Genomic DNA, 121,896 nt, shown 5'->3' on the forward strand with positions numbered 1-121,896 from the left:
AGTTTTGATGCCTACTGCATGTGAACGACCTTCTGGAATGCTTGGATAGCGCAAGGTACCTGTTGGACAAAGGGGTATTGCAGATCCACGACTGAGTTGTCAAAAGAAAAAACATGCTTAGAACTCCTAGTGAACACTGGCACTACCGCTTTTAACCCTTTGGACTACATAAACTCCGGCCACCTTTCAACATTGGGTGGACAGACTGCTCAAGCATCACAGCACCTATTGTGTTGCCTATCTTGATGATGTAAACATTTATTCCATCACCTGGGAGGACCATTTATACCACTTTTCAACCACCCTTTGGACTATACACGTCCATGGTTTTCGGATCAATACCAGGAAGTGTTATTTTGGGTTGACCAAGGTAAAATAATTAGGCTATGTGGTGGGCAGAAGAAGAGTGAAACCTTAATGTTGTCAGTATTCAGGACTGGCCCCACTAAAGGCTGGTGCCTCGCTTCTCCAAAAGGGCAGCTCCTTTAACTGATCTCACTCAAAAAAAAAAACCACCCCAAACACAGTGACATGGAGTCCCCTATTAGAAGCAACATTTTGTGACTTTAAGATGGCCCTAATGTCGGCACCCATTCTAGTCAGCCTTAACTTCATTCTACCTTTCCTTACCCAGACAAACACTGACGCTAATGGTATCTTCTCTATCCCCCATAGCATTGAAAGGCTGCCCAAAGAGTACAATGCCTAGCTCCACCCATGGGTCTCTGATAAGACTCAGCCTCTTCTGGCACTAACAGTATAAAAGGGGCTCCCCTAGGATCATGGCGTCACTGTTTGAACCACTTGAGTGGAAGAGCTCAACTCTAACGCTAAAGGAATCTGTCAAGCTAACCCAACCTTTTGCCTGCCTGCACTAGTGTGCTGTCTTGGCCACACTACACTGCTTAATGCTCTCTGGATGAGGACAATATGGCTGTAACCATTGACTGATCTAATGCCAAACCCTTCCTTAATATTTCTAATCCAAGGAACTACATGTTGTCTCGATGAAACTCACATTTTTGTAGTTTTACATACAAATGATTATTATTTAGGCATTACAGAACCTTTTATACATATTCAATGTGGTTTTCTAAGTGTTTGGGAAACTGGAGTATATCATTAGTATACTCCAGTACAAACTACCCTAATGTATCACAAAAGATATCATAAATAAAAGACTGCAAGACTGCAGCAGAATTATCCAGTCCACAGGACAATATCTTATACTCAAAATGTACAATTAAAATATTAAAAGCAGTATTCTACTTATCTCCTTCCTTAATAAGAATAAGGTTATACACACTTTGCAGATCTAATTTTTTAAACATCATGGAACCATTAAAATGTTTTAATAATGAGGAGATAAGAAGAAGATAATTGTGCAATATTCACCCATCCTTATGCATCTATGTTGAATTTTTATAAATTCAGAATCAATTTCTGACATTTATTTTGCATTTTGAGTTGATATAAAAAACTTGATTTTTCATTACCATTTGTTTGTTACATTAGTTTTGATCATATGATCGCGATAGTGATCTTTGACATAAGTACACATTATGTATAAATAGGCCAGTGACCGCATTTTAAAGTTATCCCTCAGTGGATGCAAATTATCATCTTCTTTGGTGACAGTTAGCTTCATTTATAAGTAGGCCCTACTGGTTTTGATTTTCTGGTTTTTAACTTCATTCCCTTTTGACTTCAACTCTCATTCTGTTTGCTAATTATCATTCCGTCTCCTGAATTTTGACCTATACTTTTCCCCTTTGACCATGTCTGCTCAATGTTTTCATCATCCCCTGGTCTTTTATTAGGTCACAGTAATCCTTAGGCACTCTGCATGTCCATAACAAATTGTGTTTCACAGTAATAGTAATTCTGTTTCATTCTTTGCAGTCTCTACATGGATGAAATCCTCTGTCCTTTTACAAAGAAAAAAGCAGCAACTGCAGAACTTCTGGAAGGGGTAATAAAACCATTATGCAGATTTTCCTGAAAATATTGTTTTAAACAGTGATGTCATGATACTAAAATACCAACATTTTTCTAGTTGATACAGCAAAATGTCAAGGTACAGTACTTGATACCAACTCAAAACCCAGGGCAAAAACAGAAACGCCATTCAAAGTACTCTCCCTCATTTAAAAAAAAACTTCAAACAATGCCATGCAGTCTTCTTGTAGTTGACAGTTAGTTTTTATTAAATGCACCTCCATTTTTCAAGTAAACAATATTGTGCTTTAACTCTATCATACAATATAAAATATATAAATACTAACAGTAACAACAGCTTTCAATAGTGGTATAACCTTCAAATACTTAATGAACCATAATTTAAGTAAACTAGTATGGATATTTATTAACATCGAAATCCTTTCAATTGCACATGTTTACATGCAGAACCCTAGAAGTGCCATGATTAAATAAAAACAGTTCTTAACATAACACCATCTAGATGGTTATGTTATAAAATATTCTCTAAAATAACACCAGCTAGATGATTATGTTATATTCTGGCATAATAACCACCTTGATCATGCTGTACACTCAAAGTGGAATGGAACATAATATAATCTTAAATTTTTTATCAGTTTCAATTTTGGGAATATTAAGACTTTAAAATGATGTGACCTCTAAGCAAATGCACTATATTTCAAAAATCTAAACAGAACACTGTTAAGAAAGTTAATATAGCTATTTCGTTAAAAAAAGTAACATTTTCACCAAGCTGAGGCTTTCTGTGGGATGCCACATTAAAAGTCTTTTATAAACTCAGAGGAAAAACAGAAATCAACATTTACTGACATAGATAGATAGACAGACAGACAGACAGACAGACAGACAGACAGACAGACAGACAGACAGACAGACAGACAGACAGACAGACAGACAGATAGATAGATAGATAGATAGATAGATAGATAGATAGATAGATAGATAGATAGATAGATAGATAGATAGATAGATAGATAGATAACTTTATTAATCCCAATGGGAAATTCACAAATTGGTGGCAAACTACTGTTGTCTCTGAAATCCATTGAAAGACACCCATTTCATCCTATAGAAATTTGAGTAAATGGTAATAATGCTTCAAAAAGCTATAACCTAAACCAGTAACATAATTTAATATTTTGCCACAATAGGGTCATTCTTTTCCAATATAGAACCCTTTAATGAGATAAATAGCAGTCATATGAAAAACAGGGCAATAGGTGTAAGTCTGGGTAAGAACACTTTAAGAACACATTATTATAACAGTTGTTAACATAATCTATACTAATAAAAGGCAAAGCCCTCACTGACTCACTCATCACTAATTCTCCCAACTTCCTGTGTAGGTAGAAGGCTGAAATTTGGCAGGCTCATTCCTTACAGCTTACTTACAAAAGTTAAGCAGGTTTCATTTGGAAATTCTATGCGTAACGGTCATAACGGTCAACAACGTCCGCCATGTTAAACTTTCTTATTTACAGTATGGCCCCATCTTCACGAAATTTGGTAGGCGGCTTCCCTGTGCTAACCGAAACCGTTGTACGTACTTATTTCGGTGGTATGACGGCACTGTCGGCCGAAATTCTATACGTAACGGTCATAACGGTCGACAACATCCGCCATGTTAAACTTTCTTATTTATGGCCCCATCTTCACGAAATTTGGTAGGCGGTCTCCCTGTGCTAACTGAAACCAATGTATGTACTTATTTTGGTGGTATGACCCCACTGTCGGCCGCCATATTGAACTTTCCAATGGTCTTTGTTACTCACAGGTGGCGCAGTGGTAGTGCTGCTGCTTTGCAGTAAGGAGACTGTGGAAGATTGTGGGTTCGCTTCCCGGTTCCTCCCTGTGTGGATAGCGCTTTGAGTACTGAGAAAAGCGCTATATAAATGTAATGTATTATTATTATTATTATGGGCCCATCTTCAAGAAATTTGGTACGCTGGTTCCCAACGCTAACTGAATCCTACTTACGTACATATACAGTATACGTCCATAGCCTGTAGCTCGGTCACTGTGTGATGCGGCGTTGGGTCCCCCATCCCCATGCCTCCCATGTAGTTGGCTGCCTGCCTATATAAGGCCGTCCATCGCTCCGGTCTCTTCATTCCCTTCCTTGCTTCACCACGGTATTCACGTCTCCCTGCTAATAACTGCAGTCTTTTTATTTAATCCACGGCTTCTCCACTGTTTTATTGTTCATTTATTATGATTATAGTTATTGTGTAGGTATTTTAGACTTAGTTTACATTGTTCAGGTACTCATTTCCTTTATTGTTCCAACCGTACCCCCATTAACATGTCTATCAAGGTGATCACCATCGATCAAAGAACTGTCACTTACCGAGTGGTTTCCATGCCCGGAGATGGTGCCTGCCTTTTCTATTCTCTGTGTTACATATTGCACGGCCATTATCAGGCTCACTCTTGATATCCGGAAGAACATTGTGTCTTATGTATTGAATGACTGGGACAGGCTCAAGGTGTGGACTGATGATGGTACAGGAGATAATTATACTACACAGGAGCACTATAAGAGTGAAATGCTTAAGCCCTTCACCTATGGTTCTGCGTGTGAGTTGATGGCTGCCGCTGAATTGTTCGGTTGTCGCTTTCAAGTGTACCGAAATGGCCAAATATTTTACACCTTTGGACAACCGCCAATGCCTCTTACAAAGCCTACTTCAAAATGTTTACCCCAATCTACGAAATCTCCACGAAAACGACGTGTCATGGTTGAGGGAGAGAGCTATCCTGACACCAAGAAATGACATGACTACGACTATAAACCACATTTTACTTCAAGAACTACCTTCACAACCGAAAACATATCAGTCTGTGGATTCAGTTGTAGAAGTGGAAGATGCGGTGCACTATCCGATAGAGTTTCTCCACACTCTGAATCCTCCAGGCACTCCTGAGCATAATCTAATTTTGAAGGTTGGGGCACCAATAATGTTACTGAGAAACTTACAGCCACCGAAACTTTGTAACGGCACGAGACTTCAGGTCACGTGTCTGCAAAAGAACCTAATTGAGGCAACTATTTTTACTGGCAGTGGCTCAGGGGAGAGAGTTTTTATTCCTCGCATCCCCGTTATACCTTCTGATCTCCCATTTCAATTCAAACGCCTCTAATTTCCAGTAAGGCTCTGCTTCACAATGACAATAAGTCTCAGGGACAGACCCTACAAAAGGTTGGCATTGATTTGAGGCAAGACTGCTTTTCACATGGCCAACTGTACGTTGCATGCTCAAGAGTAAACTCAGCGCACAGCTTGGTCATATTGCAACCGGAGGGCCGAACTGACAACGTGGTATACAAACAGATCCTTAACAATCAATTATTGGTATATTTTCCCTCAGTTTAAAAAGGTTTACTTTTCTTCTTAATAAAAATTTTAAGGCAGTACTTCGCCGATGCAAAGCGCGGGTATTTTGCTAGTGTTAGAATAAACTGAAACTCACTCTTTGTATAGAATTAAGGTATCTGCCTTTCAGCTGCTTAGCAAGGTTTGATGTGTTTCCTCCTGTGGTTGATATTGATTAGAACCATTTTTATAGATTGTTTTTTCTAGATCAGAAACATTATTTTGAGCATCAGCCTCGAAGGCAAACAATTTCCAGACATGATTTCTGCACATGTGGTTTATCCTCAGGTTTTTCTCACATGTTTATTGGGCATTCATTAGCAGTTTCTCTGCTTGCAGTCAGACATGAGTGCAGTACAGTACTAAATATCATTGTAAAAAACTAATACCATTACAGTTTCTTAATTTTAGTATAAAGTACCACATTTTGAGATTCAAATTTCTGTTCTTTTAAAAGATGGAATAGGTAGTATTTTTTTTTTTTTCGAATAAGGGACCAAAAATGAACTGTGAGTCAAAAAATGAAGCAACCGGGAAGTCAAACTATCAGACATTAAGCTATAAACACAAAATCAAATTAGACATTAACAGTACTAAATTCATAAACTGGGAAATCAATAACAAACAAATCACTCTTTTTGTTCTTCTCTGTAAACTTGGACACCAAGAAGTGAATTATACCAACTTTTAACCTGTCACCCCAGTGAGTCAAAGGTCACAACCTTGAAACTGCAGCTCCTAATAACAGGTCACCACATCACTGCAATGAAGCCACAAAATGGCAGCATTCAAAGAAAATCAAAACAGCATCAGGGAAGACTCAAAAATTTTCCACTAACTTAAAGCTACTTCAATACAAAACATAAATTTAAATTTCTTAAGTGACAAAATAGTAGGACACATTGGAAAGCATAACAAAATGGGTAATGCCAATCTTTGATACACCATCTAAATACTTATAGTGAACAAAGAGTCAAAACTCAAAGACTGGCAACCTGGACGGACAAAAGTTTGCATCAATTGTCAACCAGAAGATTGGGCTTATAGCACAGAAGAAACCAATGGCAACATTTTTTCCATTAAAACTACTGCAAGCACCAGATTTATGCTCTCTCTACACACTCACTGCTCTCAACCTGGTCGCATCTCTACTTCATATAGCAGGACCGATTGCCTAGGATGTGGCCATAACAAAGGCTGGAACAATCCCTTTTACTCTGAAAGGTAATGTGGTGCTAGATTGGAAATAGTGACAGACCTGTCTGTATTGGACAAGAACAGTATTAGCACAAACCCTGTTAAGGAATAGCAAGTGCAAAAGCAAGACAGAGGCCATATATGAAAGCCATACATTTATCTTTTGTTTTGTGTTTTGTGCCTTCTGCACAGTCCCTTTATACGCTTCCAATTACTTGGACCTAAATAGTCAGTCATTCAGTCAGTCAGGCAGGAACAAACCCGGGCAGGGCGTCAGCCTACCATGGACCTAAATAAGTGTGTTAAAATATGAACAAATGAAAAAATATTAGAATTTACTCAAACTCTGAATATTTCTTCTCATTACTTTTTCATGAATATAACTAAACTCTTCAGGAAGTATTAAAATAGCATAAAGGCAGTTGTAAAATAGTAAGATCAATTTTATTAAATTAAATTATAAGAGACCAAACCTTCAAGATTTTAGTAAGATATAAATACCCTGAAAAAGAAAATAATCAAGAATACCACATGGACAGGAATTCTTGGGTTTAAGGGTTAAAAAAATTTAATTACTAATCTTACCACTAAATAAAACCTGTAAATTCCTTGAAAAATGTGAAACTAAGTAGCTGGAAAAATGGTACATGTCTTAATTTTTAATTTTTTTCAATAGCAAAGTCAATGACTGTTGCTAACCCAAGTTAACATTTAAATTTTCCTTATCTACACCATTTGTTGTATATAAAGGGATGGTATTGGGACAGTGTCACCATTTCAACTTTGGAGTGATGTTTCCATGGATAAAACAACTAAAAAATTAATTCAATCCAAATATCCAAATTAAATGCCAGTTATTAGCAGTTCCACATGCAACACAACTGAAGAAGGTAAATAAAAAGTTTCTCTAACAAGATACAGTCCTTCCATTTGATTTTAACATAACAAAATACTTGCTTGCAATGTTATACTACTAAAATTACAGCTTTAGGGAGGAAATGCCATGTGGGCACAGATGTTTTTATAATTTGCTACTTGCAATAACAAATTTTAAAAATTAATGAACTAGTATTATTATACAGGGATTAAAACTGCAGCCACACAGTTTCAAGAAAATGTGTTCAAAGCCCATCCTTTTTACTGTGTTTGTTGAGTTTGCACATTCTCCCAATGTCTTCATGTTGAGCAATGGCAGTTACAGACTCTAAAGGTAGTCTGTAGGTAGAATCAAGTCTATGTATCTTATGCCTGCATTAATTAAGAAATGAAACACACCTGAGTAATCACAAACACCTGTGACACCAATTGCCCCAAACATTATGGTGCTCTGAAATGGGGTGACCATGTAGAAAAAGTGTTGTCATTTGATAAACTGTGGAGCAGAGGGGTAAATCAAGGAAAAATGTGTCATTGTCCCAAACATCTTGTTCAATTAACGTATTAATATGATTCTTCAGTGGTGGTGAGGGGCCTTGGTTTTCACAGTATTTACACAGCTAAGGAAAGTGCAATATCTAATATTTTTTTAATATTGTATATCTATGTAGGAAAGTGGAAAATTGCGAAAAGGGAATGAATATAATATTTAATTTATAAATAAATAAATATATAAAGCAATGCAATTAAAACACAATACATATTTCAAATAAGGACTGAAACAAAATGAAACTAGTATGATTCCATGATTAGTGAAAAAAGAAATCAAATTACGATAAAGCATTTGAAAAAAGGTGCGTGTGCATTTGTGATGAGGGATGGGCATGGTATTGGTGCTAATAGCAGAGTGCTTTAATAAAAGACTTCCCACTAGTTTTACAATAAACAACAGTGTCACAGGGTGTATCAAGAATGGAGTACCACCCAAAAATTTTACCTAATGGTTCCTGTGTGCAGAAAAGGATAGGAATGAAAGGGACTAACAAACACAAACACATCTTCTGCAGGGTAAAAGTCAAACTATAGCCCTTTTCAGCTGTTAGCTGACTAACAAAATTGCCCATAACACACTTTATGTAGGATACAGCAGCAAACACCCCAAATAAGTTCCAATTATTTGAGAAAAACAAAGTTACAAAGTTGCAGTGGACTAAGGAACACTAAAACTGGAGAATTACAAAAGCACTGCCTGATCTGCTGATTCATGCTGATTGAAGCCTTGTGATATTGCAAAAAGTTCACAAAGAATCAACAGTTAGGCCAGTGGTGGCAGCACAATGTTTTTATGGTACACACTGACTTCCATCATATGAATGGCATATATTCCGTGTGCACTCAAGTACAAATAGGGTTTTTAAGTAAGATACTGCTCTTTGTCACAAAACTATCCTGGGATACTTCCAAAAGCATAATTGTGAATTCACCTTAATGAAGAAGCTTTCTTATTCAAATCTGACTAACAAAACCATGATGTACTTAGGGTAAATTGGAGAATAATACATGATTAAGAGGGTGCATCTAATAAAGTCATAATTTTGTGAATCCACTGTAACTGGCTTCTCAAAGCAAAAAGTCAGAATATTTTGCGACAATTTTGTCAGAGATGCACACAACACAAAAAGCATATAGGCCACTGCACTTAGTTTAACATTGAGCCTGTCAGTAGTGTTTATGAAAGTGAAATTGAATCCCATGCGATTAATCCAATGAAGGCAGCAAAGTCTTATGTCACTTTGGCAAAATTTTGAGTGGTCACCAGTCATTTCTATCTTCTTATGTTTTATTTATTATGTGAACATCTAGAAGAATGTAGCAATACAGTCAAATATAGCAATAAATACCAAATGAGAAAAGAAGGATTATAACGAGAAGTACAACCATTTAGGAAGTTCTAAGGCATGTGTTTTCAAATAGCAGAAAGACAAGTTTTTAGTTATTACTTTAAAACTGAAAAAGAAGTCTCTAACCCATGTAGCATGTAGCAGTGATGGCTTTTGTAAAGCTAAATGTGTGCACACTGGAAGCATTCCAAAAGCTTAGGGGTAATGAGCAGGGCAGCACAAAGTAATAGGCACTGATGCACTAGACTATAATTGCCTTAACTCCTTTCTGTGCATATGAATTGCAGGATTCTGAAAAGGACAAAATATTGTCTAGCTACCTTAAAGGATGTCTGTTGTTTCATTTGCTGCAGTTTGATAATGCTTATTACCACTAAGTGGACCACTGAGAAAGTGATGCAATTGCCCCTGCCACCTACATATTACTACATGCATGAAAAAAATGCAAACTTCACATAGAAAGGAATGTGGTGTTATTCATCCAATAAATGAACATGTCACCTCAAAGAAAAGACAGACTGCCTTCCAGGTAAGACTGTTTCAGATTTCCTGTATAAATAGGCACTGTTGGTAAAGCAAATCTGACACACTTAAACTCCTGAAAAAGTCAAGACACCTTACTGGAGGCTAGGTTCTGAAATCAATGCATACCTTATTCAGTTACTGTAATGGTTACTGCATGAGAGTTTAATGCCTGTAGTAGCACAATGTGTTTTATTTTTTTCAAAAGTAACTCAGCGATACCACTAGTTCTGCATCAAATAAAAAGTGACTCTCATGAATTAGCTACATTTGGTAAACAATAAAATCTTGTGAAAGATGTATTAGGTACAGTAGTACATAGGCAACATAAAGAAAGCCAAGACTACTTGTGGAATAGAGAAGTCAACACACAAAAATAAGAAACCTCTTTTCAGGGCAAAACAAACCACAGTTGATAACTAGAGTAAATGTTCAAAGACACAGAAATAACAAGAAAAAATGTGAATCCAAACACACTGATCTCTAAAACTAGATGTAAGTCATTACGTACTTCTCCTTTAAATGGTCTACATGTGCAAGCACAACAACGCTTGTTGTTAAGCAACCAAATGATGCTGTTTTAATGGGCAGAAAAATAAAGCATTGTAGCTTGTATAAATAGCAGACTGCATGAAAATGAAAAGCTCTGGAACCAGCCAATATGTCTTTGGAATATTTGCACCGGAACATAAACTTGCTATGAACAGTATACTAAACAGCAAAGTGACTGGAAGATTAAGCACAATTGAAACTTTTGATAGAAAGACTGTCACCCCCAACTGTACACTTTATGGAAACTGGTGTCTTACATAAATAAAACACTTGGAAGTATATCACGTTATGTGTTTTATGTTCACTCAAAAAAAAATTCCCCCACAGGGTGCTTGTATGACTCATCTTAGGGCAAAAGGATACACCAATATGTTCAGCAAAAGGATATGAAAAAATAGAAAACATTAAGTACTGACTCTATTAAACAGGCCAACATAAAACACAGTATACTAAAATAGTGTTTACTGACTGTAATGTCCTAGTAGTGTATTAAGAGTCCATCCATCAATCCATTTCCCAAAAAAGCTTATCCTGAGCAGAGTCACAAAGAAGCCCGAGTCAATCTTGCCAAAATGACATTGTTCTTTCACTGCTATTTTGGCACTTAAAATATCTAGTATTAATACAATCCTGGTTCATTTCAATGCCACAAAAATAAGTAGGTTCATTTACCGGGCTATTCTTATTACTAATAGAAAACACTGTTTTGCTCTGTTGGAAAGATTAAACTAATGCACACACTTCATGCTTTTTAACAATCAGAAAAATTTCTTCAGTTACAGGGTCAAAAGAGGAAAATGTGCATTTTGACCCAAAAAAAGCCTTTGCAAAAGTAAATGACAGGCAATTAAAGAATCATAAGGATAACTTCATAGTTTGCAGAATGCCATGAAGATAATAATATCCAGGTGCAGAATATGAAGGTAAAGAAGTTAAATTATGGAGGTGTAATAAATGTAGGGTTCTGACCTCTGACTTCATGACTTTCAGAAGCATGGAGCTTTAATGGCCCCCATCATTCCCTCAGTCCTTTAATACTCTGCACTTTACATACAGCCTGTCCAAAACACTGCATTCCCCACACTTTGAAAATCTTGTTGTTTCTTTATGACTACCAATCATAGGTTACCAACCCTGCAGTAAAATCGTAAATAGGAGTGTCACAATGAAAAAGCAAATAAACTATGCAAGTACAGTGAACTTAAAGAGATTGCCATGATGTTTCCTTTACATAACAATGCATTGTTTTTACATAGGCAGCCCACTAACAATACCTTTTAGAAAGGCATGAAAAATGTATTCTTTTTTCTGTTAAGTAAAATATTTATCCAGCTATCAAGTATTTCACTCATTTATCCAGGTCATGATCATAATCAAGGGAAATCTAGATTTTGCAAATTTCAGAGTTCTTTAAAAATTCACACAGCAGATTTAAGTTAAACCATCCAAATTGTTTCTCTTCTTCTTTCATCTACTCTTCTTATCATTGTGGAAATGTGTACCCTTAATTCCCAAATCTCTGCAGTTAAGAAGCTCCACTTTTTGCAAATAAAAATCTGCCTGTGTTTGACTTGGGTTTCAGAGCTCTATCTTGTAACAACATAATGCTTCTTTACTAGCTTAATTCAATACGGGGTCATAGGGTCCAGCATTGCAAACAAGACTGGAACCAACCCCAGGCCAAGTGTCAGTCTGTCACAGAGACCAGACAGACAAACAAATAATTGTCAGACAGTCCAGTACTCAAACTTCTTTGGGATGTTGGTGTACTGAGAAAAAACTATATTAGACAAGGATAAAATGTTAAAACTGAAACAAGCAAATATGAAAGTCAAACCAAGGACAATGCCTAGTAAATATGTTTTATATTTTTTGATTCTTAGAGTTTTTTTGCTTTACATTTCATACTGCGTACATGAAACAGGTAAGCATTCACGGTAAAAATATTTGATGTCCATTTTGACTGCCTTATATAAACCAAAATACTGTATTTTTCACATTTCAGGAGATCACTAAAATTAGAGAGAAACCCTAACATCCATCCATTCTGTGAATTCACTTTTTATTACAGGATCACCTGATGCCAATTGATATTTTAGCATCACTGAGTACAAAAGGAGAAACCAACACTGAATGAGGCATCGATTCATAACACACATCATACAGTATATTCTCACACATTTACAAATCAGCAACTTAGGGGAAAAAAAAAGACAAGAACATAGGGTTAGTCCAGTGTGGTGCTGAGGTATCACCCATTGAACTTCAATAGGCAGAATGTGTACACTGTACACAGACACTGCCTGCGCGAGAATCAAACTATGATTTGCCTTTTCAACGTCTCAAAAATCTGGCTTATTATAACAGAAGAAAGGTAGCCACTTCTACTCTGTTTTTCCTGATGAGGGTCACAGTGGCTGCATGCTGAGCAGGGAAAACCAGGATATTCTATTTGTAGCAGATTTTCCAGCTCTTCCTGAGGAATTCCCAGACACTTACAGTCAAGTCAAGATATATAATCCTTCCAACTTGTCCTGGGATTTGTGATTGCAAGTGTTTACGTACATCTCACAATGACAATCTAAATATCATAAGTAAAATTAATACATTTTCTATGTTTGATTTTCATTAGTAGTGAAAATAATCCTTCTAGTGGTGACATAAAGAAACAGAAAGACAACACAGTAATCAACACTACTCTATCCAGCTAAATAAAAAGTAACTTATTTTTACTAAACACCAGAGACTAGAATTAGAATCGTAATAACTACCAACTTCAGGTATATAGGATATACAAAAAAGCAACAACTTTAATGTGGGTGGTCCTTTCTTGGGTTTCCAGACTTCTACACATATAAGTCGATATTGTCTGTGAAAATACAGGCTCATGATGAATGCAGTCATTGTTCAACACATCTCTTTATTTCTCTTTTTAGGATTCATATCTTAATCAATTATCTACAGTAGGTTAGATAAAGCAACTTAAATGAAAAAACGTATTTCCCTTCATAAATGCTGCTGGAATAAGCTCTAGCTCCTTATGACCCATTATTTGAATCAGCAAGGCATAAAAAGGTTAAACTAAAATATTTGTTCCTAAAATAAATATGAATGTAGAAAGTAGAAGGGATATTGAAATGGGCATGTACATACATTCTGTGTTGCATTTATAGTAAATAAAATGCAAATGTAAAGGGCAAATATCTATTTTTGTTACTACTTTACACTTTATCAAGCATTTGAACCAGTCTGCCCAATGATTTTCTCAGTTAACCTCTCAGGGTCACCAGGAGCTAGTGCCTGTTGTGACTGTTGTGAATAAGGGATTCATGGCTAGAAAATATAGTGGGTCTTCATATGACATACTCACATCCATCTCACTCATCATCTGGACCCACTTTGTTAATTATTTAGGTAGCAACAAGTCCAGGATATCAGTCCAACTGTGAGAACACACTCTCTTACCAAGCAAATTTATAGTTAGCAGTTAATATAACCTGCACATGGCTGACATGTGAGAGTAAACTGTAAGAATGAATGAGAAAATGTATATGGATAAAGTAAGAACATGCAAAAACAAGTTTCCTGCAAACGTGATGCAACAAAGATACCCAATGCTTTGTGTTGCTTGCTATTCTATGGTATTCCATATGGTTCAGCAGCAATATACCTAGTAATGAACTGTGTATTCGATGCCAAAAGATTCTAGCCTACCAAAAAAACAGAATAAACAGCAAACTATGATGCACATGGGATAACTTAAAAAATGACAAAATACCAAAACATTTTCCAGTATTGTGTTGTATTTCACATGGACATATACCTCTATTTTTCAAGCTGAATATAGGAAGCTTCATTACATGTGACCGCCTGGAAGCAGTAAGCTTTAAGAGGAGTTTAAACTTTTGACATCTCTGACAAATCCACATAAACAGGAGAGCTTGTAAAACAACTGTTAACTGCCATCATTAAGTGGGAGTCAAAGAGTCTAGATGAAGCTATTGTGAACTAGGATTGTGGCTTCCTGCAGGCTGCTGGGATGCAATTTTCACTGCACTATCACCTCCGGTTGGTAAGAAGGTGTGTGTGCTTGGACCAAAGAGAGAGGATAATGAGGTGACGGCAGTGTAGTCTTTCAAGTCGCTGGTGACAGATGTGAAATTGCCTGAACTTCTGGAATCTACAGAGCAATTTAACCTTTTTGCTTTTAGACTGTTCCACTTTGCAGTGTAATTTCATGTATCCTTTGTACTCAATGAATGTCATTTCAGTGGAACAAACCAAAATGCATTCTGCCTCAAGAAACAGTTAATAAAATATTAAATACAAAGAAATGAACTTCTGTACAAGACCAAGAACTATATCTGGCTTTATATATGAGCCAAATACATTTATAAATATGGATGTAATACTTTAGAAGTGAAAGGTTTCTGGAAGCAGGAACTGTGATTTTTATTTCCCCTCTGACAGCAGGCTGAGTTAATCATTGTTCAGTAGAGTATGAATTACCCATTTTGGTAAGAAGGCCTCTGATTAATTGTATACATTTATTTCTTTCTACCAATTCATTATTTGGTATACAGAAATTGACTATATTATTTGTAAACTTTAACAAATCCCTACTCATTAACATATGGGTATAATGAATAGAATATAATGATTTCCCATGTAACTAACATGATTAAAATTACTTTTAAAAGTAGTGGACTTAGAAAATGAATTTATTTTTTTCTATCTATTTTCTAATCTGCTTTTCTAATTCAGAGTCAATACAAAAGTGCTGCTTTTGATTATCATATTTTCAGAACATAATAGAGAAACCACAAAAGGAACACCTTCATCATTATTACAATCCATTTTCTGTTGTTATCATAACTTCCATTGTACTTGTTCATTGCAAGACAGTTCAGTACCTAGTGGATGAGGCTGTTAAACTAAACACAAAAAATACAAAGATTCAATCAATACAGTGTATAGATATCGTATTCCAAAAGGTTTCATTAAACCAGTTTCAGACAGCTACAGGATAAGACAGTCTAATGTACTATAGTTCATGTGTATTAATATAACAGAAAAGGTGTACGCAGAGACCTGCTGTGCTTATTTTACAATAGAATTAATACATTCTTGCCAATGTCTATAAAACTTTAACCATTTCCCACAAAGGGAATTTGATTTTTTCCAGTTTGATGCAGTATAAGATATCAATTTACCAATTGTGAGAATTAGGTTAAGATTCTTCCAATTAAACAAAATATGCTAGCAATGGACGGATATCATAATATATTTTTCATTGTACTACGTTATTCCTGGCGTCTTAAAGATATGCAAATATTTAACTCCAAAAAGTTTACATGTACAGCAATACAAAAATAAAAGACCTAGTGACAGGTATGTTATGATGTTGGTCACACTACTACATCTTGATACATCTTCAACAGTTTTAAATGAGATATACAGGACAATTTTTTTTCAGATAAATTATTGCTTTCCAAAACTTGACTAAAAACATATTATTTGAATGGCTAAATTCCATTGCCTATTTAATATTCTAACTGAGAGATCCTATTGCTCTTTAAGTTCATCTGGGGTAAATTCCTTCAAACATACAGTACAAACAAACAAACTGTATCTTAGATCTAGAAAACCACATTCACAGCGTTATGTTGAATGGGGACTCTCTTGCTCTGGGATGCAATGGTAAGTTACCACCTGTGCAAGAGGAGATGTTAGCATAAAACTATAGCCATTTTGATGATGAATGTTGACAGGCTTCCATGATTGGAGCTGATAAAGAGGTTGTCAGGTTAGAAGGTTTGCTGGATCTATTCCTGCAACTAAAGGTTATATGGGCCAACACGTGATATCCATCCATCCATGACCACAATCTTTTGCTTATGTGCAGTGACACTTGTTGCAGCCAAGACAGAGTTCCCCACACTGGAAAAAACAAGTTAAAAACATAGATAGACCACATCTGAATTAGGTAAAATTAAACAGTGTACCAAAATGTTAAAAAAATTGTTTAAAGTCTGAAAAGCTCACAAAAAATGCCAAGAAACTTATGGCAGAAAATCAAATAAATCCTTGCACTGTGAGGGTGATGCACAGCACACAGAACATCCTGTACATATAATATGAAAATAGAACACACTCATCCCAGTCAAGCAACTGGGCCTTTAATTTGTATCACTGAAAATAAAGCAAATGTCACAATACACAATATTTTGCCATTGGGTTTGCCAGATTTGCCGACCTCAGTCACTGATCCTGTTGCTGCACCACTTCAGATTACACAACTGAAAATCACTGGGCACGTCTACTTTACCGACTGGGATAGAACTTTCCAGCACAGTTGTGCTGTTTCTGACCGCTAATAGCATGCTGCCTGATGGAGCTAGCATTGTATGAAGGGTTAATAGCCGCAGCAAGTTCAGCAATCTTTTTCCATCCGTTTTAGTACATAAAACGCAAGACATCAAACAGACAAGTCTTTCTTCTGTTTGTGAGGTTCAGAACATCTGTGTTCCTTATTTCTCATCACTGTATTTTATTCGTTGAATTTCTGGATAAGTATTCATTGGTTGTCAGCTCTCGTGCACACACAGCCTGCCCCTCTGACTAAAGAAAACATCAAACCTGTTTGATCATATCAGAATGAGTCATAGACTAATTGGTCTCAGTCTTTGGGTATGTCACATTAGACGCTGGGCTTCACAGGTGCGTGCCGTTGACTACATCCGCCTCGCTAAGATTATGTAAATGAATGCTACAACTGAAAACTAATGGAATAGTTGTCTAATGTGACATTGACCTAAGACAGGGGCACCTTCCTCTTCTCTGACTTCAAGTACAGCACTTCAAGTATAGGGTGGTGCTGTCTCACAGTTGCAGAATTCAGATGAACCTGTGGAGAATGCCATAACCCTGCCATGTTTAATTTTTTTCCCTTAATTATCCAGTTTCTACCCATATCCTAAAACAGTGAGGGTTAGTTTACTTATTGAGTCTAAATTGATCTGGTATAACAGAGTCTGGCCATGTACCCTGTGTCCATCGGGCTCAAGGAAAGCATAGTATCTGAATAAGATGCCAGTCCATGGATAGTACAGTCATACATAGACACCCTCCCCCCCATTCATACCAGGGCAATTTACGAAGAGTTACCATTGAAGTTAATCTGCATGTCTTCAGGATATGGGAAGAAAACAAAAACTGGAGTTTTCTAAACTCCACACAGGATTTAAAGCCAAGATATTGAAGCTATAAAGCAGAACTGTAAACCATGTGCCTACAGTACAACCATAAAAAAAAGAGAAAGCGTAAACTTCATCAAAAGTGTTATACATACGCCAACATTCATGCATACTAGGCAAGATTATAATTATAAAACTATTTTGAATGTTTCTAAAAGATTTAGTTTAAGGAACCTTAACTTGTTTAAAGTAGAAAAATTAAATGATTTAAAATAATACGGCCTGCTTTGTAAACAACTAGTGTGAACTGCCAAATGTATTAAGTGATTTCCTTCTATTTAATATTATGAGGTTTTTAAATTGTATATTACATATAAAGTTAGTCATAAAGAATCAGAAATGTGTATACTGTATATGTCTTAAAAGTTTTTAGTTCAGATTGCAACTGTGTTCAGAAAAAAAATCACAGCTGTTAAATCCAATCAAACCATAGCTTAGCTTTTGCAAAGAGAAATTAACAACAATTACACATTTTAATTTTAGTTTAACTAGATAATTAAGATAGCATTAAACTAAAGACTATCTTTTCATCCTGTCAAACACACCAGTCTTTTCACTGCAGCATTTTCCAGACACTGTAAGAAAACATCTTTCACATGTGTGCATCAAATGCTGTAGGTCAATGAGTGACCGGTCATCTGCAAAGATGTACAATGGTGAAAGGTGTACACTAGTGCCACATGCTCCTGAAGCACACTACATAAACATATGAGGTTGTTTAAGCATTGGTTACTACTTTTTAACAATGAACTGTGTGCACAGTGCTTGACTATCATCACGTTATTAATCAAAAGCAAGTTACAAATATATTTATTGTCTTGGTATTATTTCTGAATACGATGAAAGAACATTAACTGCTTAAATTGAACAGGGTTTGTGGTCTCTCACTTTACTTCTTGCCTGACACACTACATCACACAGTTTCCAGATGATGAGTAGATACAAATGCAAACTAGTCACTAGTATCTCACCCATCAATGCATGCAATGTTCAAATTAAACTTCAGACGGAAAATAGCAGCCAAACATCAAAGAACATCATAAACCAAGTTTACTTACATCAAACTAATGCAAATTAATATGTGCATTTGCAACCCACATCCATGGATATTCACAAGTTAAACAACCTCTGATATGTTAGAATAATGTCAGGAAGTCATATCTGAACTTATAATAATGATTGGCTCAGAAGGCTGGTTTGGCTGGACTGAGAGCCAAGTGGGGCAGGAAATTTTACCAGTGCCTTACTGGACAGGTATATCACTTCACTGGATAGCCATAGCACTTCAGAGACCAGTGAAATTTCTGCCCTAAATATGGTCTTTGTGGTGTTATGTATTCATTTTGTGCTTTTTTTCAGGTTCTGCAATTACTGGCAACATCAAAAACTTGTGAAGGCTAGATTAACTGGCATTTTTAATTCACCTTCCATCAAAGGATTGCATAATTTTGACCTTGTAATGTGAAAATAAGAGTTCAAAAGAATAAAGAATGGACACCACCCATCTTAAAAAATTATTTCAATCAAATTTTGAACAAAACACTGCATATATAACATTCTGAATACAACAATGAAATTTACAAAGTTCAGGATTTTTTTGGAACAAGCTGCTTTTCAACACTTTATAAAAGCAGGAAATACTTTATTCAAGATTCACTTTTCTTATGCTTCATGTTTATTCCATTACATATTTCCAAGAAGACAATGGACTACAGGCATCACAACATTTTTCAGTGGAAAATGACTCATTTACTTATTAACTTTTAAGAATATTTTCATTCACTGATGTACACTGTCAGCTGGTGAAAGATTCAGGTAGTCTCGGATGTATGCATTAGCCTTTACTATACAAGACCTCCCACTATTATGAGTTTGTCACTAGAGTCATCATTCATTTTCACTTTCGTTAAAGCAATGAGTCAAATGATCAATCATAGTAAAGTGTTTGTTTTAGCATCGCCCATCTTTCATTGTCACCATCAAAGGGCTATCTTGTCTTGTGTAGAAGAGCAAAAGCAGCCCTACTACCGAAGTACGCAAAAGCAAGGAACCGAACTTACTTAAAATAGCTTCAAGCAAGTTTCTTCTTTCAGAACTAAAAAAATTGTTATCACTGATCTGACCTGCACTTCACCTTAAAACTGTCATCATTCTCTATCTGTCAGATGGTGCATCTGAGTAACATTTTGCATGTCTGTTAGGAAAATACAAATCCTGGCAAATAAGTTGAGAGTTGAACCTTTAAAAAGAATTAAAAAAATGTGAGGAGTATCATGTCTCTACAAGTCTTCACATTAGGAAAGTATTTTTCTCTGCATTATATACTTTCACCTATTTTGAGAAGACTAAGTATTTGTTAGGATGCATTTAAACCATTTCAAAAGTATATTTCTTCATTAGTTAACATAATATTTCTTCTCTTATTATTTCTTCTTTAATTGATAAGCTTCAATTTCTATCACTTTACAGTAGGAAAAGTCTGAAACACTGTTTTGTGTGTATTTTTTTAAGACAGCAAAAGCATATGATAATGAATACATAGTACTCAATTTGTGTTCAATTGACTGTTTGATTATTTTTCTGTGTGTTTGGCCCTAGTGTGTGCTTGGTGTGTGGGTGTGTTTGTGTGTGTCCTGTGGTGGGTTGGCACCCTGCCCGGGATTGGTTCCTGCCTTGTACCCTGTGTTGGCTGGGATTGGCTCCAGCAGACCTCCGTGACCCTGTGTTCGGATTCAGCGGGCTAGAAAATGGATGGATGGATGGATGGATTTTTAATAATACAGAATCATGTGAGGAGCACTATATATGTGTTTATGCAAACATAGTCTTAAGCATGAAATGCGTTTTTTTAATCACTGGATGTTACCAACTACTCCTTTGACCAGTCTGTCACTGCTGCAATGAAGCAGTTTCTATCCCATCTGTAAAACATAGTACTCATACAAAATAAGATCATTAAACACATGCATATGTGCATATACAGTATAAATATAAAACAAGACATTAAATAAATTAAAACCTTCTGCCACCATTTCTCACTCTTATTGGGAAAAAAATAAAATATTGGTAATAAAGTTTTGTTACATTTCCAAATAAACTGCAAAGACTACATACAATGATTTGTTTTTGTTTAATGATGCTTTGTACATAATTATGCCATCTGATTGAAAAATGACAGAATGTGCTTGTTTACCAATTTGTGAATGATGTAAGTATTGCAAAATGGCAAAACAAAACAGATAACATTAACCTAAATTTCAACAAACTGCTAATGTGATTAGTTTTTAGCACTTCTGAAACACTGCGGTGTATACAGTACATTTTTCATAGTTATTACTACCATTTCCATTTTCTGTTCTTGATTTTAAACTCAAAGAATGAATTTTAAATACAATGGACAGATTTCATTTTGATTATTAACAGCTACATTTATTAAACAGAACTTTCATTTCTTGTCTTTCAAGTTGTCCTTTATTTAAAATACTTTTGATCAAAGCCTGATCAGGCAGTTAGTATGTACTAAAAAGTCACAATTTCTCTATTGCATATCAAAACAAATTAAAGAATAGAGGCTTCCCTGTTCTTAAAATTATTATTGCATTACCCTGAACTGTGAATGAACCCACCCTGCTTATAAAAGAGGCAGCTGTGCATGAGACTGAAACTATGGTTCATTACAAGTTGACCTCAAATTAAGGAGCTAAACTTCCTCTCTTGTAGTACAACTGTTCTAAAATGGACCAGAGTTAACCAATAATCAAAACCAGATCTATATGCACTGCAAGGAGGTACTGAAGCACTTTGGCTTAATTATTGCAGTGTTTGTATCATCAAGAATGATACAATGTGAACTGACCCAAAAGAGATCTCTTGTACTTATGTGGCACTCTAGTGTTGCTAACTCTGAAGCACACAAAAGGCCGATTGTAAAGACTCCTTAAGCATATCACTATAAAAGCATTAACTATCATAAATTTTGCAAGCACAAAGCTCCAACACCTAGGTCATATACAGTGTATCAACTGAAACTGAATAGAACCTTTCTTCTCATGAAACAATCTATGCCCAATAAAATACCATATTATTTACTATAATTTACATTTCCTAGCTATATAAGATTTGGACTTAGATTCATGGTGCCTATGGAGTTTTTTTCCATGTTACAATGAATAGCCAATGATACTTAATGAATTACACCACTAAGGCAGATTTAAATATCTTGTAACCTGATATGTGGCTCATGTCTGTGTTTAAAGCATATTTTATAAACAGGTAGTTGCTTTAAAGAAAAATCAGTAAATCTAACATTTTATACAATTAAATCAAAATAATCTGTCCCATAGGGTACAGTAGCAACACTACTGTATATAAACATACATTATAGACAGAAGACTAAAGATAAATGAGATCTTACTGAGTTGATGTGTCAGATTGTTTCAGTGGTGCTGCATTCTACCAAAACTTTGTACATGTAACCTGTTGCAACAAGGACACCATAGACAAAATATGCTTTAACACTAGAAGCAGTATTTCTCAGACTGGCAGGGTATATCATATTATGAAGACTGAAGTAAGTAATTATTTTAAGAAGTATATGTAACAAAGTAATTAACTACAAACTGCTTGATAATCTTAAAATTTGAAAAAAATCATGCATACAATTCTACAAGCACGTTTACTTAATAACCAAAGATCTCTAATTGCGGCATAGCTGCTAAACAGATATCTTGTTTGGATATGTAGAATGAGGTGCCAACCACAGTTAATGCATTGAACACTTAAATATTTATAGAATTATTTTTCACTATTTCATTAAATACCTAGTTACTTTATAAAACAATTGAAATGACACATTAAAGCTAAAATTAAAAGGTAATTTGTAACTTTAACTACTGATTCCATAAAATTATAAACCAGGCAGAATTGGCACTCCAGCCACCATAAAAAAAACTCACACTGTTCCATTCCATCTGAACTAGTGTGGTGCTGAGGTCCCACCCATTGCATGGCTGCACTTGGGTCCTAATCTGGGAATCCTGAGTTGATTTGTCATGTGGTGGGTGCGGCAATGCGCTGTATCAGCGCGTGCTCCTAACCTCTCTCTCTCTCTCTCTCTCTCTCTCTAGTTAATGTTTTGATTATTTAAAATTACAAAAAAGACAAGGGCCGGTTAAGATTCAGAATAAGGGGGGGGAGGTCATTGAATACTTCTGTTATTTCAAGTGCTCAGGCATACGATATTTTAATTATGCCATATTTTAACAATATTATTTAATGAAATGCTTATACATTTTAAAAAAATAATACACAAGGCTCAGAATATGGATGGCACAGTGGTTAGCAATAGTACAGGACACTTTCAGGAGACCGGGTTTGAGTTCCATTTAAGTCCCTGGCTATGCATATACCGTATTACCTATGCGAGTATTTATCTAGGTACTCTGGTTTTCCGTCCACATTCTAAGAGATATACATTTTAGAGTTATTTTTCCAAACACTAGAAACTGTGTTATTATCAGTGTCTATGTGAGCACCTCCTAAAATTCACCAATGCCTTGTTCGGGAATAGATTCTGCCTTGTACCCTTAGTGAATTCTAAAATTGACAGATGGCTCAGAATAGGCAAAGGACTCTATTTCTTTAAATTACCTAAAATTGCTAAGTTTCCAAAAGCTGTCATTTTATACATTAATTAGTTCAAAATAAAGACACTATAGTGGTGACAAAAATGAGTTCTTATATTACTTTCTTGTCACAATCACCTGAAGTTTACAGTAGAGTTATGAAAGGAAACATCAAAGACAAACAAATTACTTTACACACCTTACATAACGCCTTAGCAACTCTTCCTTAATTGCCTTTATAACTTGCCACAACCAGAATTTCCTGCGAAATGGCCAAGCCTTGCTTTTTCATTCTTCACTGTCTTTGGTTTATTGCAATGGGTTATTTATTTGAATGCTTCACCATTAAAACATCTGCTATACTCAAACACAATTAAGGACAGAGTGATTATTAATCACAAATACATTCAAAAACTGACAAAACAAGTTTAAACTGAATATTTAACAGTATTAGTATTTGAAAATTCTCACAATCATAAAGCCTGGAATTAAAAGTCACTAGCATTTTTTTGTTTATGAAGCTATTCACTGCATCTTTGTCTGAAAATGCATACGGCAAAAATTATGTATACTTGTATGGTTTCCTTTTCAGTAAGATGTGTCTATTTTAATTCAGAAAGGCTCAGTAGTTAAAGCTGCTGCCTCACATTTCTACATGGCTTGGTTTGAACTCCAACCTGGTCACTGTTTCTGTCAGTTTGGCCCCAAAGACATGAGTCTTATATTACCTGGTGTCTCTAAAGTGGCTAAATTGTGGGAGTATGTGTGAGTCTAACCTGAAACAGACTGGTGAATTAAATAAATTATATTCTGTGATCTCTTTATACTCATTATTCTTCCACATAAAACACTGGTAAGGCTCCAGTACTGGGCAAGAATAACTAGCTGAAGAAACGAGATAGAAATGGCCCACAGAGTCAAGGTGCAGAAACATGAACATGTATATCCGGCAATATGTGCACATTGATGGCACAGTATTAATGGGCATGATCACCTTAATATTCATCTGTTAGTTTCAAATGTGCACCCATCTGTTTTCCCCATGTTGATAATTGCACACATTTTATATATTATTTGATTTCACAGTTACTTAGCGTTTAAAATGCTAGATTGCCTGTGATTTTCCACTTATGACAGAGTGAATTGATTATAAACAAACACACACATTAATATACTGTATAAACTTAACATACATAAGATATCAAAGTTTAGTTTAGCACAAGTAACTGCAATAATCATGTTGGAGTTTTTCACTAAATAGAGTAGTGCATCCTCTTTTGCAATTGTAAATCAGTGTCCTAACAAATTATTGTATTTCATAAAATCTATATATATAATTCACTAAACCGCCGACAAGTAAGACGCCAATGGCGTACACAGGAAGGAGCCACGCCCACCAACTCTTAGGCCATTGGATACAACAAAAACTCGCAGAGCCACACCCACCAACTCGGACGCGACGCCTCGGAAAACATGCCATCATTTCTGTTTGTTTGTGCCACAGTCCACATGCAGCTCTGAGCCATGTTGACTTTTCATTAGTCAACCTCAGTGGAACCTTGGTTCACACAGAGGCAGCGCCAGAGAGAGACAGAGGCACACACACAGGCAGCGCGAGAGAGCCGCGCACACACACAGGCAGCGCCAGAGAGAGACAGAGGCACACACAGGCAGCCCGAGAGAGAGAGACACGTACACCCACAGGCAGCGCCACAGAGAGACAGAGGCACACACACAGGCAGCGCGAGACAGAGAGAGACGCACAATCCTTTAAAACTGAGGTTAAAACACAATGAAGGAAGCAGTCTTTAAAAACCAATAAGCACTGTGCCTCTTTTTCATTAGCGTCTCACCTGCTTCACTGATGCAGGCCCTGCAACAGTCGAGACGCTCTCTCACCAGCTGACCTTCTCTGTGCCTGACTCCACTACTGTCAGTCGCCTGATTAAAAATGGCCTTTTGAAGGGGAGCTATGGACCCGCTATACCACAGGAACACATTGCCTTCGAGCCTGCTCTCGCTCACTCTAATGTACCGGCTTTCTCTCTCTCCTCACTCGCTCGCACACTGCACAGGGGAGAAATGCCCGCAGCACGACTCCACCTGGAAACCTTTTCAGCCACACTTTCACGCCCCTCGCTACGCTGTGAGTGCGATGATTATTCATTTAACAACGGCCTTTTGAAGGGGAGCTGTGGACCCGCTATACCACAGGATCACCTGTGACATTGCCTTCACATTGTTTTCCTTTCATTTATGATCCCATCGAGCAGATCAGACACCCAGGCAAACAACACTGAATAATCAATAGCTGCAACCACTTTGCCCGCCCCAACTCCTCACCTGAGTCGGTTTCGTCTGTGTTCAGCAGTGTTTCCCAAACTCGGTCCTGGTGAACCCCTGTGGATGCAGGGTTTTGTTCCAACCAGATTCCTAATCATTAATGCCGGTGAAACTCATCAGGGATAAGTCGGTTTTTCAAACACAGCCGTGTAGCACATTAGTCTAGCAGGATGTAATAATCCGAGATGAATGCGCGCCCCCGCACTGAGTGAAAAGCCAATGTATATTGAGTCTAGAAAACATGATCAGCAAGTCTTTGATAGGCTGCAACAAAATGATGAAAGAACGGGCGCATTTTTTTCTCACAAGCTGGGTGGCTGGGTGTTAGTTAGTTAATTAGTTATTCGAAGGATTTCAAGATTTATAATATGCACAAGCGGTAACACTGAAAAAGCAGCCCAAACCAGAAAAGACGGCTGGCAAAAAGTGGCCGACAAATTAAACGCGTGTGCATTGTACTTACTGAAAGCAGCGTTACGGATTTTGCAAATGTTCATTTTTTCCCTCTGCTTAAAAAATATTAAAAAAGCGGCGTGATTATGCGGTGTATACTATGCCGCGGGTTGGTATGCAGCGTGTAAAACAGTTTGTCGCGGATAATTTGCCTTTTACTTTATCACGAAGACAATTTCCTGTTAGATTTGCCTTTGTGATGACAATTAATAAGGCACAGGGCCAAACTTTCAAAAAGATGTGCATGTATCTGCCAAAACCAGTTTTCAGTCACGGACAGTTGTATATTGCTCTCTCCAGAGTTCCATCTTTTCATTCACTTACTGGTATGCCTGAAGGAATACGTGCAGCGAGCGAGCGACCGACACACACACACACATACAGGCGCGCGCGAGAGACAGCGAGCGCTGGACGCATAAGAATAAGAATACTGCATTACATTGATATACCAGTGTTTTCAGTATTCAAAGCGCTATCCACACAGGGAGAAACCGGGAAGCGAACCCAAAATCTTGCACAGTCTCCTTACTGCAAAGCAGCAACACTACCACTGCGCTACAAGGCAGTTAAAGAATGCACCGCGTTCGATTTTGTTTTCACTTCTGTTTACAGCGATCGGATTGTAGCGTACATTATTGCAATGTTACTTTTCTTGGTGGCTTATTACATTACGGATGTTTCACATGTTAATTTTTTTCCCTGTGCATAAAAGACATTAAAAAAGTGTTTCTCAACTGTGACTCCGGGACAACTCAGTACGCAAGCTATATTAAGCGTCAACAACGAAAACTCGCTACACCTTAATGAACAAGTGCTGAAACTTATCCCTACCGACGAAGTAACTTTCACCAGTGTGGCCTCCATCGTCACATCGTTTTATATGTTCTAGATGACACGCCCTTTCAGTCACGGAAAATTGTATGTTGCTCTCTCCAGAGGTCCATCGTTTCATTCACTCACAGTGGTATCCACAAACCCACCCCATTTGGACAACTGTGTTGTTCAGGAAGTGTTCACCCATTAATACATAATTATGCGGCGTATGCTACGCCGCGGGTTGGCTAGTAAGTAATAAGACAAAAAGAAGGGCACCCAGAAAAAATATGTTTAAAAACGCTAATTGAAAGACAGAATAAGATTAAACATTTATTAAATTACATCTAGTTCTTTCACTATTAGCTATATCTCTCTATTATAAAAAAAAAATCGTGGAAGGAAGGAGACATGACGTGATTTTCTCGGAAAGACACTTATACGTCCCGCGAGACGAGTCCACGCCCGGGGCCGGAAATAAAGGACAAAGAGTAGATGACAAAGTAGAATGTCGTAAAGAATTCAAAAATGATGGCGCGGTACACATGCAGAGAAGGTTAGAGATAATGGAAATATGAAAATTCCAAAATCTCAAAAAAAGGATAGGAAAGATCACATTAGCGCAAACAAACAGAAATTATTATTTGGTGAAATAACGGAAAAGTGAAAAGAGATTGAATATATTGTTCGGACTTAAACTTTAAGTCAGAGACTTGTAGATCGTCTAATTTGTGTTGTCATCAGGGAAGAAAAAAGTAATGTTTCTTCCCAATGAAGAGGCGTATCCGCGAGAATTAAAAGATTCCAAAAACGTTGGCGCGGTACACATGCAGAGCAGGTTAGAGATAATGGAAGTATGAAAATTCCAAAATCTCAAAAAAAGGAGAGTAAAGATTGCATTAGCACAAACAAACAGAAATTGTTGCTCAGTGAAATAACAGAACAGTGAAAAGAGATTGAATATATTGTTCGGATTTAAACTTTAAGTCGGAGACTTGTAGATCGTCTAATACGCGTTACCAGCGAGAATTAAAAGATTCCAAAAACATTGGCGCGGTATGAAGCCCTGTTAGACAGAGACAGAGACTTTTAACATGAGATTCTTTCAAGTCACGGCCTACTATTTTCAACTATTTTCAAACAAAACCACCGTCATCTAACCTCAGTCGTGTGAATGCTTTTGTCAGACACACTTCCTGCGCTCTCAGCTCTTACAAATTTTATCAGGATAATAATTTTATATGTTCTAGATGACACGTCAACAACAAAGCGAAGAAGAAAGAGCATGGACAAACACTTGAGAAAGCCATTTTGTTTATTATAGAGAAAGAAACAATACTCATTCACAGGCAGTTATACGTTGCGTTGTCACGATCTAAGTCCAAACATGGATTCAAAATTCAATGTGATCTTGAAGAAAAGTTAATTCCAAATATTGCTTTTACGAAAGTCTTAAAGTAAAAGTGAAAATAATGCATATGTAACAATTCCCATAAAAATAACAATCTCTTTAAATAGTATATCCGGTAAAACCAAACCCGGGGGTGGGTAAGCGAAGTGAGCAGGGGGCAGAGCCCCCTAGTGCATCATTAAAAATGTAATATGACAATGACTGAAAGTAATTACTTATCATATGTTTAACAGAACAAAACTGACTGTGAAACAGTGTTCAGTCAAATTAATCTGATTAGATTACCCATATACACAAGCATTTTCATTGAATGGTTCATATAAAATTTTGGTAGTGTTCATGACACTACATACCTCCTAATTATTATCCAATATCTTACCACATGGGTAAGATGCCAATGGGTGGCAAAAATCACAAAATCAGGAGTTATTCCTGTCTGCATTAAGAAAGGAGCAGATTCCCTGTGGAAGTTTCAATACCCAGATAGGTATCTGGAGAGCTATAAACCTAAATACCTATAAAATGCTATAGGATACATGTACTGTATATGTAATTAACTATTTAAAACTTGCAAACACTACATGAGACATCTTTAAAGCCAATCTAACTCAGAGTCACAGCTAGCAAGAGCCTATCCTGACAACATCAGGTGGAAGTGGCAACTGCTAGTACTTTCTAAATAGGTATTTCTTCAGAGATTCTAGCAACTGTTCTATAAAGATATTCTTGATAAGATAAAGGTGCATTTTAAATACATTCCATGACAGTGTTTTATATCTAAAAAATAGCTAGTGCATAAAACAATAACAAAACTCTGCTATACCAACATAACTGTTATTTTTTTCAGACAAATGAAATGGTAAGGACTTCCTTCCAGAGAGTGGTGGTATTGTTCCCACCAGTCAAACTGAAGAACCAAGCATCAAAAAAGAAAAGTTAAAAATCTGCCAGGATAATTTCTATAATTTCTTACACACTTTTCAGTTTATGATACTTTTAACTTCACTAAAACAGTTTTCTGTGCAATTTAAATTAATTTGGAAACTATTGCAATTTCTGAGTTTTATGGGGCCACAGCTCATGGTGGCAGAAGCACTGTCAACTGAAAGCTGTCAACAAAATATAAGAAATATAAAAAGACCTTTAACTGATCTTTACCATGTATATACAGAAAATTATACAGTTTTAAGAGTGAAAAGATATAATCTTATTGAGAATGGAGTAAATGGTTATCTGTATCAGCAAACTGCTTACAAATTAGTGATAAATTACACTTATCTGTTATCTGTGATGGACTGGAGCCATGCCTAGGGCTGGTTCTTGGCCTGCTGACAGGATAAGTTCTAGTCCTGTGCAATCAAGAACTGGATTAAGTGGATTTAAGAAAAAAAACACACACACACACAACAAGTACATACTTTAAATTAGAGATCAATGCTATTATTCTCATGTCCATGGTAATATTTTTAATTGGCTGGTAGATTTATTTTCCAGCTATAATATTTTATTATATTTAAAAAGTTTGATATTTTGCTTTTTTAGCATGGATTCTTTTAGGTAGGTGTCCAACTTTGTTTTGGTTTTTTTTTCTGTGTTAATAAGAATTACTTATGATTAGTTTGAAACCCATTCTACTTTTTAAATTACTTATACTTGCTTTTAAATCACTTCAGGTACAAGAAAACCCCACATAAAATATACTGTTCAACTCATCTTGATGTCTAGTTCTGCAAGACGTCCAACTTTTTGGGGTGTCTGTTCTATTTTTTGGCCCTCTACACCAAAAAAACACTCATTCTCGGTTCATTTATGGACCATATTTTGTGCAAGAAATACAATTTACAAAAAAGTGTAAACTAATAGGTGTCTTCAGCAAAAATGGTCAAAAGGACTTGACGTTATGCATGATACATCAACTGACCCCAGGGTTTCATCCACTAATGGGATATGAGGAGTTAAATATACTCCTTTTCTCAAAACGTCAAAAAAATGGGCATCAGTAATATAGGAAAATTTCAAAGATAAGCATGTGAGGTTTCATTTTACACTATGTCAAAGTCAGTGATTAATGTGAATATGATGTTATTTTTTATTTTGATCCATTAATAGGGATCTAGCTCTCTCTGGACCTCTATCAGAGGGTGAGAAATTACACATTTCTATTACAATCAAGTATATTTAGACTTTAAACATTTCAATTGAAGCATACATTTTAATATTTCAAATATATGATGCAACCATTCTTGTTTAGTATATACGTCTACCTCATGAAGTACATCATTACATTTCTTATGAACTCTTCAAGTGGCGGCTTACATTATTTTATACTTTTCTTACTTTGTATTTCTATTTTTCCTTTTTTTCTGTAATGAATTTAGAGTACATTTTTGTATGTGTTATTTTTTATCTGTTTGATTGCATAACATGCCATTGTAATATTCTGCTTTTCAAAAATGTTAATAATGAATATTTATTAAAAAAGAAAAGAAAAACAACAGCTCTACTTGGTAAAACATGGAAAAACATGATTTATTGCAGTCATTGTCATTTCTTTTTAATGGAAATTAAAGTGCACATTTTCTGACTCTATTATTACATTGTAAACTTAAAAGAAAAAAATTACAGCAAATAATTTTTAAAATACAAAGTTCTTCTCCTATAACTTGCTTGTAACGTAACGTCTGTTATTACAATTTAAACTCTCTGGGGGAAATTGTCTCTGGTTTTCAGGCCTTGTGAACATACATTTTGTGAGGCTGCCTGGATTAAATTTTCATTAGCTGTATAAATCACATCGTTCCTATTACCACTGTCAATCAAACAGTACTATTATTTTAGCAAATTGCCTGGAAAATAATAATGAGAATACATAAACCACCTTTCACATGCAAGTCTTTCTCTTAGATCTGGATCAAATTCAGACTGCCATTTGCTTGTTCTCTAAATTCTGTCAATATTTAGGTAACTGCTACCAAACAACTGAACACATCACAGGAAAGCTGAGGTAAATGAAACATATGGTGTCGACTACATGACATAACGTTCCCTAAACCGGTTAATTCAGTTCAAAGTCGCGTGGTGCCTTTTCCGGCAGCTTTCGGATCTAGGCAGGAAACAATCCTGGGCCAGTCACCAGCCCTGCGTCTTTAATGTTAGTAACCTATCAAAGTTTTCAGCTCGTTGTTAACGATAATAATACTCCTTAAACTAGCCATCGGTCCACTGTGCAGTTTTGCATTAAAAAAACACATAGCCTAAAACACAACAAACCAAACAATTGAACGGAATGCTTAAAAAAGGAGGAGTAGGTGGAATGCTGCTCTCACCTGGTTGACCATGCGAATTGAAATCTAGTAATTACTATGACGTCACGTAGGTTGAGTTTAAAAAAATACAAAATAAGAGCCAATAATCCCACGAAGTTCTTACAATTAGTTTCAGGAACCTTCAAGGGAAAATTAAAAGTAATGGTCCTACCTGGTCCCTCGTGCTCACGGAAACGCAGGAAAAGTGAATGGATGGACAGGTGGCACCGCCGTGACGTCATCACGCTGCCCACAGGCGCAAGTCGGCGTTTCAGCCGCGCAAACGTTTTTGTGGGATGCAGGCTTGGGCAGAATAGGCAAAAATGCGTTTTTATGTTCTCAAAAATAAAATAACCATATATGAATGAAAACAATGCGATTATTTCTCCAAATTCGATTACAATACAAAAACATTACCCTCGAAACATACATTTTACATCGATTGCAGCACAAATGTTCAAGAAAAGGTTGAAGAAAATATCCTTTTTTACATGCGTATGGACAAAACAAACCAACGGAAAAAAGGAAGAAAACAAACAATGTGAAACGCCAAGCCATAACATAGATCTAGAAGGTAGGTTTTCTTTCGTTCCATTTTCCAGCAACTTCTTATGCCTTTAATAAGTAATTAATTATCTCTGAGTAAGACATTTTGTAAGAATGTAATTATTAATGTAACACCATTAACCTAAGACAAAGGATTTATAATTCTTAACTATACCCCATTGCTTTGAGAGGTGTTATCAACTCCCTAAATGGATACCTAAATCAGTTTTATGGTAATTAATAACAGGTTTACTCGACTGTCTTCCTTGAAGCCATCAAGACAAAAGAGAACTGATAACAGTAAATACTGTATATACACACATGATCTGGTCAATCTATGCAGCATTTTGCCTGCCAAACTGAGGATGTAGCTAACTGTCTCTGTATTTAATTTTAATCAATATGATGCCATCCCGGCAACATGTCAAATACAATACAAATGTCATTAACCAAGTGCAAAACGCAGCGTCACTTCTGTGTAATAAGTACAACTGACAAAATAAAAACTAAATGAACCATCATTGTAGATGACTACATTTGGGATTTTTCTGCTGTGTTTTATATAAGATGAAACATGTCACGGCACTTGTTGCCCAAGTACTGGTGACAGGCTTGTTTGTTTCTGTCTGTAGCTACTACAGCAGGCCCTAGACCCATATCTTTGATAGACATAAAAATGGATGTATGACATCAAAGGTGAGAAGATTTGTTTGCTCAGATTTTTTAATTACCTTGTTATGTCTGAGTTTTTCTCTATTGTAACAAACATACCTTTCTCAAAATCAGTTAATCCAGTTTGCGGTCACAGAGGGAGAAAGCCTGTCCTCGTAGCAATGGAAATAAGGATGTAAACAAAACCGTTCTAGTATTGCGGAGCCCACACTTACACTTTGACACCAATCAACATGCAAGTCTTTGGTGATACATGAGGTCAACCCTACACTGACACATGAGATAAGGTGAACACTCCAAATTGACAACAACCAAGCCCCTAAATTGGGACAATGGATCTGTGACACAGGAGCACTAACTACTGTACCACCAGGCCACACATGTTTAGATTGCAGAACAGGATATTGTTTAGTTCTTTTGCCTTACAGCTCCAGGGATCAGTGTTCAGCTTTTAGTGAGGTACCTGACTGTGTGTGCTTCCTACAGCAATATAGATTTTACTCTGATACTTCATTTTTTTTCCAGCATCCTAAAGAAGTCTTTTTGACTAAGTGACAATTGTAAGTTCTCTTTATGTAAGTTAATGTTGGTGCAAATATACCCATCTTTGTACAGCTCTTGCTGCCTTGTACTTAGAATTCATGGGATATTTCTTTACTTATTTTTGCAATATTGTGAAAGAAAGGCAATTATTTCCCATTTCAGAGAAGACTGTTGTTAATATATCCATTATGCTAGGATGCCTATTTTCATAGAGTAGTAGAGACATATATAGTTAAGCACGGTAGGTAAACACAGGTGCTTCTGTATGCTCTGTCATGACTTAACAGCAGCAGCAGAAGCTTAGAATTTGTCACAGAACACAGAGTTGCCCCACCTCACTCCAGATCTGGAGTTGATTAATGGGATTATTAACAGGACCTCTTTGTTGTTTTGATTTTTTTTTTGTGTGTGTGTTTAAGTTGGTCATGCAGCATCTGTGGGTGGTCTTGGAACTATCAGTGTTCATTGAGTTGTGCTGGTTACCTAGTGAGGGCTTAATTATAATCTCATACAAACAAGTAATAGAAATACACTAATCAACCCAATAATAATACTAGAAAAATATATGTAATAAACGCAAAAAAGTTAATATTGGAGAAAAAAAATCACCATCAAATATAAACAAAGAAATACTCAACTTTGAATGTTCCCTTTTTATATACTAGTGGAATGGTGTCAAATACTGCACTGTGAACAGTGTTGAAAGTGCATTTTTGCTTGAAAAAGTGTTTTGTTGTCCTAAAATGTTTTACAGTATTTTTAAGTTAAAAGACTTGTTCGTCCTAGTTCACAATTTTTTTATAGCTTCTAGGATGTAGGAGATGTATCAAGTAATTTGCTTTATATGAAGACACCAGTTTGGGTATACAGAAATTCAGATTAATATTGGCATCATACAGTATTACATTTTCTAGCTTAAGTAATTACCAGGAAGTTGTTGCCTTGATGTTGATTTCCAATATTGATACTGTATTTTCTCTACCCTCTTTTTCCATTACAGACAGAAATAGGACCAGAACTTTAACCTTTTTTGCACCACGAACATTGCAGGGACCTATACATTCAATCATATGGGGTTAGTTCATAGAGTCATTATTGTCATGAAACAGAGTAGAGTAAAATTCATACTTGTGTTTAAATTTACCAGTCAGTCTTCCAATCAAAATATGCGAGCAATCAGATTTACAAAAGTAAAAACCTATGTAGACACAAGAGGAACTCTGCAAATGTCACAAAGATAGTACCTAGGCAAAGATTAAACCCTGGGACACAGGCAGCATGAGACTAACCACTGCAACCCCAGTCCACACAATGTAAAAGTATGATTCTTCATGTACTTTCTAAGATTATCTGAGCTAATTTCTAAAAAATACTTCCGTTTACTGTATTTATTTCTTCATTTCATTTTGTTAATAGTTTTTAGATCCATTTTGCTGAATCAGTAGTTTTTTGGTACTGTGTGTCTGTCTCTTTTCTGAACCTCATCTGCCCATTACAGGGTCAATTCAGAGTCATCAGACAAGAGCACAGTTCATTTTCTCCCCTTAAATTCTGTCCAATATGTGTCTGTCTCTCCATTGAGGTAAAAAAATAGTATTTTTGAGGTGCCCTTCTTTTTAAGTCACTGTCATTCTGGATACTGTTCACTGTACAGCTGCCACACCTTGGCTGCCTTTCAGCCCCAAAGAAAGCACGCTGATGTTTTGAGATGTATTAACAGGATACTCCTTACATGGTGTAATTACAACCCGAAGCTGCGCTGAGTGTTAAAGCGACAGATAAGATCAGGTCACCCAGCGTGCAGAAGTTCACCAAGAGCAGCAAGGTAAATTATAGTTCTGACATGTTTTTATTACATCCTATCCACGTGTTTTAGTAACCTTGCCACACCACCTGCCTGCTCTTGTGCTTGATGTTACTGGAAGCACTAAGGCTGAAACCACCTGACTTATTGTATATTTATTCCCATTTTTCTCAGGAAAAAGCAAGGATCTATGTGCTTCAAGGAGAAACGTTTTAACAATTTCCTACTCCAAACATGAAACATAATAGAGCACAACAGCTTTTAGAGGAACCCCAGTACTGTCTTCCATATTGGTCAGCCTGGCTCTTTGGGGTTCTACAAGTAAATTTCTTAGTTCTATCTATAGGTCAAAACACATTTCCATTAAAAATGTTTCAGATTTTAATTGTTGTTCATTATACTTGATGTTAAGAAAGCAAAAAAAAATACAGAAATGCCTTGGCTTGTTTAAAGTAGCACATAGCAATATTTCTGATTCATATTGCATTTGACATGAACCTTGAAAGCTTAACATACACTGTTATTAAACTATTTAATCATGTCACCCATTTCATATTTTGCTCCTCAATAGTACATTTTTTTTCCTAGCCAGTGCAAGCTGCAAGTAGCCAGTAGCTGACAAAAGTAGAACATCAAATAATGGAGCTTCTGTCAGTTTCTTACTACTGCTTGCTTCATGCAGAGCATATAATATAGCTAAGTCCTCTGTACATGAAAAAACTATCACTTCAATAATTCCTCTTGATCTAAACCTGCGATGGATAGTAGGCTCGACTAAAAGCTCTGAAATGTAAACAGTGTGGTTTTTAAATGCTTCTGCTTATCATAGTCCATCATTTGAAAACTGTAAGCTTAAAAGCACAAAAAAGTTTCAGATCCTAATGTCATTCAGTCTCATATCCTGAATATTTATTGCAGAAAGAGCTAGTTAATTTAAACAGCATCTGCTGTGGTACTCCATAACCCCTTTTTAGCACATTGTTAAAGTAAACAAGTAGAAGCATTACATAGTGTTACTTTGTATAAATGCCCTTGTCGTGGTAATGGTTTGCAATACATTTGATATTTTCATCCTCTTAGGGAACAATGGCACCAAGTCAACTAAAGTAATATTTCTGTAGAGCCATAACTTACTTACAATGCACAAAGATACCTCTTAACAGATCCTAAGCAGCAGGCATTGACAGTCTGTACATAAAAAATGGAGGTCTGACACTCCAACACCCTGTTCTGGAAAAAAAACTAGTTAAGAAAACAAATGAAAAATGGAAAATACAGACTGGTGCATTCTAGACCCTTATACAGTATGTGCTTATACATATTTTCAGCAGTATAAAAAGTACACCCTTACCTTTAAACACTAATTGTCATGTTGGGCCTGATTAAGAAAGCTCGTAAAAGGTTGTACGTTATGAAAATGTTGGAGATGTTTGGGTGCCACATGAAATGGTAAACCTTTTGGGCAGGACAGTTACTGAAGGGGTTTCAACATTCTCCTTCAGTGTGGTATGGTGACTAAGAATAAGAAGCACCCAAGAGAGGGTAAGCACTGCTTCTAAAGAATACTAAATACAGCATCTGCAGATTAACTTCCGGACTAAAAAAAAAGGTTTAAAGAGTTTGTCTCACTTGTTTTACCTTGCACAAAAACTGTTTGCTCTTCTTCCAAATGGACCCAGGTTTATCAGGTTTTAGACTTAACCGCAAGCTATAGATCCATTAACTTGGCATCTTAATTTTATGAAGTCTCAAGAACTCCACATTCATAATGACCCCTCCCAGCAACACTGTGTTTTAAAATCAAGATCATTAGATACCATACTGCCACTTGTTGTATTTGTTATAAAACTATGTATCTGTTTGGTGAATATTTGTATGTGTCTTCTTATTAAATCATCATTTGTATGATGTTAGTGAACTATGATTACTTTTATGCTTATCAGTATTTTTTGGTGGTATGGGTTTATAGACACCTTTACACCTACTACATGGATTATGGACAAGTATAGTCCATGCAACAGGTGTTGTGGGAATGTAGTAAGAGTATAGTCTGAGAAGAGCACTATATAAAAATACATGAAACCAAGTAGAATTGAAAAACATTGCTATTTGTGATTAAGTCACATATCATACAAATGTGAATATTTATATTATTATTTTGCTGCATTATACAATAATTCACTTAAAGTGTAATTGGTACTACCAATTGTAACTTTGAAGAACAGAAACTATAAAATATATCTCTCTATTATAAAAAAAATCTTGGGAGGGAGATGAGACGTGATCTTCTCGGAAGACACTTTGACATCCCGCGAGACAAAAGGGCAGCTGCTGTACAGGCTTTTAAATGATCGACGCGCAGTGTGACAAGCAGAACACACATCTCACCAGCAGCAGCAAGCCAGCAGATGATCCGACCGCTTCGCCTTAGCGTGCGTTCAGTCCCTCACCCCCCCCCCCCCCCTTCACAACGCGAGCGGCAAAGACGCGACTTGGCAAAAGGACAGTGGCCGTACAGGTTTTTCAATGATCGACATACAGCACGACAAGCAGAACACACAGCTCACCAGCATCAGCGGCAAGACAGCAGCTGATCCGACCGCATCTCCTTAGCGTGCATTCAGCCCCCCCCCTTCACCCTTCACAATACGATCAGCGTTTTACATCCCGTGAGAAAGAGATTTAACCACACCCAGGGCCAGAAATAAAGTTGTAGATCGTCTAATTCGTGTTGCCAGTGAGAATTAAAAGATTCCAAAAACGTTGTTGCTGTATGAAGTCTCGTGAGATGGAGACTTTTAACATGAGATTCTTTCAAGTCACGCCCTACTCACAACTATTTACAAACAAGACCATGGTCATCTAGCCTTAGTCGTGTGAATACTTTCGGCAGACACACTTCCTGTGCTCTCAGCTCTTATAAATTTTATCAGGACAATAATTTTAAATGTTCTAGATGATACGTCAACGACTAAGCGAAGAAGAAAGAGCATGGACAAACATTCGAAAAAGTCATTTTATTTATTGGAGAAAAAGAAAAGATTTTCACTCACAGGCAGTTGTACGTTGCGTTGTCACGATGTAAGTCCAAACACGGAATCAAAATTCAATGCGATCTTGAAGAAAAGTTAATTCCAAATATTGTTTTAACAAAAGTTTTGCATATGTAACAATTCCCATGAAAATAACAATCTCTTTAAATTGTATATCCGGTGAAACCAAACCCGGGGGTGGGCGAGCAAAGCGCCCTGGTAATTATGATGATAACATGATTTGGTTTATATCATTTGGTAAGTGATATAAAGTTAGAGGTGAGAGGGAACTTTTGTGGTGCAATGCTTCATGGATCAAACATCCTGGGTTTGAACCTCATAACCTCTTGTGACATTCAATCTTTTTTCATTTATTCTTTTTGTATGTTTTGAACTATTTTCACTCATACAAGTATTGTCACTATGTTTATATGATATATACTTTCTTGAATATAGCACTTGTCCAATGTGTTCTGTTTTTTGTGGTATGTTGTTTGGATGTATTAATTAATTTGATCACAATCCTGCTTATACTTGTCATCAGCAGTACATTCCATCTTTGCTTATGTAGGCTTTTCACCTTGATACTCTGGTTTTTATCAAACATCCCAAAGTTGGGTGTGTATTATGTGATTTTGCAACTCTAAATTAGCTTTTTGTTGACATTCAAGTTTATTGCTACATGTATAGAGTACAGAGTAATTCCTATTTGCATGTCTTTACCAACAGGCAATGCACCATTATCACCATGTATGACTGGTCAAACATGGCCCTTACCTTGAAACAATTATCTCTCAAAAAAGTTTTGTTCAGAATGCAGCCTGAAACATCTAAGTTGACTAAAGGGATCATAATGGTCCCTGTTTTAAAGAAAAAGCCTTTCTAGTAGCATTGAAATTACTGAATCTGAACACTGGTAGGAGTATCATTTATAGCCGACTTGACTTGTGCTAATTTTGAATGTGTACATGAGTGTAGGGGTTCTTCCTGCTTTGTGCCTGATTCTGTTAGAACAAGCACCAGGCCCAATGCTAATGTGAACTTTGATAAGTAAGTTTCAAAGTGTTGCTTTTGATAAAAATTAATTTGGCGTGAATAGAATAAATTCCTTATGTTATGTTTCCTAAGTAAGTACAAATTTATTCTCTTTCCACTGCCTACTCCTGCACAGCTCTATTCAAAAAATGAGTATATGTAGTATATTCTCCAAAAATATAACATTTCTCTCAAACATTACACTGTCTTTAATTTTCATATGACAATAAGGGCTTCCAATAAAGGGGAAGGTTTGATTCTAGCACCCTCTACAGGTTTTGTTTTTAATTACATGGATCTGTTTTCCTGCTAGACATATGATACTAAGGTTTACATACTAAATAAAAGGTTTTGATTCATATATTGACAAAATTGATTAAACCATAAAATATTTTAACTAAATAAAACACATATGATAAGATTATATATTTGATTACTTTTCTTTTCTTTCTATAGCACATCCACAACTGCAACTGTTTTATGTAAATAAAATAATGAAAAGAAAGGGATGTTTGCTGGTATAGGCTACATCTTTGCTTCCCTACCCTAGATAAGCGGGTTAATAAAATGGATGAATGGATAAAACTAAATGCAACCTATAGTTCCTTTTATCAGTGCTACTGTATGTGGATTTTAGAAGTTAAGAACATTAGAAATATAGCAATTGAGAAGAGGCTATTGTCCCAGTATTTCATGCAGATAATTAAGAAACATTGTGAATGTTTCCATTTTAACTGTATGATTTAGTGGTATGTTTTAGATTCTCACAAACCTTTGTGTGAAGAGGTGTTCTATATGATTCAGTATCTTAGTAAATTTATCCTGGGTGTAAAAAAATTTTTAGTACTTTTGTTCTGGACCTTTTCTAAATTTTAAACTTTGGGGATTCAGGAAATATTATTTTCTTAAGGAAACTAATTTTACCAAAGTTGGTAAAAACTGTCTAATCACAGTGAATCATACTCTTTAATAAAATCCCTGTGTGCATCCATGTGTCCGTGTGTGTATGTCTTCTGGCAAAGTGCGCATGTGTGGGGCATGGTGCGATGCTTCAAAGGCTGCCTGACGCATCACACAAGACAGAGAGGGCAGGACCTATAAAATATCGCGCGGCCGATCACATCGGATTTCGGTAAATGAGGTAAGACCTAAAACATAACGCACAAAAAATCCATTCGGGTACTGAGACGCGGAGACCAGCTTCCCCAAAGAGGTCGGATTAGTGTTTGTTGTTGTGCAAGTGTTCACTCTGAGGATGTCAGATTTGCGATTAACAAACTTGGCCTGGTAAAGTGTAAAGTGTTTTCCTAAATATACAAATTTTCATGATATTACAATAGGATGACTTTTAAAAGTAGATTTATTTTCGCACACATAAAATCCGTTGCTGGGGAGACGCCATACATACAATAATCAGCTGCATGCCAGCACAGATTAAAATACTTGCTGGAGAGACGTATTACTGTGAGAGAAAATTAAAGACACACAATACAGTGACGCATATTACAGCCACATACAAGCCAGTATTACTGTAACAGAAAATAGACGGTCCTTTGTCATTTAATATAGACTGTTCCTACTAATGTTTATGCACTACTATTCTAGCGCCCATTATTGTAACGGGCTTAATGTCTAGTTTGTGAATAACTAGCATGCAAGACACTTTGCCAGAAGTTTCTCACCAGTTTTCTTCAAGGAAAATGGCTAATAGTTTGAACAGTAAGATTATTTGTTATCTTGTTTTAGGAGACAGATAATCATGGCCAAGTTAACTGATGGGTTCAGTGTGGAGAAGGAGACAACAAAGTTCAGCAATTGCTTACAGTATATGGATTTTCCAGAAAACAGAATGGAGCCCTGGAAACAAGTTATCAGGCCCCAGCATTTTTCCAGAGCTCAAGGAAAGTGTTTTTCTTTTCTTTTTTTTTTGCATTTAAAAATTCTCTAAAAGGGTCAAATGTGTGTCACATGAATGAAAAGGACATTTCTGAGTAGCAGTAAAACAAGGACCATTTGTAGTAGCTCTCTATTTAAACCCAGGTGCTTTACATTGATGGTGGAAACACAAGTGTAATTTTACTATGCAATCTCATAAACAATAACCATATAAAAAATATTTAGACCCTTGAACTTGAGTAATTAGTCTTATATAATAACACAATTCAATGAAATCAAATTATATTGATTATCTCTGAATATTTTCCCATTATTCCTGTTTTAACATATCCTGGGAAAATGTATGCAAAGGTTCAACATCATCATCTAATCCAGCAGTTCTCAATCTGTGGGGCGCAGCCCCCCAGGGGAGTAACAAAAAAGGGGACGCGAATGTTGCCATATGTGGCATAATTTCGTTATTCGTAGGGAAATTTTAAACTTGTACCGGTGTATCGGCAGCAAAAAATATAGGAATAAAGTTTATTAGGGTTTCAAAAAAACGTTGGAGGGGAGCGATTAAAACTGTTATGAAAACTTGGGTCGCAAATACTTAAAGGTTGAGAAACGCTGATCAAATCAATGCATGGAGTCAGTTTTCTAAGAGGGACTCTGGCTACGGAAAAGTCTTTTAAGTGTCCCATTAGTGAATGTTAAAAGTATAATCATCAAGTCATTGATGATTGTGAACAACAGAGAATAATATCTGAAGAGTTTTACTGCAAGTTTGATTGTAAGCACTTGAGAGATTCTAATACTTTGATTTAAATCAGCCTTTAGCAATCTATTTAAAGTCCACAGCTGCAGTTCTGTTACCATGTTGATCATTTAATTTTACTTTGCCATGTTTGTATCTTCTATGCTGCACCATTTTTAGTGTTATTAATTACTATTGTTATTATGCATGTCTTTCCTGTGGGAGGAAACTGGAGCACCCAGAGGAAACCCACACAGACATGGGGAGAACATGCAAACTCCAAGCAGGGAGGACCCAGGAAGCGAACCCAGGTCTCCTTACTGCAAGGCAGCAGCGCTACCACTGTGCCACCATGCTGCCGTCATTACATTGTGTATTTATTAATACTGTCATTTTGTAAAATGTTCTTAATTACTGCAATTTGTTTAAGTTGTCAGTCATAATATGGTTAAAAGTCTCTTAAGTTCGCACTGTGCGTGTTTAGTTGAAAAGGTCAGGCACATTTGGCTTGCCAGACGCAGTTTAAGACAAACAAAGCATTTAAAGAAGCATTCAGGAAGAGCAATATAGCCAAGTTTTTTATATAAAGATATGCAGGTTAGATGAACTGGTGTTGCTCAGCTATGAGTGTGCATGTTTATGTTTTCACTGTGCGACAGACTGGGGCTTGTCCAGGAAATGTTGCTGCTTTGACCCTAGTGCTAATCTTTTTCATTGTATTACATTTTGTACAAAAATATATTAGTTATTAATTTATTTTTATCCTATGCTCAGGGAATACACTATTTCAGAAAGCCTGCACAGAAATATGTATTGTATGTGAATTAAGTATTTAATCTCATACCTAGTAAAGATATATAGGGGTTGTTGCAAATGAGGAGCAAAACTGCACCTTGCCTCAGGTGACATTATTTAATGAGCCAGCCCTGCTTTCAGGTATATTGTTACATGTTGGATTTTTAGGACCTCCCTCAGAATTTCAGATACCCCCTCCCACTTTACAATTTTGATCTGGAGCCAACGCTGCAAGGAAGAAGTACTTTATTGGATGCAAAAAGAAGCTATAAAAATGGGAAACACAGCAGTAGCTTGGGAATTATCAATGGCATCTAAAGCCTGCTTTGTCCCAAGGCATGTAAAATCTTGAGGCAGGCTGAATACTGTAGAGATGATTGCAAACAAAACAGCTTCCTAAGTTCTTTTCATTACTGGCCTCAGCAGTTGCTGGAATAACGTTAAGGAAGATATAAATTCACAGGCCTTTGAAGGACAGATTAAGAGTTTTCCGTGCATCACAAATGACAACCTGATGGTCAATTAAACTAAGAAACTTTAGTATTAGTGTTCTTGGATGGGATAGGCATATTGTGTTATGTCTTTGCCAGGCTGTATTCCCTGATCTCTATTTTTGTTCCTTTTTTATGCCTCTTTTGTCTAGTTTTAAAGTATTATTTGTTTATTTTAATTATTTATTTCATGTTTATAGTGTTTCATTTACATATTATTATGGTTCTGTGTGTAAATCTATATTCTTCTATGTCCCTTGTTTTTTTGTGGTTGATACTGCAAGAGGCAGGGCCACGCTTGAGCCCTGCCCTCTGGCTATTTAGGTCAAAGCAGAAGGAGAGCTCTAGCATCACACACTTAAGTTGTTAAAGAGTTATAATGTGTTTTGTTTCATGTGTGATTTCCTGTTTTGTTGTTTAACTCTGTTTTCTGGATCTTAGTCTTATTGGGACTTGTTAACTATTGAATTGCGTGTTAAGCATATTCTTTTGCCTTATTTTGCTCTTGGAACTTTTTGTTTCACTTTTCAATTTTTTACTACATTTTTTAAATTTATAAGGATTATCTTGAGCTCTGCAGACCATAGATTGTTACTTTCTCTTATAAGAAATGTCTTATAAGACATTTCGATATTTCAAGATATTTAAGGTTATTAAACCTTTTCAGACTTGTGTGAGCCACTGGATTTAGGGTTAAGCCCAGTCAGATGATTGCCTTTTTCAGGCTGGCAAAAGAAGCCTTCCATGGCTTGTGGGGTGTTTTGGAGACCTCACACCTTCTCTTGCTATGGTTCTGACTCAAATTTATTACATATAGATCTAATGGAACTGCTCAATGACACATGAGAAGTCATGCAAGAATGGAAATATGACCCAGCAAAGATTTTTTAGAAATTCAATGGCATTTCCATTCTCATCATGTTCCTTTATTCCTAGGATGTGAATATTATCTCTTGTGATTTTGTTTTCTCAGCGCTGTAAGCTTAGAATTTAATGAACCTACCCATACCTTCCAGTGAAATAATTTGCTTATCATGGTTTCTCATTTTACATCACCATTTAACTTATGATGAGGTGGTGTTCTGCTCAGTCTTTGTTTCTTCTAATGCTTCAAAGAGTATTAAGCCCAGCCTGAAACACCTAATATAGAGACTTGCACATGATGAAGTGTTTATCGACAAACCACTTCAAGTTATCAAAGAAAATGTCCATATTTAATCCACCAGTTTGCTGACAAATTGTCTTCTCTGTACAGACAGATTTCTTTACAGGAATGGAGACTTCAGAGTGGGGCCTTCACGATCTAGCTGTCATCTTTAGCTATCAGAAGATATGTAGGAGACAAAAAAAGACTATGAAATAGAGTTGCTTGGTGAATGAAGGCTGTTCCTATTGGCTTTTCTGTTGCTGTAAAATGAATGGCTAAATCCTACAACTCCATTATGATTTGAGCTTTTATGGCAATTAATGCAGTTATAATATTTTCTAAAATAAAGGTTTTAGTAAGTTAAATTATCAAAGCTTCCCTCGTAATTTACCCAGTTACAGTATTTTTGATTTGTAATTCTTAGGTAAGTGCAGATATTATATCTAATGCACACTAGAGAGAGAAGAATAATAGTAAACATAAAAATTACTCATAAAATAAAAAGAAATCATTTTTTTTTTTTTTGTTTTTTTTTTTTGAAAGAAGACTTTTCACTCTGTGTGGGAGTGTTAAAAATATTCACGTAGTCCTTTTGTAAAATTGATTTATCTCAGTTTTACATATTGATCTTTGAATTAGTGAGGGCTTAACAGTTGTATAAGAAAAGTACCTCATTCATTCTGAACCCACAAATGTGTTAATTTTTCATAAAGTAAGTGAAAATCTGAGCAACTTATTCTTTAGACAGTTCAGTAATTCTTCCTTTGGGCATTTATGTGTCAGAGAAAAACTCCAAATGATTTCATAAATCATAATTTGAAGTATTTGACGAAGTCTTCCTAGTCCAGTTTCATTCTATGATGAATGAAACTATTGTGCCTCTGTTTACTTATTACTAAACTGTGGATTAGTATAATCACTTTGTAGCCAAACTGAAATATATTGTGTGCTCTCTGGAAGCTAATAAACATTAACATGTATTGACTAGAGTTGCACACGGGTTGGTTCTGCTGTAGCACATCTCAACAGAGCTGGGTTTGACTCTAAGCCCACTCCTCGTCTATGTTGAACTTGTGTATTCTCTTTTTAACTGCAAAGCAAGGGTTTAATTGTTGGACTATTCTTTTTCCCCCACATCTCAGAGATTTAGGCTTTTGATTAATTGGCATCTAGACTGGCTCAGTATGTACACCTGCACAAGTGTTTCCTGTAGATTAGTTGTGCTAGATTCAGCATTGATTCTTACTTTCATTTCCTAACTTGCTTGTCCTGTTTAGAGTCAAAGGGAGACAGTGCCTGTCCAGCATGCTCCAACACAGAAATAAAAAAAAGCAGAATGAGAAAAATAAGTGAATGAATGGATAGAGATAGGGATAGTTTCAGGACTATTAGAAAATGGAATTGTACCTAAATACATTGCATTTACTTGCTTATTTGCACAGTCAAAGGGTGGGCACTTGTGAGTATTTCCCAGTTTCAGTTAACCAGAGGCAGACTTGCAGTAAATAAATTATACATATTTATTTTCAATTGATACGTTTATCCTCAAAGACTGCAAAAAAACACCTGCAAATCTTAATGCACACATATATTGATATGTTATTAGACATGTAAAACATACTATAACAGTCCACAGCTAGCTAACTTTAAAACATACCAAATTTTTAAAAAGCATCCTGGAGCACCACAGGATTTATTCACAACCCCCCTTCTTTTTATGATCAGAACACAGTTACAGCCTCCAACATCCATTCACTTCAAACACTACTGTCATTTTTAAGGATCTTCAGACTGATTTCTGCTAAGCAATTACATCTGGCAGTAATTCATCCTAGCAAGCAGTTGTGGAGGAAGGAAAAAAAAAGTATTCATTTCTTTGAAAAAAAATATTGGAAAAAACACTCTGGAATACAACATTTTGCCTCACAGATGTGATTTGAGACATTCAGAAAATGAGGAGGGAATAAGAGCCCCATGGGACAAAGCTTTCATTATTTACAAAATGCTAGATCAATACAGGAGCACTGTATGGTGTGTCAGCACCTTGTCACCAACACAAGTCAGATCTACACTGACATAAGGGCTGCCCAAGTTCAACTGAGGCAGCTCACTCATCATGCCATTCATCGAGATGTTTCTTTACAACCCGTTCTGCTCAAAGCAGGGAATTACAGTAAGTGTTCTGTTTTGTATGGCGGCTGACAAGTACAAGGCTGCAAGCCCATTTCTTTTGAGAATAAAATTGAAATATAGGCTCTGTGTCTGCTGTCATATATGACCATCACCTATTTCAAAGGAAAAGCACAAAATCTAACCATTGTCCAAACAAGAGCAGTCTCTGTGGGAGTCTAGGAATTCTTTGTGAACTATAAGCATAATGGAACTCATCTGTGTTTGTACAGAAAACCTTCATGATTATGAGTTAAAAGTGCTTAACAGGTAAAAATACTTTGCATGTTCTGAGAATGTTATAAAACACCTCATTTATTCCAAATGTAATGCATTTTTTCTAAATAGGAAGACATGGGTGAAAAAAGACCATAGCCACATACAAAACACATTTCTGTTGAGAGGCTTTTTTTTACTCCATCTAAATATTGCTTCTGAACAACATTAAAAATAAAACAAAAATGCATTGTCTGTATTTAATATTTCAAACTGCCCCTCATCTGCCCATCTTAGAATGACTAATAAGTTTAAAGGGTGGTACTTGGTACCTAAACATCAACATAAAATGATAATTCCAAAGCCAGCATTCCATCGTAATGCCCATTATGGTATCATAGGTGTCCAAAAACAAAATCCATAATGACCTTGCCCCCTGAAATCATTTTTGCCCTGATATTCTTTTTGGTAACTAACAAACTCCATAACTATATAAAAATCTCAAGCGTTTAATACTATATAAAATACATTTTCAAAGTTATCGATGAATGCATCTATCCACCATGTTCATGTACCCAATAATATTGGCATGAGCAGACACCCTTCCATGTTGTAACATTTGTTTAAACAGGGTCACTTTGCAGGGTTCATGCCACAATAGGTTCAAGGCTTCCTTCACTTATAGGTTCGCAGATCATCCGTGGAGTACCTTTTTGAAAGATAATCCTTGCCTATTTACTGAATTCATCACAGATTCTAATAGTAGTCAGTCACTGCTGACAATTCAACTTCAGCTTGGATTTGCATCTCATTTTGTTTTATTTTTTCTGCTTCCTGAATTTTTGCTTGATTATTTGGCTACACATTTGATTTTTTTTTTTGTATCTTAGTTCACTTTTGCTGTTTTATAGTCTTGCTTTTTAAAATATATGTAATTACATTCTTCAGCTTGATCCTTATTCAGTTTGGAAGTCCAGAGGTTGTTTAAAGTGAACCATTCAATCCTGAAATCAAAAATTGTTGCTAATGATAAAGGGCACATTTTTGAGTAAATTCCCTGCCTGTTAACAGCTCTTAAATCATACCAACTACACCCAGTCAGACAAAAAAAGGGACAGAATAAAAAGCTGTATATTTACTTGAATTTTGTAAGTCAGTCTTAACTACAAAAATGAAACCAAAGCAAGTAGAAAAGTATTTATATTGTTATATTAAATTGTTTCCCCTATTATATGTATTATTGACTTATAAAAAAAATTGTATTTACGATTATTTAATTTACTTTAAGAAATCTTGTCAAGTAAATTTTGCTTACCCCATTGGTAGGTTTTTTTGCTAAATAAAAACAAAACAACTCCCATTTAAAGTTTTTTTCTCTAGTTTTTACTTAAGTATTTTTTGCAGTGTAACCTAAATGCTCACTGAGGTCTAATTCAATTTTTCCACAAGATGGTAACTAAATTATTTTAATACAATTCTGATGCAAAAAAGGCCCAACATTATTTAGGCTTTATTTGCCATTGTATTTCACTGGAATTCTTATTCCCAAATGTATGCTAACCAATAAAGACTATAAAAAAATATAGCAATATACCAAAATGTAGAACATTGTGCAATGTTATTTTATTTGATGGTTACAAAATTAAAGGATAGACTTAGGGACAGTACTTGGATTCTAATCCAAGGATACCTTTGCCTGGCCAAAGAGCTTAGACAAATCTTTGGTTGGAATGCTGAAGAAACAGCTGCTAGAAACATTTCTGCAATAAATGCTCTATCTCTTTAAAATATGGTGCAAGCAAAGACTGTTTTGTCAAAACAAATGGCTTCAGGAACAATTCTTAAAAACACAGGTAACTTTAAACATTTAAAACAGTGTCCCTATCATGGAAGCATGAATTAGTATTGGAATCCCAAGGGAACCGTCTACTAGAATGCCTTGGAAAAGTGGACTGTTTGGTAGCATGTTGTATGTATTTTCATTGCCACATGGTAAAATGGGAATATCATATACATGGAGGGAATAAATCTTAAAATTGACTTAAATCATTTTTGGTTAGCATTCACTAGAATGGGCTAGTTTAAAATGTGATATCTCAAAACTCCTTGGGGTAGTTAATGCTAACATTAAGGAAGCATACGAATAATTTAAGAAGGCTATAGATTCTAGTATAAGAATAAAAAACTAAGCCAATAGTAATTTATAATATTAGAGCAGATGAACAGCAGCAATTACTGTATATGATGAATAATTCAGTAATTATTATTAATATTATTATTGAAATGCTTTTCTATTTCATTCACACAATTTGAGTCTTGCATTGTTAGGAAAAATCTGCCCACAGTATCTAAATTGCCTAATACAGTGTAACAGTTCATGCTTCCTGTTTCAAAAAAACAGTTTCAGGTATGTAGTTGTCCTATCTAAATACATTAATTTGAAAAACTAAATATAGGCAGGGAGACATGGCTGTGCAATGGGTGGCAATGCTTTCTCACAAATCTAGCATCCTATGTCCATCCTCAAAAATGTGCAGGTCAGGTTAAGTGGTGATTTTAAGTTGACTTGTGACTGTATGTGTTTGCTCTAAGATGAGCTGACACCCTGTCCATGATTATTTCCTGGCTTCCCCCTAGTGTTGCCAAGAAAGGCTTTATTATATACACTGTGAAAATAATGGTTGCACCCGGGCCAATGGTCTACTTTCCACGAAAAGTGTAAAAGAAGATTTGCATGAGTAGGCAGGCACATTATATTTGCACATGCATTATTCTCGTGACTACCACCAAGGGGGATACTGCTTGAGTTCTCATAAAAAAGGCAACAACTAGGCAGCATTCAGCTCCTACACAAAATAATATGATTTTTAAAGTTTTGAGCATTGCTGAATTTAGTTTCACTTTATTGCTGTTTTGTTATTTTGAACTTTTTTTTGTTATTAGTGTTTACCAATTTCCCTCCACCATTTTGCTTCTCACAAATACTACCATTTTGAGCATTTTGGGCTTCTTCACTGTTAGCTGCAATGTCCCATTGTTACTTTGAGATGGTGAGAAGTCATAACATGACATCATCGTCTTGATTCTAGTTAAGATGGTAGATACCACAGTAATACAGGAGACCACAATAGTGAAAAAAGTCTATTCAGGCATCCAAGACTTTGTGTATTTTTTAACTGAGATATTGGTTTTTAGATTAGATTAGATTAGATTAGATTAGATTAGATTAGATTAGATTAGATTAGATCAACTTTATTATTTCCAAATTTAGATCCCATACAGCATCAGAAACATAAAAAACAAGCATATAGATGCAAAGGACAAATAATGCAGCCAATCAATCAATCAATTGATAAGCAAACAAATAATTGCATATTGTGCAAAATCTCAAAATTAATTTAGGAGTACACCAGGAGGAAGCGTTGAATTGGCTAATAGCGGTGGGCAGAAAAGACCCCAGAGGGGGATTTCTTAGCACACCATGGTGGAATGAGCCATGCCTAAAAGTGCTCCAAGATAGCACCTCCTGGAGGGGATGGAGGGGATTTTACATGATGGCATCCAATTTTGCCACCATTCTCTTTTCTACAACAGCTTCCAGTATGTTCAGAGTTTGCCCTATGATGGAGTAGGCGTTCCTGTTAGTTTGTTCAGGCATTGTGCTTCTTTTGAGCTCAGGTTGCTTCCCTGCAGCATAGAACACCATACTGCCTAGTATGGACTGGTAGAACATTTCCAGCAGCTTGCCGCATACTTCAAAAGACCAGAGTCTCCTTAGCAAGTACAGTCTGCTCTGACCCTTCATCTCCACTGTCACTGTGTTGTCAGACCAGTCCAACTTATTGTTCATGTGAATCATCACCAAACCCTGGTTCTTGTACCTCCACACCACTTACACATGGCATAATGATTATTGTTGAAGATTTGGCTTTTGACCTTGTTTTTTTACTTTTATTTTGTCTTCATGTTCTTGCCCTTTAACCTTTGTTTCTGCAGTTTTTGACCTTGCCAGAACAGCCAGGTGGTCAACCTGAAGTATTATGACACATGCTAGCAATACAAATGTGGCAATGGGATGATGCCAACGATGATGGTCATAGGAAGATTACTGCACTTGCCTGAAAAGATCTGGGAGTCTCAAAACCTTGGTAGGATTGGCAGATAAACATGTTTCATTGGATAATTATGTAATACCATGTCCCATGAATTATCAACTTATAACAATGCCACTAAGTCATTTAATGACATACTGTAGACCACTGACCACTCACCAGGGGCCTCATGTATAACGCCGTGCGTTGAACTCACACTATAACATGGCATAAGCACAAAAGCGGAAATGTTCGTACGCAGAAAAAAATCCAGATGTTTAAATCTGTGCGAACGCCAACATCCACGTTCTACAGCTACATAAATCCCGGTCAGCGTGAAAAGTAACGCACATGCCTGCTGTCCCGCCCCAACTCCTCTCAGAATTATGCCTCTTTGAATATACAAATCAAAATAAATAGCCCTTAAAGCTCAGCCGTCTGTGAAAAGACAATGGCAAAAGCATGAGGGAAAATAGAAGAATTTCAGCGAATACCAAGTGGAGGCAAGGAAAAAAGTACTATTTGTTGGTTTAAACAGTGGTATAGACAACAAAAGGAAGTTGATCGAGTGACATAGAGTGTCGGAGAAACTTGAAAGCTCAAGTTCACAAAGGCGCACAGTGCCCGAAATAAAAAAGAAGTTGTCACATATCAAAAGTCGCCGTGAAAAGGTGAGTCGTAGCCCACTGTCTGAGTTTCAAATGAAAGCTTATTAGGGTACAGAGAAAAAAAAAATAGACATACAGTGGGGAAAAAAGCACGAAATGCTAACTTTAATCTCGAAATTTCCACTTTAATCACATAGTTTATTTTGTCATTAAAGTAGAACATCATAAACTTCATCTTCCATCCATCCATTATCCAACGCGCTATATCCTAACTACAGGGTCACGGGGGTCTGCTGGAGCCAATCCCAGCCAACACAGGGCGCAAGGCAGGAAATAAACCCCAGGCAGGGCGCCAGCCCCACCGCAGGGCGCGCACAAACACACCCACACACCAGGCATGCACTAGGGACAATTTAGAATCGCCAATGCATCTAACCTGCATGTCTTTGGACTGTGGGAGGAAACCGGAGTATCCAGAGGAAACCCACGCAGACACGGGGAGAACATGCAAACTCCACGCAGGGAAGCGAACCCGGGTCTCCTAACTGCGAGGCAGCAGTGCTACCCACTGCGCTACCGTGCTGACCAAACTTCATCTTAAAATCATTTAATTTACTAGTTTCTCAAATCCCATCGTAACTGAAGTAGCACGTTAAATGCTTTGTTTTGTATTTGATCTTCTATGTGCTCTATTTGTGTGAATCACTATGTGCTTCTGGGCTTTCTCTTCCTCCGACAGGACACAGAATCCATTACATTTGTAATATTACAGCTCTCTGAATAATTCAAATACTGAGATGTATACGTGATATAATTTTCATGATGATAGGAGTTAAAGCATGTTATTAAACATGGGAACACGGTGGCGCAGTAATTGTTCATGTCTCACACAAGATGCTTGCTGCGCCATGCGCAACCTTCGATGAAATAATTTATTGTAGCAGTACTGTCCTTACTTTTCTTTCTCCAAATACCCAATCGCCATACAATCAGCTCTGTAATAGACGTTACACCATCTGTAAGCTTAGAACGCTGATTCTTCAAAACTTTTAAGGAACATTGAAATATCTTTGTAGTACGTGTTTAACAGTAATTAATGCTTGGCGAAAAGTTTGAGGTAGAATCTTATGGTTTCTGTAAATGTTGCTAATAAAAGGGGAGCTAACTTAATTGAGAATTTTTTTATAAAATTCGGCAGGGTAACCATAAGGGCCTGCTGCTTTCCCACTCTTAAATGAGTTCATAGCATCTAGTAATTCTGATAGTGCCAGAGGTTTGTCCAATTCTTCTACACTGAGAGTATCTAGGTGTAGTATCTGTAATGCATCCAAAAGCGTGTTAGGTTGTGTCTTGTCTTTTTTGATCTGAGTAGAATATAAGGCCTTATAGTAGTGTCTAAATGTGTGCATTATATTTTATGGTCAATGATTTTGTCTCCGAATGTGTTGGTAATTGCTGGGATTGCATTGCGAACTTCCTGCTTATTTTATAATATTAAAAAAATACTATTGCATTAAATTGCCATCCTTACCCAAGTGCTTTCTGAAGCGATTGCCTAGTCTCCTCACCCTACAAGCTGGTCCTGGCTAAATTGACCCTATTGCCAATTATACAGCCTTTTGATTTAACTAGCTTTGCAAATACCTGCAGGAGAGTTCTTCTGATATAGTAGTGTAAATTGTAGATATATCCTTTAAGATTTTAGATATTTATTTTGGAAAATAATAAAACATTTAAATTATTTATTGGAGTATTAGTGCCAAAGTCCTGCCTGCCATACAGTTTTAGAGCCCTCAGTGTGAATCACAACCTAGGAACTGAATGTGGGGAGTGTGCACATCAGCATGGAGGACAAAAATCAGAAAGTGGTGGGGCTTCAATAAAATTGGGTGGTCCATGCCACTTTCCATATATTATACACTTAGAAAGTAAACTGCTTGTACTGCTTGGCTGAAAAAATATAGGCACTTCTCATTCATAGTAGTATGAGGTAGAGTAGTCAGCTACTCCAGTGACAATATATTGGCAGGCAGGTTGGCACTTTTTTCATTAAAAGGAGTCGGGACCAGTTGCAGGTGTGTGCTCATGCTGATGGTTTTGATCACTCCATTTTGTGCTGTTATCGTGTGCCAGCAGTAAAGCAGTATATTTGGGCCTGCTCAGCCATAATCCCAACTATTGTTGGTGTTGATCTGTTCAGCCAGCTAATGTTATGTGGAACTAGGGAAAGGAGAAAAGAATGTGGCAAGTAATCATAACATATTTGGGTATTTCTAATTAAATTGAATTAATACACATTTGAAAGGTGAAATGCAAGTTTCTCAGATTAGGTAGTATAGCAGTCTGTCTGGGTGGACCAAGGCAACCCTGGCCTTTAACAAAACCTTGTGCACATTCCATCCATATCTATGTTTTTTTTTCTTTTTGCATTACATTCTTCAGTTAACTTCACTCAATTATTTTATCTATTTTCTAAGCTGCTTATCTGGATAAGGGTAACTTGAACCTGTGCCTACAATAGAAGCATTGTTCGAACACAAGCTGGGTATCAACTCTGGACATGGGGCCAGTTTAGCACAGAGCACACTCACGGATACCAACTCACTCATACTGATCCAATTTAGAGAACCTAGATAATAAAGCACACATACATGTTTGACATGTTATTATTAATATTATTTTTTTTCTGTTCTGTTGCAATTTTGCATAGACTGGTAATTTTATTCAAAATAAAATACAACTAGCAATAAGCCACACTGAAGTTAATAATGAAAGAGAAAAACAAAAGATACTGTATACAATTACAGAAACAAAAAGGATATGTAAACATATTAGGAGGAGTACCCAAAGATGACCTCTTGCTGCCACCTTGTGGTAGAAAGTTCTCAAAATATTGTTTAAAGAAATAATTATTTAAGTATGAGGTGCCATTTAGGACACAAAAGGATTGTCAGTCCTGCAACTTTTACATACAAGAGACAATCTAGGACTTTGTGATTTTATAGCATTAATCACATGAAACAAAGTGTTGATGTCACTGGGTTTATATAACTATATATATATATATATATATATATATTATATATATATATATATATATATATAAGTAAACTATAAATCAAGAAAATGTTAACTTACAAATAAAGTGCTGTTTGTGAAAAATGAACAATGCAATGTAACAGTATATCGTTAGTTAAGTCACTGCATTTTTAAAAAATACCAAAACAAACTCCACCACCTTACTTGCACTGGGCCGGACAAAACTAGGCATCAGTCTTTCCTGAAAAGTGTGACAATTGGGGTGGCCCTAACACTTTTTACAGTGACATTCAGACATCACAGTATATTCCAATCATGATCTGGAAGTGTACCAACTTTGTCAGTCCTTTTGACCTAGGTACCCACGTTGGGCCAGGAAAAGCTCGACTGCAACTTGTACAAAATGTCAAAATTAACTAGAGCTAGAAGTTTCAATTTGTGATGTGTGCATTTCAGTATACAGTTTAAGTGTTTCAGTATTGAGTGTTTGCAGTTGATAATGATTTATGTCCCAAACTGCACCTTATATTTAAGCCATATGAAGAGATAGGATCATAGTGGCTTCTGATTTGTTCTCTTCCTCTCTTCATCATCTGTATTTAAATTTAGACGAAGGAAACTAAAAATATATATATCAATACATCAAACAAAAATGCAGATGTTATCAAGAAAACAATAATAAATATGTAGGTGTTTTTCTCAATATTAGTACTGTATCTTTACATTAAGGTTCTGCGGGGCAGTTCAGGCAGGGTGTTTAGTAATATCATATTTTATTTGTAAATATATGTAAGTGTTCTGAACCCATAGTCACTATAGACTGCTATACAAGATTAAACTGAATTGGACTGAATTGAATTGATAATATATACTTTATGGATCTTAAATTTATTTTTGCTGCAGCTTCAAAGAAAGAGCTAATACAATGATTTATAAAAGCAGACAGGAATAATTCAAAGTCTCATTTTCTCACACATTTTCCAAATTTGCATGTATGGATACTTTGGGTGTTTTAGTTTAGTCCCTAACCCTAAAGATATGCATTTTCGGTAAACTGGTGAACTGTACATTGGTTGGCAGTGAGGGAATCTCCTTTATAATGTATTGGTGTCCCACATGGGATTATTTCATGCCTTCTGCCCAATACTAGTCTACGGGCCCTGCAATCCTATAATAGAGAAAGGAAGTTGAGCAAGGTGTCCAATTAATCTTTAATTGCTGTAATAGATTTGAATGGATCACTGTTTTTTTTTTTTTTGGATCTCTTATTGAATTTAGTAAAAGCATATAACATTCCATACAATCAACTCAAACTTAACAAAGCTAAAATCAAATCAACCCCCTCTCATGAGAAAGAGAGGAAGGCCAACAACCAGAGCAAAACTGTTAAGAGTAGTAATGAGAGAAAGGAGTCTTTTCCCCCCAATATATATGCTTATTCTAAAATGTTATTGATTAGGTCCTGCCAGGTTTTTAAAAAAGTTTTGAACAGATCCTCTAAGTGAGAATTTGATTTTTTCCAATTTCAAATAGTATTTAATATCAGTTACCCACTGACTTAAAAGAGGTGGATTAGGATTCTTCCAGTTGAGCAAAATAAGGCTATGTGCTAATAGTGAAGTAAAGGCAATTAGTTTATTTGTCCTTCTCCACTTTAGGACCATCTGGAAGTATACCAAACACAGCTGTTAATGGATTAAGAGGAATTGTGACATCAAGGCTGTCTGATAGGCATTTAAAGATTTTCGTCCAGAGTGTTATTAATTTGGTACACACCCAAAACATGTGGCCCAGTGAAGCTGGGGCTCGATTGCAACGTTCACAGGTTGAATTTTGCCCTGGAAACATTTTGGACAATTGCAAACAACATAGATGTGCTCGATAAAAGATTTTAAGCTGAATAATTGAATGTTTTGGACATATGGAGCTAGAGTGAATTCTGTGTGTGGCTGCCTTCCACTCAGGATTACAGTATTAACTTCAGAATTGTAATAAGCTTAGTTCCAGAAATACAATATTGTGTTTGTATGCAAGGTATTTTAAATATTGCTTTCTGTAAATGTAAAGTATTTAGTTCAGATCTAATGTGTACGATTAGCATATTGTACTCCTGATTCACCACATAAGGGCAAGTATGAAAAACAAGACTCTGATTCCTGTATTCTTTGCCAGTGTGTGGGAGCCTGGTTACCACTATAGTGAAAAAAGGGTTCTACTTCCATTCACATGTACACAGGGTCATCAGTAGAAACCAAGTTGATATTATTGAATTTCTCATGCTTATGGCAAAATTCTTTATTCTGGATCAAGGAAAAATGAATCATCCAGTAACCAGAAGGGCAGGAGAGCAACAAAATACTGTATATAAATGCAGAACAGCACACTGACAGTCCAATAGTGAGGTAGTTTCAAGAGATGTGTTAGAAAGAATGGAAGGAGAGGGACTCAACCACCTCACAAAAGCCACAAGGGTTAAAACAGACAGAAATAGATAAAAAAAAGATCAAGTTAAGTGAGGAATGCACTGATGGGAAAATTTTTTTATATAAAATGATTCATAAAGCTGTTCAAATACAGGCCCAAAATAATACATGGTAGAAAATGTGATTGATAGACGGTCGAAGAATAAATAGAGAATAAACAGAGAAGTACTTACTTCCACTATACTTAGTATATATAAAAGAAATACCAAAGTTATCATGAACAGAGGTTCCTTTACATTTTTTTCTGAAGAAAATAATTTTTTTCAGTTCAAAAGAAAGCACCTCCATTATATTATTTAACATAAAGAAACATATGGCACTTTAACAATTCATATGGAAAGCCTTTCTCAAAAGAATAAAATTATTAATGATAGTAATTATAAATTACAACTCTATTTTTATTTTGAATAGGTAAGGCCAGTTTGTTGATCAGCTGCTATATGGTTGCTAGGAGCAGATCCTGGAAGTTGTGACCATGGCATCATCAGTGCGACAGTATACAGTAAATAGTCACCATTTTGAGCATAGCACTGCCCAACTTGGTGAGTCAAAAAACCCTTTATTCTATGTGTTTATTTCTGGCTTCAACTTCACTTGTTCTTAGATTTTGTTTCTGATTCTTCCTATGGTTTTGGTTAATATAAACTGTAGTATTAATAAAAACTTTCCAGGTTTACCTTTCACGTCAATTTCCTGGTCCTCATTCTGTCATTCTACACATTTCTGTAATGCCATAACAGGACTCATTTTTAGTCTGTGCAACTTGTTTTTGTGTGCATATTACATCAAAAATGAATAATCATTCTATGTTTCCTAGAATTAACAGTTTCAGACAAAGCCATGAAGTGATACTTATTATAACATTTTGCCGTATCTTTGTCAAACTGCCTGAACTCCTGTATAAACACAACATGGACTCAGTTATGCTACAGCATTGAAGGACATGTTCACTTGAATCCAAGGTCTTAAAGGGTGAAGATAAAAAAGAAGGATGTACTAGGGTACAACAATGGCACTGTAAGCCTTTCCCATAGGCAACAGTGGACATTTAAGATCACTTAAAGGGCAACCTTTCCAAATCCTACCCCAGACAATCTCTAGAATACTCAGTAGCACATAATCCTGTCTATAATGCAGCCTTCCTGCCACATATGCAAAACAAAGACTAAATAAGCTAGTCATGGAGCCACTCAGTTCATATTATAATCATTTAACACCTAAAATATGTAACAAATTTATCAAGGTGGAGGGTAGTAGGCCATTTCTTACTGTCTAAAAACCAAAGAAACATAAAAATAATATTTAAATATATAACAACTTAATTAACAGCTTTAAAAAGGCAAAGAAAAAAAATATTGGGAATTATCAATGACTTTCAAAATTGCTTTGGGTTGTCACGTTCTACATGTCTAGAAGCACGAGATTGAGATAGGCCAGATATGGAAGAAATGTTTGCATTCCCACTTTACATAGTTTTTTTCATCATGGGAGCCACTGCTGAACTAAAATCAGGAGAGTTCACACTTAAAACATCATTCAGAGATTCTTCTGCCATATTTTGTTCTGGTTCTTACAATAAACTGCAGGTGATCTACTGTGGAAAGCATACCCCTGGACACAGACAGACAGACACCAGAATGTCTAAAACATACTCCTTTATTTCTCCAGAGCACCACAATGCCCTCCTCCAACAACTCTCTTCCTTTCTTTCTCTTCTTCTGACCTCCACTCCCCTCCTCATAAGCACCGTCTCCTTCCTCCCAACTCTGGTTCGTGTACTGGAGGGAGGAGGCCCCTTTTATAATGACCCGGATGGGCTCCAGGTGCTCCACCTGATGACACTTCCTGGTGTGGCAGAAGTGTCAGGAGAGCACCTGGAAGCACTCCAGGTGCCCCTGGGATGTCTTCCAGCAGCACTTCCTGGTGTGGCGGAAGTGCTGCCATCCAGGGTTCCATAACCGTCCAGGCGCCCCCTGGTGGTGGCCACGTCCTCCCGTAGGGATGAGCGTCCCAGCTCCATTCCAGTGGCCCACAAGCAGACCCGGGCAGCTGCCCTCTCATGGCCCAGGGGAGGTATCGTCTCTCCAAGGGACCGTCCAGGCGTCCCGGCTGGGTAGGGTCCCCAGCCCGTCTGTGACACTATAATAATAATAATTCATTACATTTATATAGCGCTTTTCTCAGTACTCAAAGCGCTATCCACACAGGGAGGAACCGGGAAGCGATCCCACAATCTTCCACAGTCTCCTTACTGCAAAGCAGCAGCACTACCACTGCGCCACCTGTGAGGACAACTACATAGACATTTATCTTCTGTGCAAGTAAAATGAGCAAAGAGATTTGTCTCGCTGTATAATTGTTTTGAAAATTCTGAATATGATCCTTTACAATAAGGACTCTAAATCAATAAATATTTTTGGATACTGTCTGCCGATTGTTAGCAAAAGTAAAATTCCAGTACTGAATGAGCAGTGTAACTGGCAAATGAACATCCATGTTCCAAAACACTGGAACTTGAACATGAAAATTATTACCTTTCCATATTTCCATGTAATAATTCTCCATCCACACTGCAAGTCAATACATTCAAAGTAAATATTAGATCCAAAGTCATCCAATCCACCAGTCTGACTCCCAAATTTAAAATGACATTGCAAAGAATTTTGTCATTTTTTATTGAAAAAATTTTTTAAAAAATTACTTGCTGCTAAAAAATCAACAACATATTTTTTCTAGGCTTTATGGAATAGTTTGTATCATTATAGGAATGCATTATCATGCATCACTAGGGAGAAGTGTGCAGTTTGCAAGGAACATTGGTTTATTCTGCAGATTCTGGGTTAACCGTCACAGAATAAAGATACAGTAATTATTTTACATTAGTTGTCAAGTCAGAGTGAGCCTGAGTGTCCTAAACAAGCTTATGCTCCACTGCAACACTGACCAAAAAAGAAAGAAAACAAATCATGTATGGGTCACAGCTATGCATTTGCTGCACTGGACATTAATATTTAAAACAAACAACTCATTTGCTGATAATAGGCTTTTAATTCCACTTTTGAGATTATACATTAATATACTCCAAATAACCTTTGCAGGTCCAGTGTCTGTAAACATCTATGCCTCTATAAATCCAGACAATGAAATGCCTGACTTACAGTAATTCTTAAAAAAAAATTTTCTTAATGTAAAAAATATATAAATGTGCTGTATATAAAATACCTAAAATTATAAAATATAAACCCGTATACATTCCTTTTTAGTGTGTTTCAGACACAATCTATATTTGTAAACAACCATTTTTTAAATTAAATGCCATTGACTCCAGAATAAGATGAATAAAAGCTAACACTGAGAAGTATTTATAAACCTGGTGTGCATGTTTAGGCACTTAAAAAGAAAGCAGTACATTTTAAAGGCTAAAAATTGAAATGCTTAATTCCGATACATGCCAACTCACATTTTTTGGTTCAAATCATATATTAGCACTTAGACAAATATAATCATCAGGCCCAATAGTTTGTGTCAATAAAAGCCCTGTGTCATGTCTAGCATTCAAGTTAGGAATCCAGTCCAAAATTCATGTCAATATATTGTCTTTATCTATTTATTTATTTAATAGAAGCAGGCTTTGGACTAATGCCAAGTGTGGCGTAGTGGGTAACTTAAGGCTTTGGACTTTACACCCTAAGATTGTGAGTTTAAATCCTGTTACTGACATGGAGTGAACATAAGTAAGTTACTTTACCTCCCTGTGCTCCAACTGGAAAAACACTAAAAGAAATGTAACCAATTCCATCCCTCAAATGTTGTAAGGTGCCTTGGATAAAGGAATCAGCCAAGTAAGTAAATAATAATTCTGGAATCATGGCATAAAGTTTTCTTTTCACATATCACATTTTTTAAAAATACATTGTTTTTTTTTTTTTTTAGAATATTTGCTTTACCATACAACCAGTCAAAAAATAAAACAGTTAAGTACAGAAAATACATTTCAATATTTTTTCACATTTACACAAAAATGTCAGAAAAAAGATTTACACCTCAGAAAAACAGTTCCTATAAAAATAGTTTATTTATAAAATTAGATCATCTCATTAATATCACATGTAACTAGTAAATGCTTATGTATATACAGTTTTTATATTTATTAATGATGAAAATAAAAAAAAAAATCACTGAATATAATTAATCCTTAAGAAGCATTTATCATGCTTGCTGGAATGTTCTGAATATCGTTAACCACAAAGATAAAACAAACTGGCGTTCAGTGTATCCACTGTCTCCATGTCTCATCTTCTTTTGAGCAATTACTATCTTTGCCCTGTTAAACAATAAAATACATAAAAAAAGTTTGATTATCCATTAAGCACGTATTTTGATATTGCAAATTAACAAAAGATCTCCAAATTGTACTGATACTTTTGTTAAAAATATTACACTGTTTTGCAATTAAAACATAACAGGAAACATCAGTCGATAAACATAGAAAAACAAACAATAGCACTAAATATGCAGAATTATCATCAGTATAAAAATATCTAAATAATCAGGTATGAGAATACAATATTAAGCAAAAAAAACAGGCAGCAAACAGAAAATGCAAGTACAGTAACTTAGCTGCAGAATGGTCAGTATCCGTACAAAAGTGGTGAAAACAGACAAAAAGCTGCTTTCTACAGTACAATATAGTTTTAGTCACTGATTAGGTCAAGTTGTAAGAACTATTTGAGTCAGCTGCAGTGTGCCCTGTGCTGGTCTGGTCTTAGTACATATTTATGGTAACAAGACTAATTTTTGGGTTTAGGGCTCTTTCAGTGTGCCTCAGAGCTGCAGACTTGCAGTGGATCAAGACCAAGGATAACAGCAGTTGCTGTGGGCTTTTTGGAGATAGAGATGGGGAACAAAGTTGCGTACTTAGACCAATTTATGAGGTTTAACATACCTGTTATGGTAGGTAACATTACAAAATAAATTCCCAATTCATCAGACAGACGTTTGCAGACATGAAGAAGCACAAATATTCCATAAACTATATCAAGACTATATCTTTCATTATATTCGGAGTGGATACTTAATGAAATATATTTAACTCAATGCCACAGAAAAAAACAAGCAATGCGTGGAAATATTTATATTGCATAATATAAGAAATAGTGAAATATGGTTCAACATACATTTAACCATTATTAATCTTCAGTAAAAAGATGCAGAGTCAGGGTCTGTAATTAAAAAACCACTCAGCCACCAGAAAGTGTACATTGAAAGATGTTGCTAGTTTCCACCAGACTGTATTCCTTCCAGGTGTTGTGGATATATATTTGCTAGTCTTCTTCAGATCTGATATAAGATCTCTCACAGTATGTATTATATAGAACTTGTGCTCAACTGTGAAGTTTGCACTGCAATGAGACATTCTTTATGAATACTGTCTAGCCTCAGACTACATATTTTACAGTATATGCTTTGGGACTGTTGGATTAATTCAGTTATTAGGAAAACTGTGTGCATAATGAATGGCAAATATTAACCCTTCTTTTATAAACTTTGTAATTGAGATAATGAGTTATCATATTACCAGATTAAGAACCCCACAGGTTTTATTTATTTATTTACACTCTTATGAAAATCACATATAAAAATAAAACAAGCTGAGGAGTGGTCTCCCTCAGAGACTGAAGCCAATGGTTACTTGTACTTTAGATCAAAGGGGCAGTGATAAAATGTATGAGTAACCACATACGTGTATTATATGGAAAAGCGTGAAGTACCACTGAAACAGAAAAATGCTGGTGCTATTGAGTGAGGGCAAGATGTTAGAAATTTCATGACTGTAGCTGCAACATAGCTACTTTTAGAGCATAATCAACCGGTCAGTTGACAACAGCAGATGAAATCTGAAGTGATGCTGATCTTCAAGTCTTGAGTTAAGGCATGGTGGGATTAGTTCGGCAGTGGAGATATCTATATCCTAAAATCCTGTTGCAGCTACACAATAATACTGCCTTATGCTCAATACAGTAACATGCAAAATATAAATAAATGTGATCTTATCATTGCTATAGACTCTCCTAATATTATGTCACAATTAATCATTAGCATTTATATATTTACCTTAAGAAAGATAAAATAATACCTGTTGTATTGGGTGACGCATGCACATGCAAAGTGGAGGTGATAATTTGGTGGGTTGAATTTGGTAAAAAAAAACCTGCATTCCCTTTTTTTCTTTCGCATATGCCAGGGCACACACCAAGGTCATGTGATGGTAGATTATCGTCCACCCATGAGTTGCAGAGAGACAATTAAGCTTCCCATACAATTCTACTAATGTTTATCTTTCGTCATCATTAGCTTCCATTCAATTGACATATAGTTTATGGCTTTTTTAGAAACTCAACATGAATAACATTTACTGTTAATGACTTAAAAGTAATGACAGAGACACTCATTTCGATCTAATATACAGTAGCTTAATGAATGCAATTATTTTCATTAAGTTTACATGAAGATGTACTATTTACCTGTGCTTTGTCCCTTTAAATTGAGCAAACTTTGCAGCTGCAAATAGTCAATTGAGAGAAGACAAGACTTTAATTGCCGGAGCACCACTATTAACAGGCAATCAGGCGGCTAGGTTTCCAAACCAAGGAGAAACATAAAAGAACAACAAGACTAGCCGCATCACTACAACATCACTTAGACCTGAGGATCACTACTCAGTCCTGTCTCGATCCACAGCTAGTACAGTGCTATGACCCTTTATGTCTGCTAACACTGCACTATATGTTATGGTAGCGCTTGCTAAACAAAGCTAATTTCAGCATTAACGTCCCTTATTACGGAGTTACAGTTTGGCTGGTGGAATAACACAAGCCATTGCAGTAATAAGCAAATTTATCTGAAATTATTTACTGCTGTGCAACCAAGTCTTTATCACAAGAGGAATACTCTGACAGCCTGTTAAAAGAATAATAAGCAGTAACATTTTACCATCAACCAGCCTCTAAAAATTCATGCAGAATTAATTTTTATTTATTTTACTAGGTGCTTTTTCTGGCAGTACAGTAGTTAGTCTGGTTGCCTTATATAGTAGCTACAGAGTGTTGTTTCAAAAATTCTAGGCTTCACACTGTGTACAGAGTTTGCACACAATTCTAATTTAGGCAATGCTGACCTGAAGCTTCGATTATGCTCAGTATGAGTGCACTCTGCAATGGACGCCTTGCACTCAAATATACTCCAGTCTACCTTCAAACTTGTAGTGGAATAAGCAGCTTGGATTGTTATTCTTTATTTGGCATGATGTAAGAAAACAGCACACTTATTATGAGTATGTTTGGAACATATTGACTGTGACAGATGAAAATAGTTTAGTAGTACAGTACTTGTAAAAGCATAAACCTCATTAATTTGTTTTTTTTTCTATATTGAATTCTGTGTTTCTGCTGTTGAATCACATTAGTGCTTCAATAACTCCTATCCCCAAAATAAAACATACTGTCTCACAAATATTTCAAAATACAGTGTATATGTCGATTTTATTAACTATTCCATATTTTATGATCCTAAACAGAAGTCCAGCGTCTGTTAAATAAATACCTGTAAGTATACTATTTTCACGTTAATATAAATAAACACTTTTAAATTCTTATATTTCAATAAGAGAGCTAAAGGAACATACTGTACTGGGGGGCTCGAGCCTATCCCAGCAAGCACTGGGTGCAAGTCTGGAACAAATTTTGGACAGGGTCCCACTCCATCACAGGGTGAACACACAAAACACACACACACACACACACACACACAAGGGCCAATTTAGAGTCACCAATCCACCTAATCTGACATGGAAACTCAATGCAAGGGAGGACCCAGGATGCATACCCTGGTCTCCTTACCATGAGACAGGGGTGCTACCATTGCATCACCATGCTGCTCTTACTAATTTTTAAGATAATAACTTTATGAATAAATTGGATGATTAATAAACAGTATGTTACTCATAAATTATCTACTTTGTTTAGAAATATAAAATATTTTATGTCAAAGCAAACTACAAGAGTAGTACTTAACTGAAAGAAGAAAATTTAAATCACAGAATTAACTACAAGGTGATTTAGAATTTTCTGCTTGAATAAACTGGCATGGTTGGGTATATTCAATTTTAGCCAATAGTCACCTTCCATAAATGCTTAATTAGTTGTCCACATCTTCATTCTTGACCTTAATAGTCTCCAGTCAACTTCACCTGTAACTCAGACTATAATAACATTTTAATATATTAAAATTTTACAATTGACAAAATGTATTTAAGTTAAAATAAGGTGTCTTCTAAATTCTGCAAATGTTGCCTATAGAGATTGCCCACCTATAAAACAAATGAAAATAAAAACTATACTCAATACAAGCATTGTAGGTAAAATGTGATGTGAAAATATCATATACTTGATGTCTTTCTTTTCATTCATGTTTTCCTAAGAAAACTAATGCTTAAACATACCAGTAGTATCAATACAATACGTATTACAAATTGTCCCACTTTGCTGCTCACATACAGTGGATTCAGAAAGTAGGTATACAGCCCTTTTCACTTTCTGCACACTTTATTCTGTTGTAGATTTCATTTTAGATTGATGTATTTGCCGTTTTTTCCCATCAATCTGTACTCAATAACCCATAATGATAGAATGTGAAAATGTATTTTCAAAGAGGTTTGCAAATGTATTAAACATTAAAAACTGAAATATCTAATTCATATAAACATTCAGACCCTTCAGGTGCATCCAGATTGCTTTAATTACCCCTGAGATTTGAACTGGAGTCCACCTGTAGCAAACACACACCTGTGTGTACATAATGTCCAACAATTCACACTGCAAGTCAAGACAAAAACCAAGCCATGAAGTTCAAGGAACTCTCTGCAATCCTCTGTGATCAAATTGTAGTAAGGCAAAATCAGGGAAAGGATATATCACCATTTCTAAAGCTTTGTGTTCCCAGGGCAACATTATTGGTCTCAATAATTGTGAGATGGAAGACGCTTAGAAGCAAGTTGAATGTCCAGTCAAATTATGTTACTGGGCTAGAAGTGCCTTGATTAGGGAGGTGTCCAAGAACCCAACGGTCCCTTTAACAGAGCTTCAGAAGTCATCTGCTGACATGGGAGAACCTGTTGAAAGGATGACCATCTCTGCAGAACTTCATCAATGAGATGTTTATGGTAGGGTCTGAGTGAGTGGACACAAGTAATTCTTGAGTTAAAGATTTTTATTGTTTATTTGACTCACAGCACAAGGTAACTTTTTCCATTTTGTTATTATGGATTATGAAGTGTAGATTGATGGGAAAAAAGGTAAATTTATCAATTTAAAGTTAAATCTATAACACAAAGTATTTAAAAGGTGAAGAGGTCTGAATAATTTCTACATCCACTGTGTCAATGTCATTATCAGACTAAAACATTACTAAATATAGTAAAGATTGAATACTGCAGCGAACACAGCTTATATTGATGGCATAAAAAAAAAAATCAAGAAATCATTTTTAGATGATGACTTATAGGCCGAAATAAACAAAACAACACAGTTTGGGTTGCCCTATGCTAGTTGGAGCTATTACACTGCATATTATTCTTGCAAATTATTAAATATAATGCAAGAGCATTCAATTGTATGACTCACTATTGAATATTTCTAGAAAAAGTATGTATGTACTTAAATGTATATGCATATAAAAATTAAGGTGAAGAGATGCATGTTTTTAGGAGTCATCCTCATTATGATGATATGTAAAGTTGAGGTCCTGCTTCTCTGTGGTCATAAAAGATCCCTGAGCATCCTTCAAAGAGTAGGTGTTTCCCAAGTCCTGGCTAAATTGCCCACCACAGCCAAGTCATTGTGGCCCCCTAATCTTTCCCTGTCTCTAATTGGCTACTGTCTCTCAGTTTTTCATCAACTAATGTGTGGTGAGCATACTGGCGCAAGGCTGATGCTGCACATTGGTGGTGGTTGAAGTGGCTGCCTGTTTACTTTGCAAAAACACTTTATTAAATAGTGACAAAAGTGCTATATAAATGTAAATAATTATTACTATTATTAGCCAATATTTTCATTTAATAGATTTACAGTTACCTCTTTTCCCTCTAGTGGCTGACAAGTTAGAGGCTCCACCTCAGAAACGGTTTCTGTAATTGGTTTGTTAAGTGTTTCAGGGAGAAATAAATCAAGAAAGCCAGCCGAGATTCCAGCAAGACCAAACACTATGAAAGGCATGGTGTCATGAAGAACTTTCTAACATAAAATGTAAAACAATATAGAAAAAGGTGGTTAAATAGGCGGATTTTGTTTCTAGGGATCAAGACAATTAAATGAGAGAAAAATACTTTTAAGAAACCAACCAGTGAAGGAACAAATGGTGCTAGAATTCCACCAAACCTGCAAGACATTGAACAAACTCCTAGTCCAGCATTCCTATAACAAATAACAAAAAATACAGTTATTTCTAATCAAATATACTGATGGAAAGAAGCATACTTTAAATAATAGTGCTTGTAATAAAAATGGCTGATACTGTATTGTATGAAAAAAGAAATTAAACACAGGAAGTTGTTCATTATGTTTAGAGTGTTTATTATTGTATTAATAAGCAACCATGTCAAGCCAGAGTGTCATCTTCAAAATAACCAGTGCGATCAATCACTTTGAAATAAGATACACTCTTTCACTTTTTAGTATGCAGCAACTATTGTCAATGTTTTCTGCTCTTCCTACTAACCAATAACCCTTCAGACCTTTTCTGTCTTCATTTTCCATGTACAGAATACATTTTAAGCTATCACTTTACCTGGCATTTTACATTTTTTATTTGCACTTTTTTATTGAAGACAGAACTTTTGACCAGTGAATGAGGGGGAAAGGTGGGTCTTCAATTTAAAAGCGAGATCCTTTGTGAACTGACTTCCTGTTTGTGGACAATGTTCATTTTCCGGAGGTATAGGCAGGCCATGGTGTTTCATATGGCACTCCTAATTAGTAATAGCAGTATAACAGGATGATTTAAAATAAGATTTGAATAAAAGCCTATTGAAGCTGACAACTTATTATGAAAGATAAATGGTTCAAAACTAGGAACAGAAAGTAGTCTACATGTGGCAATTCTTAAAGTTATAGTGGATCAAACACAAATAATTACGTTTAAAAATGTTTTCAACATGCACATAACATTGTTTGTGCCTTAAACTGTTCCATTTCAGAAGCAGTGATATTTTACCTTGTCTTTTTTAGACTATATTACTACTGTACATAATTACAAAAATCACCTATAAACCCCCAATTGTACAAATGCTGCCACAAGTTCTGAATTATTTCAAAAGCTATAACTGCTTAGTCTTCACAACTTAATGCCCTAAAGTTGCTTTCTGCCCATCTCTGTATCCAAAAAGTGCAAATTCTGCTTGTTCTTTATGCCCAACTTTCTTTTGTAGGCCACAAAGTTAAAATCTGGCACATAGCTTTTTGATATATAATTCAGTCTATAAACTAAGAATAGTGATTAGAATATAAAATTATTATTATTAATGATTAAGCTCTAAGATTGAATATGAAAAGCAAAATACGTAATGCAATGTTTTTCTTCCAGGTCCTCTTTTAAATTTTTATGTATATCGCTTAGATAGTTTAGTACAATTAAATGAACTCGGTTAGCCTGGACTGAAGAAGATAATCTCTGCACAAGAAAAGCAACAGACAACTGACTTTAACTACAAAATTGGAAGTAAACTGTAAAGAAATGGTAACAATTACATTTTTAATAAAATTCTGAAACTGAAGTTTTTAATGTTATATGGAAGACAAAGAGCTGGATTTCGAAATTATTAACCAAAAGACAACCATATAAAGTTGGCAATTAGTACAGGTAAGAAAAATTAAAAAATTATCAACAAAGATATTAACACTGTTCATAAAATAAACCAAAATATAATTAATGATTGCTGGAGTACCTTATAACTGTAGGATAAATCTCAGAAGTGTAGATATATATAACATTGAATGCAGCACTAATGGCTAATTTTCCAAGCAATGCTAAAGCAGTAACATTTAACCAAGAACCTAAAAATCAAAAATAAAGGAAGACGTTAAGCATATCTCATATTGTTTTAAGTAGTAACAATAACTTAACTTTTTCATTTTAATATTGCTTATACACCTTTCCAGCAATACAAATGCAAAACTTTTCATACACTAATGTTAATAAATGAGCATGTATGGTGAAGTTGTAGCTTAAACATACGTATAAATCTGTTAAAATTATTGGTGACCATCTACCTCATTGAAGTTCATGTTAAGGATTGTCTTGTAATAAAAACTTAATATATCACATTATTTAAAACAACAGAAAAGGATTATTAAATAAATATTACATAAGATGTAAACTACAATAATAGATTTTTTATTGTATGTAACCAGACAAATGATATTATGCATTGACACCTGATGGGTCCGATTCTACTGTAACTAGGGGGCTCCGCCCCCTGCTCGCTTCGCTCGCCAACCCCTGGCGTTGGGACATGAGAAAGAGTCAGATGTATGAATTAGATATAGAATAGTGTGCAGCTTTGGATGATGCCCATAGAAATAACAAATAGAGTGTTTGTCATATATTAATGTTTTATTGGAATATTTCTTTGTATACAACATTAGCAGTAAAGATGGCGTCTTGTCCTTGAATGAGTCTTCCTTGGCATGGATTATTTATAATTTTAACTTTAACGTCAGATGAACGGCGAACACGTGAGAAGGCAACATAAAGTTGTCCATGTCCAAAAACGGGTTCAGAGAGGTTGATGCCAACCTTGTCCATGGTTTGTCCTTGTGATTTGTTGATGGTCATGGCAAATGCAGGTTTAATGGGGAACTGTCGGCGTTTCAATGTAAAAGGTAATTCTAGCTCAGAACTTGTAAGGTCAATTCTAGGAATGAGAACAGTATTGTTAGCATGTGATCCTGTAAGAAATGTCGCTTGAATAACATTGCGTGTCATTGTGTTGACGACTAACCGTGTGCCATTGTATAAACCCTTTTTTGTGTTAAGGTTTCTTAATAGCATGTTTATTGTTCCGTTTTTAAGGGCAAGGTCGTGTTGTGGTAATCCGGCAGGGTTAATAGTGTTCAAATATTCTAAGGGGAAATTTATATGTTCATTGTCGTCATCAGAGTCAACTTTGTCTGAGCTTAGAAAGATCTGTGTCTCTCCAGGAAGTAATGAAATGACTTGGTTATTAATGAGATTAACATTAATATTTTTTGGACATAATATAGTGCGTTGTGTTAACAGGGGTATTTGGTCTAATGTGATTGCTGTTCCAAATATCTCTTTTACTAAGTCGTCTGAGATAAAGGATTGTGGAATGGAAATAATATCTGGGTGAAGTCCATCTGTATTTGTGAGTGTACATTTCCCAGTTGTATTAGCCAACTGTTATATTCTGGATCTGGACATCGCATGTTTTGTACCAACTGTATTGTTTTAAAGCAATGCCAATTGTCTGCGTATTTTAAGGTGGACTGAACAATAGCTGAGCGCATGGCATGTGGAACAATAGCTAAGCATTGTCTAAAATCTCCTCCTAATAAAAGAACTTTTCCTCCAAAGGGAATATTATTATTCATGAACGTTTGTAGAAGTTTATCAATGGTGTTGAGTAAGTGACTGGATGCCATTGTACATTCATCAATAATTATCAGTTTTGCAAGACGGATGTCTCGGGCATTGCTACTGTGAATGTTCATAGTGGATACTGATGTCTCTGTGATTGGGACCGGTATTTTGAATATTGAGTGACATGTACGACCATTTATTAACAGATTTGCTGCCACTCCGGAGGATCGCAGTCACTGTTAATATGTTTCCTTTTCTGCAGTTGAACGGTTAATAGTGCTTTATTGTAAGGAGATCCACCTATGCTGACACCTATGCTGTCTAGTGTGAAGGTGTTGACGTTCACTTTAGAATATGTGGCTTTGGGTGTCACTTCTTATGGATGTGTGTGTGTGTGGGGGGGGGGGGGGGGGGGGATTGTTGTTGCGCGGGCGTCTTCTTTCTTTTTGTGTTCCTGTGTCTTGTTTGAATCCCCCTCTTTGTGTGTGTCCCGTCCGTTGCTTGTAGGGTCTGTGGGGTGGGCTTCGCTCGCCAACCCCTGGTGTTGGGAATGACAAAGAGCGTGATGTATGAATGAGATATAGAATAGTGTGACGGTGTAGATGATGCAAATAGAAATCAAACAATAAAGTGTGTGGCACAGTGTAATGGTTTATTTGAAAATTTCTTTGTACACGCCGTTTAAGTGTAAAAGGTAATTCCAGCTCAGAACTTGTAAGGTCATTTAAGATGGTTATTGTTGTGATCAGAGTCAAGTTTGTCAGAGCTTAGAAAGAGTTGTGTCTCTCCAGGAAGTAATGGAATGACTTGGGTATTTATGTTTTCCACATTAATATTTTTTGGACATAATATAGTGCGTTGTGTTAAAAGGGGCATTTTGTCTAATGAGATTGCTGTTCCAAATGTCTCTGTAACTAAGTCGTTGCAGATAAAGGCTTGAGGAATTGTAATAATATGTGGGTGAAGTCCATCTGTATTGGTGAGTGTACCATCTCTCAGTTGTAATAAGCAATTGTTATGATCTGGTTCTGGACATCGTATCTTTTTTACTAACTGTATCTTTTGAAAGTAATGCCAATTGTCTGCGTATTTTAAGGTGCACTGAACAATAGCTGAGTGCATGGCATCTGGAAGAATAGCTAATCACTGTCTAAAATCTCCTCCTCATAAAAGTACCTTTCCTCCAAATCGAATATTATTATTCATAAACGTTTGTAGAAGTTTATGAATGGTGTTGAGTAAGTGACTGGATGCCATTGAACATTCATCAATAAACAACATTTTTTCAAGACGGATGTCACGTGCAGTGCCACCGTTAATGTTCATAGTGGATACCGATTTGTAGGATCTAATGCAGTTGGTAAAGATTTAACTTTCAGGTACATCGTCAGTTATAAGCTTCTGTAGATATTCAGTATATGAATGTAAAGAAGGCAGTCTAATTTGACCCTTTTGACAACAACGTGTAAATGTATAACTTGTATTGCCAGTTGTTTCTTCAGGGAAGTGAACTGAATGACAATGATTGCAAATGACATTCATTAATCCGAATGAATTTTCCTGGTGTATGTTTTCCTTGTGCCGTTTGAGAGGCGCGTTGTTGCATGTGTAGTATTTGGGACGTGTTGTTTTGGAGCTGTAATCGATTTGCCTGTGCTGTGTGAGAAGCCCGTTGTAGCCTTCGCTGCCATTAACGTATGTCTGAGACGGGAGGTGTTTCGTTTTGAATCCGTGCCTGTAGCGATGCAACACTTTGATTGATAGTTTGCGTAATGTGGATCTAGGATGTAGATTTGTGCATATTTGCGTTGTTGATTTGTTTCAGGGTGCACTGTTCCAATGCGATGCAGTATTTGTGCACATATGTGAAAGCAGTATGGTCCGTTGCCTTTTGGTGGCCTGATATTTACTCCGGTATATGCAAAAGCAAATGAACTATTGTAGGATCTAATGCAGTTCATAAAGTTTTTACTTTTAGGTACATCGTTAGTTAGAAGCTTTAGTTGAGCTTTGCGTTTTTGGAGTCGAGACATTTTTCTTATGGATGTGTGGGGGGGGGGGGGGGGGGGGGGGGATCGTTGTTGCGCGAGCGTTTTGTTTCTTTTTGTGTTCCTGTGTCTTGTTTGAATCCCCCTCTTTGTGTGTGTCCCGTCCCTTGCTTGTAGGGTCTGTGGGGTGGTTTTGTGTTCTTTTTTTTGGTCTTCCATGGGCTTGTTGAATCCCCCTCTTGGTGGTTGTCCCGTCCCGTGCCTGTAGGGTGGCGGGGGGTATGGTCGTGCCTTGCTATTGTGCGCTCGTCTGTTCTTTTTTTTTTTGGTGTGTTTAGTTTCGTGTGCAATGTGTTTCGTGCTTTCCCCTCGTTTGAGTACTCTTTAATGTTTTTTTTCCTTATTCTGGTGCTTGTTGAGCCTCATTTTTGTGACTCCTTTCTGTATGTGCTCACTCCTGTTTTCTGTGCTCTTGTCGGACTCTTTTTGCGCCTGCGTCTCTCGCGGACCCTCATCCGCCTCTCTCGCCCTCTTTTGTCCGCCTTTCTCGGGTCCTCAGCCGACTCTCGCGGACTGTTTGTTGCGCCGGCGCAGTACGTCTTTTTGCAGCTACGGCCCATGGCCGGATGTGCCTGCGTCCATCATCCGGTTTAGCATTCTCGGTTAGTAATATGGATAAGGCAGCAACTTTAGGCACTGAAAAAAATGACAAGCAAGATTTGACTTTTTAGTGTTTTATTAGATAAAAAATACAATATGTAACCAATGGATACAGGCATGCTTTTCATTGTATAATTAGCATGCCCTTCACTACAAGGATGCCTTCTTTTAGCCACACTAATTCCAGTCACATGCTGTATGTGACATATTCATATGAACAGCAGTTAAGGAACTTAAAGGGTGGATAATTTAGATGTGGCTTTACACTTTAAGCTATTTGGATATTTACCAACCTTTGACAGCAAAGTTCCCCTAAAAATAATAACCTGTTAGCTTTTTCATGTTTAATTTGGCAAACATGATTTAGCAAGAAAACTTTTTGCAAGCCAAATGCACGTATGAGCTGACAATATCTTTTAATACCTAATGTTAATTATTTAAGTGATTTATTAGTGGAGGTATTATTGCTACAGACATTTGCATGGCCACAAGAGAAAAATATAAGAAAACTGACAAATTACTTAAAGGCTTTCTGTAGTGATGAAATCTCATTGTAAATGTCATTTATTTGTTAAGAAATGTTGTAATGGCAGCATTTCATTCCCCCTAGAATAACTTGTAATTTCTAGTTCAGCTCATGTCTTCATAATATTATGAGATGAGATTTACCGGTAAATGGATACAAGGTGTTAATTTCACCTACACGACTAAATAATATGTTCTGTGTATGTACAGTTCTTTTTTTCCTGTAGAATTCCATTTCTGACTTCATCTAACTCAGAAAAAAGTTCCATGCCATTTTCTGTACTTAATCTAGTTCTGTTTCTCCTGCACACTGTGCCCTGGATCTTTGCTTCTTGCAGTTTTACAACAGTGTTTTAACAATCTTAATAACATATATATGCATTTGCCCTTTTCTTCATAATATAGTATAACAGAATAGTAAAATAAAAATAATGTAAAATAAGGTTGAATATCCAAGAACTCTTTTAAAAGCTTACTCTTTGTATTTTATTATTTATTTCACTAATTTGTACAAACTAGCCTGGGTTTCCCTGATTATATTCTTTATGTAATGCAACATTTCCCTCTACTTGTTTGGAATGTTCCTATTATGTAGTAATATTTTTTTCAAAATGCATGGGTAAATGTGGTTCAGTTAAGGTATACAGTATGATTCATTATGTAAATCCTAGTTGTACTTACATTTTCTAAAACATTCAGATTGCTTAGTACATATTTTCTTGTGTTGCCACTGTTATGTTAATAAAAGGTAGAAATTTCCAAAAAAAGTATGAATTTAGGTTATCCGCTATCCTCTTTAGCTTATCTTTTGCATCATTAGCAACATTCTTCTCTAACTGCTTTTTGGCACATCTAATTCCTTTTTGATTTTGTGGTTTAATAAAGTAGATAGGCTGGAATATGTGAGTAGTGCTCGACGAAATGCTGAAGGGCACAATATTATTAATAGTAGTTGAATTAAGGATATCTGGAGGAAAGAACAAGGAGAAGTTGATGATTGATGAACAGGATAATGATATTTTTTGTGAAAAATTAAAAGGACTGGGTTTTCATATGAGGAGGCTGCAAAAAAAGCAGGAAGGTAGGTGAAGTAACTGGCCCAACTGGAGTAGTGCTGCAAATGTTGAAGGTAGCGAAATGTCCTGGAGTTGGATGGTTAACATGATTGTGTTGGATGGGAGAATTACTGCAGATTCCAAAGGGAATTGGCTTATTTCAGTTTGCAAAGATGATAAACTGGAATGTGGTTCATATCAAGGAATCAAGGTTTAGAAGTATGTAATGAAGGTGGCTGAAAATGTGCTAAACAAAAGAATCGGGGATGAGGCAAAAGTTAGCAAAATGCGGTTTGGTTTTATGCCTAGGAAAGAAACAACAGATGCAGTCTTGGTCATCAGACAAAGTAGAAAAAGCATCCGGCAAAGGAAAAGAAGATGCATTGTATATTTATATTTCTGGAGATGCCACGTTGCAGGTGCCACAAGAGGAGGTGAATTGGGCAATGAGAAACTTAGGTGTGGTCAAATTCTTAGTATCTGTGTTGATGTCAATGCGTAAGAAAGCATTAACAATGATCAGAACAGCAAACTGGGATAGTGAAAGTTTTCAGATGATGTTGGAGCTGCACAAGCAATCTATTCCGTGTTACTTGATTTTTGTGATAGTGATGGAAGAAGTGCAAGAACACCAACCATGGAACCTGTTGTATGCTGATGATGTTGTACTGATAGCAAAAAGGGAAGAAGCAGTGAAGGAGAATATACTGAAATAGAAAGTTAATTTGAAAACAAAAAGCTATAAGGCAAATAAGGTAAAAAAAAAAAAAAAAAGTTAATGTTTGGATGTTTAGGGGCCGGAGGCATGGAAGAGGTTTGTGGAATGCCATAAGGCCTGTATGGTATTGTAAAAACTTGATTCACACATGGGTTGCTGGACAGGGGTCATAAAAGATGTCACAGTGTGAATGTGTAGTTTCAAGACACTTGTGTGAGAATGGTGAACAACAGTGATGTGGTCAATATAAATTTACATATCAGCAATAAAATAACTGAAAAAAGTAGAGATGTTTGAATATTAAGTTGAGAGATTCAGTACAAACTGTGGAGTGAACATAACATTAATAGCTAGGTGTAGTACTGAGAAGAAAAGTATTAAGGTGATTTAGGAGGCAAAGAGAAAGGCATAGTATGATTAGGAAAGAACACATTACTGGAAATGGTATTAGATGATCTGAAAAGAATGACTCTGTGGGAACATGTGGCTGATGAAGGTAGAACATGCAATTCTAGAAAGAATGGAGATAAGAATGATCAAGAGGATGTGTGATGTGAACAGCGAGTTACAAAAAGTGTGATGTGAACAGCAAGTTACAAAAAAGCCTTGGTGTGGAAGTGTTGCGCTGAGGAAAAGCATACTAGGGTGGTTTGTGCACGTGACAAGAGAGATGCAGGATCACTGGGTAAAGAGATACAGCAAAACGGAAGAAGGAGAGGATGAGGCCCAAAGGGTGATCCAAACAAGAGGTTATGCTGAATAATACGAAAAGAACAGGTCTCACCCCAAAGAATTAAGCTATGAACAGAACGCTAAAGGACATAAGAGACAATGAAAAATAATGAGTGGGCAATTTTTGACAAACTTTTCCAGTGATTCAAAGTGGTAAAATAGCCGATGAGGTGAGGGCATCCATAAAGTCATCCTTTATATGGAGTAAAATTCACAAATAACTCTTACGATTAATATGAGAGTTTAGTTGAAGGGAGACTGTTTAGCTGGTACACTTTCACAATTGCTTTTAAAAATAGTCAACCAGCAAATGAAAGATACTGAAAATGAAATGAAAGATACTGAAATTCCAAACAACCTTGGGAACTTGATCAACTCCGTTGAAGAACTGTCCAAGAAAGTTTACCCAGCTATTATAAATTTACATTAAAAAAATTAAAATTAATTATTAAAAATTATGTTTATCCTTTTTAAAATCATTCCCAGGGTTCATTATTTTTTTGATCTTAATATTTTAATTTTTAAAATTGCTGAAGATTATTTTAAGCTTAGATTGTTAATGATTACATTTTCGGCAGATAGTATTAAGAATTCAGCGGCAATAGATATCTCTTTGTTTTAAATTCTCATGGGCCGCTGCGGGGTGGGGTTTTGTTTTGTTTTGGACGTGCTCTGTCTCTTCGTATGTCAGAGGACCGGGACATCGTGAAGTGGGATCAAGCCTCATGTGAGGAGGCAAAATGGGGGGGTGGGGGAGAGAAGGAGAGTAGGCTATATCTAATCTATTCTTCTAATCCCTATAACTATAAATATCAATGCAACAATAGGCTAAAATGCAATAACTCATGGGGAAATTTTAAACTAAGATTGAAACTGCCTCATTACCAGTTAAGACTATAAAATGACATTAAAAACTCAGAATCAATGTCTCCATGATGGGACAGTTAACTTTTTGAGCTGGAATGTTAAAGGCCTGAATCACGAATTAAAGAGAAAGAAAGTATGCTCTCACCTAACAGGCTTAAATGCTAAAATAGTATTTTTACAGGAGACCCACTTACTAAGCAAAGATCAGTTCAGACTACAAAAAGACTGGACTGGCCAAATGTTCCATTCTAGCTTTATAAAGAAAACTAGAGGGGTGGGAATTCTCATACACAGAACAGTTCCATTTGTAGCATCAGATGTAGTATCGGATCCTGAAGGGAGATATGTGATGGTCACGGGCAACTTATATAACAGTAAAATGATTTTGATAAATGTTTATGCACCCAATGCTGATGATAAGGAATTCATGCAAAATCTATTTGCAACCATTCCCAATGTGAACACTAATAAAATTATAATGGCTGGGGACTTTAATTGTGTTTTAAATCCACTCTTAGATACGACTCCTGTGTCAGGGGGGACGATGTCTAATACTGCAAAGACAATTACACAGTTTTTAAATGATCACAACTTATCAGGCCCCTGGAGGTTTCTTAACCCAAACTCAAGAACATATTCGTTCTACTCACGAGTGCATTATAGCTACTCAAGAATTGATTATTTTTTTATAGATAATAATTTCTTGTCTACAATTAAATCATGCAAATACGACACAATTGTTATCTCCGACCATGCACCTCTAGTCTTGGAGCTAAAATCAATAAGCCCCTCACACTCACCTTGCAGATGGCACCTTAACCCTCTTCTACTGGCAGACAAGAACTGCACAGAATTTATATCCAAACAAATCAGCTTCTTCCTAGAGACAAACACGCCCACAGAGGTTTCCGCAGGAACATTCTGGGAAACTCTAAAGGCTTTCTTAAGAGGACAGATTATTTCATTTGTTTCCCACAGAAATAAATTAGAAACCAAGAAAATATCAGAGCTAAGAAGCGAAATTACTAGAATAGATGAAGAACAAGCCAGGCGACCAAGCGAAGCTCTCCACAGGAAAAGGCAGGCCCTGCATACAGAACTTAACATCTTAACAACTAAAGAAACTGAACAACGTATTTATAGGTCTAGACATCATTACTATGAACACAGAGAAAAAGCTAATAAGCTTTTAGCTCAACAAATTCACAAACAAGAAGTTCGCAATGCAATACCAGTAATTATCAACACGAATGGAGAAGAAATTATAGACCATAAAAATATAATGCACACATTTAGAGATTATTATACAGTGATCCCTCGCTATATCGCGCTTCGCCTTTGAGGCTTCACTCCATCGCGGATTTTATATGTAAGCATATTTAAATATATATCGCGGATTTTTTACTGGTTCGCGGATTTCTGCGGACAATGGGTCTTTTAATTTCTGGTACATGCTTCCTCAGTTGGTTTGCCCATTTGATTTCATACAAGGGACGCTATTGGGAGATGGCTGAGAAGCTACCCAACTTACTTTTCTCTGTCTCTCTTGTGCCGACTTTCTCTGATCCTGACGTAGGGGGATTGAGCAGGGGGGCTGCTCACACACCTAGACGATACGGACGCTCGTCTAAAAATGCTGAAAGATTATCTTCACGTTGCTATCTTTTGTGCAGCTGCTTCCTGAAACGACATGCTGCACGGTGCTTCGCATACTTAAAAGCTCGAAGGGCACGTATTGATTTTTGACTGAAAAACAAACTCTGTCTCTCTCTCTATCTCTCTCTCTCTCTCTCTCTCTCTCTCCCTCCCTGCTCCTGACGGAGGGGGTGTGAGCTGCCACCTTCAACAGTTTTGTGCCGCGGTGCTTCGCATACTTAAAAGCCAAACAGCCCTATTGATTTGTTTGCTAGAGATTGTTTTCTCTATCTATGTGACATTCTGTGCTCCTGACACGCACTCCTTTGAAGAGGAAGATATGTTTGCATTCTTTTAATTGTGAGACGGAACTGTCATCTCTGTCTTGTCATGGAGCACAGTTTAAACTTTTGAAAAAGAGACAAATGTTTGTTTGCAGTGTTTTGAATAACGTTCCTGTCTCTCTACAACCTCCTGTGTTTCTGCGCAAATCTGTGACCCAAGCATGACAATATAAAAATAACCATATAAACATATGGTTTCTACTTCGCGGATTTTCTTATTTCACGGGTGGCTCTGGAACGCAACCCCCGCGATGGAGGAGGGATTACTGTAAATCCTTATATTCTACTGAGCTCAAAGAAGACAACACACAATCTAATGCATTTCTGGATACATTACAGACACCACAAATAGATGCTTTAAGTGCTGAGGAACTGGATAAACCTCTAACTCTAACAGAATTACTAGATGCTATAAAGTCACTACAAAGCGGGAAATCAGCAGGCCCTGATGGTTACCCCATAGAATTTTATAAGAAATTCTCCACTCAGCTAGCTCCCCTCTTATTGGCAACATTTACAGACGCTAGAGACAACCAAATACTACCTCAAACATTTCGACAAGCATTAATCACCGTCTTTCCTAAACAAAATAAGGACTTGTTACAATGTGCATCATACAGACCAATTTCACTCCTGAATAATGATGTTAAGATACTCTCAAAAATTCTAGCTGGAAGGATGGAGAAAGTGCTGCCCTCAGTAATATCACAGGATCAAACTGGATTTATTAAAGGCCGACATCTATCTTCCAATCTCCGACGCTTGTTTAATGTTATATATTCACCAGCAAAATCAAACACCCCAAAGATATTACTATCATTAGACGCAGAAAAAGCATTTGATATGATTGAATGGAACTACCTTTTCACTGCATTGGAGAAATTTGGGTTTGGCCCGAATATTTGTGCATGGATCAAACTACTGTATACCAATCCAGAAGCTTCAGTTTGTATTAATAACATTTGCTCAGACTACTTTAAGCTAGAACGTGGCACCAGACAAGGATGTCCCTTGTCACCACTGTTGTTTGCAATAGCCATTGAACCACTGGCGGTTCACTGCCGAAATTCTTATCAGATAAAGGGGATTGTCAGAGAAGGACTGGAACAGAAAATTTCTCTATATGCAGATGATATCTATACTAATAAAAGGCAAAGCCCTCACTGACTCACTCACTGACTGACTGACTGACTGACTCACTCAAAACTAATTGTCCAACTTCCCGTGTAGGTGGAAGGCTGAAATTTGGCAGGCTCATTCCTTACAGCTTACTTACAAAAGTTAGGCAGGTTTCATTTCAAAATTCTACGCGTAATGGTCATAACTGGAACCTCTTTTTTGTCCATATACTGTAATGGAAGAGGCGGAGTCACGTATCGCGTCATCACGCCTCCTACGTAATCACGTGAACTGAAAACAAGGAAGAGCCCCAAAGAGCGATGAAGAAAACATTCATTACACAATTGAGAAGGCACAAGAGAGCGGCTTACGTGAACTGACTGAATGCAGCACGAGTGATCACTTCGATACTGCAGAAACAAAGCGACGGTGTAAAACCTAAGTTTAAATTAAGTATATTAGAAACGCTACCGCTGCCATTTGCAATACCATATTTGCGAGATACAAGTTTAATGAGAAACGCTCCCGCTGCCGGTTGCAATACCATATTCACGAGATACAAGTTTAATGAGAAGACACGAGGGTATATAACAAGGACTTTCGATGACTTTGTAACGGATTAAAAATTGCTGTAGCGAGAAACGTTTAAGTGCCGGGTCTTAGCTAACAGCACGTAGAACGCAGCACGTCGGAAACAAAGCACCGTGTAAACCTAAAGTTTAAATTAAGTTCATAGACCTACAAAAGGTTGCCATTGATTTGAGGCATGATTGCTTTTCTCCTGTACAACTATACATTTGCATTCTCCAAGAGTGTGCTTGCACGGCTTGGTCATATTACAAACCGGAGTGCTGAACTGACAACGTGGTATACAAACAGAACTATAACAATCGTAATAAACGAACAAAAAAACAGCGGACAACCCGTAGATTAAATAAAAAGGCTGCTTCCGTTGGCGAAGCAAGGAAAAAGGAAGACCTTATATGGCGTTCGTTTATAAAACAGCGGAGAGGGTGTGTGAAGGCAGCTTCACAAAAAAACAGATCCTTAACAAATTGTTACTGGTATATTTTCCCTCAATTTAAAAAGGTTTTCTTCTTAATAAAAATTTAAAAGCAGTACTTCGCCGGTGCGAAGCGCGGGGATTTGAGCGACTGACGCATACAGACATATTCATGAGTGCAGGTGAGTGTGTACGCCTGATGAGCCAAGAATTAGGGCGAAACACGTGGCGCATACTCTTTGCATTATTTGACAGTAAACTATTTTCAACCATTCTATGATCTGCTTCTCACAACTGAAGGCACCGTGGCTGATGTTAGCTGACTTGCTGGCCAACCATAAGCGTTACCTGGTAGGTAACCACCCATACAATCAGATTGTGAATCAGACTATGAATGCCGTGAATGTAATTACCCCGATCTACATGCTGTGAAATAAACGAACCACATGCCGTGGCGCAATTTTAGGGGCTTCGCCTCTAGCGCTGACGTCCGAGGTTCGATTCCCGTAAGGGAGTGCAGTGAGTGGGTGGTTACCTACCAGGTAACGCAAGTCAGCTCGAAGTGATCACTCGTGTGAAGGCAGCTTCACAAAAAAACAGATCCTTAACAAATTGTTAATAGTATATTTTCCCTTAATTTAAAAAGGTTTCTTTTCTTCTTAATAAAAATTTAAAAGCAGTACTTCGCCGGTGCGAAGCGCGGGGATTTGAGAGACTGACGCATACAGACATATTCATGAGTGCAGGTACTTCGGAAAGAAAGCACCGTGTGAACCTAAAGTTGAAATTAACTTCATAGACCTACAAAAGGTTGCCATTGATTTGAGGCAAGATTGCTTTTCTCCTGTACAACTATACGTTGCATTCTTAACAGTAAGCTTGCACGGCTTGGTCATATTACAACCGGAGTGCTGAACTGACAATGTGGTATACAAACAGAACTATAACAATCGTAAAAAAAGAAAAAAAAAAAAAAACTAAGAACCCGTGGATTAAATAAAAAGGCTCCTTCCTTGGCGAAGCAAGGAAAAAGGAAGACCTTATATGGCGTTCATTTATAAAACAGCGGAAAAGCTGTGTTAAGGCTACTTCACAAAAAAACAGATCCTTAACAAATAGTTATTGGTATATTTTCCCTCAATTTAAAAAGGTTTTCTTCTTAATAAAAATTTAAAAGCAGTACTTCGTGGGGATTTATATATATATATAAGATATAGAGATATCCATATTACTAACCGAGAATGCTAAACCGGATGATGGACGCAGGCACATCCGGCCATGGGCCGTAGCTGCAAAAGAACGTACTGCGCCGGCGCAACAAACAGTCCGCGAGAGTCGGCTGAGGACCCGAGAAAGGTGGACAAAAGAGGGCGAGAGAGGCGGATGAGGGTCCGCGAGAGACGCAGGCGCAAAAAGAGTCCAACAAGAGCACAGAAAACAGGAGTGAGCACATACAGAAAGGAGTCACAAAAATGAGGCTCAACAAGCACCAAAATAAGGAAAAAAAACATTACAGAGTACTCAAACGAGGGGAAAGCACGAAACACATTGCACACGAAACTAAACACAACAAAAAAAAAAAGAACAGACAAGCGCACAATAGCAAGGCACGACCATACCCCCGCCACCCTACAGGCACGGGACGGGACACACACCAAGAGGGGGATTCAACAAGCCCATGGAAGACCAAAAAAAAGAACACAAAACCACCCTACAGACCCTACAAGCAAGGGATGGGACACACAAAGAGGGGGAGAGAGGCGGATGAGGGGCCGCGAGAGACGCAGGCGCAAAAAGAGTCCGACAAGAGCACAGAAAACAGGAGTGAGCACATACAGAAAGGAGTCACAAAAATGAGGCTCAACAAGCACCAAATAAGGAAAAGGCACATAAAAGAGTACTCAAACGAGGGGAAAGCACGAAACACATTGCACACGAAACTAAACACACCAAAAAAAAAAGAACAGACGAGCGCACAATAGCAAGGCACGACCATACCCCCCCCCCCCCCCCCACCCTACAGGCACGGGACGGGACACACACCAAGAGGGGGATTCAACAAGCCATGGAAGACCAAAAAAAAGAACACAAAACCACCCCACAGACCCTACAAGCAAGGGACGGGACACACACAAAGAGGGGGATTCAAACAAGACACAGGAACACAAAAAGAAACAAAACGCTCGCGCAACAACGATCCCCCCCCACACATCCATAAGAAAAAATGTCTCGACTCCAAAAACGCAAAGCTCAACTAAAGCTTCTAACTAACGATGTACCTAAAAGTAAAAACTTTATGAACTGCATTAGATCCTACAATAGTTCATTTGCTTTTGCATATACCGGAGTAAATATCAGGCCACCAAAAGGCAATGGCCCATACTACTTTCGCATATGTGCACAAGTACTGCATCGCATTGGAACAGTGCACCCTGAAACAAATCAACAACGCAAATATGCACAAATCTACATCCTAGATCCACATTACGCAATCTATCAATCAAAGTGTTGCATCGCAACAGGCACGGATTCAAAACGAAACACCTCCCGTCTCAGACATACGTTGATGGCAGCGAAGGCTACAACGGGCTTCTCACACAGCCACAGGCAAATCGATTACAGCTCCAAAACAACACGTCCCCAAATACTACACATGCAACAACGCGCCTCTCAAACGGCACAAGGAAAACATACACCAGGAAAATTCATTCGGATTAATGAATGTCATTTGCAATCATTGTCATTCAGTTCACTTCCCTGAAGAAACAACTGGCAATACAAGTTATACATTTACACGTTGTTGTCAAAAGGGTCAAATTAGACTGCCTTCTTTACATTCATATACTGAATATCTACAGAAGCTTATAACTGACGATGTACCTGAAAGTTAAATCTTTATCAACTGCATTAGATCCTACAAATCGGTATCCACTATGAACATTAACGGTGGCACTGCACGTGACATCCGTCTTGAAAAAATGTTGTTTATTGATGAATGTTCAATGACATGAAGTCACTTACTCAACACCATTCATAAACTTCTACAAACGTTTATGAATAATAATATTCGATTTGGAGGAAAGGTACTTTTATGAGGAGGAGATTTTAGACAGTGATTAGCTATTCTTCCAGATGCCATGCACTCAGCTATTGTTCAGTGCACCTTAAAATACGCAGACAATTGGCATTACTTTCAAAAGATACAGTTAGTAAAAAAGATACGATGTCCAGAACCAGATCATAACAATTGCTTATTACAACTGAGAGATGGTACACTCACCAATACAGATGGACTTCAGCCACATATTATTACAATTCCTCAAGCCTTTATCTGCGACGACTTAGTTACAGAGACATTTGGAACAGCAATCTCATTAGACCAAATGCCCCTTTTAACACAACGTACTATATTATGTCCAAAAAATATTAATGTGGAAAACATAAATACCCAAGTCATTCCATTACTTCCTGGAGAGACACAACTCTTTCTAAGCTCTGACAAACTTGACTCTGATCACAACAATAACCATCTTAAATAACCTTACAAGTTCTGAGCTGGAATTATCTTTTACACTTAAACGGCGTGTACAAAGAAATTTTCAAATAAACCTTTACACTGTGCCACACACTTTATTGTTTGATTTCTATTTGCATCATCTACACCGTCACACTATTCTATATCTCATTCATACATCACGCTCTTTGACATTCCCAACACCAGGGGTTGGCGAGCGAAGCCCACCCCACAGACCCTACAAGCAACGGACGGGACACACACAAAGAGGGGGATTCAAACAAGACACAGGAACACAAAAAGAAAGAAGACGCTCGCGCAACAACAATCCTCACCACCCCCCACCCCCCCCCACACACACACACACATCCATAAGAAGTGACACCCAAAGCCACATATTCTAAAGTGAACGTCAACACCTTCACACTAGACAGCATAGGTGTCAGCATAGGTGGATCTCCTTACAATAAAGCACTATTAACCGTTCAACTGCAGAAAAGGAAACATATTAACAGTGACTGCGATCCTCCGGAGTGGCAGCAAATCTGTTAATAAATGGTCGTACATGTCACTCAATGTTCAAAATACCGGTCCCAATCACAGAGACATCAGTATCCACTATGAACATTCACAGTAGCAATGCCCGAGACATCCGTCTTGCAAAACTGATAATTATTGATGAATGTACAATGGCATCCAGTCACTTACTCAACACCATTGATAAACTTCTACAAACGTTGATGAATAATAATATTCCCTTTGGAGGAAAAGTTCTTTTATTAGGAGGAGATTTTAGACAATGCTTAGCTATTGTTCCACATGCCATGCGCTCAGCTATTGTTCAGTCCACCTTAAAATACGCAGACAATTGGCATTGCTTTAAAACAATACAGTTGGTACAAAACATGCGATGTCCAGATCCAGAATATAACAGTTGGCTAATACAACTGGGAAATGGTACACTCACAAATACAGATGGACTTCACCCAGATATTATTTCCATTCCACAATCCTTTATCTCAGACGACTTAGTAAAAGAGATATTTGGAACAGCAATCACATTAGACCAAATACCCCTGTTAACACAACGCACTATATTATGTCCAAAAAATATTAATGTTAATCACATTAATAACCAAGTCATTTCATTACTTCCTGGAGAGACACAGATCTTTCTAAGCTCAGACAAAGTTGACTCTGATGACGACAATGAACATATAAATTTCCCCTTAGAATATTTGAACACTATTAACCCTGCCGGATTACCACAACACGACCTTGCCCTTAAAAACGGAACAATAATCATGCTATTAAGAAACCTTAACACAAAACAGGGTTTATGCAATGGCACACGGTTAGTCGTCAACACCATGACACGCAATGTTATTCAAGCGACAGTTCTTACAGGATCACATGCTAACTAACAATACTGTTCTCATTCCTAGAATTGACCTTACAAGTTCTGAGCTAGAATTACCTTTTACATTGAAACGCCGACAGTTCCCCATTAAACCTGCATTTGCCATGACCATCAACAAATCACAAGGACAAACCATGGACAAGGTTGGCATCTACCTCTCTGAACCCGTTTTTTGGACATGGACAACTTTATGTTGCCTTCTCACGTGTTCGCCGTTCATCTGACGTTAAAGTTAAAATTATAAATAATCCATGCCAAGGAAGACTCATTCAAGGACAAGACACCATCTTTACTGCTAATGTTGTATACAAAGAAATATTCCAATAAAACATTAATATATGACAAACACTCTATTTGTTATTTCTATGGGCATCATCCAAAGCTGCACACTATTCTATATCTAATTCATACATCTGACTCTTTCTCATGTCCCAACGCCAGGGGTTGGCGAGCGAAGCGAGCAGGGGGCGGAGCCCCCTAGTAGATATATATATAGATATACCCTGTAGATATAGGTATATAGATAGATATAGATAGAGATATATATATATGTATGCATGTCTATATATATATGTAGATATGTATATATATATATATGTATATATATATGTAGATTTGTAAATATGTATATGTATTGTGGAAAGCATACCCCCAGACACAGACAGACCGACACCAGAATGTCCAAAACACACTTCTTTTATTTTCCTACAGCATCACAATGCCTTCCTTCACCAACTCTTTCTTCTTCTCTTTCCTTCTCTTCTCACCTTCAACCTTCTCTCTCTTTCTCTCTTCTTCTTTCTTTCTTTCTCTTCTTCTTCTTCTACTCTTTCTCTTTCACCTTCGACCTCCTCTCGCCCTCCTCACAAGCTTCGTCTTCTTCCTCCCAACTCTGGCTCTCTTAGTGGAGGGAGGCGGCCCCTTTTATTACGACCCAGATGAGCCCCAGGTGCTCCCCATGACATCCCTTCCTGGTGTGGCGGAAGTGTCAGGAGAGCACCTGGAAGTACACCGGGTGCCCTTGGGATTACTTCCGGCAGCACTTCCTGGTGTGGCGGAAGTACTGCCATCCAGGACTCCCTAACTGTCCGGGCGCCCCCTGGCGGTGGCCACGTCTTCTCACACTGGTGAGTGTCCTGGCTCCATTCCTGTGGCCCCCAATTAGGCCCGGGCGGCTGCCCTCTCGTGGCCAAGGAGAAGTATTGTCCAACTCGGGGACTGTCCAGGCGTCCCGGCCGGGCAGTGTCCCCGCTCATCCGTGACAGTATATATATGTGTCTGTATGTGTATATATATATATATATATATATGTACGTGTATGTATGTATGTGTATATGTATATATGTATGTGTGTGTGTATGTATGTGTGTATATGTATGTGTATATATATATATATATATATATATATATATATATATATATATATATATATATATATATATATATATATATATATATATATATATATATATATATATATATGTGGATGTGTATATGTATATGTAGATATGTGTATATATGTATATATGTTTATGTATATATATGTTTACATACCCTCTTTAACACACTACTTCTCCACTAGTGGTGCTAGTGGTTTTATACATATCAGACCCAGAAAACACTGTCCCTGCAGTTCTAACAGCACTAACAGAATTTCAAAAGATATCTGGTCTTAAAATTAATCTGAATAAAAGTATACTCTTTCCAGTGAATTCACAAGCATATAATATCAGATTGGACACCCTACCTTTTACCATAGCAGATCAGTTTAAATACCTAGGGGTAAATATCACAAGTAAACATAAAGCTCTTTATCAACAAAATTTTGCCATCTGTATGGAAAAAATTAAGCAAGACCTGGATAGATGGTCAACCTTTCATCTCACTCTAGCCGGAAGAATTAACGTTGTTAAGATGAATATCCTTCCTAAATTTCTTTTTTTATTTCAAAACATTCCAATATACAGTATATCAATAAATAATTTTTTAAGCAATTAGATTCAACAATAACCTCATTCATTTGGAACTCAAAACACCCACGTATCCGAAGAGCAACCCTACAAAGACCTCAGGCAGAAGGTGGCATGGCTTTACCTAATTTTCAGTTTTATTACTGGGCAGCAAACATACAAGCCATAAAAACCTGGACACAAATAAATGAACATACACAGGCCTGGTCCGCAATAGAAATAAAATCCTGTAGTACTTCTTTATACTCCCTGCTCTGCTCTCCTATAAATGCAAGTTAGTTATCGCAAATATACTAATAACCCAATTGTGCTTTACTCACTTAGAATATGGAACCAAATTAGAAAGCATTTTAAGATGGAAAATCTTTTATCGGTGGCACCTCTGCAAGAAAACCACCTCTTTCAACCCTCGCAAACATATCCAGTTTTTAATACCTGGAAAAGTTTTGGGATTAAAATGCTCAGAGATCTTTATATAGACAACATATTTGCATCTTTTGAACAATTACGTTCAAAATTCAACCTCCCAGCTACACATTTCTTTCACTATCTTCAAATTAGAAATTTTGTTAAACAGAAATTGCCCGGGTTTGATTTGTCTTTAATTTGTTTGGTTATAAATTGATCTATTTGTATGGAATGATTACAATAAAAATTAATTTAAAAAAAAAAACAAAATTATTTGTGGTTATGTGAAAGATTCATACTATCATCTAAAAATGATACCGCTGATGAAATAAATAATTATGTGCTTGACAAACTACACATTAATGGTGACAGAAAAACTTATTTTTCTATTGATTCTGTTTTAGATCTTGAAGAAGCAGTTTATTATCTTATTGAATTTTTGAATTCCCTTAATCCTACTGGAATAGATCCTAATAAATTGTTCCTTTAAGATGGTACACCAATAATGTTGTTATGAAATCTAAATGCTCTGAAAGTATGTAACTATACCCATTTGAGAGTGACTGCACTGCAATCCAATATTATTGAAGCCTCAATAATAACTGGGTATGAAAAAGTATGTATTCCTCTGATTCCAATGATCCCCAGTGACTATCCCTTTGAATTTAAAAGACTGCGCCTCCCTATAAGAGTTTGCTTTGCTTTAACTAAGCTCAAGGGCAAACTCTATCAGTTGCTGGCATTGATTTGCACATGTCATGCTTTCTGCATGGCCATTTTTGTGTGGCATGTTCAAGAGTCAGTCAGAGGGACAATTTATACATTTTGGCTCCAACAGGACAAACTACAAATGTGGTATATAAAGGAGCTTTAGTTTAAACTAGGGGGCTCCGCCCCCTGCTCGCTTCGCTCGCCAACCCCTGGTGTTGGGAAATTACAAAGAGCGTGATGTATGAATGAGATATAGCATAGTGTGAAGGTGTAGATGACGCATATAGGAAGCAAATAAAGTTGTCCATGTCCAAAAACGGGCTCAGAGAGGTAGATGCCAACCTTGTCCATGGTTTGTCCTTGTGATTTGTTGATGGTCATGGCAAAGGCAGGTTTAATGGGGAACTGTCACCGTTTAAGTGTAAAAGGTAATTCCAGGTCAGAACTTGTAAGGTTAAGTCTAGGAATTAGAACAGTATTGTTAGCATGTGACCCTGTAAGAAGTTTTGCTTCAATAACATTGTGTGTCATGGTGTTGACGACTAAACGTGTACCATTGCATAAACCCTGTTTAGTGTTAAGGTTTCTTAATAGCATGATTATTGTTCCGTTTTTAAGGCTAAGATTGTGTTGTGGTAATCCGGCTGGGTTAATAGTGTTCAAATATTCTAAGGGGAAATTAAGATGGTCATTGTCGTTATCAGAGTCACCTTTGTCAGAGCTTAGAAAGAGCTGTGCCTCTCCAGGAAGTAATGAAATGACCTGGTTATTAATGTGATCAACATTAATATTTTTTGGACATAATATAGTTCGTTGTGTTAAAAGGGGTATTTGGTGTAATGAGATTGCTGTTCCAAATATCTCCGTAACTAAGTTGTTGCAGATAAAGGGTTGAGGAATTGTAATAATATCTGGGTGAAGTCCATCTGTATTGATGAGTGTACCATCTCCCAGTTGTAATAACCAATTGTTATATTCGGGATCTGGACATCGCATGTTTTGTACCAACTGTATCTTTTGAAAGCAATGCCAATTGTCTGCGTATTTTAAGGTGGACTGAAGAATAGCTGAGCGCATGGCATGTGGAACAATAGCTAAGCACTGTCTAAAATCTCCTCCTAATAAAAGTACCTTTCCTCCAAAGGGAATATTATTATTCATCAACGTTTGTAGAAGTTTATCAATGGTGTTGAGTAAGTGACTGGATGCCATTAGATGCAAAAGCAAATGAACTATTGTAGGATCTAATGCAGTTCATAAAGTTTTTACTTTCAGGTACTTCGTTAGTTAGAAGCTTCTGTAGATATGCAGGATATGAATGTAAAGGAGGCAGTCTAATTTGACCCTTTTGACAACAACGTGTAAATTCATTACTTGTATTGCCAGTTGTTTCTTCAGGGAAGTTAAGTGAATGACAATGATTGCAAATGACATTCATTAATCCCAATGAATTTTCATGAATAGTGGAGTCATTATTGAACGCGTTGTCAGCTAACTGGCACAATCGTTTAGCAGGTGTTTGTCGTTGATGTCCTTGACGTGTATCTTTTGTCTGTGCCGTTTGAGAGGTGCGTCGTTGTATGTGCAGGATTTGGGACGTGCTATTGTGGAGCTGTAATCGATTTGCCTGTGCTGTGTGAGAAGCCCGTTGCAGTTTACGGCGTTCATTGTTTGTATTGAGCCTTGCCCGTTTTTGTATGTCGGTTAGTCGAGCTGTCTCTTTTTGGAGCCTTGCCTGCTTGTTTTCCGGCATTTCAGATGCGCGTTGTAGATGTCTGCGTTTATTTATTTTGTCCCTTCGCTGCAGTTTTTGTATCTCTGAGACTCGAGTTGTTTCGTTTTGAACCCTTGCCTGTTTCGATGCAGCACTTTGAGACGCGCGCTGCATGCGTCCACGTTCATTGTGTCTGTCCATCTGCGCTCGTTTCTGTAACTGTGTTAGTTGAGCTTTGCGTTTTTGGAGCCGAGACATTTTTTCTTCCGGGGTTTCAGAAGCACGTTGTAGGCGCCGACGTGTATTGTTTTTTTTCATGCGGGTTCGTGTGTTTGGTCCCCTCACTCGAGCCGTATCGTTTTGTACCCGTGATCGTGAATTCATCACTTGTTTGTTCTTCAGCGTTAGAAATATGGATAAGTAATAAAGAGGATCGCACTCACTGTTAATATGGAGCCTTTTCTGTGGTTGAACGATTAATAGTGCATCAGTGTGATGAGATCGACCTATGCTGCATAATTTGAACGTGTTCAGATGACGTATGTTTAATACGGACGGTTCGTTCAGTAATGGGGCTTTGTGTCTCATTTCTTATTTATGTTAGTGTGGTCGCGGGTCCGAATCCTCCTTTTTGTGTATGTTTCGTGTGCTATGTCCGTAGTCTGTCCCGTTTCGTGTCCAATGGGTTTATGTGGCGCTTGCGTCGGACTTCTTTTTTTTTGTGTGCTAGGGGCGCGTTGCCTCACTTTTTTATCTCTGTTAGTGGAGGGGGTGTTTGTGTGTCGTGGGTCTCAACCCTCTTCTTTGTGTGTGTTCCGTTTCGTGTGCCATGGGCTTCGTGCGGCGCCGGCGTCTGACTCCTTTTTTCTGTGTGCTATGGGCGCCTCATTTCTTATTTTACGTTGCTTTCCATCTGGTTTCCGTTGCTTGGAAGGGGGGTTTTGTGGGGGCGCCTGCGCAGTACGTCTTTTGCATCCACGGCCCATGTCCGGATGTCCCTGCGTCCATCCGGTTTACCATTCTCGTTTAGTAATATGGATATTTTGAGAAATTTAATAAAGTAACATTCATTTATCATCTAAACTCTTTTTAATCCATTTCTATGTGCTGCGGAGTGCATGGGTCCTGCTAGTTAATACTAAAAACGAGTATCAATTTATTACTTACTAGTTCTCATTTCTGCAGTTCTGCCAGGTTTCTGTTATTGCTACAACAACATGGGATTTTACCCTTTTGTTTTGTATCATTAATTATTTCCTGTTGATTAGTATTTCAATGCTATATTTAATTTCATTGTCTATTTTCTCTTTTTGAAAATTCTCATAAGCTCAGCCCCCATGTTTCAGGTCCCCCTTGCAGGACCGACCTATAAGGCTAAATAAAAACATTTTTAAAACTGCATAAAATCATTCGTTCATTTACCTCTTTAATTACAGTTCAACATTTTTCAGTTAAAATGCCATTTTACTTGCCCCTGTACAATTTGTTGAAGTTTTTTCTTTCTTCCTTCAAAGCTGAGTGAACTGTCATATCACCCTTACCCACCACTACGCATTCTCAAATGTCCCAACTCTATCCTGTTCAATTTGACTAATAGTTTATTAACTAATAAAAAAAGAGGGTGATTTCTGCTTTCAAAATACACCCCATTCAACTTAACATGTTGTCTTGATCGCTGGATAGGTCAATCTGAATGTCAATACTGGAATGTCCTCCTTTATTGGATCGCTTGTTTGTAAATCAAAATGATGGGCTGGTTTTTTAGTAATCAGCTTTCTGAATTTCCCAGGTTATATGCCCTTTCAAACAAGATAGTATGTGTATTTCTATTGACTAATGCTTGTGACTTATTGATAAAAAAAGCTGCATCTCCTTGCTTTTTACCATAGTAAAAAAATAAATGTGCATTATGTACAGTACATGTTGAGAAGTTGTATATATACATGTTAGATTGAGGATTTTAAACTAATGAATGGGGAGTGGAATGCTGAAAAGTCTTAGACTGGCCAACTTTGAATACTGTAGTTTATTTAGTGTTATATACAGCAGTAATATTAATCCTTTAAACTCAACCTAACATTTGGCCAGTTTCTGTTACTTTGATTTGACTGCTTATAGCTTCCTCAAATACTTTTTCATAGCACTTTCACAGCACCTTTTGTTTACATACAACTTCTTCAAACCAGTACAGGTCCAATTAACTGGTGCATTTTATTCTACACCAAGAATTAAGATACACATTGAACCTTCTTATCTCTCCAATCTTCACAGGGCTAGAAAAATTAGCACTCTCAAGAACACCACTTCTGCAGTTGAAACCATAAACATTTCACCTACCTGCCTTGCATGCCTTATGCCTTGTGTAAATTAAAGCTTATTTTTACTATGTCACATGTGCATCCATCATAGTTCTAGCCAGAATCGTAAGCATCACCAGGGAGATTTCCTACTAGTGCAACAGGAATACATGGTGACAAGATTGTATAAGATGTGCTGGCACTGGTACAAAACCAGTGTTTGTTACTTAGTAACAGCAAGCGATTTTTTTATTGTGTTTATATACAAAACGGGACTACTTGTTGATGCCTCACCCCAACACTATCTGCAGGCACACAGCACTTCAACCTTTCTGACTTCACCGGCTATATTCAATTCAACTTATTTACAGAGTACTTTTCTTTTTATATATTTAACTTTCTCCTAGTTTTCTCTCTTTGCTCTTTGGTGCTCCTAAAGCTATTGATGAATTAATGAACTCATAATAATCTTAGCACTTGCCTTGCAACCCTACTGCCTCCTGCCATTCCTCCTCTCAAATGTCAGATGATACTGTTCATCTCTAAATAGCTTTATGAAGTACCATTCGACCTGCAATCACACAATATTATTTGTGCAGAATTAAAAAAACACCAAAAAATAACTTAATACCATAGAAGTCATCAAAAGCAAAATTCTAAAAGGAAATCCTACAACCAAAATTGAAGAAACCTTACACAAAGAGATCACACAGGGTCTTTCCAGTTATTGAAATCTTAATTATGTCAACACCAGCAGAGCATGTCCATCTAGGAGTAAAACTGTATTACAGAAAAATAAACATAAAAGCTGTAAAATGTTCTTCCTGGCTCATAGCTGTTGAAATTATCTCATTTTATTGCAATGTGTAAAATGCTATGATCATATAATTGTTTAATTGTTGTTTTATTCATTGGTAGAAAGGAAATGAACCAACCCGCGGTACCTTGGGTTTAAGACATTTTACATTGCATATATAGTATAGTCTACCATCTAAAACTCTCATATGGAAACACTTCTTGAATTTTAGTCTTTTGCAGTGCACATGGAGAATAATTGCATACAGTAAATGAAAGTTACAGGCATAATCTAAAATGAAAAAGCTACAAGGTTAATTTTCTCTTCATGTTTAGTACCGTAGAGATAATTTTTCTTTTATTTTCAATACTTACAATGTACATTAACTGTTGCCATTTTGCTGATAATTAAAAATACATTAAATACCAAGGTTGGCCATAAACACAATTTGTAGAGTCAGAGCATAGACACTGATGAAAATAAGGTGAGTGCACCCCTACAGAGTAAAGATGTCCTTATAGGTTTCCCAAAGTCACTGGTCATATACATGTAGCCCTGTTGTACTCATTAAGAAGTGCACAAGAACAAGGATGCCAGAACTATTTACCAAAGTTATATACTCATAAATTGCCTCTTATTAAAAAAAAAAAAAAAACACACACAAAAAACAACTTCCTTTCAATAAACATTTCTCACTCTGACCAAAATAAGTAATCAAACTGTTGATTGTTCAAATATCAATATATTTCAGTTTTTGTCAAAGATAAAAACATACAGGCCTGAATGATACATAAATTCGGGATTTAAAATACTGATAATAACTATTTCAAACAGTTCTATACATTTACATTCCAATTACAAAAAAGGACTTACTTGAGTTATATGGTAAAAAAAGAGATGCCATACATGAAAACCCCGCAAAAATCAAAAACACAGAACTGGTCTTTCTTCTTCCAGCCCTTAAAAAAAAAAAAAGTAGTTTAAACTTATCATTCACTACCCAAATATTAGCCCCTCAGACACCCCCACAATATCACTGTACATACATTTAAAAAAGCACAAATATTTTTGTAACATTACTGGGGAATAAAATTTTTGTCAAAAAAAAGAATACAAATACCTGGGTAGGACCCTGATTTGTATTCTTCCTATTCATAAAAATGCAGAAATGAACAAAACAGTATATCTCACAAAGAAAATTTAGGTCATTCAGTATAGTTCATCAGTCTCTGGTCATAGTACTATCTACTACATTATCTGCTTCTCTATTCGCAAAGCAGCAGTTGTCAAATGTTCATTTCAGAGGGAAAGTGGAAGTCACTAAGCCTTGTGCTATGGTAGCCAACAATAACAAAAGGAGTACATCAATTATGTGGTTTCAGCAGTGACATTCTACTCTCTCATGTGCAAGCAACACAAAAAATACTATGAAAAAAGTGTTAAAAGAGCATACTTGTACTGTCCTAGTAGTGCCTAGGTGGTGGGTGACTGTTTCAAAACATATCACACAAAGGATGTTTACTATATCTGCATCAGTACAGCAATGGACACACAAAATGCCTTTCCTACAGTATTTATGTTCATATTTTAGTATTTACTTGTTTCTGTTACACATAATAGCATTTTTTTCTTGTTGAAAAAAACAACTTCAGCGTTTTTGGCAAGTTTTTCCAGGGGTAGCTGTGGAGAAACTGTGGAGTAAATATACCTTAAATACTGAGACTCAAAGACCCTGTGTTAAGCAGGCAGAAATAAAGTATTAGGGACAACACTGTAAAAGAAACAGTTATTACATCTACCTGTTTATTTCTACTTATTTAATACTTATAAAAATAGTTTGTTTCAAAGTAGCTTCTATACTTTTAATGTTCTTCCACATATTCTTCTCACAAAAAATTCTCAAACTATTGCTCTTTTAAACTAATTCTTTACATATCTGCTAAGACACAGCCGTATACGAAGTTTTCTACAAAAGAAAATAAATCTACATCTGTGTTTTTCACCTATAATACACATTTATCTTACCATTTTAACTAAATCCAGTCATGTAACTCACTGAAATGAACTGTTAAAAATTAATTACTACAGTACAAATGCAAAAATTCCACATACGTACATGTTTAGATAACAAAGAAAAAAATTGAAAGTTTTGCACAAATCAGACTGAAATAGACAGTGAGTTATGAAATCTTACTGGCTTGTACATTAACTGCTAAATTAGAAAATAAACACAAACCAAACCTACCACTGCTTATTAATGAAGTACATGCATAGTGGGTATGATGGGAGTTCAACAAGTCCATAAAGTGAAACATTAAGGTATCTGTTTCCTTTCAGCTCTCCTGCATTCATTGTCAATCCATAATAGACTAAGCTGCATACATACCTAAAATAATGAAAATAAAAAAATAAAAACAGTATGTGAAACATAACAGCATTTGAACTACGATAGGGTGTAATTCCAGTGTTATTAGGTAAATAATGATTAGTTGTCATGGGGTGGATCAGTGGGACAATGAAGTGAAGAGAGTGCAGGTATGCACTGTTTTTTTTTTCTCCCACCTTTAAAATATTTTAAAGGACTTTGGTACATCGGTAAGCTTAAACTACATTTTTCAAAATCACTACCAACCGCATCTAGGACTTTAATAATAAAGAATGCTGAGAGGATTTCACATTCCTTCACAAGATGACCTGGTTAAAGGTGGCTTTATTTTCATGACAGGGATCCCCTTAAAGGAATCAAGGAAATCTTTTTTTTTTTTATTACTTACCCTGTTCTGTTTGTAGTGATGGCCAAGAAAAATTGTAAATCTCATGTTTTTAATGGAGAGCAGAGATAGCAAAATTCCTGATACAACAGGAGTCTCTGTGGACCAACTCTGGGGAAAAAAAACAGTATCAAAACATCCATAAAAAATCCTGTCCGGTATCTAGCTGCATGCTCCAAACATGTGGATTTTATCTAAAGTATTGTTATATATACCACTTCCACTTGCACAATGGGAGAGTGTTAAAATGAAATTGAGCTTTTGAGTTGAAGTACTGCCTGTGTCCTCATTCATTGTTCGTTAAGCCACAAATTCAGTATTTCCAGAATTTTCATTGACTATGAAACTGCAGCAGTGAATTGATCCTCTGTTTGTTGAAGTATCTTGGATATGCACAAATATGCCAAATACGACAATGCTTTCACACAACTTCCTTTAAATTTTAACCTTTAGTTGTACATGTCCCTCAGACTACACTCTGCAACACTAATATCACATAAAGCGGATGGTAGATAATGAATGTGCTATGACTAAAGGATGAAGAGGGGGAAGTGGGTCTACAATTCAAAAGCTTGTTCATGTTTCAGCACATTTTACTTTCGTTCATGAAGGGATTTTTCCACAAACGGTTTGTTCAACAATATTATTGAAAAAATGCATATGGTACATTGTGAGCATGAACTGGACACCTGATATGTGGATTATGTGACAAGAAATTTCAGATATTTTTCATTGATGTTTTGATATTTCTTGGTAGTTCCCATTAACGCCTATTGAATCAGGTATTTTGTTACCTCCATTCTCCATAGAAACATAAGACTAGAAATGTTTCATCCATAACTACAAATAACACAGATTAAATAACAGTTAATCATTTTTGGATGAAATACTCCTTTACTAAACAAAATCAGCAAACTACGTACCTACATTACATTGATATTAGCAAAAAAACAAAAACAAACACTATAGATATATATATAGTATTTAACCTGTCTTTGATCAAAATTATAATTTACAGATTACAAAAGTTTTCACCTCTCACAAATTCAATACTAAAGAATGACCATGTTCAAACCTGATAAAAGGTTTAATGACAACATACCAATATAAATATAAAACCAATTGGTTTTTAGACTTTAAAATCTTTATACTGTAGGTAAAAATAATATTTACGCACATGGCCAAGAACAGCTAGAAATGTACTTATTAATGTTGCAGTTCTACAATTTATATATTACATTACTCAAATTTTTTAACAAGTATTAAGGATTTAAATCCAAACATGAAGACTCATTCATGTTATATTTAAACTTATTTAAGTATCCAATAAAAACATACAAATACAAATAGCAAATTTAAAAAGTTAATTTCTACGTAGTACAAAATTATTCAATGTAATCTTTTTTTTGAAAAGTTAATGCAGTAATCATTTAGAACATCTGTACATATTTTCATATTCATTATCACTTACCACACATACATCAAAATGATAGTCTGCCAGCGCAGAACAGGGTGCTTTACTAGATTCAGAACTCCATAATTGAAATCTCCTGACTTCACTGTAGGTGATTTCAGTTTCACTCTCAATCCTTCATTTCCATTCCGAGCTGCAAAGCAGTTCATCACTTCCTCTGCTTCTTTCAACAGTCCTTGAGAATAGAGCCATCTTGGCGACTCTGGTGCTGTTCTGCATTCAACGAATTTAAATTCCAATATGCGTCATATTCAAATATGTGTTTTGCACTGTTTACTACAGAAAACATATTTTCACAGGCAAAGTGGTTGTCAATGAAAAAATAAATTGTAGAATCTCAGGCCCCAAGGGGGCTTTAAAGTTGGAAGCGCAGGGGAGTAATAAATTAAGTCATATAATATAAAAATGGAAATTAAAAAGTGAGGCTCTGGCAAATTCAATTCCTCAATTTCTCATTCATTTTAATGGGGTGCTTTTACTATATAGTATACTCAAGTGTGGAAAAACTGTTGTGCCTTTATACAGTTGCAATAATTTATATCCTTTAGAAAATTGTGCCCTTCCCTCCACATATGCCAAGATGTCATTTATATAAGTAAGACTCTTGACCACAGATAAAATAGCTCAGCTATAATCTACATGACATAATTAAAAACAACTGAAAAACTCCAGTCATACTAGAAATGAAGAAAAAACAAATACAAAATAGTGTTTTCTAAGGAACAGGACTCTAATATCCCTTTTGAAATGTATACAGTGCTGGTCACAGAGAGTCCTCATTATATTTAGAACTTCAACAAAAGTAAATACATATATATATATATAATTATATATATATATATATATATATGAAAACAGTAGTTCTGACTGATCCTAGGTCAGGATTATGAATATTGGTTATAATAAAGCAGAAAACAGGCAACAGCAAGAAACTTACAAACAAAAAAGGAAAAGCACAGCTCCAGGGGAATTGGCAGCTACTGCTAGAGTACGCCACTGACGTATGTAATATCCAAGGACTCCAAAGAGAGCTATCCCAATGGCAAATGTCATATTAGTCATTGTACCTGGAGAGAGTGGGGGATAATTTAATCAACATGCACAAAATACTTAAGTTCATCTATCTGCACACATTAATTAATCCTTTTCAAGTTGATGGTGAGGTGTCTATCACAATAAACATGATTTTCTCTATGGATGTTAATAAATCTTTCATAACTGTGCACATTTAAATAAAAAGGAAGTACAGTATTTAAAATAATGATATGAAGTAAATCCCTAAAGAGATTATGAGAAAAATATTTGCAACATATCATTTACCACATTATTTTCAGCTTGTATAAAAGGCAGTTTTGTCAAAAGATTATTACAGTCCTCTCCGTAAGTACTGTGGACAGAGAAGTCAAATTTGTCATTTAGTTGTACCCGTGCCATTCACACTTGCTTGGTATAGGTTTATGACCTCTGCCTCCTTTTCAGTAAAACTTGGTCAATTAGATTTAGATAAGGAGACTTATTTAACAAATCCAAGACTCTTAACCTTCCTCCACTGACAAGTTCCCTGGTTGTACTCAGTGTCTTTGAGTCATTGCTTTTCTGAAGCTTTTATTTATACAATTAATGTGTACATAAATATTTTGCCTTATTGTCTGCTGTTGTAACTGTTAATTATACACAACGCCTAGGTAGGATACACAGACTCTCTCAGAACCAATGTAAGATGTGTTACAGTGAAGTTGAATCAGGTTTTTTAATTCGATGGCCATGGTGTTGTGTCCCTTCATGTATCATTGGTTTTACTATATGCTCATTTAGAAACCACTTGCTTCAATATCATCTCAAGTCAGAATAGCTGGAACACATTTAGCATACAATTCCCCAGGTACAAATACTCGAGTCAAAATTGTTCACACACCAGTCAAAGCCTTAGGATAGATAAATAAAAGAGCCATAGGTCAATTCACTTGTTTTGGAACAGAGGATCAACCACCACAGGAAAGAAGAGGAAGAGGACACAGGAGGGGAGGAAGAATAAGAGCAAGAGCAAGGAGACAAATGGTTTCAAATGACATTCATGTCACTCCTGTTGACCATGTCCTTGTGCATGGGATGTTGATGGCAGAAGCTGGTCAAAGAGTGCAACCAAATCTGAGTCTCTTCACAGTAATACTTTAATTCTATAGTACAAACTTTCAGTGAGGAAAATAGGTCATTTAAATACTGCTCTCTACTGTAACTGTGGAATACTGTACACTGTTACATTCAACACCTACATGTACTGTAGCTGTTTGCTCTTTATGCTATCTGAAATGCACCGAATAACTTTACCATTTCCCACAATTACTGTTTGTTCCTATTGTAAAATGTATGGTTCTATCAGTTAGTACTTGCAGTATTTTGTTCTCCAGACCTGAGAAACGACTACCTGGTGGAGGCAGAAGAACCCTATTTTCTGAAGAGCAAGAGAGGGAAACAATCAATATAGTTATAGCCAACAACACGATTGCCTTGTGGGAGATACAAAAGAGGATTATTGAGGACCAAGAAATCTTCTGAGGAATTGATGCAGTCAGCATTTCCACAATTGACTGCATTCTTCGAAAAAACAGGTAGACGATGAAACAGGCATATCGTGTTCCTTTGAAAGGGAACTCCGATGGAGTTAAAAAACCAATACCTGGAATATTTGCAGGCATAATATTTTTTCATACTGTTTAAAGTATTTGAGCATTTTTTAGAAAATGTCTACATTTGTTGTTTATATGGTATATTCATTATGTAAAGAGGTAGTGGGGGGACCATCAAGTAATATTACTCATTGCAGTAACTGGTTTTTACAGCAGTGTTTTGAATTGATCTCAGCATGGTGTAAGGCTATGTTGTAGTATATGTTTTTTTTAGGACTTTTGTGTGATGTCTGAAGGCAAAGTTTGGTTTTGATATAAGATTACATGATTATGAGTAGACAGTTTGGTTTTGACCCGGAAATTTGAAGAGTTGAGTGTCCGGTTATGAAATTGTGTTTAGTGTTTTCAGAAATTATCTTATCTTCAAGAAATGTGTCTAAGCAATCAAGAAAACTGTGATATGCAGTATCTAATTACATTTTTTCAAATTTCTTTGCAATTATGTTAGCATTTGGGCAAACACCACAATACTTCATATGACAACTATGCTTTATATGCAACTTCATATGACATATAACAAATAACAGAACAATAAACAGAAGCAGTCCATCTCATGGGAGCCAAACCACCATCCAAAAATCTCCAATTTTATTACCAGTAGGAGAAAGCAAAATCACAGACAGTTATGGTATAATTTAAAACATAAGTACATGGCTTGTCAAACCTATTCCTCAAGAACAGTTCAGTTTAGTAAAAGTTTCATAACTTTTATTTCCATTAGTGAAAATTGGTATACCTGTAATTTTTTAAAAAAGTATTGAGTGATTCTATGTTCATTTTTAAATAAATAATTTACGTTGTTCTGTGACATACCTGTTAATGCCCAATATGACTTGCCAACATATTCTTGAACAAGTACAAATGAAACCAGTGCCATTCCTCCATTCATAAGTCCAGCCAAAAGCCGAGAAGCAGCAAAAATTTCATAATTTGAAGCAAATGCTGTTACAAATCCAAATATTATATAAAATAGAAAACCTGGTAATGGGAGAAATGATTATGTTAACTACTAGTTTCACAGTTAAAGTAAAATCAGCAATTATATACCAATAAATGCTCATATATACTGTACAGTATGCAGTTAACACTGATACTCATTCATAAGTATGACACAAGCCCCAGATTTAATTTATCCACATCAGGAACTCATTTTTTGTTTATTGGTACAGCAAACTATATTATAAAATTAAACATAATACTAATTCTGTCTAAACAGACCCATAATAAAAAAAATATTTTTCTTATGATAGAACAATCAATTATTTTAATTAAATGCAACAGCACATTATAACTACTATTTTTAGATAAGACTGACATTTTTCAGACAAACGCGCAAGTACAGCGGTCTTAGGATACAGCACTCTGTATCTTAGGTGAATTTACTAGAATGAATTTAGAAAACAACTACTTAGTAAATAATCAACATTCATTCTTTCATTCCCAAACCACTGTATACAGTTCAGGGGCATGGGGTACTATTCAACACTTTTGCTTAATTATTATCCAAGTCTAATAACCTCTTGTGATTTAAACACAATAAAACAAAACTCAGTCAGTATTGCATTGCATTACCTGTTAGAAATACAGGTCTACGGCCAATCTTGTCAGCGAGGGGTCCAAACAGCACATTGCCAATTAAAACTCCCACAAAAAAAAAAGATCCAGCCAAGCTAACTTTGAATGCTTGACTTTCTATTAAATGCCACTGTCAAAACAAGACAGAAGGTAAACTTTAAAATACATCTTGGGTAATAAAAGAAATATGAAGCCAGAAAATAAAACCATACCCTCCCCAAAACACCCCTTTCTTAGAGTGAAATATTTTGTTAAGCTGTAATAATAAAGTCACTGTTCCTCATAAAATCTTTTTTTTCTGATAACTAGATCTTAAATTATTACTACAATGTAGATTTTCTGATAAAATTAATCAAGAGTCCCTACCCAATCCCCATCACAGTGTCATTTGTATTTCACTACACTTAAAAGAGGTAAGGTATCACGGTTAACATACATTATTTTATTCACAATTGCACAGTGTTGACATGGAATAAATATTGACTCAATGTAATGTGCCCTTACCAGTCTTAGGACATGTATTTTCATCTTAAATGGATCATGGACAGATAAACTTTAAAAATCATTCAAAAAGGAAGGACAGGAATCTCACTCAGAAACTCATAAAAACTTTCCTTTCTTTTATCTTTTACAAACAGAAAATAACTATAAACACATAGGCAACTTAGGTTACAAGTATGTGCCTAAAACCTGGTACTTTAGAATATATTTAATTTTGCTGTTTATCTTGTTCAATGTGGTACATGATGTGAACATACCAGCAAAGTGTATTAAACAAATGAGGTCTGAACTCTTCAGTTGTTACTGCTTTTAAATGCTTAAAAATTAATGTTCTTCCAGTGTCTGTGTTTTATTCATCTTACAAATCATAAATCTTTAAATGTAAACATTAAGGAACACACATGCTTCTAGAAAAAAAAATGTTTCAACTCCATATGTATTGAACATCTTTGATCATTTTCTGGTTTGGGAATAACTGTGCTGTTCACCATATGCAATTTTTCCAATCCATTCAAACAGATGGATAAAAATAAAATGAAATACATGAAACAAATCATGGGTGTGTAAACATCTGACATGTCTCCAGAACTGAAATAACAATTTTAAAGCAAATGATGATAAAGGACAAAGTTATAAATTGTAATGCTTTAACAAGATAACAAGCTTGCAGAAAACTTTGTTATACATAAAGTAGATGTGTTGTTTTTTTTCTTGGTTTTTATTAGAGTAATTTGCTTACAGTAATTAAATAATGATTTTGCTACATCTCCTGTAGATACTACATATAAGCAATTTACAAAAGCATCACACTTGCTGGAGATTCCAGAAAGATAGTCAGTATACAGAGTTATTTTTCTGTTTTTTCATAAATACTAGTACCCAGCAGAAGCAGAACTTCTACAACAAGGCAGTGAACATATTATGGTCTCTGATATGTTTCCGGCCATTCTATCTTGCAGACGCTGTAATTGAAACTTATTGGTGGTTATTTTTAAAACCTTGATTTAATTACACAACTAATTTTTGTTATTTGTGCAAACCTAGGCTTTTTGGGCATAAATGGAATTACAAGTGCAATGTAGAACAGCACATAAAATGTAAGCAACATTTACAGCAAGGGAGCAATTTAAAGAATATCTGACTGGCAAGGAGAACCTGCTAAGATAAGAAATTACAACACTAGGCTTTAAAAAGCAATGAAAAATTACCGTTCTAGTAATTTCTTCTCATCATCCATGAAAGTAAGTAGGCAAAATGTCTGACACCGACATTTGACATAATCAATGTACAAGTATCAACTCCTTTAACGTCCTAGCTAGTAATGGTAAAACATTATCATCATCATCATCATCAGTGCAGTTCTAGTTCTTGCATTTTATTCAAACATTTTAAAACTGTTATTGCTTGAATGACGCTCTCCTTCAATACAACTGTACACATATGTTCTAAAATTATAATTGCCAAAAAAGTTAAGTCTTACAGCTAATTGTAAGGTGTAGATTTACACTTTCACAGTTTCTGTCAACAAAACACATCAGAATGTAGCGGGGCCACATAGTTAACATTGTTAAATGTCAGTTCTGAGTGCGTCTCATTTCATTGTCCCGTTTGCTGTTTGTATGTGTATCAGTTAATGCCATCCCCGATGATGGAAGGAGACCACAGCCGCAAACCTGGAAAACACCTGTTCACGATTAATCAATTACCGCCGTCACAGGACTATTTAAGCCAGCAGGAGGAGAAAGAGAGGAGAGGAAGGAGAGGAGAGAAGGAGATTTTTCACATTCACGACCACGAGCCATCTGTACCTGTTATATTCCACATCGCGCATTTCCATCTAGTTTTTCTATCCGCCGTACTTGCTTCAAGAACTTCATCACGAGAGACCCCGGGGTCGGAATTAATCCTCCACCACGCACCGAGGATTCATGGTGAGGCTGCTCCATGGGAAAATCAAACGACTCATTTTTCGCTAGTTCAGTCAACCGCATTCAGGACAGTTTTTAATAACCGGACTCAAGTTCACAATCATTTCCGTATCTAATTCAATTTTTGTTATTCGTGTTGTGTGTTTATATGTTACAGGGGCAAGGGAGGGTTTTTGTTGTATTTATATTTGGTGGTGTCTTGTTGTTGCTGGGGTGGAGAGATATTTATATCTGTTTTCTATTTTTTGCATGTCTTGTTGTTTCATTTAATACATTTAATCCGTTTAATTTTACATCCTGCTTTTGTGTACTTATATTTACACCGTCGATTGTGGGGAAAAGTTTAATTGGTTAGAAGTATGGCTTGATAGTTAGATTCTTTCTCAGTAAATTATCCAGGCCACAGGTCTTGGAGGTGTAGCTGCCGGCTGGGTAAAGGGGTCGGCCATTACAAGGTGAAGAAAGGCTAAACCCATTGTTAATCATCCTACGAAAGTTACCTTGCGTGTCTAGTTTGATTTGTTCTGCAAATTTTCAACAAAGAGCACAAAGATGAACAGAGTGTTCGCTTGTCTCTTCAGTATGGTATCAAATACTGGTCACTGCTATTGTCAAAAGTTAGCTCTAGAGAAGACCATTTGCATATTTTCCATGATTCAGATAAGATTTTGAGTGACCAGAAGAAGGAGAAGTTAGTGACATTGAGAATGTTTTCGGATTAGATTGTAAATCAGGAAGTGACAACTATTACTCAGATGTGTTTTCTTTTCAGGAGCTCCCACATCACGATTGTGTTCCCATATTATGTGGGCTCATTTTTACAGATCTTGCAAAACATGGATTTCTTACCAAGCGTGAGGTTGAAAGGACTCCACACTTTTAAGTTCTTTGGTCTTCAACCCTTCACTGAATTTACATCTTCCGCCATACCTCTAAATGTTATTAATGTTTTATTTGATGAATATAGTGATGTTCGTAAAAAATAAGTTGGTGAATATTTTCATCACCGATATTTATTGGTTGTTGCTGTCCAAAATGATACTTCTCAGATTCTTGTAAATACACAAAGAAATTAACTTTACGATATAGAAATTTAGAAACTCAAAAAAAACAAAAAAAAAAACATATTGTACACGTGAGGACAAAGCTCATGTATACATCATTGGATTTATCTGAAAAACATGATATTTTTATTACAGCACACATACATGTTATGTTTCAACCAAGATCTTTCCTCTGGCTTAAGTATATTTCTCTTTTATTGTCATTTGTGGTGTTTCTGGTATTGTGTCATTACTATTAATATTATTAGATTTGTTTAGTACTAGCTCTGTTACTGTGTACATTTCAGAAGACGATGGGCGTCATTTATAGTGCTGTCATTTAAATGTGGTAGAAGTACTATGTAACTAAGTGTGTTTCAGTACCCAATATTTGTAGTTTTTTTTTTTTTTTTTTTTAACCAACTTCTAATATTATTGGCAGTATGTTGTAATGGTTAAGGCTTTGGATGTAGGACTTCAAACTGAGGATGAGGGTTCAAAACCTGCTACTGACACTGTGTGGTCAAGACCAAATACCTGCACTTGCCTGTGTTCCAATTGGAAAATAAAGAATGAAATGTAATCAATTGTAACTCAGATGTTGTAATTTACCTTGGATAAAAGCATCAGTTAAATACTCGGTAATAAAAATATTATAAAGTCACTGGAGCTGCTTATCCATAAGTAAAACATTCCTGTGTTAGATCAATTCCTGCCTTTTCCTACTGACTTCACTTATGTTAATGGTCATTGCAAAATGCAGTGTTATAGGAATATGAATTGAAACAGGAAATCAGCTATGTTCCCTTTAAGCTATGGCTTTTTTTTTTTTAGGCGCTTCGCAGCACTTTTGAACTGTTGTGCAGCTGTTAACACAATGCTCACTCCCCCTCTTGCACTGCATTTTTTTAGATCCGTGAAGCTGTTATCTGGTCTTTCACCCTTGGGTAATGAACCACTTCTCACAAACCCCTCCAGGTCATCATTTGTCTTGGTGCTTCGCAGCAATAAATACCCATACCTCTAAGGGCATACACCTTACTTCTCTGCAATATTGCAAGTATTTCACCACCAAACGATTCTTTAAAGTATATGTATATCAGAGAGCTTGACATTCTAATCCGGCTTGAATTTGTATGTATTTTACCGCATTGCGTGGAGTAAGAAGAAGACGACAAAACAAGGAGTACTGCAGGTGCCCAAGGAGGGCACTTGCTAACCATGTCTTCTTTTGTGTTTCACGTTACTTTATCCATTTCACACTTAATTTTCCATGCAGTTCTCCACCTCATCTTTTTTCTGTGCATAGCAGCCTCCCTTCATCATTCACCACCAGACCCATTTTTCTGCATGGTTACAGCCTCCGCTTGTACAGTAGCGTTGTTCTACTTGCAACATTCAGCTGGATGAACTGCATGCCCCATTGATCCACACAATCATAGTTAAAGCAAAAAAAGGACATGCTGCCTAAGAGTACCACACTCGTTACAGGTCTGGTACCAACAAACACTGAGAAATAAAAAAAAAAAAAACATGGGCCAAATGATTTTCTTTTTTTTTTTTTTTTTTTTTTTTGTATAATGTCACCAAATTTCACTCAGTGTTTTTGAGATTTAGGGGTATTTCATTTTTCTATTGAAGGGGGGTTTTACTCCTAAATATTGATACAAATTGAAATGTCCTCTCTTAGTGGATTCCTACTCACCTAGATATACCATCCTGCCAAATTTCAGCTTTTTACTAAATGGGGAAATCATGTTTTCATTAATGAGTGAGAGAGTTAGTGAGTGAGTCAGTAAATTTTTCAGACAGATAGATAGATACTCTACTGTGGATTTATGTTCCTTATGTTCTGTAGGTGGTACCACCATGACATCACTACTTAGGACCAGCCTAGATGTTTATATCCTGGCTGAGGGAAAAGTCTGACAGCTTGTCATTAAGAGTTGTACAGTGCAGTTCACTATTGTATGTACTGTTTGGATTTTTCTGGTTTACAGGACTTTTGCTTCGGTCTTTGGTCTCCATTTTCTGTTCAGTCTTGCTACCTTGGATTACCTTTTTAGCCATTACTTTTTGCTTTATCTTTTCAGATTCTTTTGTCGTGCCATATTTCATACTTCATTTTGTTTATATAAATTCTTTGTTTATAAGAATCTTCATATTTCTTTCTCTTCTGAAACAAGATGTTTACAGTTATCCTCTCCTGTGGAATGGCATTTTTGTGTACTTTGCTAAAGCAGATCTAAAAGTCTACCTTTACAGTTTGGAACTAGGCTGTCTGGGGGTGAGCAATGTTTTTGACGGAGAGCATTGAAATCCTGGTCTGGCCTTTTGTGATATTTTGAGGCCTGCACCTCTTTTTGCCATTTTTTCTTGCTCTCTCACAACTATGTATAACTCCCTTACACTTTACTGTTTTATTCCAGTCTAAATATTAATATAAATGTGCTTAATGAAAGGCACAATTGTACCCTGTATGCTTTATTAATATTGAAAATGTTTAGTGTATTTAGTATTTTAGAATAAAACCTTGTATCATTTTGCAAAAGAACAGTAATTTAAATTTTCCTACTTAAACATATAGTAAACCTATACTGAAGAGCATATGATTAAGTGTCTAAATGCAAGGTTTTAAAATTGATGCAACATACTGCAGAAAAGCCTAAATAAATCAAAGCAATTGTTACAATTTTTGTTTACCACAACACTATCTTGAATCCCAACAGGTGCCACTATTTTGTGTTATTTGCGTCACCTGTAACCATGGGAGTTTCCCAGCACTCAGTGGGAGACACAGCAGTGATGACGTTTGAATTAGTGATGGTTGTGCATCCCAAAACTCTTTCTGTGCCTTTTTCCTTTATTTACAGTATTTATTTATTTTGGATCTCTCTGCACTTGACTTTATGCTTTTGGTTCTTGGTTTCTGATTCCCATCTTATGCTGTGTATTTTGACAATCTAGTTAACTTGATTTTCCAGTTTAGACTTTTGCATGTTTCTGATTACACATTTCTCCCAGTCACTTTCCTTCTCCGTCCCCTCGCTGATGGAACAGAAATGTTTAAAATTTTATGCAAAAGATCATATTCAAAGTTTAAAAAAAAAAAAAAAAGTTTACTTTAAAGAAATATCAACTTTAAATTACAAAATATTAATTATCCAGAAAAATCCCAGTCACCTAACTGAACTTGAACTTTATTGCAAGGCAACCTAATTTCTTGGAATTTCTCTTGGTGTTACATCCTTACACACAACAAGGTAAATACAATTAAACAGCACTATGTATAATATAGGACAAATGTTACTTAAATGCATGATTATGAATGCTACTGTGTTTCAGATATTGTTCTAAGCAGTACAGTGTGAAGACTCTTATGTTCACATTGAAACTGACAGTAAAGCGGATCTACAGATACCGTGTTGCATTCTTGGCTAAACTCTGCCCTTCTTAGGCTTACCTGTCTCTCTTCCTCCCTGTTGCGGGTTTAGATTGAGCCCTGCTCATTACTGAACTTAGATGGTTTCCTATTCCATGTATATGATGTACGGTTTTAAGAGCAATATCAAGTGTTGCAAATTACCCGTGCATGGAGACTAAACATATTAAAAAAAAATTAGTGCTACAGCTATGGGTGTACAAGCATTTCTTGTGCTCGAAATTCAGTTACCCATTTGTTGCCATTTGAAGCATTCCATGTTTTGATGTTGTACTGGTACTGTATCTGTATTTTGTATTTAGAATTTAGATTAGGGTAGACCCCTGGCTTTTGGATCTGGAAATTTCTATTTTGGGTTTTGGAATCAGAAATATTACAGTAAGTTTAGCTTCTGAATTTTGACATAGATGTTTGTTTTCTTCTGGTGTCTTAGCTATTACTGTATTTTTCTTAAATGTTTTTTAAAGGTTAAATCAGTTTCTTTTCAGTTTTATAACAATTCAGAAAAGGTTTATGTTGACCTATTCCTTTTTATGGTAGTCCTGAAGTATAATCATGATATACAGCATTTTTGCCTTTTATCTCTGATCCAGCCATCTTTCAGTTCTATATGTCGGAGTGTTATTTTTACATTGTTGTATTATTAAACTAATAAACCTAGAAGTAATCATTACCTTTCTGTGAAGTTTAAAAAAAAATGTACTTGTTCACTTGCCTCTGTTACAATTGAGCTAAGATCATGAGTAAGAATAGCCTTCTTAGCCGCGTCTTCTGTAGATGTTGGTAGGTCCGACTTCACTGCATCATAAGTTGGCACTGCCCCTACTAGTACTATCAGCATTGACTGCCAAGCAATATAAATCTGGAAGTAAAATGTCAACAGTAAAGCAATAAAGTTATACAAACAGTAGTTTAAATATGTTCTATAGCCTAGAGACAAACATGAATTATTGTTGTTATTGTGTACTACTGAAATATTAACTTTCAAACCAAAATAGATCATTATTATATACAGTATACATACATACACACACACACATACATACATACATACCACCTTTAAAGGTATGTATTAAATACAATAAAAATTGACAGCACAGTGCAAAATAATGCAGTGCAATTGTCTGACCGAATAGCAGACAAAGACAATAACGTCAACGACTGAAACCATTCTCCTACTAATATGAAATTGGCATATTGTGTGGGATGTGTATGCTTGAAGGATCTTTACAACAAATGTTGTTTCAGAGGAAGAGCAAGAAAATAATTCCGATTTTAACTTCTGGGATGGTACTTAAGGAAACACTATTTCAAGCCAGGGTAGTGGGATCCAGGCCTGGGGCTGGTCATTGCCTGTAATTGCCTTTAATAAATAATCATCTGGATTGAATTTTTTTCCTTAAATTATCGATTTGCACTTAAATACTGTTGGAATCGACATCTTATTAAATTTAAGTAAAAGTCTAACAATTTGTATTGGTTTCCTCTTTGCATTTACGAAGAGAAACAGACTGATGAAGATTTGCATTAGCCCAACGTTCTATATAAAGACACACAGTACTACGGCGCGCGCTTAACTATTACTCAATATTCGATACTGAGAAGTGAAGTACAGTATACCCTTCGCCAGTTCAGCAGACTATTTTGCAAGACCACTAAATACAATTCAGTAGCCTATCGCCAGCTCATCCCACGAATACACCATTTAATCGAAATGGGTAACATTTTCATAGGCTATCTCTATGAAGGTACAATATTAACCGCGGAGATTATATACATATACAGTATATCTAAAATAATCAGTCATGTATTAGTCTTCTTCAGCCGTTAGAATTTGGAGATTATTGCAGAAAAAAGAAAAGACCAAGGGGACACACTGCAAAAAATGTACAAATCCCCCCATTCAAGTTTCAGAAAATTGGTTCCTGGAAAAATCAATACAAAGCACTTAAGTAGACGGCACGATCGAAATTAAAAGCAATCGAATTAATAAGTTGAATGCAGAATTACCTGCAGCAGGTTAAAAAGCAGACAGGAACAAATGCATTGCAACATGACAGGGGTGCACCTCGTCACCCAAAGTTTACAGGTGCTACTGCACTACTGGCCCATGCCCCCAAAGCGGCCCTGGGTTCAAGGTTTAACTTCAGAGATGCAAAAGAAGGCTTCCTGTGTCAAAATGTAACAAACGAAAAGAAACACCACACCTGTGCCGAAATCAATAGTGCCGTAAGTCGCTTTTGGTACTTCCCATATTCTCCGACTAAGGCAAAAGCCTCTTCTAGATCCATTTATAAAGCCAGCCCAACACTGAAGACGCTTCATCGGACCTGGACGTAGCCAAAGTCCTGCTACCGAGGGTTCCAAGCTGCCAAACGAATGACGTACACATTTGCCACGCACAAAGCGAAAATCCAATTGCGCATGTCACGAGCCAGATTTCCGTGTTGTTTATGAGCGTCTCGGCCATGTAGGCGGGGTTGCAGTTGTTAATTAAGGGGGCCGAGTTTACTGCGTGCGACGCTGATTTGAACAAAGTAATAGCAGATCGAAAAAATAAATTAAGATGACAGGATGTTCAGTTTACACGCGGATAAATAATGTCTCAACATTCACCAGAACATCTACGATCTCTTTGTTTTGTTAAGTACGTGTATTTTAATCTGCTTTTTATGTGCAAATGGGGTAAATCATATCTTCGCATTGCAGAAATGCTTCATATTTAGATGGTTATGCATGAAAATACATCGGCGTTCATGTTTATTTTCATGTTTACCGAACATGAGTCATATGGATTCCCCCATGAAACTTAAGGGGTTTCTTTTCTCTGTCGTGATTTGCTCAAAAGGTAACCAGAATATGTCGCCTACGGTAATCCTACTGTGCACATTCGTTCAACTTACTAAGGATGTACGTCGCTTAGCAGAGTAATTAACGTATTTTCATCACAACGTTTGTTGTCATGTATCTTTTACCTTGAAATGGATGGATATAGCAATATTTTCAAATGTATATCAAGACAAAGTATAAAAGGTAAGAAAAGTATGTAATTGTATAATTTGTTTACCTACAATAACACATTCATCCATGTTCAGATTTATAACTTTTGTAATGAAATACTGCATCATAAATATTTGCCATTATGCAGTACTTCTTTGCTGTGTTCTGATTTGAGGTTCCATGGTCCACAAGCTTGGCACATTCAGTTCTTGAGTAAAGGGTAAAGATAAGAAAACAGACATTCAGGGTGTGGCTCTGTGACATGAGAGGTGTAGAACTGAGCATCCACTGCTGTTTATTATTTTGTGTAGCAAAGAAGGCTGTCCTGCAACCTTGCAGAACATAAAATGGTTATGCCATTGCAGCTCATCTCCCACATGTGGACTGCTGTGTTGCTGGCAAGACAGAGGAGTGGGGAGACGTTTTTATCAGTGGCAAGATGTCCATCAAAGTGCTGCAGCAGTCTAATTTTAGTCCTGGCCTGTACCTCTGGAGCTTTCATCCCAATCCTGACAGAGCTCTTAGGGCAACTCTTTGTGTAAAATGTGTTTTATTTTTCACTGCTAACATATCAGGGTGTTGTACTGTGTAAGCCATTATGGATGTAGTGGGAAGTCAAGCAAAATGACGCCTTTTGTTGGCTAACTAAAAAGATTACAATATGCAATTTTTCAAGGTAACTCAGGCCCCTTCTTCAGGCAAGAATGCTGTACCATATCAGGACCCAACATCTTGTTTAAAGAAGGGGCCGGAGTTGCCTTTAAAGCCTGCATATTGTGATCTTTTCAGTAAGCCAACAAAAGGTGTCATTTTGCTTGACTTCTCACTGCTAACATAAAATGGACCTCACTTGACTGTTAAGTTAGCTTACTTAACATCTCTTGAAGTTGGATGTACCTAACACAATCTAGTAGACAGATGTGCTTATCCCACCTATTTCTACAGAAAAAGGGAGACGACCTTGGGCTTTGTAAATAAAATAATGACAATGTGTAGTGGCCTTTGTGAAAGTGTTAACAGGCTAAATTAATTTGAGCATACACAGTTTCTTGACTGCTGTCATAAGCTTCTAGAGAAACACTGTTTGAAGTATTTGAATAAGTAGTTGTTTGTTTGAATTTTTTATATATGGGAATTTGATAACTCTTATTTCATGTGCAAACCTAATAACTGGACTGATACAGTAGGCAGTGTGGTATAGTGGTTAAGGTTTTGGACTTCAAACCCTGAGGCTGTGGGTTCCAATCCTGCTACTGACACTGAGACCCTGTCATTTGACCTGCCTGTGTGCTCCAACTTGAAAAAAAAAACAAAAGAAATGTAACCAATTGTATCATAAATGTTGTAAATTCCTTTGGATAAAAGCGTTGGCCAAATAAATAAATGTAAAGTATACAGATAATACCTAAAATGTTAAATTGTCAGTTTGGCTAGCATGTCTGCCTAAACTGGAGCTGGAATTGTATGTGCTCAGTAGTGAATCTCTGGGGTCAAAGGCATGACAGAGATATTACCTTCACAAACCTGGATGAGCATCCTAGATTAATTATTACACCCAAGCAGGATACACAGGACAGAGACGTCTTTTCACAGGATACACACTTTCTGAACAATAGGTTCTTTTGTTTGTACCCAACAATTCACTTGATTATTGGAGAAGAAGAGCATTTAGCTTGACTTTTGGTGGTTTAACATACAAGCAGCTATACAGACAAAGAGCATACCATCCATGTTCCTAACCCGCTTAATCAGATCAGGGCCGTGGGGAAGCTGGGGCCTACCCTGCAAACATCAGGAACAACATTAAGAAGCAGTCCCTGGACAGGGCACAATTATTTGCAGGGTGAACTCTTGGCTGTCCGTCAAGAGTGTGTACGTTGGTGGGAGAGCAGGTCAATTTGTGAAAGGCAAATCTAGGGGCACAATAGACAAAGGGAATGGCTCACCAGGAGCATTGGGTTGGTTTTGATGGTGAGGTCTTGCCACTCTCTTCTCCTCTTGTTGATGGATCTGTTGTGGATCGAGGTGACAGAATCCTTCAATTATGATCCGTCTCCAAAGTGCACAATCCCCAGCAAGTGTCTCACCCTGCCTATGTGGAATGGACCAGACCTTGTGAGAATGCTTCAAGTAGTCTTTCTAGTGTTTCTTCGGGCTACCTTGAGGTTAGGGTCCTTCAGCGAGTTCACCATACAAAACTCATCCATGTGAATAACGTACCTGGTCCAGCAGAAGAGACTACTGAGCAGCATTACCTCAATGCTGGTTGATGAGCAACATTCCACAATTTAAGTGTGGGAAACCCTGTCCTCCCAAGTGATGCCAAGGCAGTGAATGTGGAACACTTCTAGTGTGCAGATTTCCTTGCAGTGAGGAGTCCAGGACTCCCATCCATAAAGGGGTGTTGATATACATACCACGTGATTGATCACAACCTTGGTGGCTATGTGAAGCTTTTGGTTACAGAAGGTACACTTGCATAGGCAGCCAAATGCAGAGGATGCTAATCAAAGGCAGTTCACAATCTCCTCTGTCGCAGAGGCATTTCTAGATATTAAGATTCTGAGGTAGGGGAAGGACTGTGTGTTCCCCAGTGTCTTGTTGCCAGTCTTGATATCCATTGGAGGATCTGTGTGTTGGAAGGCAGTCTGAAGGGTCAGCGTCTTGGAGGTGTTGATTTCCTGGCTCATCCAGGAATAGGCTGAGTATAAGGACTCAATGGTCCTCTGAAGTCTTTCCAGGTGAAGAGCTATGTTGGCAACATTGTCAGCATACTGGAGCTCATAGATGATTGTCGAAGAGGTTTTCAAGTGGGCTGTCAATCTTCGAAGGTTGAACATTTTACCATCCAGTTTGTACCGGATCCGCACTTCATCAGTGGTGTCCAACGTATTTCTGGAGAGTCACAGTGATGAGGTAAATATTGAAGAGCACCAGAGCAAGGACACAGTCTTGTTTGATGGCAACAGTGGTTTCAAAGGATGAAGACACAGACAAGCTCTTACACACACACACACACACTAGGCTCACAACAAGAATCCCTGACCTAACACTGGCAACAGGATTATGAGAGAACGTCCTGTGTAATTCTGGGTTCTTTCCTTGAGCTGTGTCAAGAGGGCTTGGATCAAAGAAAAGATTTTTTGAATTTTAATCCGATAGTAAATTATAGAAAACAGACATCCAGCAAGTTGTATGATGTAGTTGAATTTTTTTTTTTTGTAACTCAGGTACTGTTTATAAAAATGTATATCTACTTTTCTGTGTTACTGAAAATGGCTTATGACTTTCTTGATTGTGTAAAAAAGTACGGTGGAACCTCGGGTCACGAATGTCTCTGAGCACGTACAAATCAGGTTACGACCAAAACGTTCGCCAAACTTTTGCACCTGTTCACGACCACACACTCGGGTGACGAACAAGCCAGTTTCCCTTCCGGTTCGTACACGGCAGTGATTTACGTACGTGTTCAGTCTCTCCCTGTACAGTACATTGTTCTTGGTCAGACATGCATCGTGCAGAGGGACTTTGTGGTATAGCGGGTCCACAGCTCACGTCAAGAGGCCAGTTTTAAATAAATAATCTGCGTGCTACAGCTGCCATGTCCTCTTCATAAATAGAAGCGCAAGGCGGCTAAAGGGAGGAAAAAGAAAAGAAAGACGGAGGTTGTGGAGTGAGGAAGTAAGCAGGAAGCAGTGTGGAAAGAACCGGTGTGAGCGAGCGAGCGAGTGCTCGCAGGCAGGCAGCTGGACAGTGAGCCCAAGCAGGGGTGTTTGGCCGACACTCGGTGGGGCAGAAGGAAGCGGTCGCTCCAGCGGAGCGATCAAGGAGCTGGAGTGACCAGAAGGACGGCTGGCCGCATAAGGCCGAGAAGGCAGCAGGGGTCACCAGTTAAAGAATGCATCGGCCTTGTTTTTAAAGAGACTGCTTCCAGCATTGTTTTAACCTTGTTGTATTTAATGAAGACTTTTTTCTATTGGATTGTAACCTCCGCTTCATTTCTGTTTTTATGGGATTATTTATTTATTGAAGGATTCTGAAAGCACTGCACTTTATTTAATTTGGACTTTGTTTTTGATTGTTGTTTTGTTGATTTTAATAAAAGCACTTGGCACTTTTTGCACCATCCCCTTGCTCCGTTGTAGTGCCTCACTGTCATGCTCATCGGTAACATTACCAACGGTGACGGGTTTAAAGGCTCCCAGAAGCGAGATGGGAGCGTGCAGCAAACCCGCATCATCACAGACTTTACCTCAAAATTGTAATCTCCTCTCCTCCCAGTTCCTCCTCACTTCCTTCATGCCAGAACTCGACTCATGCAAGGTTAGTTTTCTTGGTTGTTTATGGTTAGTTTTTGTATAAATTAAAGATTTTTCAAATGTTAATTTTTTTCCCTGTGCTTAAAACTCATTAAAAAAAAAGTGTTTACAGTGAGCGGTTCGTAAGGCTGTAGCGTGAACTCTTGCAATGTTATATTTCTCTGTTCAAGGTTTTCTCAGTGTTATTCAATGTTTTTACATTTAGTTTACTATTACGCTGTGCATTCTATGGTATTAACTATTTTTGTGCTTAAAAATCTTTAAAAAAAATATATTTACATACAGTTCGTATGGTCCGGAACAGATTCATTGTATTTATATACAATCCTATGGGGGAAATTACTTCGGGTCACGATCACATCGGGTTGCAACCAGAGTTTTCGATCGAATTACGGTCGTGACCCGAGGTTCCACTGTGTCTTGTTTTCACTAAAAAGTGATTTTTTTTGTATTGTGCCTAAACATTCTTAGTACAAGTTTAGAAACTTCTGTGTCTATAAATGCAAATGTGTAAATATGTAAAATGAAATATCTGTATAATCATTTAAAGCATTAAGCACAATGACAATTTAATTATTGAATATACACGTTTAATGTTCACTATACCTGTAGTCATATTATCATATCTTCAGAGTGCTGTGAAATTTTTGTATGTCCAAACAACATGAAATATGTTGCCAGGTTGCATCTCTTTGGTGCCTTAATAAACAAGACTGTATTAAAACAGTTGTGTGAGTTCACCAGTTTTATTTATGTTAATTAGGGCGAGAGTAGTAACACATAACTAAAGTGAAGTAGAAGGTAAATGTCAGTCTCTTGTGTAACAGACAATATTTCGCATTCCTTAAACGTTCTCAAGTGCATGTTTTGGACTCTTATTAGTATTGATATCTGCGGCTAACCTAGAGATCAATCCACACAGAGGGAAGATTCCTTTGAATACCTAATGTCACACACGTGCGCATGGGAGGCAGTCGGGCTTAAGTGATTGTAGTTGTATGCCAGGACAGGGGGTGGCGATGTGTACTAACACTCTCTCTGTCTCTCTCTTCCCTCTTCTCCAGATCCTCCAAAGAAGGTCCAGCAGGACGCGCACACCCCTTCCTGTCTGTCATCTATAAAACCCTACTTGTTCTCAACATACAAGTCAGTTCTGATTGGAGTCAGTCCCTAGTGACTATTCATCGCTTTATTTATAGCATATTTTCTACCGATTATGTGGGGTGGCTACCCCAAACCTTTTTCTGCCTCGTCTCTCTTTTACACTATACAGTATGTAAAAGGTTATGGGTGCTGATAATTATGCTTTTCCTTTAAGAACTTTTACAGATGAATTCTTACTGGCCTGGTGCTCAATGTTTCTAAGGTCTTAGGATGTTCTTAGATACTGCCCCATCACTTTAAAAAAAGACTTATTGTGCCAGGATCTGAGAGCTGAGGTTCATTAGAGATAATGATTGTAGACCAATGGGACTGACATTTGCTGTGGTCTGAATCTATTGAAAAAATAGGGCCTGTGCCTAAGTTTAGAAGTAGGTCCACTAATAGCTCCATAGCAGTTCACACGTAAGTGCAGATGTGTAAGTGATAATGCTGTTTGGGAACAGCTGGCAGCATACAGTGTAAGGACAACATTTGACATCCTCTTCCCTACGTGACATACAGTAAAGCATCAATTGTAATTGTCAAAATAAGATACATGTCAAGTAGACTATTATAAATGATTTGTTTAGACCGAAGATTTAGACCTTTATTGTATTACAACTAATTTAATGAATAAATTAGCTTGCTACTAATACCAAAGCACATTTTAAAATAGGATGGGATGAAAATAATTCATTTAATGCTCTACTATTTCCATCTATCTGATCTATTTTAGATTACCTACCTGATCTGTTCCCAATTTCCATGACTTTGAATAAAGTACTACTGTGCTTATTTTTCATTGTTAGTAGATGAGTGAAAAAGTATTTGACACTATTGGAAGAGGGATTTGGGTTGGGTTAAGTTATGATAGTCTGAAAAATATGGGGCCTAACTAAACGGCATACACATTTGTTTTATTTTTTTTCAAATTGTCAGTTTCCTATTTTCTTACTACTTCATTAATGTGACTGTTGCACTAGCTCTCTATCTGTATGAAGTTATTCCACTCCGTTGGGCCCTTGAGCAAGGCCTTTAACCTGTAGTCGCTTTGTCCTGGGTATGATGCTAATCTGCATCCAGCCCTACAGTCAGGTCCTCCAATTTACAGCAAAAACTCGGGGTTGGTGGCAAGATAGGAAGGTGCTTGGAAAATTAAAAGTCCATTATTTGAACCCGTGACTGTGTAGGGCATTATTGGGTGTGGGGTTTGGGGCTCAGGGACGCCAAATGTAACCAGTAGAGGACCTGCATTTCCTCAATATCACAATCAAGTCTGGGCCACTAAAAGTGACTTTGGGCTAGCTCATTCATTCAGACTGGGCCACAGTGTCTTAAGTTTTAACTCATCCAGAACCAGTTTCCTCAACTTTGGTTCAAATGGTGTGAAAACTGTCTTTCCAGGGAGTGCTGGTCACTCTGGTGACTATTTCGAGGGTCTACTCTCACACAGCATCTCATTTGGTGTTTACAGCAGTGCTGCTAGCTGTGGGATGAAATGCTCAGAATAGTTCAGGAGACCGAAGAATGATCTCAGTTGGCCGACATTGCTTGGTTAGGAGCGTCCACAAATGCCTTCACTTATTAAGGAGCCACGTCTCGACCATCAGCATCACTCACATGCTCAAGGTCAGCGATTCCCAGACTCGGTCCTGTGGCTGCTGGTTTCTGTTCCAACCAGATTCATAATTAGAGGTTATACTTGGTAATAAATTATCTTATTTAGTTAGCTGGTCATATTTTCTCTTCTTATTTTGCATTCAGAAAAACACCGTGTTGTCATTTCACATTATAAGATATGTAGAAACATTTCTGTTTTTTGCTATAGCTTTAAATGCTTAACTCCTTTTGTTGTTTTCCTATTATTTTTCCATTATGTGTTGTAGTCTGCTGTCTTTCTTGTATCCTAATGGTGACAATTAAAAACAAGCAAAGCAGACACCCGGGTGAACAACACTAAATGATGAAAGGCTGCAACTGCTTCAGTGTCAGGCTCAGTAATTACTCAATAATGGAAAGGCAGAATGGAAAGCAGGGCGAGCATAAATAAAAAGCCAAAAAACAACATTTTACACATAATGACTGCTTAATTTTTATTAAAATGTATTAATACACTTACTTTTGTAATTTCTTCATTGACCCCAAAACACAGAAGCTGGGTAATAACAGTTCACTTAATTAGGCTAGGAGTCCGATTAAACACTGGAGTACTTTTTTTTTTTTTTTTTGTTATTTTTCACTTTATACAATTTCTTGTATTAGTAATTTGTAAGTTTTTGCATACCTCTTGGGGTCAGAGCTCGTGGTCAGCCGTTGTACAGCACTCCTGGAGCAAGTGCAGGTTAAGGGCCTTGCTCAAGGGCCCACCAGAGTAGGATCTCTTGTGGTAGTAACAGGGACTCAAACTGGCAACCTTCCAGATACCAGCGCAGATCTTCATCCTCAGAGCCACCACCCTGTCCAGATTGGTCATTTCAACCTGTGACGAGGCTGCCATCCAGGTAACAATGGACATCTGGTAACCCACTAAGGGTTTGGTCCATGGCACACTGGAATATAGCTGGTGCTGAACTAACACCAAAAGATAAGTGACGATAATACTAAATCACTTTTATGGGTTGTTATTGTGAGGTACTTTTTGAGAGCCCATATTAAAGTCGATTTTACTAAATTACCCCCTACCCGCTAACCCAGCAGAAAGATCTTCGGTCACAGGAAGGGGGTATAGCTCAGCTATGAGTACTGGGTTAACTGTTACCTTAATGTCCAAACATAATCGTACAGTCCCATCATTCTTGGCCACTGGGACCACAGGTGTAGCCCAATTTAGAATGAGAGTCAGGCTCTGGGACTCCTGGTTTGACAAGCCAGTCAATGTTCGCTTCCCTTTTAGGCCTTAAAGCATAGCGAACACTCCTTGCCTTCAAAAACATTGACTGACAATTTGGTTGCACCCCGAGTGTTACATTAATCCCCTTCATACTCCTCAGTTCCTCTTGAAAGAGTGTCTAATGCTTTCTCAGGACCACAGCCTACTCAGACCCTGCTTTTTCAAGCCATGACCTACCCAGCAGAGCTGGATAATTGCCTTTTACTATATAAAGGGATAATTTAGCTTTTTGTCCATTTAATTCAACCTGGACCTTCTTTTGTCCATAGCACAGGTCTTTATGATGATCTTGGAGAGTTTCAGTGAAAGGCAGCTTACTTTTTCCCTGAGCAGGTCCTTAGCTGCTCCATTACCCACCTCCATTTTCACAGAGTTCTTGCAGAATGGCAGTAATGATATATGCCAGGGGTGGCCAACTCCGATCCTGGAGAGCCACAGTGGCGGCAGGTTTTCAATCTAACCATTTTTTTCACTAGTGACCAGTTTTTACAGATCCTTAACTTTAGTTAAATGATTTGCAATTTAAAACACAAAGCCATTAGATCAGGGCTGAGCAATGTTGGTTCTGGAAGGCCGCAGGTTTTTGTTCCAACCCAGTTGCTTCATGAGAAGTCATTTATTGCTGATGAAGTGCTTATTGCTCAAGTGACGTTTTTCTGCTTCATTTTTAGTTGTCTTGCTTGTCAAGATTTTGAACCCTGCATATTTTAGTTTCAATGAGCTGTATTCAGTGTTTTAACTTCTCCTTATTAGCACTAAGATGCAGATGACAAAGGAACCAGCAGTTCTTCATCTAGCTTGTCTCCACTTCCGCCCGTGTCTATTCAAATTCAGTATTTGGTTTAATGAAGTGCGCGGGAGGAAACTGAAGAGAAAATGAAGAACTGAAAATTATTCATCCATTTTAGGCTTCATCTTACTCCGATGATACATGTATCAATAAAAAGGGGAAAAAAACTCGGATTTAAAAATGACATGGTAGAGTTAAAACACTAACAAGCCGTAAATTAACGAAGTTCTGTTACTGGTGAGGATTGGCTTCTAATTAACCAACTGGATT

The 121,896-nt window shown here is 36.7% G+C and overlaps 1 protein-coding gene across 4 annotated transcripts; it reads right to left on the bottom strand.

Annotated features, from left to right (window-relative positions):
* Positions 1–60,527: 60,527 nt before the first annotated feature.
* Positions 60,528–111,897, bottom strand: slc22a15 (solute carrier family 22 member 15). 4 transcript variants are annotated; one of them, XM_028795370.2, is made up of 13 exons: positions 111,692–111,897; positions 110,200–110,346; positions 102,568–102,700; positions 101,809–101,973; positions 99,246–99,375; positions 98,306–98,521; positions 96,309–96,449; positions 94,937–95,022; positions 68,930–69,038; positions 67,328–67,400; positions 67,062–67,220; positions 65,111–65,191; positions 60,528–61,255 (listed from the first exon to the last, which is right to left on the bottom strand). In XM_028795370.2, the coding sequence occupies exons 1-12, from the start codon at positions 111,773–111,775 to the stop codon at positions 65,156–65,158; spliced, it is 1,479 nt and encodes a 492-aa protein (XP_028651203.1). In that variant the 5' UTR covers positions 111,776–111,897; the 3' UTR covers positions 60,528–61,255; positions 65,111–65,155. The 4 variants fall into 4 exon arrangements, with proteins under 4 accessions (XP_028651203.1, XP_051778797.1, XP_028651200.1 ...); XM_051922837.1 differs by lacking the exon at positions 65,111–65,191 and having other exon boundaries at positions 98,315–98,521; XM_028795367.2 differs by lacking the exon at positions 65,111–65,191.
* Positions 111,898–121,896: the final 9,999 nt, after the last annotated feature.

This window comes from Erpetoichthys calabaricus, chromosome 2, assembly GCF_900747795.2.
Source record: "Erpetoichthys calabaricus chromosome 2, fErpCal1.3, whole genome shotgun sequence".
Classification (NCBI taxonomy): Eukaryota; Metazoa; Chordata; class Cladistia; order Polypteriformes; family Polypteridae; genus Erpetoichthys; species Erpetoichthys calabaricus.

Bases quoted from the DNA above. Each gene is read 5' to 3' on its own strand.
- slc22a15 (XM_028795367.2), bottom strand. From the start codon at position 111,775: ATGGATCTAGAAGAGGCTTTTGCCTTAGTCGGAGAATATGGGAAGTAC. The intron at 110,347-111,691 runs GTGTGGTGTTTC...TTTTACTTCCAG, and splicing joins CACTATTGATTTCGGCACAG to ATTTATATTGCTTGGCAGTC. The intron at 101,974-102,567 runs GTAATGCAATGC...TCCCATTACCAG, and splicing joins TAGACCTGTATTTCTAACAG to GTTTTCTATTTTATATAATA.